Source organism: Mixophyes fleayi, chromosome 7, assembly GCF_038048845.1.
Source record: "Mixophyes fleayi isolate aMixFle1 chromosome 7, aMixFle1.hap1, whole genome shotgun sequence".
Taxonomy (NCBI): Eukaryota; Metazoa; Chordata; class Amphibia; order Anura; family Limnodynastidae; genus Mixophyes; species Mixophyes fleayi.
Window position 1 is genome coordinate 39188243 of NC_134408.1, and position 144179 is coordinate 39332421.

At 39.9% G+C, this 144179-nt stretch overlaps 2 protein-coding genes across 2 annotated transcripts; both read left to right on the forward strand.

The window, feature by feature from the left end:
• Positions 1-15686: 15686 nt before the first annotated feature.
• On the forward strand, positions 15687-59243 carry LOC142098674 (uromodulin-like). The gene is made up of 15 exons (XM_075181500.1): positions 15687-15719; positions 15883-15994; positions 18084-18325; positions 20777-20931; positions 21391-21636; positions 22165-22321; positions 23295-23370; positions 25292-25333; positions 27774-27815; positions 28642-28683; positions 32424-32465; positions 35763-35804; positions 55877-55918; positions 57516-57557; positions 58687-59243. The coding sequence occupies exons 2-15, from the start codon at positions 15907-15909 to the stop codon at positions 58749-58751; spliced, it is 1323 nt and encodes a 440-aa protein (XP_075037601.1). The 5' UTR covers positions 15687-15719; positions 15883-15906; the 3' UTR covers positions 58752-59243.
• A 55437-nt stretch (positions 59244-114680) lies between these two features.
• LOC142098490 (uromodulin-like) lies at positions 114681-127599 on the forward strand. The gene is made up of 10 exons (XM_075181334.1): positions 114681-114785; positions 114900-115007; positions 116226-116273; positions 118023-118219; positions 119082-119236; positions 122195-122437; positions 123308-123461; positions 126064-126139; positions 127398-127418; positions 127523-127599. Exons 2-10 carry the CDS (start codon positions 114935-114937, stop codon positions 127597-127599), a joined length of 1044 nt encoding a protein of 347 aa, XP_075037435.1. The 5' UTR covers positions 114681-114785; positions 114900-114934.
• Positions 127600-144179: the final 16580 nt, after the last annotated feature.

Below are 144179 nucleotides of genomic sequence, written 5' to 3' on the forward strand. Positions count from 1 at the left end.
TCTGTGAGATGGTCCCTCCCAGAGCCCAAAAAGAGGGCAAGAATAACAGAGGAGACTCACCTCACAGTGACAGTCAGGGCAGAGCTGGAGAGTGGTGGAAGCAAGAAAGAAGATGGCTGAAGAACCCATCGAGAAGAAGCAGCAAGGGGAAGCAAAATAGCTTCCATGGTTTGCCCCTGCTACCTAGAGTCAGGTAAGGCCCTTTGGGTATCCCTCTTTCAGGCCCAGGCCTGCGCTCTATTTTTCTGCACAACATCTGGTCACATAGTTTGGTTGTAAGGACCAGAGCCCTGTCTGTTATTGTAGCTAGCACTAGTGGGAGAAGTACATATTAGCCCCGTACATCAGTGAGTAGGATGTTCGGGCAGGATACTTCCCTGTCCCGAATATCCATACTACTGCACCCAGGCCCAGATCAATTCGAGGTGTCGGTGATGGGGTAAACTGCAGAGTCTCTATTTCTGCTCATACACCCCCTTCCTTCTGCTCTGTATCCATACCATTGCTGTGATTTTTTTCCTAGACTGAAGCCATGTGGAGCCGTGCTGAGGAGTCCGAACAAATGGTAGGTGGACCAGTCGTGACTAAAAGGTGAAAACTTTGTATGCATTTGTCCTTCCCTGCAGGCATTACAAATCAAAAACTCAATTTACTTTTTTTTTAAAATAAAGTCAGTCTGAATTAGCAAAATGGTTTTATGTTTAATGCATCGTAAGGCATAGCTCATACAGACTCTGTAGTGTAAACCAAGAATTTATTTTTTAAAATTATTTCATTTTTACATACTATGTGGGGAGCTTACACAACACGGTACCTGGAGTTTATCAGACACTGTTTCCTTGACTTTGATACTGTCAGATGAATTTACTTATTGAGAGCCACAAAACCTGTTAATAGGATTTAAGCATTGATTTGAGTAAAATCTTCTTATTTTGTTTATGATCTTACAATAACTACCTTTACATTAATTATGTGGTCCTAGCCAGGCATAATAAGTAAAGATGAGTAACAATACAAGGAATAGTAAAACCCCAGGTTACATCTGATACTAACATGGATACATGATGAAGAAATGACTTTAAAGATTAGTTTATATTTTTTTTAATATATGCTCTTGAAAAGCTAATGGATGGTGTGTGTGTGCAAGACTGAAATGAAGCACCAGTATTGGTAAGGCTAAAAGTATATTAATTCCTTGCTATGATTGATACTTTAAAAGTCAGGAGCAAACGCAGGATTTGTAGAGAGGGTTTTCCACGCCCTCTGCCAGATGCATTGGGGTGTAACTATAATTTTAGACAGTGCTTGGCTGCTCTCCAACTCTTCCTACCCACATCATATACATAGGTAATGCTGTGTGCACTACTGTTAGGTGCACGCAGCTCTCCCTTTTTGAGCAGAGCCTTGTGAAGGGGGGCAGGCATGCACAGCAGGGGAGAGAGTGTTTGGGACAAACAGCAGGTAAGTGAAGGGCAGAGACACAGCAGGGGAGAGAGACAGTGCAGATAGAAACAATCAGCAATGATCTGCAGACAAGCTGCAAAGTGACTGGTCCTGGGGGCAGGGTCCAGCCACTTCAAGCGTACATTGCTCCAGGCTGAGAGGGGGGTTTCCAGACAGTATGAAACCCCTCTGGATGTGCTCCTGATAGTATATCTAGCTGCACAAATGTACACTTACTAAACATTAAAAGCAAGCAATATAACCTTTAAAAACTATTTGCATAACAATAAAGTGAGAATAAGGTACTATAAGGAAGTACATTTGTTACTCATATTAAAGTAACTCTTAATTGAATAAATGTCAAAAATACATACGCATAAATAAATAAACATTTAAAATAAATGTGTGACCAACCTTGTGGCCCTTACATTGATCAATAAACAGAACACACCTGCTAGGCCATTTTTTATGTCTCTATGTAGGGATTTTTAAAGCAGATTGTGTAAGGGAAATGAAAATTATGCTCCTGAGAAGACAACAGGGTACATTAAGCATTTATTCTATACAAATTTTCCACACACATAGGAGAAGTCATTTTATGGTCTGAGCCAATGAGTCTATCAACACACAAACAGCTAGTGACATCCCTGAAGCATGAGGAATGAACGCCTCATGTCTCAGTGTTAACACTAGTTAATAGTAAATTGATAAGCTGCATTTTCATGAATCTTGCTTCAGCCCATAAAGTGGCTACTTCCACTGTGTGGAGGGCATAAGTCCAAAAGCTTTACACCAATGGTGAAACACAGAGGAACTGATTCATTAAGGAAAGTAAGGCATAAAAGTAGTAGGGTTTCTTCTGGACAAACCATGTTATAATGCAAGGGGTGCAAATTAGTTTATTATTTTGCACATAAGTTAAATAGTGGCTGTATTTTCATGTAGCACACAAATACTTGATAGCTTAATTTTTACACTGAAATTTAAAGTTGATCTAGGACATGCCCTACCCCAGCTATAAATCTGCCTTTGAATTTTAAATTTACCTCCCCTCCAATGGTTTTTCCCAGGAGCAAAGTTACTCCTTTTTTTTTGCTTTACTTTCCTTAATGACTTTATCTGCTTTTTTTAAAAAAAAATGAACATAAATCGGGCATGTCCGTATTCGACAAGGAGCAGATGTAAAGATACGTCTGTTAATGAATACAGGTCTAGGTCTGCTCTGCTCTAACAGACAATACACTGCAAGATACGACCAATACATATGTAGAATGTAAAGTCCCAGAAAAATATGAATGAATGAATAGAGTTAGACATTTATAAAAGTAAATAGATGAAGGTGACCTGCACCCATACTAAAAAATTAGACTAGTACTATGCACTTCTTGATGGGCAGAGCATTAATCAGATGCCAAGAATGGAGCTATCAAATACCTTGTTTTACTTAAATGATTGTTTATGCTATAAGATAGATGTGGGCCGTAATGCTGCCTGAGGACACTGATATATATGCTATTTACCATGTATATCTACATCCAGTAGCCATGTATATCTACATACTAATGTCCAGTTTGAGATTAATCTCGATTTGTTCTTTTGGCTAAGCTCAAGTGTAGTGTCTGACCTAGTACGGTTGATTTAGGATGCCCTGAATGGGCGGGTCTCCTTGGTCTGATGCTAGAAGTCTGGTGGTGTTTGTAGCCCAAGGTGCCTATGCCTCTGGGTGACAGATCCCGTAGATGACCTGAAATTGCAGCACATAGATTGTTCATTTTTTTATTAATTGATTTGGAGAAAGCAAATGCAACAATGACACAGTTACAAAATCCTTCATTAAGACGAAAGTGGACACAATACCTCAAATGCGGACAGCGGCATTAGTAGACATTTAAAAGATAATAAGAGGGCACCATGTTAAATGGTGCATATGAATATGGCATTGTCCCTGGGCCCAGCCCCATATTTTGAAAAGGACATGTATATAGTTTAACAAACCAAGCACCTCAGTGACAGGGACTGCCATTTTTGTGGCTGAAGTGCTTGATTTGTTTGGGTCCACACAGAAGCCAACATTTTGGTTTTTGAACTGGAGAATAGAAAGGGATGTTAACAAATGAATTATGGGCATTTGGATAACAGTGGTCACTGGTCATTTTCTTCAATGGTAAGAAATGACAATGTTATCATCACCCTCATGGGCGGCATGGTGGCTTAGTGGTTAGCACTTTTGTCTAGCAGCACTGGCGTAATGAGTTTGATTTCCGACCATGTCCCTATCTGTGTGGAGTTTGTATGTTCTCCCCGTGTTTGCGTGGGTTTCCTCGGCCTCCGGGTGGTCTGGTTTCCTCCCACACTCCGAAAACATTTTAGTAGGTTAATTGTCTGCTATTAAATTGAATCTAGTCTCTCTCAGTGTTTATGTTGATTCACACTCAGTAAGATGCTTAATAAACAATCGTACAATCATATTCTTGTTTACAATCATAGCTATGGAGAATTATCAGTGTAATGTTCCTTTTGCTTCACTCAAGTATTACAATACACTGTATTTTTTCAACAATTTTTATTTTTTTATTTAATGCATAAATGAGACACAATAATTATATCTGTAAACACAGGGGTGGAAATTCAATCCGTTTTCAATTCCATTCGGTGCAAGCAAAAATGAGCGTAATCGCTCACAATTGAATCTTCCCCAGTGAATACTGTACATTTACAGAAATGTAGTGTTTACTTAATTCTTCATTTGGCACTGATCAGATAGATGATCACTACACATATATTATCAAAGTGAGTGGGTCTTACCTGTGACATGTTGTGAAATCTTTACTGTGTTACAATGCAATAAAGCTATTAATGCAAGGAGACTTCAATTATTTCCATCACTGGTATATTATACCTCTGAATAGGTGATTTGCTAAAAGTGCAACAACATAATAAAAAGGTGAGAGACAGAATTTGTGAGACTGCAAAAAATGTGCAATGGTAATAATTAATTTATTAGAGAAAGTGAATGGTTAGAATGGCACCTACAAAAGTAAGGTCCCAAAGATCAGAGATGGATTTTAGTAGTGGAGGAAGGCACTACAGATCCATTTTATGCCAAATAGTCAAGAAAATGCTGCCTGCAATATACAACGGGAGATCACCTGCAGTACAACTTTTTTGAAACATACTTTTTATATTACTTTTTCTATAAGGATAGAAAAGCAAAAATTAACAATATCAGATACAAATATGTTTTAATAGTGTACATAACTGTATTAAGAAGGATTTACATACGTATGAGAGGGAAAGATAGCCAGAATGCATGTAAAGTGTATATTGCAGACAGTAACAGTCAAAGCATGCACACTTTATAAGCCCGTGGGTTGTTTATGGAGATGAAAAAGTGATTTGGCAAGAGTTTACACCAGTACACCATTAAACATTTTGTGAATATCGGATTGACAGACAAGGTTTTGGCATGGTTCAAGAAAAACACAAAACAGGCATTCATTACATGGTCTCAGGTTTCAATATCCAAAACTTTTCTTTTCTGTAGGTGTCTTCTTGCCATTTCAGTTTACACTGAAACATAATGCTAACTCACAGGAAATCATTGTGCTATACTATATATATATATATATATATATATATATATATATATATATATATATATATATATATATATATATATTATAGCAGTGCTACCGACATTAATCACTTACAACCTGAAGATATTATAATATTACCAAAAATGAATCCACACAAGGGAAGTAAGATTGTTATTATTATTATTATTATTAATAATCTTTATAGGGCGCCACAAGGTTTCCGCGCACAGTACAAAATACTAGAGATGAGCGGGCTCGGATATATGAAATCCGAGCCCACCCGAATGTTGCTGATCCGAGCCGGATCCGAGACAGATCCGGGTATTCCCACCAATTGCAAAACTGAAACCGAGGCTTTGAGTCATAATCCCGCTGTCGGATCTCGCGATACTCGGATCCTATAAATTCCCCGCTAGTCTCCGCCATCTTCACTCGGGCATTGATTAGGGTAGAGGGAGGTTGTGTTAGGTGGTCCTCTGTCCTGCTATATCTCGTGCTGTGCTGTTCAGTTCTGTGCTGTGCTGTGTTGTGCTGTTCAGTTCTGTGCTGTGCTGTGCTGTGTTCTGCTCAGTCCAGTGGTGCTGTGTCCTGTGCTCTGTCCTTCTGAGTTCAGTGGTGCTGCTGGGTCCTGTGCTGTGTCCTGTTCAGTCCAGTGGTGCTGTGTCCTGTGCTCTGTCCTTCTAAGGGCATTGTTATTTCCCCATTATTCCCAAATTATAAAAAATTTCAAAAAAAGTTATAAAAAAAATTACAAAAAAAGTAATTATAAAAAAAAATATAAAAATATCCCAAAACAATCCTGCAGTATAAGTCCATTGGTACTGCTATATTACAAAGTTCACTGATTCTGCAGTATAAGTCCAGTGGTACTGCTATATTGCAAAGTTCACTGATTCAGCAGTATAAGTCCAGTGGTCCTGCTATATTACAAAGTTCACTGATTCAGCAGTATAAGTCCAGTGGTACTGCTATATTACAAAGTTCACTGATTCAGCAGTATAAGTCCAGTGGTACTGATATATTACAAAGTTCACTGATTTAGCAGTATAAGTCCAGTGGTACTGCTATATTACAAAGTTCACTGATTCAGCAGTATAAGTCCAGTGGTACTGCTATATTACAAAGTTCACTGATTCAGCAGTATAAGTCCAGTGGTACTGATATATTACAAAGTTCACTGATTCAGCAGTATAAGTCCAGTGGTACTGCTATTACAAAGTTCACTGATTCAGCAGTATAAGTCCAGTGGTACTGCTATATTACAAAGTTCACTGATTCAGCAGTATAAGTCCAGTGGTACTAATATATTACAAAGTTCACTGATTCAGCAGTATAAGTCCAGTGGTACTGCTATTACAAAGTTCACTGATTCAGCAGTATAAGTCCAGTGGTACTGCTATATTACAAAGTTCACAGATTCAGCAGTATAAGTCCAGTGGTACTGCTATTACAAAGTTCACTGATTCAGCAGTATAAGTCCAGTGGTACTGCTATATTACAAAGTTCACAGATTCAGCAGTATAAGTCCAGTGGTACTGCTATTACAAAGTTCACTGATTCAGCAGTATAAGTCCAGTGGTACTCTCCTGTGCCGCATATAATTTTTAAAGGCTTTGCCGAGTGTGTGTGGCTTAGGGGTACGCTCTCTTGTGCTACATATAATGGAAAACAAAAATTTGGAGGATAAAGTAGGGAAAGATCAAGACCCACTTCCTCCTAATGCTGAAGCTGCTGCCACTAGTCATGACATAGATGATGAAATGCCATCAACGTCGTCTGGCAAGCCCGATGCCCAATCTCCTAGTACAGGGCATGTAAAATCCAAAAAGCCCAAGTTCTCAAAAAGTAGCAAAAAGAGAAACTTAAAATCATCTGAGGAGAAACGTAAAGTTGGCAATATGCCATTTACGACACGTAGTGGCAAGGAACGGCTTAGGCCCTGGCCCGTGTTCATGACTAGTGGTCCAGCTTCACCCAAGGATCTAAGCCCTCCTCCCCCCCAACAAAAAATTAAAGAGAGTTATGCTGTCAGCAACAACAACAAAACAGCAAAGAACTCTGCCTTCTAAACAGATGACATCACAAATCCCCAAGGCGAGTCCAAGGGTGTTGGTAGTTGTGAAGCCTGACCTTCCCATCACTGTACGGGAAGAGGTGACTCCATCCAGCATTTGCAGCACGCCCTCTGCATATGCTGGAAGGATCACCCACAGTCCAGTTACAGATTTGGCTAATGAAGGTGTGAATGTTGTACACCGGGAGGAGGATATTGATGTAGCTGGCGCTGAGGAGGATGTTGATGATTATGATGCAGACAGATACCAAATTGCCTTTCTCAATTTCTATTTATATTCTAGATTATATAACGGCTGAATAGTTTTCTATTTTACTCCTAGTGGAGAGGGGATCTGATGCAGACAGATACCAAACTGCCTTTGTCCATTTCTTTGTATATTTGAATTTCCAGTTCTACAGTCTATGCAGGCTGCTTTTTTTATATTCAACTACAAGTGTAGGGCGGGGGGGGGGCATAGATTGCCACCAAAGTAACGTGGTCCATTTAATTTCACTTTCTAGCTCCACAGTCTGTGCAGCCTGCTTTTTTTTATCTTCAAAGTATTTACAAGCCTTGCAATCTAAATTAACAAGAGGTAGTGACGTGCTAGAACTCCACCCTCTATATGCTGCAGAGGATGGAGGAGCATCAAAAGGCCATTCAAGCCTACACAGCCACCTACGACATAGGAAAAGGAGTGGGGATGCGCCTGAGTCAAGCGCACTGGAGAATGATTTCCGTGTTGTGCAAGGTTCTGCAGCCATTTGAACTTGCCACACGAGAAGTCAGTTCCGACACTGCCAGCTTGAGTCAGGTGATTCCCCTGATCAGGCTTTTGCAGAAGCAGCTGGAGAAAGTGAGGGAGGAGCTGGTACACCATTGCGATTCCACCAAGCAGGTAGCTCTTGTGGATGAAGCCCTTCGTACGCTTTGCCAGGATCCGAGGGTGGTCAGTCTTTTAAAGTCAGAGGAATACATTCTGCCCACCGTTCTCGATCCTCGGTTTAAAGCGTATGTTGTGTCTCTGTTTCCGGCGGACACAAGTCTACAGCGGTGCAAAGACCTGCTGGTCAGGAGATTGTCCTCTAAAGAGGACCGTGACATGCCAGCAGCTCCACCTTCATTTTCATCACTGTTTGTGCAGTTCCAAAACAGAGGAACTGCCATTTCTATTGCTACCTTCTTTCTTACTGTATTTCCTGTGTCCTGTGGTCTGTTCTGCTAAGGGCATTGTTATTTCCAAGTTATCCAAAAGATAAAAAAAAATAAAAATATTTTTATAAAAATTTTTTATAAAAAATTAAAAAAAAAAAAAATTAATTGGAAAAAATATTACAAAATTTTAAAAAATCTAGCTTGTACTGCTATTTAAAAGTCTAACTACGATCATTCACTGTTGCTGTACCCAAAAATAATAGGTACTGCTATTAAAGTACAGTCCAGTGGTACTCTCCTGTGCCGCAGATAATTTGTAAAAGCTTTGCCGAGTGTGTGTAGTTATGTATCACAGGTTTTAAGAAGAGGCACAACACTGACAACCTGTTAGAGAAACTGAGGGAAATAATCTCTCTGTGGCTCACCCCACTTAGACTCTCCTGGGGATTTGAATAACTGCCATTTCTATTACTACCTTCTTTCTTTCTCTATTTAAAAGAAACTAAATAACTGCCATTTCTAGTACTACCTTCTTTCTTTCTATATTTAAAACAAAAAAAACCCTGTCATTTCTATTACTACGTTAATTGTTTGTGCAGTCACAAAAAAGAGGAACTGCGCCCTTAACTGCTATGTTGGTTTTAGACGTCCATCCGGTGTCCGCCATCTGTTCCCTGGAATTCAGACCAGTTGAGGTTTTTTTTTACTATATTGTGGGGACCACTCCACTACGCAGTCCAGATACTTTTTTGGTAAAATTCAGACCAGTTGAGGTTTTTTTTATTATATTGTGGCCCCGGTATCAAATTGGGTACCGGGGCCACTCCACTACGCAGTCCAGATACTTGTTTGGTGGAATTCAGACCAGTTGAGGTTTTTTTTATTATATTGTGGAGACCACTCCACTACGCAGTCCAGATACTTTTTTGGTAAAATTCAGACCAGTTGAGTTTTTTTTTTTATTATATTGTGGCCCTGGTATCAAATTGGGTACCGGGGCCACTCCACTACGCAGTCCAGATACTTTTTTGGTGGAATTCAGACCAGTTGAGGGTTTTTTTATTATATTGTGGGGGCCACTCAACTACGCAGTCCAGATACTTGTTTGGTGGAATTCAGACCAGTTGAGGTTTTTTTTATTATATTGTGGGGACCACTCCACTACGCAGTCCAGATACTTTTTTGGTGGAATTGAGACCAGTTGAGGGTGATATATTGTGGCCCCGGTACCAAATTGTGTAGCGGGACCACTGCACTATGCAGTCCAGAAAGATACCTCGGTGAAACGTTTTGGACTAAAAACAATATTGTGAGGAGTGAGGTGTTTAGAATAGACTGGGAATTAGTGGAAATGATTGCTAATGAATGTTATTGAGGTTAATAATAGCGTAGGAGTGAAAATAAACCAAAATAACTTGATTTTAACACTTTTTATGTTTTTTTCAAAATAAATCCGAATCCAAAACCTTAAATCCGAACCAAAACCTTTCCTCAGGTGTTTTGCAAAACAAATCCGAACCCAAAACCTCAAGCAAATCCGAATCCAAAACACAAAACACGAGACACCAAAAGTGGCCGGTGCACATCCCTACAACATACAGACAGTGGACCTTACAGGGTGGAAACTTACAGAACAATAAGCAAAAAATACCAGGACTTCAAAGCTCAAAACGTAGCATATACAAAGACGGAGCAGAAGAAGAGGTAGAGAGACAGCAGGGACGAGGGCCCTGCTCGTGAGAGCTTACATCCTAAAGGGAGAAGAACAGACAGAAGGCACAATGGGAAGTAAGAGAGGATCAATCGCAAGAGAAGCGAGAGGCGGGACAGGGGAAGAGAGAGGTGAGGAAATCTGGCATGGAGAGCATGTTAGGTGGATGACTGGTAAGCTATAAGAAAGAAGTTAGTTCTAAGTGCCCATTTTAAGGTGCACAAATTAGGGGACAGTCGGATGAAGCGAGGGAGGTTGTTCCAGTGGAGGGGGGCAGCCCGGGAGTAATCTTGGATTATGGAGTGGGATGAGGTAATCAGAGTGGAGGAGAGGCGATGCTCATTAGCCGATTGTAGGGAATGGGATAGGGTGTGGGTAGAGATGAGGTTGCAGATGTAAGGAGCAGTGGAGTGGGATAGGGCCTTGTAGGTGAGGGTGAGGAGTTTGAATAGGATTCTGTAGGGGAAAGGAATTCAGTGTAGGGCAAGGCAGAGAGGGAAGGCAGAAGAGAAGTGGCGGGAGAGGAAGATGAGTCTCGCAGCAGCGTTAAGTATAGACCTGAGGAGGGCAAGTTGAGAGAGGGGGAGACTGGTGAGGAGAAGGTTACAGTAGTCAAGACAAGAAATGATGAGTGCGTGGATAATGGTTTCAGTGGCATCCTGAGATAGGATGGGCCGGATGTGGACAATATTGCGGAGTTGGAGGCAACAGGATTGGGCGAGAGATTGAATGTGGTGGACAAAGGAGAGGGAGGAGTAAAGGGTGATGACCAGGCAGCGGAGTTGGGGAACAGATGAGACAGTGGTATTGTTAGCAGAGATAGAGAGAACAAGATGGGAAGAAGATCTAGAAGGAGGGAAGACAATTAGCTCACTTTTGACGTTGTTAATTTTAAGAAAAATTGCAGACATCCAAGAGGAGATGGCAGAAAGGCAGTGAGATACATGAGAGAGGAGCAGGGAGGAAAGATTAGGAGAAGAGATGTACAGTTGAATGTCATCAAAAGAGGTGATGAGATCACCCAGGGAGGTAGTGTGAAAAGAGCAGATGTCCATGAACCGAGCCCTGAGGAACTCCTACAGGGTGGGCAGAGGGGGTAGAGGATGAACCAGAAAAGGAAACAGAGAAGTATCGGTTGGCAAGATAAGAAGTGAACCAAGCAAGGACAGAACCAGAGAGCCCGAGAGATAGAATGATCTGCAGCAAGAGGGGGTGGTCGTTGGTGTCGAAGGCCTCTAAGAGGTCCAGGAGGATGAGTAGGGAGAAGTGGCAATTAAATTTAGCCGTGATGAGGTCATTAGTAACTTTGGCCAGGGCAGTTTCAGTGGAGTGGAGGAAGCAGAAGCCAGATTGAAGAGGCTCAAGGAGGGAGTTTTCTGAGAGATGCCTAGTGAGATGGTTGCAGACTATCCTTTTGAGTAGTTTAGAGGCAAAGGGAAGAAGAGAGATGGGGTGATAGCTAGCAAGTGAGGTGGGGTCAAGTTTGTTTTTTTTGAGAATGGGAGAGATAAGGGAATATTTAAAGGAAGAGGGGACAATGCCATTGGAGAGTGACAGATTGAAGAGATGAGCAAGGTAGGAGCAGGCAGTAGGAGAGTTGGAGTGGAGGAGGTGAGAGGGGATGGGATCCAGGTGGCAGGTAAAGGTGGAGAGGATTTCTTCACCCGAATTAGGGCAAAAGGAACACCAGAGTTGGTTGTTAGAGGAAGGCGGAGCAATAGGGGTAGCAGGAGAATTATAGCCTCAATTTTGTAGGAGAAAAAGGAGGCAAAGTCGGTAGAAAAGAGGGGGAAGGGGAGAAGAGAGTTAAATATAGTATAGAGGCAGCAGGAGAAGAAATGAGGGACTTTAAGAAGGATTGTTTGGCGAGGGAGAGGGCGGAGATGTAGGAGGAGAGAATAAATTTGAAGTGAAGGAAGTCAGCCAGGGAGCGAGATTTCCTCCAGAGGTGCTCAGCAGCATGAGTGCACTCCTGAAGGAGATGAGTGAATTTAGAGTGCCAAGGTTGTGGTGGCAAGTGGCAATGATGGACGGAAGAGACGGGGCAACAGCATCCAGTGCAATGGCGAGGGAGTGGTTGTAGAGGGAGGTTGCCTGGTCTGGCATTCCAGGGTGGAAAGAGGGGAGAGGAGAGGGACAAGAGAGGAGGAGAATGAAGATGGGTCAACAGCACCTAGTGAGTAAAGTTTTAGGAGGGGGAAGAGCAGGGGAGGAGGACAGAGTGAAGGAGAGGAGATGGTGTTCAGAGAGAGAGAGAAGGGAGTGTTAGCTAACTCAGAGAGATCACATAGATGAGAGGAAACTAGGTCAAGGGAGTGACCAAGACAGTCGGTCGAGGAAGAGGTCCACTGTGTAATACCAAAGGAGGAAGAAAGGGCAAGAAGTTTGATGGTGGCAGGGTCAGTGGGTTTGTCAATAGGGATGTCAAAATTTCCTAGTATGATGGAGGGGAGGTCAGAAGAAATGTAGTGGTAAAGCCGTGCTGCAAATTTTTTGAGAGTGATGGAAGAAGGGCCAGGGGGCTGTAGATAGCAGAGACATGGATGTGAAGGGTGAGAAGAGGCGGATGGAGTAGACTTCAAAGGAGGAGAAAGAGAGGGAAGGCACAGTGGGAATAACATGAAATGTACAGTTAGGGGATAGTAGTAGGCCCACACCACCTCCTGGATGGTCATCCAGTCTGGTGGAGTGGGTGAAGGAAAGATCCCCATGAGAAAGAGCAGCAGGAGAGGCAGTGTCAGAAGAGGAGAGCCAGGTTTCAGGGATAGCAAGAAGGTTAAGAGAGTTGGACATGAAAAGGTCATGAATAGCAGGTAGTTTATTGCGTAAAATGGAAAGCTGCTCTGTTTGCTTCCATCCATTCCTAGAGAGATAGTGAAAGACAGTGCTAGGTAGCACTAGCCAGCTGGCTGTCATTCTGCCATTGTTACATTCATTATTTTTTTATTTGTCTAATACAATCCATCAAGAGGTCCCATCCTTGTGGTTTAGCAACAGGTATTATGTGTTAAATGTGAACCCATTAATAACTGATTTCTTTATAATAGGAACTGCAGAGATTGGGTTATTCTGATCTGTGTAGCTAAGTGAATAATTATTGTGAGTTAACAGTTATAATTGTTAATATGGTCAAATATTGTTTATTACTATGATTTATACTTTTAAGATGAGCAACCAATTGAATATACAAATTTTAATGATCAAACACTAACAGCGTCGGACTGGCCCAGCGGGCTACTGGTAAAATCACCGCTAGGCCCAGCTACCTTACGGCCACACCCCCTTTAACCCGTGGGTGGAGCTTACCTGGAGGCCCGTCCTCCCGAATTGTCCTCTCTTCTATGGCGTCCCCGCTGCTCAATTGCGATCGCAGCTGTGATCATGTGACAAGTCCCCTCCCCCTGTCAGCTGATGTTCCTGCCTCCTGCCGCTGCTGAAGACGGGAGAAGGAGCAGAGAGCCTGCAGAAATCAACATCTCGGTAAGTATATTAACTGTGTGTGTGTGTGTGTGTGTGTGTATTGGGGGCACTGCTGGGTGACATAACTTTGGGGGCATTTGGGGGTACTATGTGGCATAACATTTGGGGCACTACTGGATGGCATAACTTTGGGGGCACTATGTGTCATAACATTTGGGGCACTACTTGGTGGCATAACTTTGGGGGCATTTGGGGGCACTATGTGGCATAACATTTGGGGCACTACTTGGTGGCATAACTTTGGGGCACTACTGGGTGCCATAACATTGTTTTGGGAGCACTACTATGTATCTATACTAAACTATAGGGGGGGGCTAACTATACTAAACTATAGTGAGGGGGGCTGCCTATGCAAAACTATAGTGAGGGGGGCTGCACAGAGAACACTATAGGGAGGGGGTGATGGGACCTTTAATGCTGAGTTGGTTTGGGTCTATAATTGAATGTGAAAATTAATTATTTCATGCTGGGAATGGTCGTGGGAAATGGATGTATTAAACGTAAATGCTATTCATTTATTGCTGGGGCTGTTTGGAGGGAGGGTAATAGGTTTATTTATTAAATGGGAATACTATTAATTTGATGTTGGGGTCGGTTGGAGGGAAATAGATCTATTTATCAAATGTGAGCACTATTACTTTAATGTTGAGGCTGAAGAGAGGCCTAACTATTAAATGTGGGTGCTGTTGATTTAATGGCAGGGAAGGATGGCGTTTCTAAATGTACCCATTATTTTTTTCAAATAGGGCCCTCAACATTCCAGTATCCAGACAAGCCGCAACTAAAGAAACCAGCAGCCACAGGTGATAAAAGTGACAACAACAGGTAGGACAGTCTGTCAAATGTTCTGAGTCTAGCGCAGGCTTGGCTAACCTGTGGTACTCCAGGTGTTGTGAAACTACAAGTCCCAGCATACCCTTCCAGCAATAAGCTGCTATATATTGGCAAAGCATGCTGGTGCTTGTAGTTTCACAAAACCTGGAGTGCCACAGGTTAGCCAAGCCTGATTTTTGGTGACTGTTCTGCCCAATGTAAGGGGCAGGTCAAGACTGTGTATTCTTTCTACACACACTGCATTCTTTATATACTACACTAAGGTGCTAGCTGTCCTTCGTGGACTGTCCACTCCCCCTCTAGTGTCTGGTCCCGCCTCTATGATGGCTGACCACACCCCCTCTGGTGGGCCCCTAGTGTTGCAGTCCCCCGGTGGGCCCTTCATGCCCCAGTCCGACACTGTATATATATATATATATATATATATATATATATATATATATATTATGAGATAGGTGTCTCAGACCTAATGATTTTGAGTTATGTATATACTGTATTCAATCCCAAAATACATATACAGTGGGGCTCATTTAGAGTTGGACTGATTATTGCACTGAACATATGTTTGTATGTAGGAAAATGCACAAAATGGGTATTTGTTTGTCAGGCAAATCTCATAATGTATCCATCTCAAAACCAATAGTATTTGTACCAAACATATTTCAGGCATGCTTATGCCCTATGATAGTGTAGACACTGTTAGTTGCAAATTCTAAAGTTACATTATATTTGTACACAATATAATAATGTATTGAAGTGTCATATACACAACAGAGAGTATTGTTTTAATAAACGAGAAGGTAACATTTTCCATATAAAATGTAATTAAATGCAAACACAAACACTCCACATCTGTTGTTACTACTTTATAAACCCAATGGCAATCTTCATTCTTCATCACTGTGTAAAAGCTTCTGCATATATTTGTGACAAATGTAGTAATGCATTTTAAAAGTTCTAAATATAACAAAATGTTGCGCCACGAAAGAACCAACGAAGAAAAAGACCAAACCTACAGGAAGCAGGACGCCCGAGACACCCGTCTCGGGTGTCACGGCACCAATGACCTCCAAAACAAAAAAGACAAGTGCAGACGTCCAATGTAAACCCAGCAAAAAGGGTCCCTACTACCTCCATAACAAAATGCTGTGTATTACAAAGAGAAACTACTCATTTTGGAAAATGATGGCATATTTATGCAATTCTTAGCCTGTAATATACCTCAACCTCTTCAAATATAAAACTTTTGTGCAATTACCTTGTGGCCTTTCACCAGATTTATTGACCCTCATCATCTCAGAATTGTCTTCCCAGTACGTGGGTAAACAGGGTAATAAGGAAGCCACTTCTATATAACTTCTATATATTAGTAGCAGTGTACTGTGTAGTTAACAACACACAATATTGACTTTTACAGACACTTTCAAAGGTTGAGACGTTGGGAGTAAGTAAGCTCTTTATCCTTATCTTCTCTCGCTATTACTACCAAAATGAGCAAAAAACCGTATTTTTTTACTTCACTACATAACCACAACTCATTTCTACAAGATCAACACAACAACTTTGTGTGCAATATAAATGTGGCTGTACTTTTATTTTGTGCATAGATTAAGTACAGCAAAAGTCGTGTGATGGAAAGTCCAGTTTGTCTTCTAGCCCTCTCTTTCTTGCTGATATGTGGCATTCATATGAACCTTGCAGCTCCTGTTGTTCCCAGTGGTAAGTAAAATATGATATTTTTATCCATTATCACTGTATAGTATGAGCCACTGACGCACAAAACTAATTTTGTAATCAACATAAAATATGTAGAACGTTTTACCGTACTTGTAGCAGCTAGCACATTTGTAATTGGTCCTTGGCTGGCCCACATATTGAGATACAGAAAGTGAATCTATAACGTGTTCTTCAGATAAAAGTAATTGAGCTCAGTAGGTTTTATTAATATCAAAACATAAAACTTGGCTTTATCTACTGTATGGCAGTTGCCAAAAGTTTTTTGTTATTTCAATAAATTAACTTTTGTTTTAATAGTATTTGTACCTTTTGGGTAAAACAAGGAATGGGGTATTTTAGCTAAATTCCAGATTATATGTTTTAATTTCTGGAATGCTGAAATACTGAAAAATATTAGTATTAGTATACGCATCATTCCTAAAATCTGCTGCATTCAATGTAATATGAGAAACTGATAAAGGTCATTACAGATGTGTGATGCATACACGTGTATTTGATTAAATGTAATTAATTGTGGTTAGATTCAAAATAAAAGGCTTTATATAGTCTATGAAAACTTGTCACATGCTAGATGTTAATTTTTCCATTAATAGTGATTGAAAGTTTTCAGCTAGTATATTGCAGCCTTTATTAAAAAGGCCATTAGGTGACTATAGCTTGCTAGTTTGAAATAAATACATTTTACTAAGTACGCCTGTATGTATTTATTTGGACCCTATATATTTTGACCTTTATCTGACTGATCATCCCCCTCCAAGATAACTTCCTATAATTTAACCGATATATTAACATGTCTTTGATGATATCACTACTTATAAATTAAACTTTTTTTGCATAATGTGCTCTTTGGGTTTAAAAATACACTAAAAAGTACACAGCATTAAAACACCTATATCTGGTATTTTTAATAATATAGCTAAAAACTAATTTCTCAATGCATTTAATAATAAAAAAAAAAAAATATCAATTTCAGATATATAAGTAATAATAATGATAGAATTCAATGGTACTTCTCCAACCCAAATTTTTATATATAAATATTGATAAAATCTACTCTATTAAGCTCTATAATTCATATTTGGAGACCACTTTAGAAATGCACCCTCTATATCTAAGTCTGCTCGTCTACCAAGGAGCATGTTGTTAAATTCTCAACTACTTACTATTAACTTTGACCCATAGGTCCCTTATGAGATAAGGGGAATTTTACAGGTAGTGTCTGTGCTCAACAGTGGCAGAATAAATCAGGTAGATATCAAATAATAGAAAAACAAGCCTGCGCTCGGTATATCCCACATTATATATGGTACCAGCTGCTTGGCAATAAGCCCGCGCTCGGTATATCCCATATTGTATGTGGTACTAGCTGCGTGGCAATATAAATGCCCATATATGTATACAAAACAAAAAGAAAGTTGTCAGCGCTTATCCTTTAAACTGCATAGACTGTCCATCACATAGTTAATATAATGTTGATTTCCAGTATGAAGGCTTCAATAATTGGTCTGAAACCAAGTATTTGGCATTATGGTGCAGTGCTATTTCCTATGGTCCATTGTGTTCTGACTTTGAATTGAGATTCCAGACCAAACATTAAAGAATTAAAGAACAGCAATATTGTAAATATGTGATGGACAGTTTAATTTCTACCTGATTTTTCTGCCCCCCTTGGAGCACATGCAATGGACTGCCTGTCAAATTCCCACCATCTCCTAAGGGACACATTGCTCCTTATTGAGAGTAGTTGGTGTTTTTACCTGGTCCTTGCTTGACCCACAGATAGAGATACAGAAAGTGAACTGTGAAATGGTCTCCAGATACGAGTAATTGAGCTCAAAATGTTTTATTAATATTAAAACATAAATATCTATATTGGACATGTACTAAGATATATATATTACTCAGTGTCTTTTGAGATATTTTGCATAGGTTTTCTAATTATAAACTATTGTTATTGCTAGCACAGTATTAAATATACGTGTGATCAATAATTTAATTATTTGTTATCCCAGAGGCTATAATAATTCATGATCTGACAGTTAATTTTTTTATTACTCATTTTGTGTTATAGATAAAGAAGGAGAGTTGGAAGCCAAAGCACGTGCTCTGTCTACAGTAGACATATGCTCGCAAATCACATGTGGGTCAACCTACATGAACATAACTTTTCAAAAGAATGACCTAATTAATCTCAATGTCGATCTTGCAAATATTCATTTCATTGACCCTGTCTGCCGTGGTTTTGCAGATACTGAAAGTACTATATTAATACAAAGTCTTGTCAAAGAAGGAGAGTGTGGTACACAAGTCAGTGTAAGTAGTGATCCACAGATACAAACATTGTATGAGAATATGTCATATATGACAAAATATGCTTTAATTGTAACATTGTAATTTTCAATTTCTAAGCTTTAAATTGATATATCAGTAAATGACAATGCTGACTATGTTAATTTTAACCTAGGGCTTGTTCACACATATGCCCTGGAAAATGGATAAAATGTATGAAATCTAAAGTATACTTTAGATGGGTTTTAGTTCTGCAAAAGTGTATGCACTTTTATGCACTTTTGATGCTAGTAGTGTGCATTAACACATAAGCAACAGGTTGTACTATGTTCTAAAAATGTGGTGTATTAGAATTCAGTGGTGGGGATGAACCCATAAGAAAACATTCATCCTATTTTAGATTTCAGGCACTAGCAGCTAAATAATTAAACAGAGAATAGGTGTGAACAAACCCATACTGGCAAAGGCAAACTGTATAAGGTACATAAAATATAAAATAATAGGATGACCAATACTATAATTAATAATTATTATCATACTTTATTAATAAAGTTTCCACATATTGTTCATCACTGTATTTTGAGGGGAACATGATACAAATTACTTACAATAACATGAAGCAGAAGGTAAAGATGGCTCTGCCCAAACGAGCATACATTCTAAGAGGTCTGCGGAACACTTAATATAAAAGGGAGCAGAATAACAATTGCAGCAATTTGTGGGGAAAGTGTGTGACACTATAATAAGGCAGAAGCATTACCTGCAATACCAATACTAAAGAAGGCACTGATGTCTGGCATGTTTATGCAGCTTGCAGTTGTATGGTATGGTTAGACAAAGGAGAGATAGTGGAAGGTGGAGACATGAGATAGGAGATCCGTTCATCAGAGTGACCAGAGAAAGGTATCTGGTATAAATTGAGGCTTTAACTCTTGGGGATTGTTGGGCCTGGGGAAACCATTATCAAGCAGAAAACAGTTCACATGCTGCCCAATGCTGTAATTCAAGCCTCTGTAGTATTCTAATTCACTGGTCCATCGGCAGTTCGTTGTCAGGCTCATAACACAATGTATAATAATTTGAAATGCAAAAACAGTTCTATTCAATTTAAAAACAATAATCTGCAAAATACAAACAATTACATATGAACAATATTCATCACTGTAAATGTGATACCTTAAAGGATATGGAAAAAAAGGGGCGCACAAACTACCACCATGTAAAATTAAGAAGAGCAATGATAAAAAATATACATAAATTAAAACAGACCTGCCACAAACTTTAAATGTACTAGTTGCAGTTCCCAAAAAGGGGGTACCAAAGGTCCCCTAAATAGCAACATAAATACGAAGTGCATATAGCATTTGCAAAAAAATGTATATTTATTTTTTAAAACATAAGAATAAAAATACAAATGCAATAAATATCATAAATGATAAAACAACACAGCATTATAAAACAAAAAATCAATACATATCAGTCTATAAAAATACCCTTAAGTAAGATGCCTGTATAAATATTAGCCACTCATATTTTTGTTCCTTAAATAACATCTCTGAGATTAAATTGTTAAACCGAAGTTGCTCATTTCCTTGGGGTTAATTCTAATAAAATTATTTCAGACAAACTAAACTTTGAGAAATCCTAATATGTTCAGTAATAAAATCCATCTGTATATCTTCATGTGTATGTACAAATGCTGTCCACCTAATGGTTCCTACCTACCACTATATATGCTTAGTGGCTCTTTTCCTACTGCTATTTTTCGGCAATCCTTCAACTTCTATTGTATGTCATCAATTTTTTTTATTTCGATTCAATCAGTAAGCATGTACTGATAATATACAGGAAAATGATCCTTTGACATTTATGGATTACATGAACAACCTAGCACTGGCATTTGTAAGGCTGGGTACACACTACAGGTATTTCAGCTGATTATCGGGCCAATCACACGATAAACGAGCATTCAGCCCGATAACACATTAGTGTGTACGCACCAACGGTGAACGATTCTCATTCCAAAGAACATTGTATGATTTGATTTGATTTTTAAACCGGACTTAAAGTCTCGTTCATCCATGGAGCAATGTTGTTCCAATTCTGCAGTGTGTATGCACTCACGATTGGCAGTGTCCATAGATCTCTATGGAGTGTGCAGAGTCACGGTCTTTACAGATGATGGTTATGACAGATGAAGCTACAGCATAATTAGTTAGTAAAGGATGTTTGAGGGCGTGTACAAGCTAGTAAAATCAACTGAAGATGGAAAAACATATCTCCCAACATTCCCACCAAGTCAGGGCAGTTCCCCAAAATTGGGACGGACCCGCCTTAATCAGGAGAGTTGGGAGGTATGGATTAATAAAAATATAGTAGTGGTGTGACACAACACATAGGTGTAAAGTAAGTTAATGTAGGTTCTCCTTGATTTCCATGACAACATTTACCAATTATTGCTTTGTTTCCTTGCAGACAAATGCAACACATGCCATTTATGAGAATGCAATTTATTTGGCACCAAACCCATCTCAAATATTCTACAGAGAAGAATATTTCATTAATGTTTCCTGTGCATACCCTCTGGATATGAATGTTTCCCTACATACTGTCCTGAATCCAAGTAGGAGGTTCGTATGTCAATATGTCTTAGTAGAAATGTTTAGATTATGTATAATACATAATAATTATTGTTTATTGTATTCCTTTTTTAATTCACTTACATAATCACTTTTTACTGTACAGCATTTTACCAAATTGTTATGCCTCATTTCATTAACTTTTTTAATATAATACTATATATTTAATAAAATAATATTACATAATTTGGTGGATAGGTATAAGGCTTTGAAAGATACAGCCTCAGTAATGCAATATATTCTTTGAGGGATACAGTCCACTTACCTACCATGAGGGTAACACAGACTCGCTCCGGAACACTATAGTTCTAATAAAGTAGCAAACTTTAACAAGATTAGTAGCCTAATCTACTGCTAGTTTTTACGGGTCAAAAAGAACTAAGGTTGTTGTTGAATTATACGATAATAATGCTCAGCCAGTATATTCTTATTTTTTTATGTATTTTACAGGATACTATATATCATTATTGAAGGCACTGGGCAATTTGAAGTGATAATGGCTGCTTTCAAAGATCAAACTTACCTCACGCCTTATCAAACAGGAGAACTGGAATTATCTACTAAGGACAGGTTATATATTGGAGTCTTTATCTCCAAAGGAGACACGCAACAATTCCATATCGTTATGCAACAGTGCTATGCCACTCCGACAAATAATCCTCAAGATCCTATAAAATATCCAATCATCCAGGACAGGTAATTTTATGACAAATACAAAAAATACATCACAGAAACTAGCTAATGTAAAAAAATGTGATAATGGTACATCTCAACCTCCTTTTTATAGCCTGTTACAGGTATTTATGTTTAAACAAACAAGAGATCTGTTTGTTTCATAGGATTGTTGCTTTAATTTATGCAGTGTATGGACCATTTGTCAGCAGTTTCATCTATTATGTCACTGATAATTAGCACCCTGTCCTGCAACCGGCAGGTACAGACATTTGTGCACATGCAGTCATGCAAAGTCCGCGCACATTTCAGAAAGGCCATTAAGCTACACGGATATTACATGGTAGGTGGCATTGTAGGAGGCTATCTGTCTCAACGTCCATATAAGCTGATACACTGCTAAGACCCAGTTACAGGTGATTCTGTGCAGAATTCACTAAGTTGCTCAAAACAACTGCCTATGTAAAAGTCACGTCAGTAAAACATTTTACTTGTTATTAATATATCGCTACAAGCATTAAAACAAAACATTTCTTTCTTCATCTTGTGCAGTTGTCGTAACAAAGAAGATGGAACCTTGGAAGTGTATGCAAATGGCATTTCTAGCCAAGGACAATTCTCTATTCAGATGTTTAAGTTTATAAATCACAATAGGGTTTACCTGCATTGTGGAGTTCATCTTTGTAGAAAAACAGCGGCATGTGTTCCAGTAAGTAGAAATGTGACTTTCGTAGTGTAGTCTGCTGACTTCAATGAAACTTTCAATAAAGAGTAAAATGGGTACTGCAGATGACGTGGTGAAATCTTAACTTTATAAATATGTTATAATTTTGCTAGCATCAAAATCCGCCTATAAAGAAATGTTTAACAAACAACTATGAGATATGTTAGGGTCCCATGCCAGAGGCCCAAGCTGTTTGGGAAAACTCACCTCCATCAGAGCTGTATCCACAGTCTTTTCAATGTTTGAAACCCATCACATGTCTGTTCAGTTAGCACTGATGCCCAACTCAGCATTGAGTTGTCAATGCTAATTGAAGAAACGTTGCTACACAGGATGGGGTTATTTCTTCCAAGGTGTCCCTGGAATTGAACTTCTACATTTATGCAACTTTGGGGGACAGTGGTTGTTAATTAAAAATTCTAAATTGTCCCTGGGACAGTTGGGTAGCTGCCCTTGTCCTCGCTCATCATTCAACTGATGTGAGGTCTTATGTTACAGTGCAAACAATTTTAATGTAACTGACACAAAAATCATGTTGTCCAATGCAGCATATTTAGCAGACTGGGAACATGTAAATTGGGAGCAATCTTTCACTCAAAAATATTTTTTTGTTAACACCAAAAGGGAGCAATAGATGATTTTATGGGCTATGTAAACTTCATGCATTCTGGGTTTTTGCTTAATCAAAATGTGAACCCTAGACATTTGTCCCATTCATAGTAACAGTCTGTGATGTTCTCAATGACCTATGACAAGTGTGTCTTGCACCCTTAAAGAGCAAAATTCATATATTTCTCCTCCTCCCTATCCCATTAGATCAATGTATTTACCCCTCGAAGGTTTCCCACTAGCCATACATAGATGTAACATGACTTTTTCTAAACTTTATGCTTGCTCTTAATATCATTTAAGATTAACATGACTGCTGTAACATACTAAATAACATTTTGTACTTTAGATTTGTGCTGGATTAAGACTTCGTAGTGCTAGCCCGGTGGCAGAAATTGTGAGCATTGGGCCAATTGTCCGTTCAGGTAATAATTTTAAAGTTACATTTATTGTACAATACCTAAATCTTGGTATTAAATATAAAGTGCAATGTACAGATATAAAAATTAGTACCCAAAAACAATAATGTCTATTTCATTTAATTAAAATATATACTACCAGCCAAAAGTTTTAGAAACTCCCATTTAAGCAATTCAAGACCAGTGAATGACCTGGAATGGTACAAAGGGAAGCGGTAAAGAGTTAGAGGTTACAAAAAAAATCTTAGGTTAGCAAAAACTGAAAAATTAACATACATTTCAAAGCTACACAAAAAAAACATTTTTCAGGGAACAGCTGTTCTGCATAACGGAAGTACATTAAGCCTTGATAGTTGTTGTAAACAATTCCTACAGGTGTCTCAACTTTTGATTATTACTTGATTCCAAACCCCTGTCTGTATAAATGCCAGAGTTCGAACAGATTGCTCTGAAACATTATTTGGAAAATATTGTTATGCGAGTAGTAGTATATTGCTATCAGAAAGGCAAGAAAAAGGCAGGAAGACAGACTGACCATTATAACCCTTAAAATTATAGGTGTATCTGTTAGAGAAATTGCAAAGGAAGCCAAGGTGTCTGTGAGAACAGTTTCCCACCGTACACTTCATCCCCTGACTTCTCCCCTTCTGTGCTATATCGATTAACCAACTGTCTCTCTGTTATCTACACATGGATGTCCCAGTAGTGCTACCTAAAGCTCAACCTGTCCAAAACACAACTTCTCTTAGAGTCACCACCTCCCCTCAAATCTCCCTCACTGTCATTAATACCAGTCTTCCTTTGTCTGCCAGCCTGCTGCCTTTGTATTAAGCTTGACGGCCTTCTGCATTAATCCTCACATCCAGTCTCTCTCCCAGTCTTAAAACTCATATCAAAATAGTCTCACTCGCCCTCATAGATCTACTTCTGACATACACCTCACCTCATCTCTGGCAGCCAACTCTTACTCCCACCTCCTGTGCTGCTATCCACTTAATTTATTGGATGGCATACTATGTTGTTTATTAAATCATAAATTATATATATTATATTAAACCAAAAGGTTTAAAAAATATGCAAAGAGTGCAGCCTTTCAGTTTATTCAAAGACAACATTGAACAACCTTATTCCAGTTACATTTATAAATTCAACTTTGCAATTGGTTCTGTGCAGCCATATTTATTATTAATTCTCCCGTCCTGGTGACAAATATAATTTATTACAAATTGGTAATCTCTAACATTTATGAAAAAATATCTTCAAACCAGCGGAGAGTTACTCAGCTGTCTTAAAGATCTTAGACCAGTGCAGTAATAGCTAACGTACAGCTTCTCTGCAGTTGTGTGGATGCGTAAATAGGGTTGCCAACCAGTGCATGTACAATGCAACTTAAAGCCCGGATTTGTTGTTCAAAAATATTAAAATAAGTATAATAAAAAGAAACTCAGAAAGAAACAACAGTATATAGAACATATAATAATTAAATATTTTTTCAACACTACTGCATTAAAAAAATGCTTTAATTGAGCATTATAGTATGACAGCATTACAGAACAGGTATTGTAGCATTACAAGTACTGGTGCAATGCTTTTTAAATAAGCTTCCCCATGTAAAGAGAAGCTTATCGCAGATGGTAATCCCTTTGATGTATAGGGTGATGTGATAAAGTGCTCTGGGTGTTTTTGTCGGCAATAGGTTTCTTCACCCTTTGATAAAAAAAACTCATAGTGAGCTACAGTATCTGGGAAAACCTGAGATATAACTCTGGAATAACTCTGGCTACATCTGTAGATTAGTGCTCCTAGTGTTTAAATCATCCAATTAAACAAATGATACAGGGTTTTGAATACATTATTGAATATTAAAATATTACTATTGAAATAGCCAACTATTTTATCATATTGCTGCTCTGTTTTGTTTCTACAGATGCTATAATCACTACAGCTTCTATTCCAGATGGCAGTGCTGGTAAGAACAATTTGATTATGTATTTTATAATTAAAGTAATAATTACAATGCAACATATAACAATAATTACAATACAGCTTTGGATTACATAAAAATGTTGTCACTTTTACCGTATTAAAACCTATTATCTCAGCAATGAATAGCCCTCTGAACATTTTCATTGTTTTACCTAGGTTTAGGTCATGCACCACCCCATTTTATAGGGTCCCAGAACTAAGGTTCAGAGGGCACCATTTAAACCCCATCCACTGCCACCTCCATGGAGGAAGGTAGGGATCCACAACTGGGCTACAGGCTATCTTTGTCACTGTACAACACAATGGAACCATGAGAAGCAGGTAGGCCAATAATTGTCACTGGCCACACAGGCACCAGGTCAGCAGTCAGCAAAAAACAGCACCATCCAGACATAGAGGGGTATTGTATTATCCTCAGCCTAGCCTCAAACCATGAGTCCTGGGCCAATTTACGGTTTAGGTAATATTTTTAAAATTACATTAACTGTACAATAACTAAATCTTGGTAATAAATATATATTGCAATGTACTGATTTCAAAAACAGTACTCAAAAATTATAATGTATATTTTATTTAATTAAAATATAAACTTTGATCCAAACGTTTTAGAAACCCCCACTTTTCGGTTTTAATTGAAATGTAAGCAATTCAAGACCAGTGAATAACCTGAATTATACAAAGGTAAGTGGTAAAGAGTTTGAGGTTCCAAAAAAATATTTTAGGTTAGCAAAAACTAAAAATAATATACATTTCAAAGCTATACAAAATACACTTCTCAGGGAACAGCTGTTCTGCATAATGGAAGTACATTAAGCCTTAATAGTTGTTGTAAACAATTCCTACAGGTGTCCCAACTTTTGTTGATTACTTGATTCCAAAAACCTGTCTGTATAAATGCAGTGTTGGAACATCTTGTTATTACACCCTCTGAAGCATTATTTGGACAATATTGTATTGTGGGTAGTAATATATTGCTATCAGAAAGACAAGCAAAAAGCAATTAACAAAGGAAGACAAACAGACCATTATAACACTTAAAAGTGTAGGTCTATCCTTTAGAAAAATTGCAATGGAAGTCAAATTGTCTGTGAGTAGAGTTTCGTACACCGTCAAAAGGCACTTGGAAACGAGAAGAAACGCTGACAGAAAGAAATCTAGCAGACCCAAAGCCCCAAAATCAGAAGACAAGTTTTTCAAAGTCAACAGCTTGCGTGATAGGTGGCTCAGAGGACAACAGCTTCAAGCACAGCTTAAAACTGGTTGAAGTAAGCAAGTCTCAGTTTCAACTGTGAAGTGAAGACTGCCAGCTGCAGGTTTAACAGGTCGAGTAGCAGTAAGACAGACATTGCTAAGATGGCGAAATACGAAAAAGACGCTTGCCAGGGCCATGAAGCACTGCTAGTGGACTACTGAAGACTGGAAGAAGGTCTGATGGACTGATGAATCATAAGGTGAAATCTGCTGTTCATGCTGTCGAGTTGATAAATTGACGGTTTCTCAGTCTGTGATACCATCTGTCAGTCATGGAGGAGGCAGCGTGATGGTCTGGGACTTTTTGCTGGATCCACATTCAGCGACTTGCACGGAGTGACGGGCACCCTTTCCTAAAATGGGTACCACAGCATTTTGCAGCACCATGCAGATCTCTCTGGACTACACTCATTTGGTCAGGGATTCATCCTACAGCAAGATAATGAACTGAAACTTACCTACAACCTATGGCAGATCTACCTTCGAATAAAAAGACAATATGGTAGTCTTCAAATCATGGAATGAGGGTTACTCAGCTGTCTTAAACATCTTAGACCAGTGCAGTAATAGCTAACGTACAGCATCTCTGAAATTGTGCTAATGCATAGGTCGGGTTGCCAACCTGTGCATGTACAATGCAACTTAAAGCCCAGACTTGTTGTTTAAAAATGTTAAAATAAGAGTTATAAAAAGAAACGCAGAAAGAAACAACAGTATGTAGAATATATAATAATTAAATATTTTTTCAACACTACTGCTTTAAAAAAAAATGCTTTATTCTAGCATTATAGCATGAGAGCAATACAGAACAGTTATAGCATTACAAGCACTGGTGCAATGTTTTTTTTATTAAGTTTTCTCATGTAAAGAGAAACTTATCGCAGATGGTAATCCCTTTGATGTATAGGGTGATGTGATAAAGTGCTCTGGGTGTTTTTGTCGCAAAAGGTTTCTTCGCCCCTTGATACAAAGAACACATACTAAGCTACAGTATCTAGGAAGCCTGAGATATAGCTCTGGATTAAATCTGGCTACATATGTAGATTAGTGATCCTAGTGTTTAAGTCATCCAATGAAATAATTTATACAGGTTTAGATTATATTATTAAATGTTAAAATAATACTATTACAATAGTTAACTATTTTATCAAATTGTTGCTCTGTTTTTACAGATACTATAATCACTACAGTTTCTGCTCCAGACGACAGTGCTGGTAAGAACAATTTGATTATATATTTTATAATTAAAGTAATAATTACACTGCAACATGTAACAGTAATTACAATATAGCTTTGGATTACATAAAAATGTTGTCACTTCCCCCTATTAAACCCTATTATCTCAGCAATGAATATCCCTCTGAACATTTTTATTCTTTTACCTAGGCTTAAGTCATGCACCACCCCATTTTATAGGGTCCCAGAACTAAGGTTCAGAGGGCACCATTTAAACCCCATCCACTGCCACTTCCATGGTAGAAGGTAGGGTTCCACAACTAGGCTATAGGCTATCTTTGTCACTGCACCCCTCAATGGAACCATGAGAAACAGGTGGGCCATTCATTTTCACTGGCCACACAGGCACCAGGTCAGCAGTCAGAAAAAACACTACTGCTTTAAAAACAAATGCTTCATTCTAGAATTATAGCATGAGAGCATTACAGAACAGGTATTGTAGCATTACAAGTACTGGTGCAATGTTTTTTTTTATTAAGTTTCCTCATGTAAAGAGAAACTTATCGCAGACGGTAATCCCTTCGATTTATAGGGTAATGTGATAAAGTGCTCTGGGTGTTTTAGTCAGTAATAGGTTTCTTTGCCCTTGGAATCAAAGAACACATAGTGAGTTACAGTATCTGGGAAGGCCTAAGATATAGCTCTGGAATAACTCTGGCTACATATGTAGATTAGTGCTCCTAGTGTTTAAGTCATCCAATGTAACCATTTATACAGGTTTAGATTATATTATTAAATGTTAAAATAATACTATTAAAATAGTTAACTATTTTATCATATTGTTGCTCTGTTTTGTTTCTACAGATACTATAATCACTACAGCTTCTGCTCCAGAAGACAGTGCTGGTAAGAACAATTTGATTATATATTTTATAATTAAAGTAATAATTACAATGCAATTTATAACAATAATTACAATACAGCTTTGGATTTGTATAAGATTTATATAATAATTCTATAGTTTATTATTAAAATGATATTATACATAGATTCAGCCCTACTGGACGAAGCAGACATATGCCCAGGGTCTCAAATGCCAATTGACACCCTATATTTCATTAACTCATTCTTTTATAGAATATGTTACTCCTTTTTCTTTAAAACACACCTTCCCAGCTTACATCACTGCTGGCAATATGACATGTTCTTATTGGATGGGACATCTTGACCAATATTTCTTTGGCCATATCCGGCAATTACATAACATGTTGTTTTGTTCATGAATTGTGCAATAATGGAAATTTACTAAAAACACGTATGTAATATGTGTTTTTTTCCATTCTCTTAAAAGCACACAAACAAAATTCAAGTTCATTGGTTCATTCTATTGAACAAATTAGTAATATAGGGTTTTTGTTAATTATTACTTTGACAGATTACATAAAAATGTTGTCACTCCCCCCTAATAAAACCTATTATCTCAGCAATGAATAGCCCTCAGAACATTTTTATTCTTTTACCTAGGCTTAAATCATGCACCACCCCATTTTATAGGGTCCCAGAACTAAGGTTCAGCGGGCACCATTTAAACCCAGTGCACTGCCACCTCCATGGAGGAAGGTAGGGATTCACAACTGGGCTACAGGCTATCTTTGTCACTGCACCACTCAATGGAACCATGAGAAGCAGGTAGGCCATTCATTTTCACTGCCCACGCAGGCACCAGGTCAGCAGTCAGAAAACATAAACCATCCAGACATAGAGGGGTATTGTATTATCCCCAAACCAGCCTCAAACCTTGAATCCTTGGCCAATTTACCATTTAGGTAATATTTTTAAAGTTACATTTACTGTTCAATAGCTAAATCTTGGTTTTATATATTGCAATGTACTGATATCAAAATCAGTACTCAAAAGCAATAATGTCTACTTTTTTTTTAATTAAAATAAATACTCCCTGCCAAAAGTTTTACAAACCCCCATCTTTCAGTTTTTATTGAAATTTAAGCAATTCAAGACCAATGAATTACCTGAAATGGTAGAAAGGTAATTGGTAAAATTCTAAAGGTAAAAAAAAAAGTTTAGGTTAGCAAAAAATAAAAATAATATACATTTCAAAGCTATATATAAAGGTCTTCTCAAGGAACAGCTGTTCTGCATAATGGAAGTACATTAAGCCTTGATAGTTGTTGTAAACAATTCCTACAGGTGTCCCAACTTTTGTTGATTACTTGATTCCAAACCCCTGTGTGTATTGGAACAGCTTGTTATTACACCCTCTGAAGCATTATTTGGACAATATTGTACTGTGGGTAGTAATATATTGCTATCAGAAAGACAAGAAAAAGGCAATTAACAAAGGAAGATGAACACACAATTATAACACTTAAAACCATAGGTCTATCCTTTAGAAAAATTGCAAAGGAAGCCAAGGTGTTGGCAAGAACAGTTTTCTACACCGTCAAAAGGCATTTGGAAATGGGAAGAAACGCTGTCAGAAAAAGATCTGGCAGACCCAAAGCCACAGAATCAGAAGACAAGTTTTCTGAGAGTCAACAGCTTGTGTGATAGTGTTATGATTGTGAACTCAGGACACGGCAATAGCAGTGCAAAAACCAAGTGTCTTTATTTAGTCAAAATATGTGAAGATGGATTGAGTTCTTGGAATATGCAGATTTCAGGTAGCAGAATAAACAGGTATACTCCAATACACAAATATGAACATGTTTGATGAATGGCAGGAATAATCCACAGAAGCAACATGTTCCAAGCAATGACAAATACAATTTAAAATGCAGGAACAAGTGTATTGAATATGAACAGGTGTGATGAATGGCATGAATAGTTCACAGAAGCAACAGGTTTCAAGCAATGACAAATACAGTTTAAATGCAGGAACAAGTATATTGAGTTACCCAATTGCCAGGAGGCACGAGGCTCCAGACTAAGAAGGCAGGGATCAGGATTCCAGATTGCCAGAGTCATAAGGCAGTCTAGGGATGCAAACAGACTAGCTAAGTCCAGTGACCAGGCAGAGGTCAAGGCAACAAGAGTTCAAGCAGAATCCATTTGCCAGGCAAAGGTCAGGGTCACAAGTAAACAATCATAGTCCAGTAATCAGGCAGAGGTCAAGGCCACAGGCAAACAAGCAGTGTCCGCTAATCAGTCAGAGGGTCACAACAGGAGATCAGACAGCAGCAAAGCAAAACTGGAACAGGGATAAACAGGAGACAAGCAGCCGCCAGGTATAAACGATGAACTGTACAGAGCACAGATTGAGGCAGGTATTTGAAGCTGTGAGACATGTGCAGTTCTAATCAGGTAAGGAGATTAACCTTTACAGGCATGGTGTAAAGTTCAGGGGCAGAACAGCAGCGCCTCTGGTGGATTTTAGGTACTGCTACCACATACAAAGTATAGGCACAGTTGTAGCAGATAGGTGGCTCACAGGACAACAGCTTCAACCGCATCTAAACAGTGGTTGAAGTAAGCAAGTCTCAGTTTCAACTGTGAAGACTTCCAGCTGCAGGTTTGACAGTTCGAGAAGCAGTAAGACAGCCAATGCTAAGATGGCAAAATAAGAAAAATACATTTGCCTGGGCCATGAAGCACTGCTAGTGGACTATTGAAGATTGGAAGAAGGTCTGATGGACTGATGAATAATAAGATGAAATCTTCGGTTCATCATACAGTCGAATAGACACAATTATGGTTTCTCAGTCTGTGATACCAACTGTCAAACAAGCAGGAGAAAGGCTCATGGTCTGGGACTTTTTTTGCTGGATCCACATTCAGTGACTTGCACAGAGTGACTGGCGCCCTTTACCAAAATGGGTACCACAGCATTTTGCAACACCATGCAGATCTCTCTGGTCTACCCTCAATTGGTCAGGGGTTCATCCTACAGCAAGATAATGAACTGAAACTTACCTACAACCTATGGCAGATCTACCTTCGAAGAAAAAGACAATATGGTAGGCTTCAAATCAATGAATGAGGGTTACTCAACTGTCTTAAAGATCTTAGACCAGTGCAGCAATACCTAACATCCAGCATCTCTGAAGTTGTGCGAATGCGTAAGTCGGGTTGCTAACCTGTGCATGTACAAAGCAACTAAAAGCCCAGACTTGTTGTTTAAAAATGTTAAAATAAGTATTATAAAAAGAAACACAAACAACAGTATATAGAATATATAATAATTAAATATTTTTTCAACACTACTGCATTAAAAAAATACTTTATTCTAGCATTAGAGCATGAAAGCATTACAGAACTGATATTGTAGCATTACAAGTACTGGTTGAATGCTTTTTTAATTAGCTTCCCCATGTAAAGAGAAACTTATCGCAAATGGCAATCCCTTTGATGCATAGAATGATGTGATAAAGTGCTCTGGGTGTTTATGTCGGCAATAGGTTTCTTCGCCCTTTGGTAAAAAGAACACATACTGAGCTACAGTATCTGGGAAAGCCTAAGATATAACTCTGGAATAACTTTGGCTACATATGTAGATTATTGCTCCTAGCGTTTAAATCATCCAATGAAACAACTTATACAGGGTTTAGATTACATAATTAAATATTAAAATAATACTATTAAAATGGTCAACTATTTTATCATATTGTTGCTCTGTTTTGTTTCTACAGATACTATCATCACTACAGCTTCTACTCCAAAAGACAGTAAAGGTAAGAAAAATTTGACTATGTATTTTATATTTAAAGTAATAATTACAATGCAACATATAACAATAATTACAATACAGCTTTATATTACATAAAAAATGTTGTCACTTCCCATCTATTAAAACCTATTATCTCAGCAATGAATAGCCCTCTTTATTGTTTTACCTAGGCTTAAGCAATGCACCACCCCATTTTATAGGATCCCAGAACAAAGGTTCAGAGGGCACTATTTAAACCCCATTCCCTTCCAGTTCCATTGAGGAAGGTAGGGATCCACAACTGGGCTACAGGCTATCTTTGTCACTGCACCCCACAATGGAACCATGAGAAGCAGGTAGGCCATTAATTTTCACTGGCCACGCAGGCACCAGGTCAGCAGTCAAAAAAAACCACAACCATCCAGACATAGAGGGGTATTGTATTATCCCCAATCCAGCCTCAAATTGTGAGCACTGGGCCAATTTACTGTTTAGGCAATAATTTTAAGGTTACATTTACTGTACAATACCTAAATCTTGGTTTTATATATTGCAATGTACTGATATCAAAATCAGTACTCAGAAGCAAAATTGTCTATTTCATTTAATTAAAATAAACACTCCCAGCCAAATGTTTTACAAACCCCCATCTTTCAGTTTTTATTGAAATTTAAGTAATTCAAGACCAGTGAATAACCTGAAATGGTACAAAGGTACGTGATAAAGAGCTAGAGGTTACAAAAAAGAGTTTAGGTTACCAAAAACTAAAAATAATATACATTTCAAAGTTATATAAAATGGTCTTCTCAAGGAACAGCTGTTCTGCATAATGGAAGTACATTAAGCCTTCATAGTCGTAAACAATTCCTACAGGTGTCCCAACTTTTGTTGATTACTTGATTCCAAACCCCTGTCTGTATAAATGCAGTGTTGAAACAGCTTGTTATTACATCCTCTGAAGCATTATTTGGACAATATTGTACTGTGGGTAGTAATATATTGATATCAGAAAGACAAGAAAAAGGCAATTAACAAAGGAAGATGAACACACAATTATAACACTTAAAACCATAGGTCTATCCTTCAGAAAAATTGCAAAGGAAGCCAAGGTGTTGGCAAGAACAGTTTTCTACACGTCAAAAGGCATTTGGAAATGGGAAGAAACGCTGTCAGAAAAAGATCTGGCAGACCCAAAGCCACAGAATCAGAAGACAAGTTTTCTGAGAGTCAACAGCTTGTGTGATAGTGTTATGATTGTGAACTAAGGACACGGCAATAGCAGTGCAAAAACCAAGTGTCTTTATTTAGTCAAAATATGTGAAGATGGATTGAGTTCTTGGAATATGCAGATTTCAGGTAGCAGAATAAACAGGTATACTCCAATACACAAATATGAACATGTTTGATGAATGGCAGGAATAGTCCACAGAAGCAGCATGTTCCAAGCAATGACAAATACAATTTAAATGCAGGAACAAGTGTATTGAATATGAACAGGTGTGATGAATGGCATGAATAGTTCACAGAAGCAACAGGTTTCAAGCAATGACAAATACAGTTTAAATGCAGGAACAAGTATATTGAGTTACCCAATTGCCAGGAGGCACGAGGCTCCAGACTAAGAAGGCAGGGATCAGGATTCCAGATTGCCAGAGTCATAAGGCAGTCTAGGGATGCAAACAGACTAGCTAAGTCCAGTGACCAGGCAGAGGTCAAGGCAACAAGAGTTCAAGCAGAATCCATTTGCCAGGCAAAGGTCAGGGTCACAAGTAAACAATCATAGTCCAGTAATCAGGCAGAGGTCAAGGCCACAGGCAAACAAGCAGTGTCCGCTAATCAGTCAGAGGGTCACAACAGGAGATCAGACAGCAGCAAAGCAAAACTGGAACAGGGATAAACAGGAGACAAGCAGCCGCCAGGTATAAACGATGAACTGCACAGAGCACAGATTGAGGCAGGTATTTGAAGCTGTGAGACATGTGCAGTTCTAATCAGGTAAGGAGATTAACTCCTACAGGCATAGTGTAACGTTCAGGGGCAGAGCAGCAGCGCCTCTGGTGGATTTTAGGTACTGCTACCACATACAAAGTATAGGCACAGTTGTAGCAGATAGGTGGCTCACAGGACAACAGCTTCAACCGCATCTAAACAGTGGTTGAAGTAAGCAAGTCTCAGTTTCAACTGTGAAGACTTCCAGCTGCAGGTTTGACAGTTCGAGAAGCAGTAAGACAGCCAATGCTAAGTTGGCAAAATAAGAAAAATACATTTGCCTGGGCCATGAAGCACTGCTAGTGGACTATTGAAGATTGGAAGATGGTCTGATGGACTGATGAATCATAAGATGAAATCTTCGGTTCATCATACAGTCGAGTAGACAAAATTATGGTTTCTCAGTCTGTGATACCAACTGTCAAACAAGCAGGAGAAAGGCTCATGGTCTGGGACTTTTTTTTTGCTGGATCCACATTCAGCGACTTGCACGGAGTGACTGGCGCCCTTTACCAAAATGGGTACCACAGCATTTTGCAACGCCATGCAGATCTCTCTGTTCTACCCTTAATTGGTCAGGGGTTCATCCTACAGCAAGATAAAGAACTGAAACTTGCCTACAACCTATGGCAGATCTACCTTCGAAGAAAAAGACAATATGGTAGGCTTCAAATCAATGAATGAGGGTTACTCAACTGTCTTAAAGATCTTAGACCAGTGAAGCAATACCTAACATCCAGCATCTCTGAAGTTGTGCGAATGCGTAAGTCGGGTTGCTAACCTGTGCATGTACAATGCAACTAAAAGCCCAGACTTGTTGTTTAAAAATGTTAAAATAAGTATTATAAAAAGAAACACAAACAACAGTATATAGAATATATAATAATTAAATATTTTTTCAACACTACTGCATTAAAAAAATACTTTATTCTAGCATTAGAGCATGAAAGCATTACAGAACTGATATTGTAGCATTACAAGTACTGGTTGAATGCTTTTTTAATAAGCTTCCCCATGTAAAGAGAAACTTATCGCAGATGGCAATCCCTTTGATGCATAGAATGATGTGATAAAGTGCTCTGGGTGTTTATGTCGGCAATAGGTTTCTTCGCCCTTTGGTAAAAAGAACACATACTGAGCTACAGTATCTGGGAAAGCCTAAGATATAACTCTGGAATAACTTTGGCTACATATGTAGATTAATGCTCCTAGCGTTTAAATCATCCAATGAAAGAACTTATACAGGGTTTAGATTACATAATTAAATATTAAAATAATACTATTAAAATGGTCAACTATTTTATCATATTGTTGCTCTGTTTTGTTTCTACAGATACTATCATCACTACAGCTTCTACTCCAAAAGACAGTAAAGGTAAGAAAAATTTGACTATGTATTTTATATTTAAAGTAATAATTACAATGCAACATATAACAATAATTACAATACAGCTTTATATTACATAAAAATGTTGTCACTTCCCCTCTATTAAAACCTATTATCTCAGCAATGAATAGCCCTCTTTATTGTTTTACCTAGGCTTAAGCAATGCACCACCCCATTTTATAGGGTCCCAGAACAAAGGTTCAGAGGGCACTATTTAAACCCCATTCCCTGCCAGTTCCATGGAAAAAGGTAGGGATCCACAACTGGGCTACAGGCTATCTTTGTCACTGCACCCCACAATGGAACCATGAGAAGCAGGTAGGCCATTAATTTTCACTGGCCACGCAGGCACCAGGTCAGCAGTCAGAAAAAAACACAACCATCCAGACATAGAGGGGTATTGTATTATCCCCAATCCAGCCTCAAATCGTGAGCACTGGGCCAATTTACTGTTTAGGCAATAATTTTAAGGTTACATTTACTGTACAATACCTAAATCTTGGTTTTATATATTGCAATGTACTGATATCAAAATCAGTACTCAGAAGCGATAATGTCTATTTCATTTAATTAAAATAAACACTCCCAGCCAAATGTTTTACAAACCCCCATCTTTCAGTTTTTATTGAAATTTAAGTAATTCAAGACCAGTGAATAACCTGAAGTGGTATGTACAGCGCTGCGGAATCAGTGGCGCTATATAAATAAATGATGATGATGATGATGAAGTGGTACAAAGGTAAGTGATAAAGAGCTAGAGGTTACAAAAAAAAGTTTAGGTTACTAAAAACTAAAAATACTATACATTTAAAAGTTATATAAAATGGTTTTCTCAAGGAACAGCTGTTCTGCATAATGGAAGTACATTAAGCCTTCATAGTTGTAAACAATTCCTACAGGTGTCCCAACTTTTGTTGATTACTTGATTACAAACCCCTGTCTTTATAAATGCAGTGTTGAAACAGCTTGTTATTACATCCTCTGAAGCATTATTTGGACAATATTGTACTGTGGGTAGTAGTATATTGCTATCAGAAAGACAAGAAAAAGGCAATTAACAAAGGAAGATGAACACACAATTATAACACTTAAAACCATAGGTCTATCCTTTAGAAAAATTGCAAAGGAAGCCAAGGTGTTGGCAAGAACAGTTTTCTACACCGTCAAAAGGCATTTGAAAATGGGAAGAAACGCGGTCAGAAAAAGATCTGGCAGACCCAAAGCCACAGAATCAGAAGACAAGTTTTCTGAGAGTCAACAGCTTGTGTGATATTATTATTATTATTAATATTTATTTATAAGGCGCTACAAGGCATCCGCAGCGCCGTACAGAGACAAACAAAATCACAATACAATGGGAGACAGCACAGTACAGTAAACACAGCAACTCAGTACGCTCAATGCACAGCTAGAGAGGGCGGGGAAGGGGGAGGGAGGATCCGAAAATGACAGGGCCCAAGAAGGGGGGCGTGGAAGACAGGGAGACCCCCAGGGGGAGGAGGGAGCGAAAGTGGATGTGGGGTGGAGGACCTTTGAGAAGGAGGGCTAAGTAGCTGGAGAGCAGAGTTAGAAGTGGTGGAAACAGGAGGAGAGATGGCCCTGCTCAGAGGAGCGTACAATCTAAGGGGAGGGGTGGACAGACAGAGAGACGCAGGGGAGAGAGGGAGAGTAGGGGGACAGAGGCAGAAGATAAGGTAGGAAGTTAAGTGGGAGACAGAAAGGCTTTAAGAAAAAGGTGGGTTTTTAGGGCCCGTTTGAAGCTGGATAGATTAGGGGAAGTTCTGATGGAGGGAGGGAGCTTGTTCCAGTGGAGGGGGGCAGCGCGGGCGAAGTCTTGGATACGCGCGTGGGAGGAGGTTATAAGGGGGGAAGAGAGGCGACGGTCAGAGGCAGAACGGAGAGGGCGGGATGGAGCATGAATAGAGAGGAGGGTGGAGATGTAGGGCGCAGTGGAGTTGGCGAGGGCCTTGTAGGTGAGTGTGAGGAGCTTAAAGAGGATTCTGAAGGGGAATGGGAGCCAGTGAAGGGCTAGGTAGAGGGGGGAGACAAAAGAGGAGCGGCGAGAGAGGAAAATAAGCCTAGCTGCAGCGTTAAGGACGGATCGAAGGGGATCGAGATGAGAGTGGGGGAGGCCAGTGAGGAGGAGGTTGCAGTAGTCCAGGCGGGAGATGATCAGAGAGTGGATAAGGCATTTGGTGGCATCTTGGGAGAGGAAGGGCCGGATGCGAGCGATGTTGCGCAGCTGGAAGCGGCAGGATTTAGCAAGAGAGAGGATGTGGGGGCCAAAGGAGAGAGAGGAGTCGAGGATGACACCAAGGCAGCGAAGTTGGGGGACAAGGGAGATAGAGGTGTTGTCGACAGTGATGGAGAGGTCAGAAGGGGATGGGGTATGAGAGGGAGGAAAAACTATGAGCTCAGTTTTGGCAAGGTTAAGTTTGAGGAATCGAGAGGACATCCAGGAGGAGATGGCAGAGAGGCAGGCGGACACCCTAGAGAGGAGGGAGGGAGAGAGATCAGGAGAGGAGAGGTATAGTTGAGTGTCGTCAGCGTAAAGGTGGTAGCTGAAGCCGAAGGAGCTGATGAGTTCACCCAGGGAGGAGGTGTATAGAGAGAAGAGTAAGGGTCCCAGAACAGAGCCCTGAGGGACCCCGACTGGAAGGGTGGATGGGGGGGAGAGAGACCCAGAGGTGGTGACAGAGAAGGAACGGTGAGTAAGGTAAGAGGTGAACCAGGACAGGACTGGGCCGGAGAGGCCGAAAGACTGGAGGGTGTGAAGGAGGAGGGGGTGGTCAACGGTGTCAAAGGCTGCAGAGAGGTCAAGGAGGATGAGAAGGGAGAAGTGGCCCCTGGCTTTTGCAGAGAGGAGGTCATTGGTGACTTTAGCCAGGGCAGTTTCAGTGGAGTGGAGGGGGCGGAAACCAGACTGGAGAGGATCAAGGAGGGAGTATTCAGAAAGGTAGGAGGTGAGTTGGCTGCAGACGAGCCTCTCAAGAATTTTGGAGGCAAATGGGAGAAGAGATATGGGGCGATAGTTCGAGAGAGAAGTGGAGTCGAGATTAGGTTTCTTAAGAATGGGGGATACGAGAGCATGTTTGAAGGAGGAGGGGAAGATGCCAGTGGAGAGGGAGAGATTAAAGAGGTGAGCGAGGTGGGAGCAGGTGGTGGGGGAAAGGGAGCGAAGAAGGTGGGAGGGGATGGGATCCAGGGGGCAGGTAGTGGGGGGGGATGATAAAATGAGAGAGTGGACTTCCTCGCCGGTGGTGGGACGGAAGGAGTGGAGGGGAAGGTGGTTGGGGGGGGAGGACAGAAGAGTGGGAGGGGTGGAAGAGAGAGTGGAGGAGGAGATTTCAAGTCGGATGGCCTCGATTTTAGAGGAGAAGAAGGAGGCGAAATCAGAGGCAGTCAGGGAGGAGGGGGTGGGGGGAGGGGAGGGGGCCAGGAGAGTGCTAAAGGTGGCAAAGAGGCGGCGGGGGTTAGAGGACTGGGAAGAGATGAGGGATTTAAAGAAAGATTGTTTAGCGAGTGAGAGGGCAGAGCTGTAGGATGAATAGTGTTATGATTGTGAACTCAGGACACGGCAATAGCAGTGCAAAAACCAAGTGTCTTTATTTAGTCAAAATATGTGAAGATGGATTGAGTTCTTGGAATATGCAGATTTCAGGTAGCAGAATAAACAGGTATACTCCAATACACAAATATGAACATGTTTGATGAATGGCAGGAATAGTCCACAGAAGCAACATGTTCCAAGCAATGACAAATACAATTTAAATGCAGGAACAAGTGTATTGAATATGAACAGGTGTGATGAATGGCATGAATAGTTCACAGAAGCAACAGGTTTCAAGCAATGACAAATACAGTTTAAATGCAGGAACAAGTATATTGAGTTACCCAATTGCCAGGAGGCACGAGGCTCCAGACTAAGAAGGCAGGGATCAGGATTCCAGATTGCCAGAGTCATAAGGCAGTCTAGGGATGCAAACAGACTAGCTAAGTCCAGTGACCAGGCAGAGGTCAAGGCAACAAGAGTTCAAGCAGAATCCATTTGCCAGGCAAAGGTCAGGATCACAAGTAAACAATCATAGTCCAGTAATCAGGCAAAGGTCAAGGCCACAGGCAAACAAGCAGTGTCCGCTAATCAGTCAGAGGGTCACAACAGGAGATCAGACAGCAGCAAAGCAAAACTGGAACAGGGATAAACAGGAGACAAGCAGCCGCCAGGTATAAACGATGAACTGCACAGAGCACAGATTGAGGCAGGTATTTGAAGCTGTGAGACATGTGCAGTTCTAATCAGGTAAGGAGATTAACCTTTACAGGCATGGTGTAAAGTTCAGGGACAGAACAGCAGCGCCTCTGGTGGATTTAAAGTACTGCTACCACATACAAATTATAGGCACAGTTGTAGCAGATAGGTGGCTCACAGGACAACAGCTTCAACCGCATCTAAACAGTGGTTGAAGTAAGCAAGTCTCAGTTTCAACTGTGAAGACTTCCAGCTGCAGGTTTGACAGTTCGAGAAGCAGTAAGACAGCCAATGCTAAGATGGCAAAATAAGAAAAATACATTTGCCTGGGCCATGAAGCACTGCTAGTGGACTATTGAAGATTGGAAGAAGGTCTGATGGACTGATGAATCATAAAATGAAATCTTCGGTTCATCATGCAGTCGAGTAGACAAAATTATGGTTTCTCAGTCTGTGATACCAACTGTCAAACAAACAGGAGAAAGGCTCATGGTCTGGGACTTTTTTTTGCTGGGTCCACATTCAGCGACTTGCACGGAGTGACTGGCGCCCTTTACCAAAATGGGTACCACAGCATTTTGCAACGCCATGCAGATCTCTCTGGTCTACCCTTAATTGGTCAGGGGTTCATCCTACAGCAAGATAAAGAACTGAAACTTACCTACAACCTATGGCAGATCTACCTTCGAAGAAAAAGACAATATGGTAGGCTTCAAATCAATGAATGAGGGTTACTCAACTGTCTTAAAGATCTTAGACCAGTGAAGCAATACCTAACATCCAGCATCTCTGAAGTTGTGCGAATGCGTAAGTCGGGTTGCTAACCTGTGCATGTACAATGCAACTAAAAGTCCAGACTTGTTGTTTAAAAATGTTAAAATAAGTATTATAAAAAGAAACACAAACAACAGTATATAGAATATATAATAATTAAATATTTTTTCAACACTACTGCATTAAAAAAAATACTTTATTCTAGCATTAGAGCATAAAAGCATTACAGAACTGATATTGTAGCATTACAAGTACTGGTTGAATGCTTTTTTAATAAGCTTCCCCATGTAAAGAGATACTTATCGCAGGTGGCAATCCCTTTGATGCATAGAATGATGTGATAAAGTGCTCTGGGTGTTTATGTCGGCAATAGGTTTCTTCACCCATTGGTAAAAAGAACACATACTGAGCTACAGTATCTGGGAAAGCCTAAGATATAACTCTGGAATAACTTTGGCTACATATGTAGATTAATGCTCCTAGCGTTTAAATCATCCAATGAAACAACTTATACAGGGTTAAGATTACATAATTAAATATTAAAATAATACTATTAAAATGGTCAACTATTTTATCATATTGTTGCTCTGTTTTGTTTCTACAGATACTATCATCACTACAGCTTCTACTCCAAAATACAGTAAAGGTAAGAAAAATTTGACTATGTATTTTATATTTAAAGTAATAATTACAATGCAACATATAACAATAATTACAATACAGCTTTATATTACATAAAAATGTTGTCACTTCCCCTCTATTAAAACGTATTATCTCAGCAATGAATAGCCCTCTTTATTGTTTTACCTAGGCTTAAGCAATGCACCACCCCATTTTATAGGGTCCCAGAACAAAGGTTCAGAGGGCACTATTTAAACTAGGGATGTGCACCGGCGACTTTTGAGGTCTCGTGTTTTGTGTTTTGGATCTTGATTTTCGTTATTTTTGAGGTTCGGATTTGTCTCGCAAAACACTTGACGAAAGGTCTCGGTTCGGATTTAAGGTATTGGATTCGGATTTTTTTTGAAAAAAACATAAAAAGTTTAAAAATCAAGTTTTTGGGCTTATTTTCACTCCTAGGCTATTATTAACCTCAATAACATTCAATAACAAGCATTTCCACTAATTTACAGTGTATTCTGAACACCTCACAATATAGTTATTAGTCCAAAACGTTGCAAAAAGGTATCTTTCTGGACTGCGTAGAGGAGTGGGTCACCACAATATATCTTAAAAACCCTGAACTTTTATGATTCGCACCAATAATTGTACCTGGACTGCGTAGAGGAGTGGGTCACCACAATTTCTTAAAAACCCTGAACTTTTATGATTCGCACCAATAATTGTACCTGGACTGCGTAGAGGAGTGGGTCACCACAATATCTTAAAAACCCTGAACTTTTATGATTCGCACCAATAATTGTACCTGGACTGCGTAGAGGAGTGGGTCACCACAATATCTTAAAAACCCTGAACTTTTATGATTCGCACCAATAATTGTACCTGGACTGCGTAGAGGAGTGGGTCACCACAATATCTTAAAAACCCTGAACTTTTATGATTCGCACCAATAATTGTACCTGGACTGCGTAGAGGAGTGGGTCACCACAATATATTAAAAACCCTGAACTTTTATGAATCGCACCAATAAATGTACCTGGACTGCGTAGAGGAGTGGGTCACCACAATATATATAATAAGAAAACCATCAACTTGTTTGATTCGCACCAATAAATGTACCTGGACTGCGTAGAGGAGTGGGTCACCACAATATATATAATAAGAAAACCATCAACTTGTTTGATTCGCACCAATAAATGTACCTGGACTGCGTAGAGGAGTGGGTCACCACAATATATATAATAAGAAAACCATCAACTTGTTTGATTCGCACCAATAAATGTACCTGGACTGCGTAGAGGAGTGGGTCACCACAAGATATATTAAAAACCCTGAACTTTTATGATTCGCACCAATAAATGTACCTGGACTGCGTAGAGGAGTGGGTCACCACAATATATTAAAAACCCTGAACTTTTATGAATCGCACCAATAAATGTACCTGGACTGCCTAGAGGAGTGGGCACTGGGCACCACAATAAAATATATAAAAAACCTTCAACAGGTCTGCATTACACTACACATACGGCTGCTCCTCCATCCTCTCCATCATATACATGTTGGAGTTTTAGCGTGTGACAACCTCTTGTTTTTGATAATGTCAGTGCATTTTGAATATTTTTCAATTTGCCCCACACCACTGAATGTACTTTATCTATGATACGCATCTATCTATCTTGACTGCGTAGTGTGGTGGCCCCGGTACACAATTTGGTACCGAGGCCACAATATAATTAAAAAACCCTCCACGTGTCAGAATTCCACCAAACAAGTATCTGGACTGCGTAGTGGGGTGGCCCCGGTACCCAATTTGATACCGGGGCCACAATAAAATAAATACACCCTCCACGTGTCAGAATTCCACCAAACAAGTATCTGGACTGCGTAGTGGGGTGGCCCCGGTACCCAATTTGATACCGGGGCCACAATAAAATAAATACACCCTCCACGTGTCAGAATTCCACCAAACAAGTATCTGGACTGCGTAGTGGGGTGGCCCCGGTACCCAATTTGATACCGGGGCCACAATAAAATAAATACACCCTCCACGTGTCAGAATTCCACCAAACAAGTATCTGGACTGCGTAGTGGGGTGGCCCCGGTACCCAACTTGATACCGGGGCCACAATACCTCCTCCAAACATGCTACAGACAATTCGTCATTGAGATCCCATCAAGTATGTTAAAGACAGACAGGGTCCAAGTGTTATTAGTTGACTTTGTAAAGAAAAAAACTGTCCCTGTTGCACATAGTCGTGCAATGAAGACTTACTTTTTCATTTAAAGGCACGATCTTTCAAGTGTAGTGTTTGTAAGTCTAAGTCATATTATACTTTTGGTAAAATTGGTTTTTTTTGTTCCTCTTTATGTTAATTAATTAGTAATAGAATTAAAGTAGGAAATAGAATTAAATAGAATTAAAGTAGGAAATAGAGTGGTATAGAGTTGTAGTGTGGTATAGATAGAGTGGTCCACACAATATAATAATAAAACCCTCAACTGGTCTGAATTCCACCAAACAAGTATCTTGACTGCGTAGTGTGGTGGCCCCGGTACACAATTTGGTACCGAGGCCACAATATAATTAAAAAACCCTCCACGTGTCGGAATTCCACCAAACAAGTATCTGGACTGCATAGTGGGGTGGCCCCAGTACCCAATTTGATACCGGGGCCACAATACCTCCTCAAAACATGCTCCAGACAATTCGTCATTGACAGACCCCAGACAGACAGGGTCGTAGTGTTATTGTTTGACTTTGTAAACCCAAAAAAATGTCCCTGTTGCACTTGCACATAGTCGTGCAATGAAGACTGACTTTTTCATTTAAAGGCACGATCTTTAAAGTGTCAGAAAGAGAGAGAAGACACAGGAGAGGAGAGTTGTAGCTGGGGACCTGGGGTGGAAGCTCCCAGGCTCCCCCAGCATTGCCTGGAAGTCTGAGCGTGGTGACTGAGCCAGGGCAAGGAATGTGTGCCCTGGATGAGGGGGAGAACTCCATGCCACTATAGTGAACCCAAGAGAGAGGGGGACACTGCACATGGAAGAGGCCCTGGAGTGAGGGCTGCTACAAGAGGCATGGTAGCTGTAGTGTCAGATCCTGAGGCTGAGAGTACACAGAGTGACGTGTCAGAGCACAGGAGACATTATCCCCGCAGAGGAGGGATGAGCTGCAGTTGAGAGGTCTGTTGTTGAAATAGGACATGCACACTTTAACAAACCAATCATTTCAGCGACAGGGCCTACCAAACAACTTTGACTGAAATGATTGGTTTGTTTGGGCCCCCACACCAAAAAAGCTATTCATCTCTCCCTGTACAGACTAAACAGGCTCTACTGAGGCAAGATGTCGTCCTCATCCTCAACCTCTGATTCCTCTCCCCCTACAGTGTGTACTTCCTCCTCATCACACATTATCAATTCGTCCCCGCTGGACTCCACAACCACAGGTCCCTCTGTAGTATCTGGAGGGCAGTGCTGTACTTCATTGAGGAATTGATTATTCATTTTTATAAACATCATTTTTTCAACGTTGTGAGGAAGCAACCTCCTTCGCCGCTCACTGACCAGGTTCCCCGCTGCACTAAAAACTCTTTCCGAGTACACACTGGAGGGGGGACAACTCAGGTAAAATAGAGCCAGTTTGTACAGGGGCTTCCAAACTGCCTTTTTTTCCTGCCAGTAACAATATGGACTGTCTGACATGTCTACTTGGATGGTGTCAGCAAAGTAATCATCCACAATTTTTTCTATTGTCACAGCATCCAATGCAGCGAGAGTAGACATGTCTGCAATGGTTGGCAGGTCCTTCAGTCCGGACCAGATGTTATCAGCATCCCCGCCAGTGCCTCTTTTGGGAAAACTGAGCTTTTTCCTCGCAGCCATAGATGTGGAAGAAAATGAGGGTGGAGCTGTTGGCATGTCACGGTCCTCTTCAGAGGACAATCTCCTGACCAGCAGGTCTTTGCACCGCTGTAGATTTGTGTCCGCCGGAAACAGAGACACAACATACGCTTTAAACCGAGGATCGAGCACGGTGGCCAGAATGTATTCCTCTGACTTTAAAAGAGTGACCACCCTCGGATCCTGGCAAAGCGTACGAAGGGCTACATCCACAAGAGCTACATGCTTGCTGTAATCGCAATGGCTTACCAGCTCCTCCCTCACTTTCTCCAGCTGCTTCTGCAACAGCCTGATCAGGGGAATGACCTGACTCAAGCTGGCAGTGTCGGAACTGACTTCTCGTGTGGCAAGTTCAAATGGCTGCAGAACCTTGCACAACACGGAAATCAGTCTCCACTGCGCTTGACTCAGGCGCATCCCCACTCCTTTGCCTATGTCGTAGGTGGCTGTGTAGGCCTGAATGGCCTTTTGCTGCTCCTCCATCCTCTGCAGCATATAGAGGGTGGAGTTCCAGCGCGTCACAACCTCTTGTTTGAGGTGATGGCAGGGCAGGTTCAAGCTTTTTTGATGTGCCTCTAGTCTGCGGTAGGCACTGGCTGAATGCCGAAAGTGTCCAGCAATTTTGCGGGCCACCGCAAGCATCTCCTGCACACCCCTGTCACTCTTGAGGTAATGCTGCACCACCAAATTAATGGTGTGGGCAAAACATGGGACGTGCTGGAAATTGCCCATATTTAATGCCCGCACAATGTTACTGGCATTGTCTGACACCACAAATCCCCATGAGAGTCTAAGTGGGGTAAGCCACTGGGAGATAATTTCCCTCATTTTCTCTAATATGTTGTCAGCGTTGTGCCTCTTATTAAAGCCTGTAATGCACAATGTTGCCTGCCTTTGCATGAGCAGCCATTTTGTAGATGCTGCTACTGATGCAGCTGTTGCTGTTGCTGCGGAAGGGGATGCATCTACCCAGTGGGCTGTCACAGTCATATAGTCCTTCGTTTGCCCAGAACCACTTGTCCACATGTCCGTGGTTAAGTGGACAGTGGGTACAACCGCATTTTTAAGAGCACTGAGGACACTTGATCGTACTTCTCTGTACATTTTTGGTATCGCCTGCCTAGTGAAGTGGAATCTCGAGGGGATTTGGTACCGGGGACACAATACCTCCATCAACCCTCTAAATCCCACTCCACTGATGGCGGACACCGGGCGCACGTCTAACACCAACATTGCAGTTACAGCCGCAGTTATACGCTTTGCAATAGGGTGACTACTATCGTATTTGGTGGTCATGGCAAACGACTGTTGGACGGTCAATTGTTTGGTGAAAGACTTAGCGGTCTTACGACTTCCCCTCTGGGAAGATGACCGACTAACAGCAGCAACAGCAGCAGTGGCAGTAGTAGGCGTACCGCTGCAGGATTCCTCGGATGAATCCCGTATTGAGGAGGACTCAGTCTGGCTGGTGACTTGGGCTGCAGGACTGAATCTGATGGAGATTGTGGAGGAAGTTGACGAGGAGGGTGTTGCTGGTGTGTATCCAACTGGACCACGGGATTTAGGTGTCCCTGTACCGATGAGGGTCCTAGCCCCAGTTCCTGAACTAACCACTGAACTATGAAGGTTATTCAGGTGACGTATAAGGGAGGATGTTCCTAGGTGGGCAAGATCCTTACCCCTGCTTATTTGAGCTTTACATAAGCTACATATTGCCATACATTGGTTGTCTGGATTTGGATAAAAATAACTCCAGACCGAAGAGGTGCATTTTTTGGTCTTCTGACCAGGCATGACGATGGGCTTTTTCATCCCATGGACATCAGCTGTTTCCCCCCCTGGTGCCTCATTTACAATAACCACATCACCATCCTCATCATCAAGTTCCTCCACAGCGCCAGCTACATCATCAATAGCCTCCTCCCGAGCCACCTCTTCCCGTACAGTGATGGGAAGGTCAGGCTTGACAACCACCAACACCCTTGGACTCGCCTTGGGGATTTGTGATAATTTCTCTTTAGAAGGCAGAGTTGTTTGCTGTTTTGTTGCTGACAGCATAACTCTCTTCAATTTTTTGTAGGGGGGGGGAGGAGGAGGAGGGCTAAGATCCGTGGGTGAAGCTGAACCACTAGTCATGAACACGGGCCAGGGCCTAAGCCGTTCCTTGCCACTCCGTGTCGTAAATGGCATATTGGCAACTTTACGTTTCTCCTCAGATGATTTTAAGTTTCTCTTTTTGCTACTTTTTCTTAACTTGGGCTTTTTGGATTTTACATGCCCGGTACTACGAGATTGGGCATCGGGCTTGGAAGACGACGTTGATGGCATTTCATCGTCTATGTCATGACTAGTGGCAGCAGCTTCAGCATTAGGAGGAAGTGGGTCTTGATCTTTCCCTACTTTATCCTCCAAATTTTTGGTCTCCATTATATGTAGCACAAGATACTGCAGAATGTGTGAACTTGGTAATATTGCAGTACCAATGGACTTATACTGCTGGATTGGTTTTGCAAATTTGGTTATAATTATTATATATATTTTTTTATTTTTATTTTTATTTTTTTTTTACTTTTTTTTTATTTTTAAAAAACTTGGGAATAGTGGGGAAATAACTATGCCCTTAGAAGCACAGAGCACAGGACACAGCACCACTGGACTGAACAGGACACGGCACAGGACCCAGCAGCACTACGGAACTCAGCAGGACAGAGCACAGGACACAGCACCACTGGACTGATACTGCAGAATGTGTGAACTTGGTAATATTGCAGTACCAATGGACTTATAATGCTGGATTGGTTTTGCAAATTTGGTTATAATTATTATATATTTTTTTTTTTTTAAATTTTTTATTATTTTTTACTTTTTTTTTATTTTTTAAAAACTTGGGAATAATGGGGAAATAACTATGCCCTTAGAAGCACAGAGCACAGGACACAGCACCACTGGACTGAACAGGACACGGCACAGGACCCAGCAGCACTACGGAACTCAGCAGGACAGAGCACAGGACACAGCACCACTGGACTGATACTGCAGAATGTGTAAACTTTGTAATATTGCAGTACCACTGGACTTTTACTGCTGAATGTGTGAACTTGGTAATATTGCAGTACCAATGGGCTTATACTGCAGGATTGGTTGTGAAAATTTTGTGGTAATTAAAAAATATTAAAGTAGTTTTTGGTATTTTTTAAAAAAACTTTTTTTTATTTTTTTAAACACAGGGGAATATTGGGGAAATAACTATGCCCTTAGAAGCACAGAGCACAGGACACAGCACCACTGGACTGAACAGGACACAGCACAGGACCCAGCAGCACCACTGACCTCAGAAGGACAGAGCACAGCACACAGCACCACTGGACTGATACTGCAGAACACAGCACAGCACAGCACATCACAGCACAGCACAGCACAGCACAGCACAGCACAGCACAGCACTAAACAGCACAGCACAGCACAGAACTAAACAGCACAGAACTAAACAGCACAGAGGACCACCTAACACACCCTCCCTCTACCCTGATCAATGCCCGAGTGAAGATGGCGGCGACTAGCGGGGAATTTATAGGATCCGAGTATCGCGAGATCCGACAACGGGATTATGAGTCAGAGCCTCAGTTTCACTTTTGAATTTGGCGCCAATACCCGGATCTGTCTCGGATCCGACTCGGATCCGCAACGTTCGGGTGGGCTCGGATTTCAGAAATCCGAGCGCGCTCATCCCTAATTTAAACCCCATTCCCTGCCATTTTCATGGAAAAAGGTAGGGATCCACAACTGGGCTACAGGCTATCTTTGTCACTGCACCCCACAATGGAACCATGAGAAGCAGGTAGGCCATTAATTTTCACTGGCCACGCAGGCACCAGGTCAGCAGTCAGAAAAAAACACAACCATCCAGACATAGAGGGGTATTGTATTATCCCCAATCCAGCCTCAAATCGTGAGCACTGGGCCAATTTACTGTTTAGGCAATAATTTTAAGGTTACATTTACTGTACAATACCTAAATCTTGGTTTTATATATTGCAATGTACTGATATCAAAATCAGTACTCAGAAGCAATAATGTCTATTTCATTTAATTAAAATAAACACTCCCAGCCAAATGTTTTACAAACCCCCATCTTTCAGTTTTTATTGAAATTTAAGTAATTCAAGACCAGTGAATAACCTGAAGTGGTACAAAGGTAAGTGATAAAGAGCTAGAGGTTACAAAAAAAAGTTTAGGTTACCAAAAACTAAAAATACTATACATTTCAAAGTTATATAAAATGGTCTTCTCAAGGAACAGCTGTTCTGCATAATGGAAGTACATTAAGCCTTCATAGTTGTAAACAATTCCTACAGGTGTCCCAACTTTTGTTGATTACTTGATTCCAAACCCCTGTCTGTATAAATGCAGTGTTGAAACAGCTTCTTATTACACCCTCTGAAGCATTATTTGGACAATATTGTACTGTGGGTAGTAGTATATTGCTATCAGAAAGACAAAAAAAAGGCAATTAACAAAGGAAGATGAACACATAATTATAACACTTAAAACCATAGGTCTATCCTTTAGAAAAATTGCAAAGGAAGCCAAGGTGTTGGCAAGAACAGTTTTCTACACCGTCAAAAGGCATTTGAAAATGGGAAGAAACGCGGTCAGAAAAAGATCTGGCAGACCCAAAGCCACAGAATCAGAAGACAAGTTTTCTGAGAGTCAACAGCTTGTGTGATAGTGTTATGATTGTGAACTCAGGACACGGCAATAGCAGTGCAAAAACCAAGTGTCTTTATTTAGTCAAAATATGTGAAGATGGATTGAGTTCTTGGAATATGCAGATTTCAGGTAGCAGAATAAACAGGTATACTCCAATACACAAATATGAACATGTTTGATGAATGGCAGGAATAGTCCACAGAAGCAACATGTTCCAAGCAATGACAAATACAATTTAAATGCAGGAACAAGTGTATTGAATATGAACAGGTGTGATGAATGGCATGAATAGTTCACAGAAGCAACAGGTTTCAAGCAATGACAAATACAGTTTAAATGCAGGAACAAGTATATTGAGTTACCCAATTGCCAGGAGGCACGAGGCTCCAGACTAAGAAGGCAGGGATCAGGATTCCAGATTGCCAGAGTCATAAGGCAGTCTAGGGATGCAAACAGACTAGCTAAGTCCAGTGACCAGGCAGAGGTCAAGGCAACAAGAGTTCAAGCAGAATCCATTTGCCAGGCAAAGGTAAGGGTCACAAGTAAACAATCATAGTCCAGTAATCAGGCAAAGGTCAAGGCCACAGGCAAACAAGCAGTGTCCGCTAATCAGTCAGAGGGTCACAACAGGAGATCAGACAGCAGCAAAGCAAAACTGGAACAGGGATAAACAGGAGACAAGCAGCCGCCAGGTATAAACGATGAACTGCACAGAGCACAGATTGAGGCAGGTATTTGAAGCTGTGAGACATGTGCAGTTCTAATCAGGTAAGGAGATTAACTCCTACAGGCATGGTGTAAAGTTCAGGGACAGAACAGCAGCGCCTCTGGTGGATTTTAAGTACTGCTACCACATACAAAGTATAGGCACAGTTGTAGCAGATAGGTGGCTCACAGGACAACAGCTTCAACCGCATCTAAACAGTGGTTGAAGTAAGCAAGTCTCAGTTTCAACTGTGAAGACTTCCAGCTGCAGGTTTGATAGTTCGAGAAGCAGTAAGACAGCCAATGCTAGGATGGCAAAATAAGAAAAATACATTTGCCTGGGCCATGAAGCACTGCTAGTGGACTATTGAAGATTGGAAGAAGGTCTGATGGACTGATGAATCATAAGATGAAATCTTCGGTTCATCATGCAGTCGAGTAGACAAAATTATGGTTTCTCAGTCTGTGATACCAACTGTCAAACAAACAGGAGAAAGGCTCATGGTCTGGGACTTTTTTTTGCTGGGTCCACATTTAGCGACTTGCACGGAGTGACTGGCGCCCTTTACCAAAATGGGTACCACAGCATTTTGCAACGCCATGCAGATCTCTCTGGTCTACCCTTAATTGGTCAGGGGTTCATCCTACAGCAAGATAATGAACTGAAACTTACCTACAACCTATGGCAGATCTACCTTCGAAGAAAAAGACAATATGGTAGGCTTCAAATCAATGAATGAGGGTTACTCAACTGTCTTAAAGATCTTAGACCAGTGCAGCAATACCTAACATCCAGCATCTCTGAAGTTGTGCGAATGCGTAAGTCGGGTTGCTAACCTGTGCATGTACAATGCAACTAAAAGCCCAGACTTGTTGTTTAAAAATGTTAAAATAAGTATTATAAAAAGAAACACAAACAACAGTATATAGAATATATAATAATTAAATATTTTTTCAACACTACTGCATTAAAAAAAATACTTTATTCTAGCATTAGAGCATGAAAGCATTACAGAACTGATATTGTAGCATTACAAGTACTGGTTGAATGCTTTTTTAATAAGCTTCCCCATGTAAAGAGATACTTATCGCAGGTGGCAATCCCTTTGATGCATAGAATGATGTGATAAAGTGCTCTGGGTGTTTATGTCGGCAATAGGTTTTTTCGCCCTTTGGTAAAAAGAACACATACTGAGCTACAGTATCTGGGAAAGCCTAAGATATAACTCTGGAATAACTTTGGCTACATATGTAGATTAATGCTCCTAGCGTTTAAATCATCCAATGAAACAACTTATACAGGGTTAAGATTACATAATTAAATATTAAAATAATACTATTAAAATGGTCAACTATTTTATCATATTGTTGCTCTGTTTTGTTTCTACAGATACTATCATCACTACAGCTTCTACTCCAAAATACAGTAAAGGTAAGAAAAATTTGACTATGTATTTTATATTTAAAGTAATAATTACAATGCAACATATAACAATAATTACAATACAGCTTTATATTACATAAAAAATGTTGTCACTTCCCCTCTATTAAAACGTATTATCTCAGCAATGAATAGACCTCTTTATTGTTTTACCTAGGCTTAAGCAATGCACCACCCCATTTTATAGGGTCCCAGAACAAAGGTTCAGAGGGCACTATTTAAACCCCATTCCCTTCCAGTTCCATGGAGGAAGGTAGGGATCCACAACTGGGCTACAGGCTATCTTTGTCACTGCACCCCACAATGGAACCATGAGAAGCAGGTAGGCCATTAATTTTCACTGGCCACGCAGGCACCAGGTCAGCAGTCAGAAAAAAACACAACCATCCAGACATAGAGGGGTATTGTATTATCCCCAATCCAGCCTCAAATCGTGAGCACTGGGCCAATTTACTGTTTAGGCAATAATTTTAAGGTTACATTTACTGTACAATACCTAAATCTTGGTTTTATATATTGCAATGTACTGATATCAAAATCAGTACTCAGAAGCAATAATGTCTATTTCATTTAATTAAAATAAACACTCCCAGCCAAATGTTTTACAAACCCCCATCTTTCAGTTTTTATTGAAATTTAAGTAATTCAAGACCAGTGAATAACCTGAAATGGTACAAAGGTAAGTGATAAAGAGCTAGAGGTTACAAGAAAAAGTTTAGGTTACCAAAAACTAAAAATAATATACATTTCAAAGTTATATTAAATGGTCTTCTCAAGGAACAGCTGTTCTGCATAATGGAAGTACATTAAGCCTTCATAGTCGTAAACAATTCCTACAGGTGTCCCAACTTTTGTTGATTACTTGATTCCAAACCCCTGTCTGTATAAATGCAGTGTTGAAACAGCTTCTTATTACACCCTCTGAAGCATTATTTGGACAATATTGTACTGTGGGTAGTAGTATATTGCTATCAGAAAGACAAGAAAAAGGCAATTAACAAAGGAAGATGAACACACAATTATAACACTTAAAACCATAGGTCTATCCTTTAGAAAAATTGCAAAGGAAGCCAAGGTGTTGGCAAGAACAGTTTTCTACACCGTCAAAAGGCAATTGGAAATGGGAAGAAATGCTGTCAGAAAAAGATCTGGCAGACCCAAAGCCACAGAATCAGAAGACAAGTTTTCTGAGAGTCAACAGCTTGTGTGATAGTGTTATGATTGTGAACTCAGGAAACGGCAATAGCAGTGCAAAAACCAAGTGTCTTTATTTAGTCAAAATATGTGAAGATGGATTGAGTTTTTGGAATATGCAGATTTCAGGTAGCAGAATAAACAGGTATACTCCAATACACAAATATGAACATGTTTGATGAATGGCAGGAATAGTCCACAGAAGCAACATGTTCCAAGCAATGACAAATACAATTTAAATGCAAGAACAAGTGTATTGAATATGAACAGGTGTGATGAATGGCATGAATAGTTCACAGAAGCAACAGGTTTCAAGCAATGACAAATACAGTTTAAATGCAGGAACAAGTATATTAAGTTACCAATTGCCAGGAGGCACGAGGCTCCAGACTAAGAAGGCAGGGATCAGGATTCCAGATTGCCAGAGTCATAAGGCAGTCTAGGGATGCAAACAGACTAGCTAAGTCCAGTGACCAGGCAGAGGTCAAGGCAACAAGAGTTCAAGCAGAATCCATTTACCAGGCAAAGGTCAGGGTCACAAGTAAACAATCATAGTCCAGTAATCAGACAGAGGTCAAGGCCACAGGCAAACAAGCAGTGTCCGCTAATCAGTCAGAGGGTCACAACAGGAGATCAGACAGCAGCAAAGCAAAACTGGAACAGGGATAAACAGGAGACAAGCAGCCGCCAGTTATAAACAATGAACTGCACAGAGCACAGATTGAGGCAGGTATTTGAAGCTGTGAGACATGTGCAGTTCTAATCAGGTAAGGAGATTAACTCCTATAGGCATGGTGTAACGTTCAGGGACAGAACAGCAGCGCCTCTGGTGGATTTTAAGTACTGCTACCACATACAAAGTATAGGCACAGTTGTAGCTGATAGGTGGCTCACAGGACAACAGCTTCAACCGCATCTAAACAGTGGTTGAAGTAAGCAAGTCTCAGTTTCAACTGTGAAGACTTCCAGCTGCAGGTTTGACAGTTCGAGAAGCAGTAAGACAGCCAATGCTAAGTTGGCAAAATAAGAAAAATACATTTGCCTGGGCCATGAAGCACTGCTAGTGGACTATTGAAGATTGGAAGATGGTCTGATGGACTGATGAATCATAAGATGAAATCTTCGGTTCATCATACAGTCGAGTAGACAAAATTATGGTTTCTCAGTCTGTGATACCAACTGTCAAACAAGCAGGAGAAAGGCTCATGGTCTGGGACTTTTTTTTTGCTGGATCCACATTCAGCGACTTGCACGGAGTGACTGGCGCCTTTTACCAAAATGGGTACCACAGCATTTTGCAACGCCATGCAGATCTCTCTGTTCTACCCTTAATTGGTCAGGGGTTCATCCTACAGCAAGATAAAGAACTGAAACTTACCTACAACCTATGGCAGATCTACCTTCGAAGAAAAAGACAATATGGTAGGCTTCAAATCAATGAATGAGGGTTACTCAACTGTCTTAAAGATCTTAGACCAGTGAAGCAATACCTAACATCCAGCATCTCTGAAGTTGTGCGAATGCGTAAGTCGGGTTGCTAACCTGTGCATGTACAATGCAACTAAAAGCCCAGACTTGTTGTTTAAAAATGTTAAAATAAGTATTATAAAAAGAAACACAAACAACAGTATATAGAATATATAATAATTAAATATTTTTTCAACACTACTGCATTAAAAAAATACTTTATTCTAGCATTAGAGCATGAAAGCATTACAGAACTGATATTGTAGCATTACAAGTACTGGTTGAATGCTTTTTTAATAAGCTTCCCCATGTAAAGAGAAACTTATCGCAGATGGCAATCCCTTTGATGCATAGAATGATGTGATAAAGTGCTCTGGGTGTTTATGTCGGCAATAGGTTTCTTCGCCCTTTGGTAAAAAGAACACATACTGAGCTACAGTATCTGGGAAAGCCTAAGATATAACTCTGGAATAACTTTGGCTACATATGTAGATTAATGCTCCTAGCGTTTAAATCATCCAATCATCATCATCATCATCATCATTTATTTATATAGCGCCACTAATTCCGCAGCGCTGTACAGAGAACTCATTCACATCAGTCCCTGCCCCATTGGAGCTTACAGTCTAAATTCCCTAATATATACACACACTCACACAAAGACAGACAGAGAGGGAGACAGACAGAGACTAGGGTCAATTTTTGATTGCAGCCAATTAACCTACCAGTATGTTTTTGGAGTGTGGGAGGAAACCGGAGCACCCGGAGGAAACCCACGCAAACACAGGGAGAACATACAAACTCCACACAGATAAGGCCATGGTCGGGAATCGAACTCATGACCCCAGTGCTGTGAGGCAGATGTGCTAACCACTAGGCCACTGTGTCCAATGAAAGAACTTATACAGGGTTTAGATTACATAATTAAATATTAAAATAATACTATTAAAATGGTCAACTATTTTATCATATTGTTGCTCTGTTTTGTTTCTACAGATACTATCATCACTACAGCTTCTACTCCAAAAGACAGTAAAGGTAAGAAAAATTTGACTATGTATTTTATATTTAAAGTAATAATTACAATGCAACATATAACAATAATTACAATACAGCTTTATATTACATAAAAATGTTGTCACTTCCCCTCTATTAAAACGTATTATCTCAGCAATAAATAGCCCTCTTTATTGTTTTACCTAGGCTTAAGCAATGCACCACCCCATTTTATAGGGTCCCAGAACAAAGGTTCAGAGGGCACTATTTAAACCCCATTCCCTGCCAGTTCCATGGAAAAAGGTAGGGATCCACAACTGGGCTACAGGCTATCTTTGTCACTGCACCCCACAATGGAACCATGAGAAGCAGGTAGGCCATTAATTTTCACTGGCCACGCAGGCACCAGGTCAGCAGTCAGAAAAAAACACAACCATCCAGACATAGAGGGGTATTGTATTATCCCCAATCCAGCCTCAAATCGTGAGCACTGGGCCAATTTACTGTTTAGGCAATAATTTTAAGGTTACATTTACTGTACAATACCTAAATCTTGGTTTTATATATTGCAATGTACTGATATCAAAATCAGTACTCAGAAGCAATAATGTCTATTTCATTTAATTAAAATAAACACTCCCAGCCAAATGTTTTACAGACCCCCATCTTTCAGTTTTTATTGAAATTTAAGTAATTCAAGACCAGTGAATAACCTGAAATGGTACAAAGGTAAGTGATAAAGAGCTAGAGGTTACAAAAAAAAGTTTAGGTTACCAAAAACTAAAAATACTATACATTTCAAAGTTATATAAAATGGTCTTCTCAAGGAACAGCTGTTCTGCATAATGGAAGTACATTAAGCCTTCATAGTTGTAAACAATTCCTACAGGTGTCCCAACTTTTGTTAATTACTTGATTCCAAACCCCTGTCTGTATAAATGCAGTGTTGAAACAGCTTCTTATTACACCCTCTGAAGCATTATTTGGACAATATTGTACTGTGGGTAGTAGTATATTGCTATCAGAAAGACAAGAAAAAGGCAATTAACAAAGGACGACATTATAACCCTAAAAGGTATAGGTCTTTCCTTTAGAGAAATTGCAAAGGAAACCAAGTTATCTGTGAGTAGAGTTTCCTACACCATCAAAAGGCACTTAGAAACTGGAGGAAACTCTGACAGAAAGATCTAGCAGACCCAAAGCCACAGAATCAGCTTGCGTGATAGGCGGCTCACAGGACAACTGCTTCAAGCACAACTTAACACTGGTTGAAGTAAAGAAGTCTCAGTTTCAACTGTGAAGTAATTACTTCCAGCTGCAGGTTTTACAGGTTGAGTAGCAGTAAGACAGCCATTGCTAATGCTAAGATTGCAAAATAAGAAAAAGAGGCCTGTCTGAGCTATGAGTCAATGCTAGTGGACTACTGAAGACTTATGAATCAAAAGGTAATATCTGCGCTACAGTATATAACACTGGAATAACTATGACTACATATGTAGATTACTGCTCATAGTGTTTAAATCATCAAATGAAGCAAGACAACTTATACAGGGTTTTGTATATATTATTAAATATTAAAATAATACTATAAAAATTGTCAACTATTTTAACATATTGTTGCTCTGTTTTGTTTCTACAGCTACCATCATCACTACAGCTTCTACTTCAAAAGACAGTGCTGGTAAGAACAATTTGGTTATGTGTTTTCTAATTAAAGCAATAATTACAATGCAACATACAACTATAATTAAATTAGAGCTTTGGATTACATTCCAATGTTGTCACTTCACCTAGGCTTAAGCCAGTAATAACTCTTCTGCTGCACAGCCATGCACTACCACATTTGGTTGGGTCCCAGAACTAAGGTTGAGGGAACCATTTAAACCCTATCCCCAACCACCTCCATGGGGGAAGGTAGGGCCCAAGAACCGGATTACAGGCTATCTTTAACACTGCACCCCACAGTAGAACCATGAGGAGCAGGTAGGCCATTAATATTCCCTGGCCATGCAGGCACCAGATCAGAAGTCAGAAAATACCCACCATCATCCAGACATATAGGGGTATTGTATTATCTGCAACTCCCCAACACATCAGGTGGGGCTAGGTAGGTTCCAAATCAGTAAGTTGGGTGTCATTTTATCGTGCCAACCCATAATGTCTTGTGCCCACCTGCACTAATATTTTTATTATTTTCTTTGTACAGTTTTGCTAACATTGCAGCTAGTAAGAGGATCAGCTTTACTGGGTTTCCTTAGCAACAATCTATTTATTGTGGTTTCTCCTGCTGAGTGCTGCCAGGTTTTAACCTTTTGCTCTAAAATCCTCTACACCACTGGTAGCAGGGCTATTCTAGTTGTTTAGTAAAATGCTCCTGCAATAACCTTTTAAATGGATCGATAAATGATTGTCACTTCTTAGTAAGAGGCTTTAAAGTCTTTCTAATAAATTGAGATTCAGTGGATCACTATTCTATTAAAGTGAAAACCTGTTTGTTGGTTTTACTAATGACCAATTACAACTAGAAAACAGCTGATATCTCTCTGCATCACTGCAGTAAAAAAGCCTCTGATCACTGATCATTTATTTTAGTCCTGCAAGTGCTGACCACCTCCTCTCTTCCTTTGAACTAATTTACATATATAGACACATGCTTAAAACACCATCATACATCCAACATATTAATAAATTAAATCTGATTTTAAAGTACTTATTTGCATTATTGGCACTCATAAATTAATATAATTGTGCGTGCTATTCAATAACAATCTTTTTGGGGTAGTTTTTATTTATTTTGTTTTTCTGTTTAGGAAAAGGAACATGCCTGGATGCATTGACAATCCTTGCTGCTTTACTCTGTTGGAGATTGCAATGAGGCGCTCAATCATTTTTCTTAATGTGGCCCTGTGGTTGGAGCCTATGGAAAAAGACTAGCAGTGGATTTACATGGAAAGTCAAGGGCTGTATCTTGCACCTAATTTGCCTACAAAGCACTTGTTTATTTTCTGTAATATTTAAAATGAAGAGTCTATTTTTATTTAATTTTAAATGTAAACCTAGACTTATTTATGAAAGCTTATATTTACTAATATTATTATTATATCCAAAGTGTTAACCTGCAGGAATTGCAGTTCTTTCACAAGTTTTAAAAATGGTTGGTTTATGGATTTTTAGGAAGAGAGCTTGGACAAAAAATTATAATAATACAGTATATTATACAATAAACTGTACTATATTATCATTCAGAATCGATGTTTAGCTAAATATCATTCAGAAGTTGCTCAATGATTTCTGTGAATATCCCACATACCAAGTTGCAAACAAGTTACTAACGTGATAAAAAAATAATAAAATACTATCAAACTTACCTTTAACCTACTTTGTCTGTTTAAATATATATATCTACACAATAAAAATAAAGCAGTTTTGTATTCAAATAATTTTTAATTGCAGTAATATATTCATCTCAGATGCACCCTCCATTGTAGAAGCCCCCAGACAGAAAAGGCCAAGGCTGCCAAGAGGAATTTTGCTCCTCGGTACAGCAAATTTCTGGGCCCCTCCACACACAGCTTAATGAAACAGTTAACCTGCGGGGTCCCGACATTGCCGCTTTAAATTAATATTTAATTAGGTTGCACTGTTAACCGACGTGAAACTCAACTGCTAGAAAGCTGTGTGTTAGGAATGAGTTGCTGTCAGTGTGCGTGGATTAGAAATGTGCAGATTTGTTTTTTTGGTAAATCTGTTTATATTCCAGTCATTTGTTTGCCAGTCGGATTTTCTTTGTAGGGATCCTAATTGTCGGGTTTGTGGTACTCGGGAAAATGTACCCAACCCTATTGCAGAACTGCATAATTCTAGCTAGAGATGTTCACTGACCCCAGTGTTCTGGTTTTGGTTTTGGATCTGGATTAGCTTCGTGTTTTGGTTTTGATTTTGGTTATGGATCTGGATTTTTTAGAAAAATAGCTAAAATATGCTAAAATTACATGATTTGTTTCTTTTTTGTTCCTACTTTATTATTAACCTCAATAACACTAATTTCAAGTCATTTGCAGTCAATTTTGACCACATCACAGGTCACATTATTATTTTCATACACTTTCAAACAAAGACTGCAGCAGTTCTTGCCAGTGATAAGAAGGCCATTGTCATGCCTGGGCATAACACTAAAATATCAACCTCTTATGTGTGGAATTATTTTTACCCAAATTCTGACAATAGTTGTCCAGCTATTTGTAGCATTGTAAAGCCACAGTCAGTAGAGGTAGGGATCTTAACCATCTAGGATGCTCATCCATGTTACGCCATTTGAAGCGAGTTCATGGAAAGCGCTTTGGAAAATCAGAAACTTATGCTAAAAAAATAACAACAATCAGTCCAGCATCAGCTACCTCCCTTCTATCATCTAGATCCCAGCAGCTGCAATCTACACCCCCAACACCTTCATCATCAATATCCTCACAAGTGATCGGAGTTAGTCCTGCATCCAAGGCTTGGTGATTCGCCTTCACCAGCAGGAACTGCAGCAGCATGTACTTAAGTACGTCACATTTTTCAGAGGCAGGCTACTCTGTGTATCATCTGCTTCACTAAGAGACATATTATTATTATTATTATTATTATCGTAGATTTGTAAAGACAAGGACATATATAAAACAAGACATACGCAAAACAAGAACAGACAAGGCAGACAAAATGAATGGAGACATGAAAACAAAGGGTGGAGGACTCTGCTCATTAGAGAGCTTACATTCTAAAGAGAAGGGAGCACAGCTGAAACAAGAAGAGTGAGTGTGGCTCAGAGTGGAGATTGGGATAGCTGTGAGGGTTCACTAGTGTGAATAGTGTTATCGAGGATAAGGTCACCTCAAAAAAAGAGATGGCTTTTCAAAGAGCATCTAAAGATTTGAAGGCTGTGGGAAAGTCTGATTGAGCGTGGTAGGAAATTCATAAGTGGGGAGCACCACGGGAGAAGTTTTGAAGGCGGGATTAAGAGGTGGTTATCAGAGACGAGACAAGGCGCAGGTCGGAGGTAATACCGCTGACAACCTGTTTGAAAAACTAAGGGATGTCATTGCAATATGGCTTATCTTGCTTGGACTCTCCTGAGGATATGTGATTTCTGGAAACGCCACCAATATTGTTAGAGCATTACAGCGGGGGGAATTCCATCACACTCCCTGTTTTTCTTACACAATCAACTTGGTGGTACAGAACTTTTTAAAAATTGACAGTGACACGCAGGAGATGCTGTATGTGTCCTGCAATATTTCGCGTCATTTTTGGGATTCTGTAACAGCATGTAGGAGAGTGCAGCAGCTGCAAGAAGAATAGAATTTGAGGGGAATGTACTTTAGTTAAGCGCAGTGGAGAATACTTTCCGTGTTGTGCAAGGTGCTGAAACTACTCAAAGTAGTCACCTGTGAAGACAGTGCAGACACTGTTAGCTTGAATCAAGTGATTCTCCTAATTAGACTTTTTGAAAAGCAGCAAGAGAAATTGAAGAAGGAAATGAAACAAAGCAATTCCGCTAATAATGTTGGACTTGTAGATTAAGTACTTTATTCTCTTTGCCAGGATCCAAGAGTTATCAACATCATTACATCATTACATTTTGGCAACTGTGCTTGAGCCTAGGTTTAAGAGCTATGTCTTTTCTTTCTTTCCAACTGACCCAGATCTCAAGAGTGCAATGAGCTCCTGGTCGGCAAGTTCAAGCTCAAGTGGTACATGACACAATGACGTCTCCTCCTTCAGTTTCTCTGGAAATTGCTACTAGGAAAAAACTTAGCTTTCCCAAGACACAAAGTGGTGATGCAGATGAGTCTGCACAACATTTTGACATTTGGTCTGATCTAAAAGAATTGCCCAAAAATCCTTACAGTTCTTCCGTAAAATGAACTACAAATTCCACGAGGAAGACCATTACCGGCAATTGCATCTAAGTACACAGACTTCTGTGATGGTGGATTCCAGATTAGTATTGTTTGAGGATGAAGTACACGCTGATGAGGGTGAATATGATGACAGTGTAGATTGCAGGTGCTGAGATCTAGCTGAGAGAAGGTAGCTAGCTGATACTGGTATGCTTGGTAATATTTTGGTTAGAATGGCATGTTGACAATTTTGTGTTTTTCTACAGTAAACTTTCACATTTATTAGAGAGGTGTTTTTTTCTTTACAAAGGTACAAGCTTTCTATTTACATTTTTGTTTCCCTGACTTAAAACCACTATGTACTTGAACATAGACTTTAGCACATGAGGTAGAGGGATTAGTATCATCATGACTAAGACTGAAGAGTGACAACAACAATGCCACCCCTCCTGTTTCTGTATGAGCTATGGCACAGTAGATTGTCACTGGAGACTTTTAAGAACACTGACAGCCCTATTATTACAATTTCTGTTTCAGAACTGAACCCTGCCACCTTTTCTGTTTCTGAGTGAGCTATGGCACATTAAAATATAACTGCAGATTTAGACCAAGACTGCCAGCCCTATTATTTCTATTTCAGCAATGACAATTAGCAATGGAGCAATTAGGCTCTCCTCCTTGTGTGTTACCTATATAACACTGTACATTATGGGACTGCAGATTTAGAAGACCAATCAAGCCTGCCAGACCTATTATTAACTCTATTTCAGCAATGACAATTAGCAATGGAGCAATGGAGCTCTCCTGAATGTCACTGTAGACTTTGAAGAACACTGCTACCCCCTCCTCTTTCTATTTTACCTATGACGCTGCCAAACTGCTCTACAGACTGTGCTACCCCTTCTATGTCCCTCTGTGAATTTGCGCTAGATCGCTGTGGAGGGCGGTACTTATTGAATCCAAAACTTGTGAGATCCGAGATCCGACGACGTAGCAATGACATTTTGCCTCGTTTTCAATTCCGAAAGTGCGCGAAAGCCGGCTCGGTACTCGGATCTGCTAAGTTTGGGTGTGTTCGGTTCTCAGGGAAAACGAGCCTGAGCATCTCTAATTCTAGCAAATGCACATGGTACATAGAGAGATGGGGGAGATTGAGATAGATTATTCATAATAACAACTTACATAGCAGGACAGAACACCGAATAGAAAATGGGCTTGCTTATAATTTGTGTTAAGAAATGAGATGATTGGTAACTGCATGCATCCATCAGCTGGCTGGACGAATTGGAAGGAGAGAATAGGGATCGCTGATTTGTGGACGCAGATGGGAGATCCGATTGGCTTGTAGGTTTGGTGAGATAACAGCATTTGGTTGTCTGAAGCTCTCTCTGTGGGCAGAGCAGCTCTTCCAATCCACTGAGCAAATTTGCCCTCTATCCTATTCAAGAGCAACTGAAATGAACATTGGCCAATTAAAAATAACACTGCCCATACACTAACCATAAAAAAAATAAAGAAAAATTGTTAATTAAAAGTTGCATAAGAGTGCATACAAGTCAATCAATTTAAGTTATCTGAAGGTGCAATTAATAGACAATTAAGCCCTCATTAAATTTTTGTCCAATGATGGCATGCACAATAAAATAGCAGGCAAACACGCCGAGGTATGTGGACCACCTTAAAATAGGATACTGTTTTAAAACTTTTTTCTTTACAACATTTACTTTTTATGAACCAAACTGATTGGAAATGACAAGGATCTTTATAACTGCAGCTAACTGGTGAGCTATTGGAATACCTTGCTATAATGAAATCTGCTCCACATGTGGGAAGGTTAGTATATAGTAGAGATGTTAACTGACCCCAGTGTTTTGGTTTTGGTTTTGGCAAAACCGCCCTTGAGTGTTTTGGTTTTGTATCTGTATATTTTAGAAAAATAGCTAAAATATGCTAAAATCACATAATTATACTCTTTTTTTGTTCTTACATTATTATTAATTTGACCACCTCACAGGTCACAATATTATTTTTATCCAATTTCGGACAAAGACTGCAGCGTTGCTAAGCGATAGAGCAGCGACACAAACACATGGCAGTTCATAGCACATCTAGGAAAAATTGCCACACAGCAGTGGTAGAAAAGAAAAGCGGTGCAAGATGGAATTGTCCTTGAGCCCTCCCACCCACCCTTATGTCCTTATGTAAGATATTGAAAAGGACATGTACAGTTTAACAAAGCAAGCACTCCAGCGACAAGGAGTGCCACTTTTGTGGCTAAAGTGCTTGGTTTGTTTGGGCCCCCACAAAACAAGCTACCAATAGCTTAGCTACCTTAAGCCCAACAGTGCTGTCAATGAACTCTACATCATTAAACCATGTCTGCTGGTGCTGTATCCTTAATCTCCTTCTCCTGTCTGGATACCTCCCTCTCATCCCTGAAGAACTGCCAAACCTATATAGACACAGGAATGGATATTACAACTGGAGTGGCATTACATCTGCTTCAGACAGACTGTGACACGGAATCCGTCATCTTAGAATACGCTGCATTGAACAGAGATTTAAACCAATATATAGATGCAGTTGAGAGACCATACTTAAATTAAAACATGACCCACCGGATGAGATCCCAGATTTAAGAGAGCTTGTATACGTGAGATACACTGTTCTTTTGAGGAATAATACAGAGGAGGTCCTGAGGCAGGACGATAAATATGTCCAGTTTAAAGAATAGCTAAGAGACATGAGAAAATAAATGGGCGACTGGAGACAAAAATAAGGAAGATGAAGATGAGGAGATCGCCATCACCCAAAGCACTCCTATAACACATTTGGAAATGGTGAACCCAGTGAAAAACAAAGTATGTGGTCACACGTACGAGAGAGAAGCAATTGAAAGAATGATTGAAAACAAATTTCAGCACTTATAGCACATGTAGGTAACAGCGGTAGCTGAAAGGAAAACTGGTGCAATATGGAATTGTCCTTGGGTCCCTCCCACCCACCCTTATAATGGATCTTAAAAAGGACATGCACACTTTAACAAACCAAGCACTTCAGCGACAAGGAGTGCCACTTTTTGGCTGAATTACTTGGTTTGTATGGGCCCCCCACAAAACAAGGTAACAATGAGCTTAAGGCAGCTAAGGTAACAGTGCTGTCAATGAACTCTACAGTGGCAAGATGTTGTTGTCATCATCTACAGCCTCATCTTCGCCCTCATCAGTCTGTACATCATTCAAACTGTCAGGTACCACTTCAGCTGCCAACTTGCTCACCAGGAGCTCATTGCATCTCTTGTGATCTGGGACAGCAGGAAATAAAGAGAAGACATAGCTCTTAAACTTAGGATCAAGCATAGTCGCCAAAATGTTATGATATGATTTTCAGAAGTTGATAACTCTTCGATCCTGGCGAAGTGATTAAAGCACTTCATCTACAAGTCCGACATACTTAGCGTAATTCTTTATTTCATCTCCTCCTTCAATTTTTCAAGGTGCTTTTCCAAAAGTCTAATTAAGGGAATCACTTTGCTCAAGCTATCAGTGTCTGAACTCAGTTCACAGGTGACTACTTTGAATCGTTTCAGCACCTTGCACAACACAGAAAGTATTCTCCACTGCGCTGGACTAAAATACTTTCCCCCTCCTTTCCCAATATCATGGCTTGTGGAGTTAGTGTGGATGGCTTTTCGTTGTTCCTCCATTCTCACAAGCATATACAGTCTTTGAATTCCACCTTGTTACCACCTCTTGCTTCAGTTGGTGGCAGGGCAAAATAAATTGTTCTTGCAGCTGCTGCAATTTCCTACATGCTTTTGCAGAATGCCGAAAATGTCCAGAAATTTTCAAGGCACAGACAGCATCCCCTGCACGTCCCTGTCATTTTTCGAAAAGCTCGGTACCACCAAGTAGAATGTGTGAACAAAACAGGGAATGTGATGGATTTCTACCACCTGTAATGCTCTCACAATATTGGTGGCATTATCATAAATGACATATCCTCAGGAGAGTGCAAACGGGATAAGCCATGTTGCAATGACATCCCTTAGTTTTTCAAACAGGTTGTCATTGGTATGCCTCTTAGTGAAGCCGCTGATACACAGAATAGCCTGCCTCAGAAAAATCTGGCATTGTTGGGTACATACCGCTGCTGTTCCTACTGCTGAAGGCAATGCACCAACCCAATGGACTGTCACAGTCATATAATCTTTAGTTTTCCCAGTTCCGCTTGTCCACATATCTGTGGTTAAGTGTACAGTGGGTAGAATGGCATTTTGTAGCTGAATAATTACATTTAATGAAACCTTTTGATAGAGATGAGGAATTGTATTTCTAGTAAAATGGTGTTATGATGAAATTTGGTAACGGGGACAATTAACTGTCTAAAACCAGCTGCATTAATTGTGGATATTGGATGCAGATCTAACACTAGCATAGTCGCAATGTGGTCTGTGATACGCTTTGAAATTGGGTGACCGCTTTCATACTTGCTTCCTTTTGCAAGGGATTGTTTAACAGTCAACTGTTGTAAACTACTAGTAGTCTTCTTCTTGGTCTTCTTCTGCGTTGAAGATCCACCCCCAGCAGCAACAGCAGAGGGACTAACACTCAAGAATTCTTCAGAGTAATCCTGGAAAGGGGAGAAGTCATATAGCCTTAGCAACTTGGACGCAGGACTAACTCCGATTATTAGTGAGGATATAGAGGAGTAAGGTGTTGTCGGTGTGGCTTTACAAACGCTACAAATGGTTAGAAAACTGTTGTCAGGATTGGGTAAAAATAATTGCACACATAAGAGGTGAATATTTTGGCCTTATGCCCAGGCATGACAATGGCCTTCTTCGTATCAATGACAAAAACTGCTTCCACTGGTGCAGGATTTACACAAACAACATCATCCTCAACATCATCCTCATCAACATCCTCATTATTGCCGTCGTCAACTACACAAATATCCCCCTCACCCTGTTGCAAATACAAAGTGGTATCCTACATTTCTGTATCACCAGCTACACTAAGAGGCACACTGCTGACAACCTGTTTAAAAAACTGGATGTACTACGATACAATGATACAGAATACCCCCACAGTGATTAGAACGACGTATGAAATTCGGACAGCTGAAAGAAAGATCGACTTACCATTACGCAGATGTTGTCATTTAACAAACTGATATGTTGGCGACCGTTGAAAATGACTTCACCTCAAAGCATGACTCCTCTTAAAGCTGCAATGTAAACAACACCTGACGTACGTTTCGCTAATTGCTTACACAGTAGAAGCAATTAGCGAAACGTACGTCAGGTGTTGTTTTTAGAAGGAGTCTGTGAGTCAGGTCAAGCAGGGAGTCCAGCATCTAGCTGGTTATAAGAGAATTATAGATATATCAGAATATAATTTTTGCTCTATTCAGGAACTCCTCTACATGAATCTAGTGGTAGATGACTAAAGATGTCATTACCAGAAATTAAAACAAATATATTGTGATGAAATTCTTAAAGGTTTTTTTTTTTTTATCATAAATCAATCCAACAAGGTCTCTATTGTTTGTGTCAGTATACTAGAAACACAAAACAAATTGTGACAGTATAAAAAATATCCCATAAAAACTATGGGAAAAAGATATGAAAATATTCATATAATTTAAGATTTATCTATCTATCAGTCCTGGCTGCCAAACATCTGAGAAATAGCATTAGAACTGTGATTTGGTGATTTGTATAACTAATTAACCAGCTGTGATGAATGTCAGCTGTAGAAAAAGTCTGTGTTTCTGAGTGAATAGAAACCAAATGGAACAGGGAACATGTAGCTAATTATGACAGTTTTGTCATTAATATACTAAAAACTAATTTTGTCCTACTATAATAAAATATTTTGCTACACTACCCCTTTCCTGACAGACACTTATTTATATATATACTATGATTAAGAAAGCATAATTGGTATATTATAGGATGCTGTTCCTAGAAGGAGCCTGTGAGTTAGGTCATGCAGGGAGTCCAGCATTTAGCTGGTTATAAAAGGATTCATAGATATATCAGAATATGATTTTTGCCCTACAAATGAACTCCTTAATACGAATCTAGTGGTAGACAATTAAAAATGTCATTAACAGAAATTAAAACAGATATACTGTGATGAAATCTATTCTAATCTAAGTCTCTATTGTTTGTGTCAGAATACTGGAAACCCAAAATAAATTGTGACCATATAAAAAATACTCCATAAGAATCATAGGAAATATATATGAGAATACCTATACAATTTAAGATTTATCTATCTATCAGTCCTGGCTGCTAAACATCTGGGAAATAGCATTAAAACTGTGATTTGTACAACTAATTAACTAGCTGTGATGAATGCCAATTGTAGAAAAAGTCTATGTTTCTGAGTGAATATATACCAAATGAAATAAGGTATATGTAGCCAACTATGATAGTTTTGTCATAAATACAACAAATACGAACTTTATTTTACTATAGTATTTTGCTACACTATCCCTTTCCTGACAGGTACTCAATATATTTATTAAGATCAAGAAAGCACAATTGATATACTATAATCACATTTTTATAGATTCTCCAGTTATTAAAAATGTTTTGAATTTCAGCTATGCATGTCAGAACACTAGAGACTTTACCCAATCTGTGGCCACATAATAATGAGAATTAATGTGGGATATACAGCAATACTGCTTCAGCAGCACAGGTGTATATATGGTACCATTCGTATACAAGAACACATGTAGAATGTCCTTAACTGATGCTATATGTATTTAAACTCCAAAAAAAGGAGATATACTAGCCTTGCACTGGTACAGCAGAACAGGTGTATACGAACATGAAATAATTTGCCATCTATATACCAACATGGCAATTCGTGTGATGTGAAGATTAACACAGTAATACACTTACTAGGACTGTATATTTTCCTTATTATTGTGGATCTTTTGGTCTTTACTGACATATTATAGTGACATACTCATCAAAGTGACACCTTATACCTCATTTGTGTAAACCACACGTGACTGTATGATCTTCATGTCCATATGATGGAAACACAATACACTTACCTTATATGATCACTATTCATGAATTGTTGGTATTTTCAAGACCCCATCATAAGACATCTGTATAATATAACTACCATAGATAGAGACTCCCGGTATATATTTACGGAACCAATTAAAGTGTATTGATTTTCTGAATATACGTACCCGACCAAGACTCCGAAATTTTAATATTTCGCTTTTTAACCATACAGTTTTATTTGCATGACTAATAAATAGTAGTTTTATAGTGTAGTGTCAATTTATTTATTTGTTCATTTCTATCCACTCTTGTTATGAAGTGTCCCTTCAACAATACAGGATTTTCTCCATGAGTGTGCCTTCCATATAAGTAGTACTTCTTCTTCTCCTCTATCATATACAATACATTACTACTAGAAGCAGCACCTCATACTATCAGACTAACATATCTAATCATATCTTGAAAATATACATTAATTGGAAAGATTTTTTCTTGTGCGGGAAATCATATACATTATTTCTGTATCACCGGGTACACTAAGAGGCACACTGCTAACAACCTGTTTAAAAAACTGGATGTACTTCGATACAATGATACAGAATACCCCCACAGTGATTAGAACGACATATGAAATCCAGACAGCTGAAAGAAAGATCGACTTACCATTACCCAGATGCTGTCATTTAACAAAACTGATATGTTGGCGACCGTTGAAAATGACTTCACCTCAAAGCGCGACTCCTCTTAAAGCTGCAATGTACGGACCTGGCTGACATTCATTTCATGTAAGTATTATGCTAGGGTTAGGGTTATGATAAAGCACATTGTCCTGTAGCACCCCATGGAATCCAAGAATAAGCTTTATTACCACAAATCCAATATAAACCCTTCGGCAATGGGAGTGCTCTGTATACATTATATGTAGTTCCTAATGCTTCCCTAAAAATAGCTGTGTTGTTTCCTTTTGTAGTGTAACAATTTTTATAATTGAAATCACAACGCTTTGTTTTAATATTTGTCAATGTCTGATTCCCAACCAAAGTTCCATTTTTGGCTACATTATACCACTGTAATCCTTTATAATTATACTTTGTAGGAAATTTAGTCACAAATTTTGATCGAGAACAAAGTATACCCCATCTCCTGACCTGGTATTGGGATATTTGCTACTACTCTTGTGTATTTCTGTCCCTTATTCTACGGCCTATCACCCCTGTATCTGTTATTTTAATACAAAATTGAGGAAACCCACTCAGCACTGTTACTATAATACCTGGGGACTTGTGCAATGATTCCTTAGTACACAAATTCCATGGCATTTTTACTTCTATCAATGTTGGATCTGTTTTTTCTCTATAGTCCTTGTACTCTTGGGGCTAGATTTACTAAGCTGCGGGTTTGAAAAAGTGGGGATGTTGCCTATAGCAACCAATCAGATTCTAGCTGTCATTTTGAAGAAGGTACTAAATAAATGAAAGCTAGAACCTGATTGGTTGCTATAGGCAACATCCTCACTTTTTCAAACCCGCAGCTTAGTAAATCTAGCCCTTGATCCTTTTCTGCTTCAAAAACTGCACAATTCCAATCCATATTATCTATGTCCTGTTCCGTAATAAAATGAGCTACTAAAGGTATACCTGATGTAGCACTTACTGGCAAATGTGTACCCAACAATCACTTTCATTTAATCTTGATTTTATCTCACTGTGCATTTCTTTCCAACACTGAATTCGACATTTCTACCTCTTCAATTTTCCTATGAATTTCTCTTTTCTTTATCCCATGACCATTGTTTTCCTTACACCATTTGACACATCTTTCCTCTTGGACTGGTATGCAGTATTTACAAACACACATCTCAATTGGGGACAGATCATAACAATTTCCTTTTTCCTCTCTATACCTTCACATTAATGAATACTCTGGAACTTCTTCTCCTTCCTCAACATTTGAATTATTTGCCTGTCTGTTACGGAATACTATAACAGAGACATCAATAGCGACAAACAATATTATAGCAATTATAGCCCAAGCACATATGATTATACACATTTTCTTCTCTGGGTTCTCTCTCCTAGCTATGTTGTTATCTGGATGTATATATCAATTCTTGTCTTCACAAAGCTCGTCCTTAGGTTGTTCCAACCAATTTATCAGAGTCTCTGCTGTTGGTGAGTGCTACGATTTTATTATGATCGTAGTGAAATATATCAATATCACTCACTTGTAGATAGGATTACTTGCTGGCTGCTCCTTCTTCGTGCAAGATGTACAAGTCTTCCAAAAGGTATTTTGTGGCCACAGTATCTTTAGGAGAATTTTCCTTCTTACAATGAGAGGCGTGAATCCATGCAGACTTCTCCTTCACCTTTATTGCTGTGGGCGTGGTCAGCAGAATCAAATAAGGTCCTTCCCATCGGTCAGTCAACGAACCAGATCTCAGGAAGCTTCTGATCATTACTTCCTCACCAGGTCGAAGGATATGACAAGCCTTATCCATTGGTATCGGCTGTGTACCTGTCACAGATGCTTGAATCTTTTTTATCTGTTTGATGAGTGAAATCAAATAATTCACAGTTAGGTCATTTGTAGCACTTAGTTCATGTGCTGGAGAAACAACAACATTGGGCAATCTTTCAAATAAAATCTCATATGGGGAAATGTTCAAAGGTCCTCTGGGTGTTATTCTAATGGAATGTAGCACTATGGGTAGAGTCTCAGGCCATAATAACCTGGTTTCCTTGCATATCTTCGAAAGTTTATTTTTAATTGTCCCATTGTACCTTTCTATTTATCCACTGCTCTGGAGGGTGGTACGGGGTGTGAAGTTGCTGATCAATTCCCATCAGTTCACACATTGTCTGAAACACTTTTCCTGTGAAATGAGAACCCTGGTCTAAGGATATGATGTAAGGTATACCATATCTACATACAAAATCCTGTACTAACTTCTTGCTGTGATTCAAGCCGTATTTGTAGCAACTGCATAGCCTTCAACCCAACCACTGAATTGATCTACACAAATTAACACATATTGCAACATCCTTACTTTTGGAAGTTGAATAAAGTCGATCTGTATAATTTGAAAAGGACCCTCAGTTTGTGGAAGATATGAAGGTATCGTTCTTACTGGTCTTCCTGTATTGCTTTTTAAACATATAATGCAAGATGCACCGTACTTGGCTGCTACTGGTGTAAATCCAGACGCATGCCAATATGTCTCTATCAGACTAATCATGGCCATCTTACCTGCATGGGTCAATCCATGAAGCATTTGTGCCAATGCGGGCAAGAGTGATCTGGGGGCGGCAGGCTTACCTTCCTTGCTGCGCCACATGCCAAGCTCATCTTGTGAGCATCCTACATCCTACCACTTGGTCTTTTCCTGTGAATCATAAACTTTTTGCATATCAATTAATGCTTGTACATCAGGTAAACAAACAACATTTTGTATTTCATATGTTTGTTCTGTGTGATCAAATTGCATTTGCACAGCTGCTTTAGTTGCAATGTCGGCTCTATGGTTGCCCTTTGAAACTTCATCAGAATAGTGGCTGGATTTAGAACAACTGGGTGTAATGGTTCTACAATAGAATTAATTGCCCTCAAATCTTGAACTAAGCGAAAACCATGCCCACCATGTTTGCGTACAGGAAAGATGGGCGAGTTGACGGGGCTTTGGGTCTTATTCAATACTTGCTTCCCTAGCAGCTCTTGAATTACAGGAAAGATACCCTTATCTGCCTCAGGGGACAAAGGGTATTGTGGTTTGCTAGGTATGACTGCTCCTGGTTTTAGTTTCACCTGTACCGGAGTGACTGTCAACATTTTCCCTAAATCTTGGGAACTAGTTGCCCATAGCTTTTCAGGTATCTGGTCAAGCATTTGAGATACTTCTGGTGCTATGTTGACTATTAATAATGCACTAGTCATTGTACCAGGATCATCCTGCAAAGCATTATTGACAATATCTTCATGCTTATCTAGTACTTGTAAATATACTCCATCAGCTGTACAAAATACAATGCAACCCAATTTGCAAAGCAGGTCCCTGCCCAATAAATTTGTAGGAGCATCTGCAGCTAACAGAAAAGAATGTTTACTGGTAAGTGGTCCTATGGTAATAGGTAACCTTTTTGTTTCTCTTAAAGATATTACCTTATTTGCTACACCAACAGCATGTATTACATTTTCAGTTAGTGGATATCTTTGTCTTCCCGATATCAAAGATCTTGCAGCACCTGTGTCAACTAAAAAGGGTTGCTCCTTTCCCTGTATTACTAATTTAACTATGTGCTCTTGGGGTTTACTTTGTATAAGCAGCATTTGTGACACAGGTGTGGCTTTAGGTGGTCATTGCGTCCCCCCTTCCTCAGTCTGCTCATTTTGACAAGACTTATTCTGAGGATATCTTTTTATTCTTGGTCTTGTACATTCTTTTGCAAAGTGGCCGTTCTTTTGGCAATTGTAACAAACAATTGCAGACTTGTCAAATCTGGGTCTGTAATTCTGCACATTTGTAGCCCTCTCACCATCCCTCAATTGCATATTCATTAATTTATTTTGTGCTGCTACATTTTTCTTTTGTGCCTGTGCATTTAAATTATCTTCATGTGCCTGTGCTTCCTGAACAATTTCATGAAAACCTTGCTTTCTCCACATTGGCACACTTGTGGTTACACGAGTTTTAATGCTTGGTCTAAGACTGTCTAAAAATGTGTGCAACATCAAAGATTGTAGTGCACTATTTTCCTGTAAAATTGCTGTGAAACCACCATAATGTTCAGCCTCTTCACAAAATCGCTAACTGACTGTATGCGAGTCCAATCTGGTTGACAAGGAAATAACTTTTTAAACTGCGTTTGAAAATTTTTCCATGCCTTATCAATGTTCTCCTTGTTGTTATCTGCGGGCTCGTCTGCCAGTTCTTTCTTAACTTCCTCAGAAAATGTCTTACTCTCTGTGGCTGTAAGTAGCGCAGTGAATAACTGTACTAGGTCTCTATACGTTGGATGCAAGGTCTTATAAGTTTTGTCCAACTTATTCAAAACATATCCTGTATTAATTTGGTAATTAGAGCATTCTTCCACTATCTGTCTTAATTCCATATTACTCCATGGAACATTCATAGTCCATTTTCCCCCGTCCCCCGTGGTAATTTCTCTTATAGGAAACGTTTTAACAACAGATGTGTTTATCAAATCCGATGTGCTTGGCTCCCCCCTCTTAAATGTCTTTATATTGCTCTCATTTACATTGCAATAGTCTTTTGTAATAAGAGGTTGTCTAAGAGGTTGTCTGACCAATTTTAGTTGGGGGCATTAATGTGCCTCCCACCTTCCTTTATATGAATTCCAAGTCCACATCTTATCTTCACATAAAATAACATTTCTGTTATATTTTTTCAGGTCTGTGTCATCTAAGTGATTGAATTCTGTTCCTCTTTTGTCTATTGCAATGACTTCCCTTTCAGTATATGTGTCTGAATCATAATATTCCACACACTCACCCACTAATATTGGTTTAGCATTCCTGCCCATGTATACTGGATTCTCTGTTTTACTTTTTGCTCCCTGTTCTGTCTGATCACTGACATGTTTTCTCTTGACTTCAGACCCATCTACTTTCAATCCTGATGCTGCAGAAATTACTGCTGCCATAGCGTCTGTTTCTATGTCCCTAGATAAGTCACAATTCCTGTCATGTTCCATGTCGTGGTCTGGACCTTTTGTCTGTAAGGTCATAGCCTTTAAGGTCATATCCTGTTCCATATATGCAGGCGGTGCACTGCTACTTGCTTCAATAACCCATTGATTAAATGCTTTTTGTTCTGGTTCTGCCTTACCCACATGTCTTTTTAATTCCACTAACACATTTCTATCAAAGGTACCAGTAAAAGGGATACTTGGACATTTCTTTTTTCATTTCTTCAAATACTGCACACTCTCATTCCCATACTTTCTTAACATCACACTGCCTGGGCAGCTGTAAGGTATAAACAAACTCTGTTTATCGCCTACCGAGGAGCTCCCCCCCATTGTGAGTCACTATATTTACTTCAGACCCAGGATACTCGCAATGTCAAGTCTGGAATTCTCTTCCGACTTTTGGGAGTTTGGGTGCAATCACCTCTAGCACCCTCCTCAGTCACCACGTCTGATGATACAGCTTCAATAACCACAATAAAGCTTCTTGAATTCTGAGAGGTGTCCCTGACACCCAAGTCAAAGAGTCCTTCTTCGCTTGGACCCTCAATAGAATCAAATGCTATAGGGGTCTAAACAGTTTCACACAACCATCATATTCTCACATAGTACTTAAAAGAGATGGAACAACAAATGTATTCTATCAATTTAAACATCGCAACAATGAAAGTCTGATTGCATGGATATGGATTGCCTAACCAATTTGGGTATAAATTTTCGAGATATTTTATTTATTAATGGACATGTAAGTGGTCCTATCCTACTAATGTTTTCTGGTAAGAAATTATATATCTGCCACCATCCCAATCCTATTTGGGTTTTTAGATAGGCGGGACAACTATGACTTACAATTATTGCTGTAAATATTGTAGGATTACAAATTTCGTTTTTATGTCTACCATATGTCACTGAACATTCAGTGCCAGTTTCTACCACTGCTATCAATTAAGTTTGTGTCGTCTTTGTTTTTTGAACTATAACAACACATTTACACTCTGAACAATAAAGATTATTTTCTGACATTTATACACCCCATAACATGAGCACTCTGAATATGTAATATAATGAAGAGACTTACGTGAGAAATATACCACAAAGCCTTACACAACAGCAGGGGTAAGAAATGTCTTACCTCGGTGCACCGTTGATTCAAGTACCCAAAGCCAGTCCTCCTCCGTGCGTCGTGTTAGGTATTATGATGATGATCTTTGTAGAATCAATCCAAAAACGAAGTCTCTTCAGAAAAGTGTCTTTTATTTATGTATGCGCAATACAGACCATTCAATTCAATTAGAATAATGGCAATTTCATATTACTTTTGCAAGCATTTTATACCCAAGACCACACCTAAAACCACAGATTAATACGTTATGTAACAAAAGGAGGCATTTAGCTGGCAATATGCAGAGAAAGCAGGGAAGTAGAGTAAAACATTTGTGCAGTAATGCACCTAGATTGAATGTAAAGACTTATGTATGAAAAGCAATAGTTTAAGTTTGGTTAACTTACATGATTTGAAATCCTTCCTCTCAGCAAACAGACAGGGTGTGTCTGTTAGTGCAAACAGAGCCAGTGATGGGCGTTTCCTTTTAAAGAGAAGGTGGGTGTGTCACCTGTCCATCAAGCTAAGGCTGGGGGAGGAGTATCAGGTATAAAAGCTTGTTTGTATCATGTGTGCACAGAGACCAACGCTGGGGAAGCTGGCTGGTCTTGAGAGAGCTGAGCTATGTCTAGCTAGCATTTAGGGTCTCCAAGAATTGCTGTGAAATCTGTACGTGTCAAAACATTTACCATCCTGACAATAAAACTACATAAAAAGGAAGAAGTTGTTCGCGTTTGCTTCAGCAGTAGCGGGCTCTTGCCACAGTAAATAAAAGCATCATAAAATACTTTAGACCAATAATATCACTCCACATCTCAGGAACTATCAATATCTCCCCCTCTACCCCAGATATAGGCATTACTCCAAATTAATCTTGCCACATCTTATCATGCGCTAACTTACTGTAACTTACTGTACCACAACTTTCCTATTCCCGTAATATGGAGGGCAAATTTCCTTTAGATACGTTACTTTTGCAATACTTTTTAGACATGTTTCTCGACATACCTTAAGCAATAGGTCTATAACAGTAAAACAGCTTAATTTGTCAATATATTTTTTATGCATGTAGCTTCCTAACTCTTAAGCATCCTAACTTTATTTTATAACCAGCTTTTATTCAACTTCCATTTGTGTGAATTGATTATCCATATCACTCCCGGTCCTGTCTCCCAATTTCTTGATCCCTTTGCCACCTGGCTCCCTCACTTTCTCTCCTCTGACCTTCCCTCCCTCATCTTGGGGGACTTTAATATCCCTCAGACCCTGCTGCCTCCAAACTTCTCTCCCTCTCCTCCTCCCTTGGTCTCTCTCAATGGACCATCTCTCACTCCCACCGCAGTGGCCACTCCCTAGATCTGTTTTTTTCACACCTCGGTACAGTCTCTGACCTCATTAATTCACCTTTTCCTCTCTCGGACCACCATCTCCTCTCTTTTAGCATCTCTCCACCCCTCTCATCATCCCCGTCCCCCAAGGTTACTCTAACCAGGTGTAATCTTGGCCCAGTTGATCCTACCAGTTACTCCTCCTCCCTGGGCTTGCTCCTCTCCCCCATCACCACTCTTTCTTGCCCCGATAAGGTTGTCTCCTTTTACAATCGCACTCTTACCAGTGCACTTGACTCTGTCGCCCCGGCTGTCACCGTCAAGCTTCATCGGTCCCGCCGCAACCGTGGCACACTAAACTTACCCTTACCCGCTATCTTCAAAAATGTTCCCGCAGTGCAGAACGGCTCTGGAGAAAGTCACGCACTCATGCTGACTTGCTCCACTTCAAGTTCATACTTACCTCTTACAGTTCGTCCCTAATGCTCTCTAAACAATCTTTCTTTAAAGCTCTCATTTCTTCTCAGTCCTCCAACCCCCATCGGCTTTTTGCCACCTTCAACTCCCTCCTCTTCCCTCCCCCTCTTCCACTCCCCCCCACGCTCTCTGCTGTTGACTTTGCTACCCACTTCACCTCCAAGATTGTGTATTTACGTCATGACATCTCCCAGCAGTCCCTTCATACCCCACCCTCTCCCCCCTCCATATCCACTCTGTCCTCCTTCTCACCCTCCTCTGTTGCTTCTATCTCCTTTCTCCCCTCCCCTCCTGCTAGCTCACCCTCCTTCTCTACCTTCACTCCGGTATCTGCAGATGAAGTCCATACCCTTCTCTCTTCCTCTCCCCCCTCCACTTGCACACAGGACCCAATCCCCTCCCAGCTCCTCCGCTCCCTCTCTCTTGAAGCCTGCTCCCACCTTGCACACCTCCTCAACCTATCCCCCTCCTCTGGAATCTTCCCCTCCTTTTTTAAACATGCTCTTGTCTCCCCCATACTCAAGAAACCGTCCCTTGATCCCGCCTCTCTCTCTAATTACCACCCTATTTTGCTTCTTCCTTTTGCCTCCAAACTCCTTGAACGGGTTGTCTACAACCGTCTCACCTCCTTTCTCTCCTCTCACTCACTCCTTGACCCGCTCCAATCTGTTTTTCGCCCCCTCCACTCCACTGAAACTGCCCTCACTAAGGTCACTAATGACCTTCTCCTCGCTAAATTCAATAGACACTACTACCTCCTTATCCTTCTTGACCTCTCTGCTGCCTTCGATACCATTGACCACGCACTCCTTTTGCAAACTCTCAAATCTATAGGCCTATGTAACACTGTCTTCTCCTGGTTTTCCTCTTAACCGCTCCTTCTCAGTCTCTACTCATGATTCTACATCACCCGCTCTTCCCCTACCTGTTGGCATTCCTCAAGGCTCTATTCTTGGTTCCCTGCTTTTCTCACTCTACACCTCCTCCCTTAGTGTCCTCATCCACTCCTTTGGCCTCCAGTACCACCTCTATGCTGATGATACCCAAATTTATCTTTCATCCCCTTCCCTTCTATCTCGTGTCTCCTCCTGTCTCTCGGCCATCTCATCTTGGATGTCCCAACGCTTCCTTAAACTCAATATTTCTGAGCTTATAGTCTTCCCCCCTTCCAGGACTCTCCCACCTCACCCCCTCTCTATTTCTGTTAATAATACTACCCTCGTTTCTCTCCCCCAAGTCCGATGCCTTGGGGTCATCCTTGATTCCTCCCTCTCATTCAAGCCTCACATTCTGTCCCTCTCAAAATCCTGCTACTTCCACCTTCGGAATATATCTAAGATACGTCCCTTTCTCACCACGGATGATACGAAAACCCTTGTTCACTCGCTTGTTATCTCTCGCCTTGACTACTGTAACCTCCTTCTCTCTGGCCTACCTGATTCTCTCCTTGACCCTCATAAGTCTATCCTTAATGCTGCTGCCCGCCTAATTTTTCTCTCCCGCCGCTCTGTCTCTGCAGTCTCCCTCCATCAGTGACTACATTGGCTCCCCATACCCTACAGAATTAAATTTAAACTCCTCACCCTCACCTTTAAAGCTCTTAGTCAATCTTCCCCTCCTTACATCTCCAATATCATCTCTACCTACACTCCTACCCACCCCTCCACTCTGCCTGTGACCGCCGCCTCACTACTTCACTGATCACCTCCTCTCACTCTCATCTTCAGGACTTTGCCCGAGATGCTCTCCTACTGTGGAACGATCTTCCACGTTTCATCAGGTTAGCATCTACTCTCAAAGGTTTCAAGTAGGCCCTTAAGACTCATTTCTTTATTGAAGTCTATCAGTCCTCCTCATAACGTCCTTATCCTGGCTCTCTCCCCCAGTTAGTACCACCCTATTTGTGTCTCCCCCTTCCCTTTAGGATGTAAGCTCTCATGAGCAGGCCCTCTTTCCTTGTGTGCTCCTTCTACTTTTCCATCACCCTCTGTACCTCTTGGCCTGCTTTGCTAGCCCTGTTTTCCCTGTTTTTCTTAAGCTTCGGCCTTCTTCTCGCTGATTTCTACCTTTCCTTTCACTTTCTGTCCCAGAAATAATCTGATTTGCTTTACCCTGTCACCTGTGTTTGTATATATATTTGTATCATGTTGTGTCTTGGTTCTCTCTTTTCTGTATGTAATGTACGCCGCTGCAGACCCTTTGTGGCGCCTTATAAGTCAAAGATAATAATAATAATAATCATGCTACCCCTTCTGTGTCTCTCTATAAAATGGCGCTGAATTTCCGTGGAAGGTGGAATCCAAAACTCTTGAGATCCAACGACGTTTTGCCTTGTTTTCACTTCCGAGGGCGCATGAAAGTGGCTCGGTACTCGAATCGGTGAAGTTCAGGTGGGCTCAGTTCTCTGAGAATCGAGCCCGAGCATCTCTAATCTAGACCCTTCCTCCCAATCAGGCAGAGGCTTCTGAAGTTATACCAATGTAAATTTAGTAATGAAATATAGAAAACCATTACACAAACTTTATTTAAAGTTAAAACATCTGGGGATTTTTTTTAGGTATTAAATATATCTGAAAACAATTTACTTACAATTTTACATCACAATTTTATAGCCATGATTTATTTTTCTGTACATAGCAACAAATTCTCACTTTGCTAATTATAAGTATATGAGAAGATATTGCTTGTACTCTATCATTAAAATACTTTTCTTTACCATTTACTTTATTTCACCACGTAAGTACAGTCAATTTGCTCTTTATAAGGATACTTAGGGATACTATGCAGTATAATTTTATAACTTTAGTGTGATGTACTTGAACAAAATGTCTCATATTGCTATTTTTACATTTATCACATTTCAATCCAATTACATAACTCAATGGTCTACAATCATTGTGTGTTCAAACTGGTGTGTGATTTAAAATGCCATTGATTGATAATGTCTAGTTTTATACAGACAAAAAATGATGGACTTGTTAAGTTACATATAATGAAGAATGATTGTTTTATCTAGAAGACGAATGAATGTTAGGGGCGAGAGTAAGATTTTTTAGGGGTTTATTCCAAAGTAAAAATTATATTAATATGCACATGCAATAATAGCTCATTGAAATAATATTATGATTTAAGTATATAATTTCTACTCTACATATGGATTTAAAGTGACTTAAAGTAAGACAAATTTAACTATTATGCATTTGAAAGTAACATGTAGCCATGCCATGCCCAGTTATTGCTCAGAAAAAAACAACAAAATTGTTCATGGTTACCTTTTTATTGTAAAATATATCTTTTTATAGACACCCTTAGCATTCCTCAAATGTAATGTCATAACACTGTGCTGCAAATATGCATCACATGAAATGATATCAGTTCATCATCATCATCATCATCATTTATTTATATAGCGTCAGAAAATTCTGTAGCAAAACAGACAAAGAAGTGAGAAGGCCCAGCTCGCAAGTTTACAATCTATGAGTCTATGGGAGTTGGATAAATGAGGTTAAGTCTATATATTGCAATTCAGTTCAGCCAGATTGCAAAAGTAAAAAAAAACAAAAAAAGAAAAACAAACAAAATGGATTAGTATGCTATATGATCCAGTCTCACAGCAATGTTTGTCAGAGGGTTGTTGTCTTGTGTGAATTGCATAACTGGTGGCAATCTAGTGAGGTTAATAAGGTGGTTGAGGGATATTATAAGCTTGCCTGAAGAGGTGCGTTTTCAGAGAATGCTTGAAGGTTTGTAGACCAAAACAAAGTTTTATTGTGTGAGGAAGGGAATTCTGTAGAGTAAGTGCAGCTTTAGAGCACAATTGCACACACCCAAGAAGTCCTGTAAACGGGAATGGGAGGATGTAATGAGATGAGAGGTGCAGATCTTATGCAGAACGGAGTTGTCGAGTTAGGAGATGTATTGAGACAAGTGAGGAGCTGTATGTTGGTGCAGCTTTGCTGATGACCTTGTATGTTAGTAAAAGTATTTTATATTGGATACGGGAAAAAACAAGCAGCCAGTGTAGACACAGACAGAGTGATTCAGCAGAGGAATAACAATTTGCAAGGAAAATCAATCTGGCCGCTGTGTACAAAGTAGATCGTAGGGGTGCAAGTCTGTTTAGGAGAAGACCAGTAAGGAGGGAATTGCAATAGTCAATGCGGAAAATGATGAATGCATGAATTAAGGTTTTGCAGTGTTTTGTGTAAGATATGTGCGTATTCTGGAAATGTTTTTTAGATGTATGTAACATGATTTAGATATAGAGTCGATGTGGGGAACAAATGATAGCTCTAAGTCAAGGATCACACACTAGGCAGCGAGCTTAAGGGGTGAGGTTTAAGATCACATTGTCAACAGAATTAGAAATGTCAGGTATGCTTCTGTTGGTGGGTGGGAATACTCTGTTTTAGAAAGATTGAGTTTGAGTTGGCGAGAGGACATCCAAGATGAAATGGCAGAAAGACAGTCAGTAACACGGGACAACACAGATGTCAAGAAATCAAAGAGGATAGATAGACTTGGGTATCATCCACATAGAGATGATATTAAAATCCAAAAGATCTTTTCAGTTTTCCAAGAGAAGTGGTATAGATAGAGAACAGCAGAGGACCTAGTACTGAGTCTTGTGGCACTCCAACTAATAAAGGAAGAGGAGTGGAGGTGGATCCAGAGAAATGAATATTGAAAGAGCTATTAGATAGGTAGGATGATAACCAGGATAGTGTCTTAAAGACCTAGGGATTGTAGTGTTTGTATGAGAATAGAGTGGTCAACAGTGTCAAATGCAGCAGAGAGATCCAGGAGAATTAGAAGACAGTAATGGCCTTTAGTTTTAGCATTGAACAAATCATTGACAACCTTAGTCAACACAGTCTCTGTGGAGTGTTGAGAACGAAAGCCAGACTGAAGAGGATCCAGTTGGTTGTTTGTGGAAAGAAAGCGTGTAAGGCGAGTGTAGGCAAGTCTCTCTAGAAGATTGGAACAGCATAGGAGCTGAGAGATGGTACGGTAATTTGAGAGAGAGTTTGGGTCAGAATTTTGTTGTTTCAGAATAGGAGTAATCTCTTCGTGCTTGAATACTGGTGGAAAGATACCAGGAGAGAGAGATAGAATACAGATTTTAGTTAGAGATGGAATGAGCACAGGAGACAGGGATCTACCAATTTGTGAGGGATCTCTTAGTAATCATTCATTTGTGGATCGAAGTGAGCGAGTGGGAGTGTAGTGAATCAGAAGCTGCTACAAGTACCTAGGACCCTGGTGGTATAGGATTTTGAATGTCAAAGTCAATCTTGCCATGCATCCACACTCAGCTCAGATAAACAGCCACTTAGGATTAGTATTGGGTTCTTAGTACCTAGAGCAAAGGGCTAGTATCAGTTTAGTGTTGTCCGAATAGTAGTTCTAGTTCAAGCAATGACGTTTTATTATTTCACCCAGTGGTAACATGTATACTGCAAATAGAATGGGAGATAGGGTAGTCAGTTTACCCATTTCATAATTGCCACTTCCCAATAACTAACCATTATTTTAGTATGGACATTACAGTGCTAGTCACAATATCAAATTACTCATTGAAGTAAGAAATATTATGTATTTTGTTCATGTATAAGCTATATCTATACTAATATATTACTTTAAAGCTTTAATGTAGGCACAATTGCACAGACCCGATATGAACACAAATCACATTCTTCGAAAAAAATTGATGAAACAACAGGCACGTTTCCCTTTGTTCATCTTTAATAAAACTAGCTGAGGCGGCTGTAATTTTTTATGGATGCTGTGTAAAAACACATACAGTACCATAAGAAAAGAATCATTAACATAAAACTAAAGATCAATAAGCAGTAATCTGTGTGACACAAGTAGCTCACTCTTATGTCATAAAGCAGCATTCAGGTGTCTGCCAAGTTCAATAAAAGTTTACTACTGTTTTTGAAATGACAACCAGGGCAATTTACTGAACATGACACTACCCTCAATTCACCATCTTCAATGAACACTTTCCAAGTGGAAGCACAATTTTAATACTCAGTTATAAGCAACGTTTCATAGCATACACTACTTTCTGAATGTATGTATTGCCCCCCTAATGGTGTTTTAGTAAACCCTGCACCCCAGTGAATACAGGAGGGGTAACATAGAGGGCGAGTTGGGTGTTTGTAAAAATTGAGAAAAGCTGAGAGCTATGGTGATAACCCTGCCCACCCTGTAATAGACTGAGTGAGATGAAGGAGGGGTTGTCAGCAAGGGGGGAGTGAGAGACAAAGGCAGAGACAGAGATAGAGACAGGACCAGCAGAGCTGATGTGAAAGCTGGGGACCTTGGACAGTGGAGGTGGGTGTTCCAAGGTCCCCTGGAATTGACCAGGAGCGGGTGAGTGGCGGCTGCTGCCTAGAGACAATCACTACTGTTCCCCAAGCAAGAGTGGGGGAGCCCATAAGGGGAAGGACCCCAAAGGAGAAAAGGAGATTGCTGCATGCAGTAGTATGGGTACATATGCAGAGGGGAGGAGTCCCTTATCCCAGTGAGGGGGAGAACCCCATATCACTAAAGAGAACCCCAAGAGAGAGGGGAACATTTTGCATAGAAAAGACCCTGGTAGAGAGAGTTGCTGCAAGAGGCATGGTAGATGAAGTGTCAGAGCCAGGCGCTGTGCGTACACAGAAAGAAGTGTCAGAACCAGGACTGTGCATACACAGAGAGAAGTGGAAAGGAGAAATTATCTCCGCACAGGATGGGTGAGCTGCAGTTGAGAGTTACATAGGGTGTTTCAGAACAGCATTGAGAAGCTGCCTGCCTGTTAGCATCCATGTGAATGTCCCTGCAGAGAAGAGGTGAACTGCAGTGAAGTATGGGGTACTGGATTGTAAGAGGCATATGAACAATGCTATATTACATCTAGATAACATTTAGAACTGTGCAGGAGGAGTAAGGAGATTTATTTGCAAACATATTCATATTGTTCATTAAGAACTGTGCTGGAGAGAGTAAGGAGCTGTATATATTTCTAAATTATTGTGACTTTTATTGCACTGCGCCACAAAGTGACATCACCTGTGTCCTACTACTTACAAAGACACACCTGCATGTGTAGGGACCCCCTGATTATTTACACCCATGCCCCTCAGCTAACCAGGGCTTGAGAAGGATAGAATTGTACAGATACCTCGGCGCTATGAACATGTAATAAATAAAATGTGTAGTTTATTAACATACAACAGGCTGTTATGGTTCTGGCCAGAACAATGGAACACAGGTCCAATATGGAGAACCACAATAAACAAAAGTAATACATTTACATCACAGGTATGCAGTCTCAGAATAGGCCTCAAAGGTTGCAGACAATATTCTGATAATCCGGCTGCAGTGAGGTGAGGACTGGTACATTCAGGTGGGTTTAATGGGCATTCCCAAAATTGTCCAACAATGGTTAACCCAGTGATTCCTGTGGATAATGTCCCAATTCCTAAGCGTATAAGAATCCTCCACACTTTTAGGATAGAAGTTAGTATTAGTCCGCATCAATGGGCGATATAGTGATTCTATCAGCCTCAACAGAAAAAAGTCTTGTGGACTTACATTTGAGGAGAGATGGTCGCCTTCCGATTTCTTTCTCTGGAACAGAGTCCGCTCTGATGTGAGGGTAGTCGGTGGAAGTCGTGCTGTCTCCAATCCTCTGATGCGCGCTTGCGCAGAATGGTGCTGGCGTCCCAGCTGTTAAATGTCTCCTTTCTCGCTGGCTTTTGGGCTGACGCTCCACTGCAGCGCTGCAGTAGCGAAGGTGTTGAGAAGGAGGTGCACTGTGTAACCTTTGCACCCCACACCACACACACAGTGACAGGGGGTTACATGTAAAGGAAATAAATATTTTTTAACATTTTGATTTTGGCTGAAAAAGGAAATGACTTCCCTTCATGTTCAAAGTTCTTTGTTGATTCAGAGGATGGGACAGCGTGGTTAAATTGTAAGTCATATAGAATGACATACAGCACAATGTTTATACATCAGTTTGACAGCAAACTTACATCACTGCTCTGAGCTCTCAGTGCATTGTGGAACATTACCCCTTCTGCTATCTAACTCTCAAACAACACATCTGGTTTAGAAGGGCGATTCTGAGCAACTGTAGTTCACCTGTGCTTGCCTATAGTTTTCTTTAGAAACCACTGTTTTGGTAATGTCTACAATAGTATGTAGCAAATATAATAAGATTGTAAAGATAATAGTCTAAACATGTTTAGTTTATAACTACACAATATATACTATATAAGTCTTTATATCTTTATGCACTTCCCTGTAATGTCCCAATGCCTATAAACATTATGTATAGAAAAAAAAGTTAAGCTCTTGTTCTTGTTGATGTTAATTTTACAAAAAGGACAAAAGAGGCATTCCCTGAGCTTAGCAGAACAGGAGGCCCATGGTTAGATTTCCTAGTAAGGGGTCTGGACAAGTGAGTCCATAAGAAAAATCTCAGTTTTCTGGAATGCTAGGAAGATGTGCAACCAATTTATTTTACATGAGGAATGTCCTCCTGCAACAGAATCACTTCAGAATCCTAAAATATCTTGAAACAACATATAAAATAATACTAACATTAACTGTAACCCAATACACATTTACACTGTAACTTACATAATGTTAAAATGAACCCAAATCCTAACATAAAATGCATAGTGTTGATTTTTCCTTTCATGTACCCCAATCAATTCACTTTAAATTCTAAATACTTAAACTCAATAAATAATGACACAAACACCAACTTAAGTTTGTAAGAAAGTTCACAGTTTATTTATAATTATCAGTGACCCAAGTGAGGTGACGGCGGGAGCAGGGCAGCCAGCTAAACTTTCATAAACCAATATGGTGAAAAATCACATTTCCACCTACCCAGGTTATACCTTATCTATTTGCTGGTACTATTATGAGGCAATAAGTGACTATATCCCCCCTGGACCTAAAAATTTAATGCCCTTACTAGGCATCCCCGGGTCCTCCTTAGTAGAGAAAAAAAGAGTCTGATGACTTCAAAAGGAACAGTGACCAGTGACCAAACCGAGTAAGTACCGTATGCTACCTGAAAGCTGACTGCAATGCTCTCCTACCCAACAGCTGTGATCCATTAACAGTCTCACTGCCCGCCAACCATAGAACCCACTATAGACCCCAATTCCGAATAAAACCGCTCTATGAACAACTTAATCCCTTCTTCTGTCAAATGGACCCCATCTGATCTAAAAAGGTGCCTTTTATCAACCATTATCAGGGGATAATAAATGACCGCGCCATGTATGTCTCTAATATTCTGTCTCGCAAACCATTAATTTTCTTTACCATTTGTATTAAGGTGGCGGGTGGAATCTCCAATCTCCATGACAAACTGGATATAATGTTGGACCAACAGAACGTGATCTTTAGCCATTGGGCATGAATCTGATTCAAGTCATTTTGAATACGAATAATTAGATCAAGGGATTTGTCTTTACCCACATCATTACCACCCAAATGGAAAACTTATGTCGGGGCTGCCGTTAATGTTTACTTCCCGAGTTAAAAGGGAAATGAGTGCTGACCATTCCATACCTCGCTTTCCTAACCATCGGATGTATACTGGGTGGGAGAAACTTGACTATTTACGTGCCAAGCTGTGTTTTGCTGCCCAAAATATGAAAGCGTGGCCTATGACCCATATTTGCATCCTCTTGACTGCTGAAAATATAGTGCTATATCAACATATGTACCTGGAGGGTTAATACATGCCTGGGCTCCCCCAGAAATAGACAAGGTATACTCACTTCAGACAGCAGGAATCTATGCTGCTGCTACTTTAGACAGAGCCTCCATACTAGAGGGCACAAACAATGTAAGGAGCCTGACGCCAGAACTCTGTAACAACCCAGCACACCAGCACAACCTCCTCACTTTAAAGGGCTATCGGGTAATATCGGGAAACTCCCATGCTTAGCAATAGGGCACTTGGGCAGAAGAAGCAGCAAGGGAAGAAAGGAAGGCTGGCAACCCAAACAAAGGTAAAAACCCATAAAGATCCCGGAGGCACACCACTAATCCAGCCTTGCGTCCCATACCCACCTCCTTTCTAATCTTTTCCACCAGATTGTCTGGTTGCAGATACGTGGAATGGAAGTTCTTGGATGAGGAGGCGGAAACCAACACGAAAACCCTCGCGCAGGAAGGAGGCCTATGACGCATCGGGGTAGAGGGATATCCACATATGGAGGATTAGAAAGATGAAGGGGAGTTGGCCGTAGTCAGCACCTCCTGTGCTACTGCGTCCTCTACCGGTGCCCATAATATTCTTTGGGCAGTCTTTGAGGGAATGACCCCCACAGCAGTTCGAGCAGGTGTGCCTGTACTTACATGTGTCTATTCTCTTACAGGTGGAATTATTGAAGGCGAAGAATCTAGTTTTTGCGAAATGGGAAGCACCTCATCTCCCCAATGTCGGAAACATTGCTGAGGAGAGTCCATACCATGAGGTCATTTGGGCCCTGTTCACCTTCATTCAAATTTCTACATCCTTAAAGGCCAAGGGTATGGAAAGTTGGCCGTGAACTTTTTCTCTAAACTATTTATCATAAATGCGCCAAGTTCCCGGACGGTCACAGATATACATTTCGTTTATCATATGTAAGTATTTCTGAACGTCTCTGATGGCATCGGGTCTTGTTTCCATTTAACATGCAAGGAATAAGCGGTACCCTGTTAGCCAGTTTGGAAAAATTTTATACGCTTCCTCACCTACACTTCCTTTTGCACATGCTGTCTCTAAATCTTTTTTAGCTTCAACTGTTAGGTCAAATATATCCACATAGAAACCCTCTTTCATTTTATCCCTAACACTAGGTCGTATACCAATCAGCAGAGCCGTGTTTTCGCACCTTACTATCGGGCCCCCTGAAGGAGTAGGAAGTGAATGTTCTAAAGGGGCCTTACGTTTTTGTTTACTACCCCCAAAATGGATATTTAAGATTTTAATTAGCTTGAGATTGCTTCAGGGAGGAGGAGGAAGAATCCTCACTGGGGTAGAAATGGGTGGGCTAAAAGTGTGTGTGCTGCGAATGGTTGAATTTTCACACTCATCAGCTATGCCTTGAGCCGCATGGGTAATCGGCACTGTAACGGGATCCCCTGCTGTCAATACAGTCTGCCTTGCCATCTGAGGTGCCGATGTCTGCACAATCTCTTCCCCCAGATGTTTTTGTGGTGACTCTGATGTGCGCTGCACCTGTTGAACTGGATGAGAGGAAGTATTAGCACTTGACATAGGGGCATATCATGCAAGCACAACCTGGGGGGTCTGACTTCGGGGAGCATGTTATTTGGAGGTGAACAGGTGAGATGTGGTAAAAAACCTATGGCAGGAGGTCGGCTCGCATCCCTGTTATGTTGCGGTCTGTGGGGGGGTAGACAGCGTAGACAAAAGAGGGAATGAAGGTCTGGGATATAACTGTTCATAGTCCCCGAATACAGATGGGTAGGGAGGTCCAAAGGTACCAACCTGTGACCTATAGGGGGGTAAAGTAGCGCCCATGTGGTGGCTGTAGGCTCCGGGCTTGGTTGTTGTAATGCTATGGCTTGGAATGGCCAGTTGTCCGTTCATTCTGAGCCACTACCTGCCCATCTACAGTCAAGTCCATAAATATTGAGACGTCAACACAATTCTCATATTTTGGGCTCTATACACCACCACAATGGATTTGAAATGAAACTAACAAGATGTGCTTTAACTGCAGACTTTCAGCTTTAATTTGAGGGTATTTACATCCAAATCAGGTGAACGGTGTAGGAATTACAACGGTTTCCATATGTGCTTCCCACTTTTTAAGGGACCAAAAGTAATGGGACAATCGACTCAAAAGCTATTTCATGGACATGTGTGGGCTATTCCCTCGTTATTTCATCATCAATTAAGCAGGTAAAAGGTCTGGAGTTGATTTTAGGTGTGACATTTGCATTTGGAATCTGTTGCTGTCGACTCTCAATATGAGATCCAAAGAGCTGTCACTATCAGTGAAGCAAGCCATCATTAGGATGAAAAATCAAAACAAACCCATCAGAGAGATAGCAAAAACATTCGGTATGGCCAAATCAACTGTTTGGAACATTCTGTATAAGATTTTCTCTTTCCGTCTCTTAAATAATAAATGAGATGAGCAGGTTTTCAAAATATAATATTTCTATAGTTTATTATTAAAATTATATTATACATAGATACAGCCATACTGGACGAAGCAGACATACGCCCAGGGTCTCAAATGCCAATTGACACCCTATATTTGATTAACTTATTCTTTTATAGAATATTTTTTAAAACACACTTTCCCAGCTTACATCACTGCTGGCACTCTATCATTAAAGTGACATGTTCTATTGGACGGTCATCTTGACCAATGTTTCTTTGGCCATATCCGGCGATATTGTGCAATAATGGAAATTTACTAAATACATGTCTCTTGTTATGTAATATGTGTATTGTGCAAAACGTTCTCTTAAAGCACAGAAACAAAATTCAAGTTCATTGGTTCATTCTATTGAACTAATTGGTAATATAGGGTTTTTGTTAATTATTACTTCAACAATTCTTAAAAAGAAAGAACGCACTGGAGAGCTCAGCAACACCAAAAGACCCGGAAGACCACGGAAAACAACTGTGGTGGATGACAGAAGAATTTTTTCTCTGGTGAAAAAAAACCCCTTCACAACAGTTGGCCGAATCAAGTACACTCTCCAGGAGGTAGGTGTATATGTGTCAAAGTCAACAATCAAGAGAAGACTTCACAAGAGTGAATATAGAGGGTTCACCACAAGATGTAAACCATTTGTGAGCCACAAAAACAGGAAGACCAGATTAGAGTTTGGCAAACAACATCTAAAAAAGCCATTACAGTTCTGGAACAACATCCTATGGACAGATGAGACAAAGATCAACTTGTACCAGAGTGATGGGAAGAGAAGAGTATGGAGAAGGAAAGTAACTGCTCATGATCCAAAACATACCACCTCATCAGTGAAGCATGGTGGTAGTTGTGTCATGGCGTGGACATGTATGGCTGCCAATGGAACTGGTTCCCTTGTATTTATTGATGATGTGACTGCTGACAAAAGCAGCAGGATGAATTCTGAAGTGTTTTCGGGCAATATTATCTGCTCATATTCAGTCTTGATTAGTGTTTGATCTTGATTAGTCCCAGTGCTTAGTTTTTATTCCTTTGGTGCTTGCCTAGTAGGGTTTCACAACCCTGGACAGCTGCGTCACTAATCAAGTTATATATTCATATTCACATTATACCTTTAAGGTGCAATTTCTGGTGTTACTTCTCATGTTATTCTGACCATCTTTATATAGTTAGTTCATGCAGGGTGCCACTTAGATTATTTCCTAGGAAATTAATATTTATAACACAAAAGTTTATCTGACCTTTGTGAATTTGCACAAAAAAAAACATATTTTATGTTGCCTTATTATATGTTCAAAATGCTTCTTAACTCCATAATAACACTTGGGTGCAAGTTGTGAGCATTGCCCAATGCAACAAATTTTAAAAGTTACATTTTTGCATGGCAGAACTGGACTTACATTCACCTCTAAATCAAGCCTATGTCTAAAATAAATGTTAATGTTTGTTAACCTCTTCAATCAGTCAGTAGGGTTTAATGTTGATTCCAGAGCTAAAGGGGCAAAACAGGCATTCCCTGAAAGTACAAGTACAGGAGATCCACTATTAGACTTCCTAGCTATGAGGTCTGGAAAGGTGTTTGCAATGAAAAAAGATGATTAACCCTCTGTGACCCTAGGAAGACTTGAGACCCTTAGATTATAAGAGTGAAGTCCTCTCTTCCAATTGAATCACTTCACAATGATCACCCCATACTGGCCAAATGGGACTATAATTGTGGATGCATTTACCAAACTTCTACTCAGAGAATGTCATGAGGAACTCATGAAGAAGATGAGTCTTGTGGATTAATCCTTATATTGTTGAGAGGAGTAATTTGAGATTATTTCACAGCAGTTACACTTACAGGTAATAGTGACATATATCTAAAATCTGTAGAGATGAAAATGGTTGCTAATAGCTTACCAAAGCCTTACCAATGTAATATTGGTACTGTATAATGCTGTTTAATTTTATTATTTAACAATATATTTATATATAAACAAGGATATTATGAATATGGACATTGAGACTTAGAGAAGAGTCATAGAAATATGAAGGTTCCTAAACATGCAACCGAAAGTAAAAAGTAGGCACATTGCATTACTTAATTGCCTAGGAACTAGAATAGGCACAACAGTAGAAATAAAAAGGCTTGAGATGTGTATAAAAAAACAGATACAGAGGGAATTATTATACAGTAGTCAAGGAAATATAGTACAATAACAACGTACGTTATTGGCAATACCAGCCTACTTTTTATGACATTGCTCTTTGTACAAGAGCCAATTCAGTAGCTGTGGTTGTTCCAAAGTAAATATTGCAAGTGAGAAAAATAAGGGAAAGAAATGTTACCTTTGCAATTAGGTTACTGTGTGATTTAATATGGCATGCAGTGGTGGGTTAAGACAATTCTCACACCTCTATTTTTCACATATCCCCCCACTCTATTCATGTCAAATATGCCTCCTGCCCTCCTACCCTTTGTCAGATATGTTTCCCTCCATCCCCTTGTTACATATGCCCCCCCAATTCATCTTCTCTTGCCACATATGGCTCTTCATGGTTGTCATAAACAGAACTCACCTGAGCGTGACGTGCATGACGTGTATGTGACAAAGGGTTTATATCAAAGGCTCACTAATAATTCCCAAGTTCTGCCACCACCAAGAGCAGAACTCTTACAGGAAGCCCTCAGTACACTCTGACCTATCTCAGCGTAGTTTTGAAAACCGCTGATGTATGACATGATGTGATAGCAAACCACTGGGAAGACTCCTTTCACCAAAGATCTACATTAGAAATTGCCAGCACGATTTTAAGGCATTACAACAATACAAATTGAGAGATGTATGAAGCACCGATTTTGCAAACTGACTGAAAATCGCTAGAACAACTGCCAGATAAATAGAGGTTGATCTGACAAGCAAGAATACAAATATTGCAATGTATTGGCCTATGCAGAAGTGAAGTTCCTGTTAAGAAGGGTGGAACGTCTTTTTTTTTCTGTTATAGGTGGAAAGGCTTAAATTTCCTTGGATGACTTCTGATTGGGACGCGGGATAGTGGAACACCGAACGGAGTTGAATAAAATGGTCTGATCAGCATATTCAGATAAATATGAATAGCGATTACCCATTGGCTTAGCGGACGAATGGATCCAGGCGGGGAGCGCTCCATGGAGAGAATAGGGGAGGAATCAGACAAGTACAAGTACTATATCTGAACCAACTCCAAACTTGAAAAGGGTTGCATCATGCAAAAATCTAAATCAGTCATACATTTTATACCATCACCATGTCATCTTCTGTGTATATTGTGTGTGTGATTTACTATGTTTTTCCTCCCATTTTCAGGAGTCTTGATCACTTCCTCTTTCAGACCATGGCTGCCAACGAACTTATTAGAATGCTGACAATCCATATAACTAGAATCAGAGCAAAGTGATTGAATGATTAGTGTGGCAGGCTCAGAGATGAATTCACAGTCAGCCAATCTGTCATTCACATTGAAGTGCTTTGTAGTACATGTGTTTTTTTCCCATTTAAAATGGAAATGAAATTAGGTGATTAATAAATGGTTAAATGGTGTCAGGGTAATTTTTTTAAACATCCGCAGTGTCACAGAGGGGACTTTAGTACCTGCAAGTATTGGCACAGCTACACAAGGAGGCGCGGAGTCTAACACGGCGCCGGTATTCACCAGGGACCCCCGCAAGGAAGTTTGGACTTCGCAGCGAGCGACGTGCAAGTCGCGGCCCTCCCAGATAGCTACTTGCGAGGTAAGGGGCAAATCCGTAGTCGTACAGGCAGAGTCAGAACCAAGCGGGCAGATAAGGTACAGAATCAGGAGGCAGAGAATAGTCAGCAGGTCAAGGTCAAACCGAAGTAACAAGACAGGACACAGGGAGAATCCAAAGGCGAGGTCAGGAAGCCGGGTCAGTAACAGGAATCAACAGGTAGGATATAATGAAGATATCACAGGAACGCTGGAGGCTAGATAACTAGTTGCTCTGGCATCCTAGTGGTGTCAGAGCAGGATATATATAGGAAGTCCTTAAGCCTCATTGGTGGGCAGAGATTCGGCGGTCTGACCGCCGACAGGAAGCTAGCAGCGCGTCCCGTTGTTATGGCAACAGGCGCGCATGCGCACCGCGCCCCTGGAAGTCGCGTCTCCGTTGCCTAGCAACGGGATGCTCAGGGAGAGACAGACGTCCATCCCGGCTTAGCGTGGAGGCACGGGGACAGCGTCTGACAGTACCCCCCTCCTCACAATCGGGAAGCACATCAGATAAAGAGCGCCGCTTAAGGAAGGCAGATAATAATCCTGGGGCATGCAAATCTTCTTTAAAAACCCAAGACCTCTCTTCAGGTCCAAAGTCTTTCCAATGTACTAGGTACTGTAGACGTCCTCGAAATTTACGTTCCTCCAGGACTTGACTAACCTCATATTCGTCCCCCATAGCGGTGGGAATAGCATGAGGTACCGGAGTGACATGGGAAAATTTGTTGAGTACCAGAGGTTTAAGGAGAGAGACATGAAAGGTGTTATGGATCTTCAACGCTGGAGGAAGTTGGAGTCTAACCGTAACTGGATTAATGATTTGCGTAACTGAGAAAGGCCCAATGAAGCGGGGTGCCAGTTTCATGGAGTGAACCCGTAGTCTCAGATTCCTAGTGGACAACCAGACTTTGTCCCCAACCTGGAGGACTGGTACGACTCTTCTATGATTATCAGCGGAAGATTTATAATGACGTCCTGATTTGAGAAGGTTCTGCTTAGTGGAAACCCATAGTTTAGCCATATCTTGAGTCATAGCATGGGAGGCAGGAACCGTGGGAGGTGGGGAAGAAAACGAGGGAAAAATGGGATGGGTCCCATATACAGTGAAGAATGGAGAATATCCAGAAGAATAATGATTATGGTTGTTGTGGGCAAATTCGGCCCAAGGCAGCAGAAGACTCCAATTGGATTGGTTGTGTGAAGAAAAGCAATGAAGAAACAATTCTAAATCTTGATTTACTCGCTCCGTCTGGCCGTTGGTCTGTGGGTGATACCCAGAGGAGAATTTAAGACTGATACCTAAATCCTTGCAGAAGGCTCTCCAGAAGCGAGAAATAAACTGGACGCCACGGTCAGAGATTATTTCCAGAGGACAACCGTGGAGGTACATGAAATATGGAACACTGAGCAATAAGTAAGCACAGTACACAACACAGATTATGCAGTATATAATAATAATAATAATAATAATAATAATAATAATAATACATCCAATCTTCAAAAGGGCAGCACATTACCCCTAACTCACCCCTTATCCAAAAATGCCCCTACATGTCCCTCGCTTGCTTCAAAATACCACCACAAGCCCCCCAGATCTCCCACATGCCCTCAGACTCCCATGGGTACTATAAAACTCCCCTAAAATAGTTTAGTAGCATCTCTGGCACTTCAGTTTGTGCTGATCTACATTTACCATGATAACACGCCAGTGGAGAGCTGCGAGATGCACATATCTCTTTTCCTGTGCCTCTTCACCATACATGTCCCCTCTGTCTTCAACATATATGCCCTCCTCTTTTTTCACCATACATGCACGCTCCCTTTTCACCATACATGCCCCCTTCCTCGTCGCCATACATGACTCCTCTTTCTTCAAGATGCATACCCCCTCCTTCTTCCTCATGCATGCCCCCCTCCTTCTTTACCATATATGCCCTCTCTCTCTTGACCATACATGACCCCCGCTCTCTTCACCCCTTTCCATCATCACCATACATACCCCTAATTCACTTACCTTGTTCTTGACGTGATGCGGTGGCTCCCAGACTTGGTGATTGGAAGCCATCACATTACAACCATCGCATTACAACACGGGGGAATAGGGGTTTAAGGAGTTGTGCCTTTGTTTAAAGGTATGTTCTATCATACCTTGAGTGGTAAGGTGCACATCATTATATTTGTGTTGAGCAGGAATCTGTGGATTCAACAGAGCTGTCATTACCCAGGAGTGACACCCATATCCTTAATCACCTGAAATGACATACAACAGACATGACAACATCAGTCAACCAATATTGCATTCAGCACATGTGAATCGATTAATAGGGCAAAGTAAATCAAATAAGAACATACCTTGTAGCCAGCCCTCTGGCAGTTCCCACCTGTTAAACTCTGGAAGAGGCCTAATTGGCACAGGATATAGGCATCTTGGCACGGCCCAAGAAAGCCTGACACCACACTCATAATTCTCATGTTTGCAACAGAGGCCCCCTGTGCATTGAGAGTGGTAATGATGTTTGTTTACATAGACCTCTTCCCTCAAGTCAGATTCTCTCAGCCCAATATGACTACAATCAATTGCTCCCACGACCTTAGGTGTCCTTAAGACCCTATAAAAGGTCATGCCACTCAGGGGGAAGCAGATATATGTGTGCAACCATTTGTTAAGGGCACTTAACAAGTGGCTAAAGTGTCTGGAAAATACTGGCTATGTAATCCCAAACACTTTTGAGCTCACAGACTGGAAAGAGCCTGTGGCCATAAAGTGTAGGGCACACAATAATTTTTGCAACCTAATCTCTGCTTAGGTCCTTAATGTTACCAACTTTAAATCATCTCTCACCTTCCAAAAAGCTGCAGAATATTTGTGCAATTCAGTTCCTGCTCTGAGAGGGTGTCCAAGCCAATCAAATTCTGTGTGGACCCCGGATCTGATGCTGAGACTCCTCCACAATTCTACGTCTCTCCTCCTCTTTAGATACAGAGGACCTCAGCAATGGATCTGTAAAAAAATTGCCAAACTTTCACCAGCAAGAATTGCAACTAGTTTTGGAAGTATTTTTCAGGCTTCCTGAATGCTAATAGCCCATAGTTATGAGATTTAACCCATCTCACCTACCACTTTTGTTTGGTCTTTTTTTTGGCGTGTTTCTCAGCTTTTTGCATAAACGCAGCTTAATATATTTGGTGCTTTTTTTATTCGGAAAAAAGAAAATCGGAATGTCGATTTGTGCCGAGTTGAAATTTGTCCAGTGACTTTCTGCTGGTTTAACATTTAATAAGGTTTGTAACTCCACCCAAAAAATTGGTGAAAACCTGCAAGTTGCTCAAATTGCTCCTTGATAAATTCCCCATGCTATCTTTTGCAATCTGTTTTTCCATTTCAGTCGATGCTAACCCGATTTCTTTTTTACATATATTGCTACATTTCTTGTATTTACATAATTAATTTCAGTTCTTTCTAGCTTTAAAAGCATAGTTTTTTGTCTTATTGCCATGCACTATATATTTGCAAAAATATTTATTTGCAGTTTTAAGGTATATCTATACTCCTCTCCTTTTCATATTTGCTTTTCTTTCTTAATATGCTATATTTTTCCAAATTCACTGTTTAGTTGTGCCCACTATGTCATAAGTGAAAGCTTTTCCCGAATACTGAAATCTTTCCATCAGTAGTAGAGATACAACCATTGTCATGCCAAAACGATATCAAGTTAGCCCTATTTCTCAAATTATTCCTAGAAAAGTATCTTAGCAAATGGTTTCAGAGACAACTGTCCGTAATAGCCTGAGATACCATTTTCAATTATTTATGGCTACTTGTGTGACCATTATTAAAAACATACAGGCTTCCCTTGGTTATGTGAATGTACACCGCATGTACAATTCCCGTCCACACATCTACACACTGTCCCAGTCTTGACCTTCCTAAATTGTACAAATTTAATTAACTGACATTTTATTTCTTTTTATGAATGGCAAAAAATTTTTGTTGTATTTATAAAACTTTTTCTTAAGCAAGATGTAATAGTAAGGATGTGTATTGTCAGTTATAAGAACTATGATATGTATGGACCGTTAATGACAACAGTGCGTTTTGATAGTATACATTTTTCAAACTGAAAGGGATAAATTGATGAATTTATTGCTATTTTCAGATGTTATCAATTTATTCAGATGTTGTTACTGTAGTTCTGCCCCTTAGTGTTTGTTTTGAACACACTTTCTTAATTATTTGAGTGGATAGGTTTACCATCCTAACGCATTTCTTTGCTACAGGGGCAATTTCATTAGAGGAAATCATGAATAGACAACCAACGAGCTTGATGGTTTTCTATTCACGATTTCCTCTGATGAAATTGCCCCTGTGTAAAGAAACACATCAGGAATTTTCAGACCTCGCAATTATACTTCACTTATTTAGCTACTCCCTTCTCTTGAAATTGCGCCAGTCATTGTAGGATTCCATACCAGTGGTCCTGTATGACCATGTTTACCCATGGACAGTTTTGAGGCGGTCCTTCAGTTTGTTGATATTGCCTACAATATTATCAGACAGAGCCTGGACATATCTTTTCTCGCAACACTATCATTGAAAGTAACACAGAGCTGTAACTCCATCTTCAATTATGTGGAGAGTACAGATTAAGCTGAATGTCTGGAGAATATATTGACATCTTCTATTGGGGCATCAACACTGTGATTTTCACAGGTGGAAGGATCACCATCACTTATCATCTAGAACCGTTGATTGCTATTGGTTATTTCCATCCACCGCCATTTCCAAGTTCAGCGCTATCATCAGCTGACCTTTTTCATTTGGCTGTGCGTTATCTCCATCTTCAACAGATTATGGTATTCTAGTATGCAGTCAGTTAGAAACCTAGCATCCCAAGGCCTCCAGTATCCTAACAAGGCTGCTATGTGCAAAAAGATGGAGATTTTGAATGAAGATTTCCTCTTCGGCATATCATCAGTTGAACATTTCCATACCGTACAGCCCTGATGATATACTCCCGGAGAGATGAACCTCTAACCACTAAGCCTTGCACACCAGCGGCTACAGGACACAGCACTGTCAGCTAGCTCCATCCCCAGCACAGGCACAGATTATGGTATTATATATTGTGTGCAGTGACTTTATCTGGACCAACAGCTCTTTACATTTGTTTCCATCAAGTGGACAGAACGCTAGGTCAATATTTTGGCAGAGAACTTTTATATATATATATATATATAATATATGTCATTTTCTAATTGTGTGAAATTTTGATTGCATTACATATATATTTTTTATACCATATAAATTAGGTGTGCATTAAAATATTTTTTATTAATACACTCTTCTAGCATCGTGTTTGATCTTGATTAGTCCCAGCGCTTAGTTTTTATTTCTTTGGTGCTTGCCTAGTAGGGTCTTACAACCCTGGACAGCTGCGTCACAAATCAAGTTATATATTCATATTGACATTATACCTTTCAGGTGCAATTTCTAGTGTTACTTCTCATATTATTCTGACCATCTTTATATAGGTAGTTTATGTGGTGCGCTAATTAGATTATTTGCTAGGAAATGAACATTGATAACACAAAAGTTTATCTGACTTTAGTGACTTTGCACAAAAAAAACATATTTTATGTTGCCTTATTCTATGTTCAAAATGCTTCTTAACTCCATAATAACACTTGGGTGCAAGTTGTGAGCATGCCCAGTGCAACAAATTTTAAAAGTTACATTTTTACATGGCATAACTGGACTTACATCCACCTCTAAATCAGGCCTATGTCTAAAATAAATGTTAATGTTTGTGCAACCTCTTCAATCAGTCAGTAGGGTTTAATGTTGATACCAGAGCTAAAGGGGCAAAACAGGCATTCCCTGAAAGTACAAGTACAGGAGATCCACTATTAGACTTCCTAGCTATGAGGTCTGGAAAGGTGTTTGCAATGAAAAAAGATGATTAACCCTCTGTGACCCTAGGAAGACTTGAGACCCTTAGATTATAAGAGTGGAGTCCTCTCTTCCAATTGAATCACTTCACAATGATCCCCCCATACTGGCCAAATGGGACTATAATTGTGGATGCATTTACCAAACTTCTACTCAGAGAATGTTATGAGGAACTCATGAAGAAGATGAGTCTTGTGGATTAATCCTTATATTGTTGAGAGGAGATATTTGAGATTATTTCACAGCAGTTACACTTACAGGTAATAGTGACATATATCTAAAATCTGTAGAGATGAAAATGGTTGCTAATAGCTTACCAAAGCCTTACCAATGTAATATTGGTACTGTATAATGCTGTTTAATTTTATTATTTAACAATATATTTATATATAAACAAGGATATTATGAATATGGACATTGAGACTGAGAGAAGAGTCATAGAACTATGAAGGTTGCTAAACATGCAACCGAAAGTAAAAAGTAGGCACATTGCATTACTTAATTGCCTAGGAACTAGAATAGGCACAACAGTAGAAATAAAAAGGCTTGAGATGTGTATAAACAAACAGATACAGAGGGAATTATTATACAGTAGTCAAGGAAATATAGTACAATCACAATGTACGTTATTGGCAATACCAGCCTACTTTTTATGACATTGCTCTTTGTACAAGGTATCTTATGCCAATTCAGTAGCTGTGGTTGTTCCAAAGTAAATATAGTAAGTGAGAAAAATAAGGGAAAGAAATGTCACCTTTGCAATTAGGTTACTGTGTGATTTAATATGGCATGCAGTGGTGGGTTAAGACAAATCTCACACCTCTATTTTTCACATATCCCCCCACTCCATTCATGTCAAATATGCCCCCTGCCCTCCTACCCTTTGTCAGATATGTTTCCCTCCATCCCCTTGTTACATATGCCCCCCCACCCGTCTTCTCTTGTCACATATGGCTCTTCATGGTTGTCACAAACAGAACTCACCAGAGCGTGACGAGCGTGACGTGTGTGTGTGTGTGTGTGACAAAGGGTTTACACAGCAAACCCACCGGGCCTGTCCAGCAATCATTACAATCATATGTTTATATCAAAGGCTCACTATTAATTCCCAAGTTCTGCCACCACCAAAAGCAGAATTCTTACAGGAAGCCCTCAGTACTCCCTGACCTATCTCAGCGTAGTTTTGAAAACCGCTGATGTATGACATGATGTGATAGCAAACCACTGGGAAGACTCCTTTTGCCAAAGATCTATATTAGAAATTGCCAGCACGATTTTAAGGCATTACAACAATACAAATTGAGAGATGTATGAAGCACCGATTTTGCAAACTGACTGAAAATCGCTAGAACAACTGCCAGATAAATAGAGGTAGATCTGACAAGCAAGAATACAAATATTGCAATGTATTGGCCTATGCAGAAGTGAAGTTCCTGTTAAGAAGGGTGGAACGTCTTTTTTTTTCTGTTATAGGTGGAAAGGCTTAAATTTCCTTGGATGACTTCTGATTGTGACGTGGGATAGTGGAACACGGAACGGAGTTGAATAAAATGGTCTGATCAGCTTATTCAGATAAGCATGAATAGCGATTACCCATTGTAAGGGTTTTTAACATGTTATATACAATCAAATTGTTTTAAGTTTTTACACATGTGTGGCTGCTTTGGGGTCTGTGTTTGTTTGCAGGGCAGGGTGGCATAAAGTGGTTTGATACATCTTTGTCCAAACATCTGCAACTTCATCTGGAAAAAGAACTTGCCGATAAGTCCATTATAATTGTTTATAAAGTGCGTGGTACATAATTAATAACACATTAGCAATAATAGCAGTAAAAAACAATTGCTACCAAAATATGTGTTTTTAACAAAAAAACACACAAAACAAATAATTCTACCTTCATTAATGAATATGGACTATCAACTAATTCAATATAATAAAAATCCACTTAATACACATGTCAAGTGTTTGAAAATAGAGATTTATTAAGCACAATATTGTAAAATAAGTTTATAAGTTAACAACAGTTTTATTCAATTTGTTTCTTTACTTTTCACATTTACTAATAGTATGCTCTCACTTTGTATTTGAATTCCTATTTAAATTAAGATGTCATCATTTGAGGACCCTTCCACCTAAATTGACTCATGCTGCGTATGTGTGTATTTTGTCTATCCATGAAACTTTTCGGAACCTCATGTAAATCTTTCTTTATTTGGCAGACTGCTGTTCTGCTTGCCTTTCCCCTTGCATATGTGGTAAGGATTCATCCTCCACAAAATGTAGGATTATTTCTTGGTCTTCTCAAGTTGGGGAGGTTCATGCTGAGGGCATGAAATACATGGTGGTGTGATGGGTCTGAATAGGAAAACATATGGGTAAGTATGAATGTGAGGCACATTATATATGTTACTTGTTCGTCTTTGAGTACACCTCTTGTTTTTTTTGGGGGGGTACAATAACAGTAAGGACATTATTTTATTTGGTTAAAAGGTCAACTTATCTGCAACCTCATCATCATCTGCTTGCTGTCTGGATGCTGGAGGCTGCTGACTTGTGATGAAGTAATGGAGCTGTGAAAAAATATATTTATTATTTTTGCAAATATGTAAAATATGTTTAGGTACAGCAATTAAACATGTGTTACACATGGCAAATTAAAATTAGTACATATTTCATCAGGTTTGCATGATTTGTAAGACGTGCATTCTACTTTGGGGTATATTTTAAGTTTGCATATATTTTAAAAGAAAATAATATTGTTTACTCATCAGACTACTGTTAAGAAAGAGACTTGTCCATATCGGGGGCGTTCACACCCTCAATGATTTCTCAAGGAGTCAGCTGTTTCACATCCTTCTCTTAAGAGGTGTACACAATAACCACAGGGGGTTCAAATTAAGGCATAATTCTTATCATGACTACACCTGACATTTCTGCAAGATTTAGTCTTCACTGCCTCACTAATCCCCTCGGTCCCCCTGTCCACTCCCACCCACCTCCTCCCCTCTCTCTCCTCTGACACTTGCCAGCACCTAGCCCATTTCTTCAACCTGTCCCTCTTGACTGACATCTTCCCTTTTACCTTCAAACATGTGTTCATCACTCCCTTTGTCAAGAAGCCATCACTCTATCCCATTTTTCTCTCCAGCTACTACCCCATATCCCTACTCACGTTCCTTTCCAAACTTCTCAAACAGCTAGTCTGCAACCATTTAACACACACTTTAACTCTCTAACTCTCTTCTTAAGCCTTTATAATTGGGCTTCTCCATTCCACCGAGACTGCCCTCACCCTTGACATGCTTCATGCCCTTGACCTTCGTAGCACCATCCTTTCTTTATTTGCCTCTTACCTCTATGATTACTTTATATAACAAAGAAGAGAATATGTGTAACAAAGCAGCCAGCTTGGGCCACAGGTGAAGAGTTGCTGGCCCGTTGGCAGCCCACAAGCCATCTGTTGTCTATCAATGGTTTAAATCAAGTTTACTTACACCTTTAGTTGGTTTTCCTATGACTTAGTTGTCCTTTAAAATTGATAGATATCAACTTCCTTTGCTAGAACCATCACTTCTTTGCTATTCTTTCAATTTATATTAATAAGTATTAAAAATGCATTACTAACATTTATGTGATTTATTATTATTATCGTAGATTAAGGCATCCTAGTGCGCCTCACCAATTTTGCTTATAACAAACCACATTAAATACTTGATAGGTGTCTTTTAATCCATGCATATTTATCCATAAGGATATTTTCATAAACTGCACAAATATCCTCTTGCTGGGCAAATATTTGCATAGGTCGTTACATGTATACAAATTCTTCCCTCTGTCATATCTTTTCTATCCTTCCTAAACATGCATATCCTTCCAAATTCATCTCTCAGTCATGACTTTCATTCAACCATGACTTAGTTATACCTAATTAATAATAACTTCTGTCCAACAACATTAATTCTAGTTTGCCTATTTGATATTTTAACTGACATTTTAATTGTATGCCTCTGTATCACCTCTTCTCACCCTTGACACTACTGCCTCCATTTTCTTTGACAAATTTTATTTCCCCATTTACAGTATATTGCAAAATGCATTAATTTATACTCTTCACCCCTGTAGATATTTTAAAGTCTTTGTACCCTCCCCATTGATGTGCAGCCCATCCCTTTTGTACAGTATACAGGGAAGAAAGAAAACACACCCGTTCTCCAAAAACTTTCCTAACCTCTTAATGACTTTCAGGTGTAGCACATGGCACAGGTAGTATCTCAGAACATATTATTTTGTAACTACTTGCTTTAAGTTATCATCTTAATTCCTTGAAATTATTTTTATGGAAATCTGTCTAACTCTACTTTGTAATTGATACCGATATATACCATGACTGCTTAGCCTTCCACTGCCTCTCCCAATAATCTTTTGACTCAATGCACTATATGCTGAATCCAAACACCAGAGAAATAACAAACTTTTAGACATCTACTGTAATGGCAACAGATTACTCTATCTGTTCTTATAATGATTAAATCTTCTAACACTAGAACCTGTCTAACCTTCTCTACACTCCTGTTGCTATGTTTACCAGAGCAGTGATTTTCCTTGAACCTAGTGGAAGTATAATTTTCATATTTCATTACTTCCATGCAGTACAGTGTATTATGTACCCAAATGAATGCTCCCATAGAACTTGTACAAGGCCAACCATTCTGAACATTGTAGGGAAAATGATATATATGCAAAGCAAGTACTTGTGTTCTAACTGGCCCATTTACTTACATTATTTTCAGACTCAAAGTCAGAATCAAAGTATATTTAATAGGCTTTAAGAACTTTTAAACACATAACATGAACTACTGTCTACAAAACCTGACTTGAAATTTGGCTGCTCCTGTCCCCTTAATTACATTAGTCCTGTAAACCATAAAACCAGTAAAAAGCACTTGGTGTGGTTTCATAGAGAATAAAAATTAGAGATGTTCACTGAACCCCATGTTTTGGATTTTGTTTTACTTTTGGATCTGAATTAACTTCGTGTTTTGGTTTTGATTTTGGTTTTGGCAACACTGCTCTTGTGTGTTTTTGGTTTTGGTTTTGAATCCCTATTTTTTTTCTAAAATCCCTATTTTTTTTTCTAAAATCACATAATTTGGCTCTTTTTTTGTTCCTACATTATCATTAACACAAATAACATTAATTTCCAGTCATTTCCTGCTAATTTTGTTAAGTGACAAGAACACTGCTACCCCTCCTGTTTCATATGAGCAATGGCACTGGAGACTGGAGAGTGACAAGAACACTGCTACCCATGTTTCTGTGTGAGCAATGGCACTGAGCAATGTCACTGGAGAATGGAGAGTGACAAGAACACCTGGGGAGGGAGGTACTTATGGAATCCAAAACCCACGAGATTCGACAACGTAACAATGACTTTTTGCCTCGATTCAGATCTGAGGACGCGCAAAAGTACTGAGCCGGTTTGCGAGCTTACTCGGATCCCCTAAGTTCGGGTGGGCTCGGTTTTCAGAAAACCAAGCCCGAGCATCTCTAATAAAAATAGATGCTGGTCTGAAATACTGATGTGGGAAGGGGAGAACAGGTGAAGAGACACGGTGCAGCAAGTTTTTAACATACTTGCAAAGTCTGTATTGATCATCATCGGCACGTATCTTGGTCCAGGGTTTAAGCATGTGCAACAGATATGCCACCTAACAGGTATATTAACTGCTATATTATGTGAATATACCTTTACAGTACTTGCTCTACGTTGAAGCGCCCCATCCCTGTAAACCAGTGAACCAGTAAAGAGCACTGGCAGTGCTGACATAGAGAAGAGAAATATATACTAATCTGGAACACTTATGGTTCTAGGGGGGTCCTGGTGGAGAGACACTGTGCAGAAAGTAATGTACTATCTGGGTTTGGGGTCTCCTGGCCATATACAGAGGACCAGGAAAGACATATGCAGATATAATGTTATAGGTAATCTACAGGTTAACCTATTAACAGGTTTACTTTAAAGAATAATTCCACTCAAAAAGTATTTTAAGAAGCAACCTATCTCTTTGCAACTAGCAGAACTGTAGTCATACCGTGCAAAGGACAAATGCAATTTGGTAGAACACACCCCTGCCAGCTCTCTAAATGCTACTTACGTTGATAAATTATTTCCTTGATACAATGTTGTTCATTGATAAAATGTACCAATTTTATAGAAGACAGTTGACGTGGTTATGCAAGGAGCAGTTCCTTGTTGTCCATGTTTGCTTTTTTTTATCTTAAAAGTTTGAAATCTGGCAGAAAGAAGAGGATCCTCGGTGGATTTAGGTGTTTTTTTAACACAATGTCTGTTTGTTTATTTCATTGTATTTTTTTTACAGGTGCATAACAGGTCCTATCAGGTTCTGGATGCAAGGGCTTTCTGGAGCTTGTAATTCTACAAACACCTGCATGCTCTGGCAGCCATAGGCATGCTGGTACTTGTAGTTCTGCAAATGCCATCATACCCAAGGAGTTTAGTCCTGCCAGGGCTTGCTGGGATCAGTAGTGTACAAGCAAAAAAAAAATACATTAATAAGAATTAACTATTTATTACCTCTCAACCACTGCACCGGGGGTGTGGGAAGAGCCCTAGTGCTTTCAAAGCTGTTTTCCCTGGGTATCCATTTTTATGCAGGCCTGATTTAACTTAGGGAATTCAGCCACAGAACATGCTAGGGTGGGATTACATTACGACAGGGGGAACCCATGCTGAGAGTTTCCTTGTTAAAGTGTAAACAGCCCAGTCTGCCATAGCCTAGTGCTGATAGTGGCTATTTCATGGAGACCCCACACTGTTGGTCCCGCTGAAAACGCAGTTACCAGCCTAGGCTATAAAAGTGTTGCACATTTGGGAGGAGGGTCCACATTTTTTTAAATGTATTTATTTATAACATTCTTGCAAGGTCTGAGCTGATGATCATCATCAGTAGCACATATCTCAGTCTCTATATAGGTAGTGATTACTTGAACATGCCTTTACTGTCTTTACCCTATGTTGAAACTCCCCTTCCATCCTACATTTCACCCTGTAAATGTACACAGCAGTAAATGTAAGATGCAATGGATTCTGCATAGCGAATTATGTTTATGCATTTTTTGTGAACATGAGCAAGATAGAAAGCCGATTTTATGCAACAAAATGCATTTGTTTCAAACTCTTCATAAGGCCCTTTGTAGTTAGAATAAGCAACAAACGCAGGTTGGGCTGGGAGGTAGGGGGGCATCCCTGGCCGGTCTCATAGTGGGCTATCTTGGGCTGGGTTACTGGGTCACCTGCATTTTTTTTTTCCCATTAAAAGTGGAGTCTTGTCCCCCGGGCTAAAATTTGACAGCTCTCCCCTGATAAGCAACCAACATATTTTTTTATGACTATATTTGTAAAGCAATCTAAAGTATGATTTCTTTGTAGTAAATAGCTAGCTCAATAGGAACGGTTGCAGGATACCAGGATTAGCAGAGTAGCATATAGTGCTGGATGCCAGGATCTACTGAATAGGAGCAGACACAGGATACCAGGTTTAGCTGAGAAGCATATAGCACTGGATAACAGGAACTGCTGAATAGCCACGGATACAGTATACCAAGATACCAGATTCAGGGCCCCGGTACAACAACTTCATGGGGCCCCCCTTATAGTGGAGCACACTAAAAAATTTGCACAAAATTACTACTTAGTGTGGCCATACAATTGGGGGCGTGGCTATGCATCATTGGGGCATGTCTCGCAGGTCAAAATCACTAGGCCTTGAATTCGCCGGAGCGTGACATATGTCCAAGCACTCCTGACTTTCAGGACATCTAGCGTCACAGTGTAGTATAGAAAGAATGCAGCGTGTACAGAAAGAGTTCACAGTCTTGGCCTGCAATTTACATTGGGCATAACACTCATCAAAAATTGGCATTGTCCCACTAGAATCACAACATTTCACACACTTTCCTGCTCTCTGCTATCTGTTCTTCTCACTTTCACCAACTGTGGATGTAGGTTTCATTTCTCTGGATCCTGGAATGCTGGTTGCCCTATTTGGAAAAAAATGGGTACATTTAGATAATTCCAAACAGCCCCGGCGTTAAATCAATACCACTCACGCTTAATAATTAGGCCTTCCTCCAGCTCCAACATTAAAATAATAGTATTCCCATTTAATAAATAAACATATTTCCCTCTCTACAAACAGCCCCAGCAATAAATTAATAGTACTTACATTTCAGAAATATACCTACTTCCCGCAACCATCACTGCCATTAAATAATTCATTCTCACATTTAATAAAGAGACCTAATTTCCCCAAACTCACCCCCACATTCAATAACCCCCAAACCACCACATCTTAAATTAATAATCCCCACTATTACACCACACTGTGCCATGCTGCTCCCCCCCTCTTCTTCATCACCACACTGTGCCTTTTTCTCTCCCCCCTTCTTCATCACCAAACTGTGTCTTTCTCTCTCTCCCCCACTCTTCTTCGTCACCAAACCAAACCGTGCCTTTCTCCCCCCCCTCTTCTTCATCCCCAAACTGTGTCTTTTTCTCTCTCCCCCCTCTTCTTCATCACCAAACTGTCCCTTTTTCTCCCCCCATCACCAAAGTGTGCCTTTCTTTCTTTTTCTACCCCCCCTCCCCTCCCCTCTCATCACACTATGCTTATCCTCCATTTCTTTAGTTATCTTTGTATTGCCTTCTTTCATCTTTCTTTTCTTTTCTTTTGTCTTCTGTTCTCTTCTCTCTTATGTCTTCTGTGCGGTGCTCCTCACTGAATGGATTGCAGAATAGGTACAAATACAGAATACCAGGATTCACAATGGAAACACAGGATAACCGGAGCTAAACAATCCAGCAGCTAGCAGGCTAACTGGACATGAAGATCTGGCACCATATTGCCAGAACAGGTGACTTAACTGGTATGGAGGATGAAGTAGAGTGACAAGTAATCAACCAATAGCTGAACAGGAAAAATTCTAAAAATAAATGTGCAGACTCAAAATGCAAGATGATGGCCACCATTGGTAGAGAGCGATGGAGGGGCGCACAAAGGAGGAGGCCAGTCCTGCGCATTGGACCCCGGTAAATCAGCCTTCACGTGACAGTACCCCCACTCCTAAGGATGGACATTAAACACCCTAAAAAGGGTTTGTTGGGAAATTTAACATGCAATTGTTTCAGAAGCATAGGTGCATGAATATCAAAGTAGTCAACCCAAGATTGTTTTTCAGGGCCAAAGCCCAACCAATCCACAAAGTACTGAATCTTCCCTGGGGAACATGTAGAATCATGGCTCTGTTGAAGTTCTGATTACAGATGGGGAGGAAGACAAGGATAGTTGATAATGAGTGGTTTCATTAAAGAGTTATGGAAGGTATTGGAGATGCGAATTGAAGGTGGTAACTTCAAATGCTACTGGTTTGTTCACTTATAGCATTTTGAAGGATCCAATGTACTTGGGTGCAAATTTCATCCATGGAACCTTTAGACGTATGTTTCTAGTTGAAAGTCAGACTTTGTCTCCCTGTTTTAGTGCTGGAATAGCCTGTTGTTTCTTGTAAAAAAAAAGCAACTTGTAGCGTTTAAAGGATTTCTTGAGATTTTTTAATTACATTAGACTACATAGTAGAGAAATTCTGATACAAAGAGTTGACTGCAGGAACTTTCGTAGGAGGTAAAGATGAACATTTTCAAACTAATGGATGAAGTCCATACACAGTAAAGGAATAGAAGAGGTAGACTCATGAGAAAGGTTGTTATGTGCAAATTCTGCCCATGGGAGTAGGTCCATCCAATTATCTTGATTAGAAGAAGTGTAGATTCTAATGAAATTCTCCAAGTCTTCATTTAATCTCTCAGTTTGACCATTAGATTGGTGATAGTAGGCTGAAGCAATGTTGAGACGGATATTAAGGCATTTACAAAGTGATCTCCAAAATTTAGAAATGAATTGACATCCATAGTCTGAAACGATCTCTTGGAGGCACCCTGTGTAGATGAAATATTTCTTTCACGAAGATTTAAGCAAGGGTTGAAGCAGACGGTAAATCAGTTAATGGGATAAAAAGGGCCATTTTGAGAAGCGGTTCAGAACTACATAGATTTTTACTAGGAGGCAGATCAGTGATGAAATCCATAGCAACGTGAGTACATAGTTTCACAGGAATAGGAAATGGAAAAAGAGGACCAAAGGGTGCTTGACAAGAAATATTGTGTTTAGCACAGGTTCCACTGGCTGAAATTAATTCCCTTACATCCAGATGGTGGGTTGGCCACCAGTAATTTCTTGATATGAACTCCAGAGTCTTTCGAGAACCAATGTACCCTTTGCAAAAGTTTCTTTCGAAATTTGGGAGGAACGAAGGTCTTGCCGGGGGACGAGTCATAGGAAGATCTACAGAGGCAGAGAGGAGGAATTTGGGATCCAGAATAGGATGATTATCCGGCTTTTCAGGCTTCTGACCATCTTCAAAGAGCATCAGCTTTCTTGCTCTTGTCTCCTGGCCTAATCGTAAGAAGAAGATCAAATTGAGAGAAAAACAGGGACTAGAGGTCTTGGCGAGGGTTGAAACACTGAGCAGCTTTTTATGATCACTAAATATGGATACAGGAGAGCGAGACCTACAAGAAGATATCTCCATTCAGCAGTTTGTGAGTTTAATGGCCAAAGGTTCCTAATCTCCAATTGTATAAAATCTTTTGACTGGAAGGAATTTTTTAGAAAAGAGACCGCAAGGGTGCAACTGTCACGTGGAAGATTTCTGAGAAAGAATGGCTCTTACACTGACTGAAGAGGCATCAACTTCTAAGACGAAAGACATAGTAGTGTCAGGTAGTTTGAGGACAGGAGCTGAAGAGAATTTGAGGGAAAGAAAAGCTTCACACATGGCACCTTTATGAGTGAGGGATAAGATGGAAGCAGCTAGTCTTGGAATTGTCTGTATTAATGTGTAAAGACGAGAAATCGTCGGATAGCTTTGAGGCCCACAAGTTGTGGCCATTCCCGAATGGCACAAATTTATTCTAGTGCTATTTGTAGACCAGAGCTGAAGACAATATATCTGAGAAAAGGCATGCGAGTAAGTTTGAAGGAACACTTCTATAGTGTACAGTAGAATCAGTGTTTGCGTAGACGAGACAGAACCTCTGAGACTTGAAGGCGATGAGAGGCAAGATTTTTACAAAAAAATTAGAGTGTCATCTAAATAAAGGGGACGACACATAAGAGGAGTAGGCTACCGGTTTTTAATGGTAATTGCATCGAGGCCACGATAATCAATGCAAAGATGAAATTTTCCATCATTTTTCTTCACAAAGAAAAAGCCAAACCCCGGCTGTAGAAGATAACGGTCTAATGAATTCCCGCTGTAAGTTCTCTTTGATATACTCGGCCATGGCTTGAGTCTCCTAGAGAGAGCGTGGATAGAATCGTCCCCATGGAGGGGTTTTTCCAGGAAGAAGATCAATGAGGCAGTCCCATTCCCGATGAGGTGGCAAAGTCTTAGATTGTTGTTTGTTGAAAATATCTTTGATGCTTCAGTATTGAAGAGAAGTAAATTTGTGTAGGCAGTGATACATAGAGAAGGACCCTATGCCAATATCTGGGAAGAATACCAATCCAGATGAGGAGAGTGCAGCTGGAGTCATGGGAGACCCAGAAAAGAGGACTATTGGTATGAGAAAAACAAGAAAGGATATCTGTTCCAGGTGTAAGATAGTACCACTGGAAATACAACTGCCATTAATGGCAGTAATAACCACAGGAAAATACATAAAAGAGGTTTGAATAGACATCTGGTTCACCAGAGTGAAGGAAATGAAATTCCCTGCTGCTCTGGAATCGATAAAAGCTTAAGTGATAAGGATAACTGAGATTAAACAGATGTTTGGACTGTGATAAGTAGGAGAGTGCTCAAAGGAACCTAAACCTCTCCCAAAGAGGTTAGGACCTTGCTTTTCCCGTACGCTTAAGGCAAGCTTCAAGACAATGACAAGACACAATAAAGACACAGATTATTCTTTAATCTCCTCTACCATTTCACAGGAGAAAGTCGGGAATGACCAAGCTGCATAGGTTCTTCAAGGGTAACTGGTGTTTGGAACCATGGTGCTTGCCTAAAAACTGTCCGGCGAGTTGGTTCTTTCCCTAGGGCTCTTTCACCATAAAAAGGATGTCCTACTGGCTATCTGGGGTAGTAGGATGTTGTTCTGAGTCATCCACCTTCTGGAGCACTCTCTGTGTCTCTAAGTACCGATTTTCAGTTCCAGACCTACCTCAGGTTCTGAGTTCTGAGTTGTCCAGGGCCAGTTCCAGGCTTTGTCTGTTCAGGAGTTTGCCACCCTTGTAAATTCACTGCCTGAGTTCTGAGTCTCCCTAGTCCCAGTTTTGGTACTATACTCGTCTGAGTTTGTGAGATCTTGGATGTCTCTGGTTTTAGTTTCAGGTATCACCTGTTTCCACGTCCAGGTTCCAGTCCATCAGGTCCAGTTTCCATTTGTGTATTTCAGTTGGGAGTCCAGTCCAGCATTCCTCCTCCTAAGAACCGGTATTCAGGGTTAGAGCAATCCCTATGAGCAAGACATTCATCCGGCCTCCCAGTTTCCACTACATTCCTGCCACAGCTAGTCCCAAGGGTCCCGAGATGGATCCCAGAAACCCTTTTGCCGTGACATGCTTGTCCTGAAAGTAGAGAGATAATAAAATAAACCTTTGCTCTCTCAGTAGGGAAATTATGAGGAATCAATTAAATTTGAATAGGACATTGATTTAGAACGCCATGACAAATCTTAGGATCTTCATTGTCCTTGGAGGGTAGTGACAAGCTGAAAACTGGAGGCAGGTATGGGAGCAGCCACAGTAGCAGGAGGTTCTGCTACAGCCGGAGGAGGAGAATTACCCATGATATTTTGAAGATTGCCTAGCCAGGTAGACTGGCTTTAAATGCATTGCAGCAACTGGATTTGGGTAGCATCTTGTCTCTCCACTCTCTCCAAAAATTGTTGGAGTATTTCCTTGGGAGGCATTGTCCTGTAGAATTCATTATGACCAGATGTTATTCTCACAGAGTACACAGGAACGGTTGAATTTTTTGTAATCTGCCTGGCTTATCTTCACCCACCACGGAGGCGCGGAGTCTAACACGGCAAAGGTTTTCACCAGAGACTCCGCAAGGAGGTTTGGGCTTTGCTGCTTATACACCACAGGTGATGGTTCTCTGGATGGGTAACAGGTGAGACTGACAAGAGAAGACATTGTTAAGTGACAAGGAGAGTCCAGAATTGGAAGCAAGGATAGAAGGATATCTTGAAGGGTCATGGATACAGGATACCAGGATTAGTTGAGAAACATATAGCGCTGGATACCAGGATCTGCTGAATAGGAATGAATACAGGATACCAGGATTTACAAGGGAAACCCAGGATAACAGGAGCCAAACATTTCATGTGCATGGGACCCCAGTAAGTCAGCTGGAGGGCACGATGAGTGACATCTAGCAAGTCCAACCAGCAGTCCACGGCAATAAACAGCTAAGTATAGTTTTTTCAAGTCTAATTAGGTACCATGTCTTTAGAGATCACAACATGTCCTCATTTCTATAACTGAGAAATAAACCCAGCATACAAGACATGAGAAGTGGTAATGTGCAGTTGGTTGTTACTGGGAAAAAAATGGATATTGGAAGGGATTAAATCTTCAAAGAACTAATATTTAAAACCAATGACTGACCCGGAAAACTTCAGACAGTTGGCAACCTTAGCATCTGATGAATTATTATCTAAAATCTAGCTCTCTTGCCCATACTCACCCCATCCCAGTAGACACCTCTTGCCAAGAAAACACAGTTTCAATAGGTTCCAGTGGTTATGTTTCAGATATACCACAGAAAGTACAACATACTTAGGTGTATTTCTATTGTTATTGTTCTATTGCCAACTTTCGTTTGTCATTTGACATCAACCTGTTCGAACATCTGAAATTTGAACACTCTATGCAATTTAGTTTCTGACCTGCCAGTAATTATATTGACCTTGACTTGTATAACTGTATCTGTCCTCTCCTTGTTGTCCAATACCTTGTTAATCATATTAATGTATTCCTGTAAATACATACAGAAAATCACAGATTCACAATTCGCATTTAAAAAACATTGACATGTATACAATTAAGCTCAAATGTGCTCAAGCAAGTTTGCATTTGGGTGAAACAGTTCAAAAATTGTCAAACAGTCTGAAACAAGATGAACATGGTAAAACCTGTTTGACTTTCTCAAATATAGCTCAATAATTTTAATTCATAAAAAAATTAGAGTAATTCTACAGAATTTTAAAATTATTATGCAGATACAACAAACTGTTTTGAGAAACGATATGTGGCCAGTTCAGACAATTTTAGTGAAGAACACAATAGCAATGCTTCAGTTGTTTGACAACCTTTTATGTGTTTCAGACACATACAGCACAGTGGCCTAGTGGTTAGCACTTTTGCCTCACAGCACTGGGGTCATGAGTTTGATTCCCGACCATGGCCTTATCTGTGTGGAGTTTGTGTGTTTGCGTGGGTTTCCTCCGGGTGCTCCGGTTTCCCCCCACACTCCAAAAAACATACTGGTAGGTTAATTGGCTGCTATGAAAATTGACCCTAGTCTGTCTGTCTCCCTCTCTGTCTGTCTGTCTGTGAGTGTGTGTCTATATTAGGGAATTTAGACTGTAAGCTCCAATGGGGCAGAAACTAATGTGAGCGAGTTCTCTGTACAGCGCTGCGGAATTAGTGGCGCTATATAAATAAATGATGATGATGATACAGCCATTAGGTCCACCATACACAATACTATACCCAACATAACAGGCTCTTATCTAGCACATGCCCATCACATACTGAAATGTGCCCAGCTTCACGACCCATCCTATTCCAATGCCCTATATCACAGAATATTTTTCTGTCCTACTTGCAGTAAATGTTTACAGCTTTATGGCACTCAAATATTTTTATTGATTCAAATATTTTTGACAAGCCATCATGTGATGATGTTTTCATCACTTGAATAGATCTGTTATTTTATTGCCTAGCTACTATTTTAAAATAAGTCTCAAGTTGAAGATTGTTTCATTTTAGATCAACAACAGCACTATCAAATTCACTACTCTACCCCAAAAAGTTAAATATTTGCCATTTTGACCAATATGTGTTAAAGTTATACATTTATTGTAGCCTAAATTGGAGATTCTTTATATTTTTTTATAGTTGCTATATATACTATTTTTGGTTAATGGTTTTATGTCACGGCAATGATCAGAACTGGGATAGGATTTTAATAGCAGTAGGTAAAGGGTAATAAAAGAGTAATTCCATTTACTCGTTGCTCTATATAAAGGCAATATCAAAACAGATGCAAGTCAGTCCTGCAGAGAACTTTCATTGCCACCAAACCTCAAAGTAAGGGGGAAAGAATACTCTTCTGGAACCAGAATTTGTCCAATCACCAAACTCGGGTTTAAGGATTTCAGTTTGTAGATTTCAATTTAATTTTCTTTTTTTTCTTATTTGTAGCTTCTAGTGAGAGATCAGGACTGGGAAACTTCGTGATGCATCCCATTCCAGTGGCCTCCTTGCTGCTTCTCTGCTCCAGCTTAATTCTTTTACTAAGCATAGATCCAGGTAAGAAAACATTTATATATATGCTGCATGCTTAATCTTCAATATTACAAATTATCAATATTATGAAGCACTGTGCACTTTCTACTTTACACTACACTGTGCTAACAAAGATCTCTGGAATGATACATCAGTTCCAAACTTGCAGTAAACTTTTAAACTATGATGATAACTTTGCGGGCATGAAATTAAATGTTGATAAAAATTTAATTGGATGTATAGGATTTGATATCTAGAAAGCTTGGAATAATGGTTTTTCTTGTTTTTACATTCTTTGGAGCTCTGTTCCTAAAATATACTAAACTACATTTATAAGTGATGCCTGTCTTTCCCCATACTATCACTGGCATTCCACTCATTAAATTATTTAGCAGTGCTCCTTATAGTGACTGTAGTAGATGCTATTTGGTGATTATATCTATGTGCATAATAGTATACTGAATAGAAACTTAAATTTATTTGCTTTCTTTCTGTTTTCCAAGCTTCCTTGACCAGAGTGTTCTACATAAAAATTCATGTCTGTAAATTAGCTACATAGAAGCACTTTATGGCTATTGTATGTAATTTAAAGTGATTATTGCAAATCTACTTTAGATTGTATGAATTTTTGCACTACATTGAACTCACAGTCAGCTGCTGATTTGATGGCCTTGAATCAGGCCAAGGTGTTTTTAAAACTGCATTGGATCCCTAATTTCCCTTACCACTCAGCGGTCTCTGCTCAGGCTGACCAACTAGGAGGGAAGGGAACTCCACCAATGTATTAGCATGGAGAAGTAAGATGCTTTAAATACATTTGATATACCCCTTTAATATCACAAAAAGTTACAAATGAAACTCACATATAGTTTTGGTGCATTGAAAAGAAATTCAAATACATGAATGCATCGTAAAAATATCTAAGCATAAAATTCAAATTTAGTTATGGATATTCCACATTTGTAGAGTTTTTAATTGGTTGATTTGACTATTCAATTATAAACTCAAGGAAGGTAGCTGGTCCACATTACATAGGGTTTCTTGTGAGTGGTCATATGAAACCTAATGATACAACCAACCAACCTGATTTTCCCAGTTTTCAAAGTACATTTCAAAATATACTTTAATGCTTTAGTTTTACTGTACGTCTCCAACACAAAGCTGTGTATGTTGTCTCTAAGTATATCTATCTTTACTTACGAAATTCAAATAATAAAACAAGTGTTTTATTTTTCTATGCAGCAGGCTCCGCAGAAACCACTGAAATTCGGGCACATTGTGATTCTTCAGGTACTGTATGCTTTTTGTTAAAATGAAAAACAGATATGTTCAGTAGCAATAAATATTAAGTGTACAGTATAAGTATACTATTTTAAGGGATACATTTAAATTTTTTGCACTCCTCATTTAAAATATAAAGGGTTATACATTAATTTGGTTAGTCATGCATTGACAGGATATTGATATTTGCACAGCCCTAATATCACCAGGAATGTCTCTGGGTTTCAGTAAATGCAGTGCCGGCACTACCATTAGGCAAACCTAGGTGGTCTCCAAGAGCGCCAATGTTTAGCTGGCACCTAAAATCCTGAATATGTGACACAATATCATTCATTCAATATTTAAATGTCCCTGAGTTACCCCCATATGGAGCACCCAGACCTGAGATGGAGAAAAAGTAGTCTACAGCTTCTTACCTATGAAGCTGCGACTGCTGCTTCTCAGTGTTAGAGATGAGCCCAGGCATAGTGACAATGGGCTTTGATTTCTTTGTTCAGCGCCACACTCACAGACTGAAGGGAGCAATAGAAGTAACCCACCTCCTTCCAGGCAGCTAAGGCAAGGAGCAGCAGGGGAGGGGGTGCCACCTCCGAGGGGTGGGGGTGTACTAGGGTGCCTATAATGCTTCCACTGGCCCTGAGTACATAGGATTCCTACTTTGCATCAGAAAAGAAAGTATAGTTTACGTTGTCTTTCAAAATTAATTGTAGGAAACTGCATTTATTCTATATACTATGGTTCTAGCACATACTTTGCATAAAGTGTTGACCGCATAGGACTTATAGTAACTCTTAAAAACAGGTTCAAGTTGCAAAAAATAGGTTTCCTCTGCTCTGTTTGTTGTTTTTTAACAATACTGTCAGTTAGTAAGACTTTTTTATTATTAATTTATGGACTGATTGAAAACAGACAAATGATGACTTACCAAATTGTTATAGTACCTTAATTTTGTTAGTTCTGTAAGAATTTCTGGCCTTTTTCCCTAAACAAGACACAATTCAAAGTACTTTTTAAGAGCTTTTCTTTATTTTCCTTTGTCTAATTCAAGAAACTTTGTAGCTGATAAACTTCTGTGTTATATGCTTCTAAGATGTCGTGGACAAAAGGACAAGAAATGTGTGTAATGTGCAAAGCAACATCCCAAAAACAGAATGGCAGAACTATGAGCTTGAGTTTCTAAAAAATTAAATGGTAATATGACTGAGCATGCGCAGGGACCTTTTGCACAAGTGGAGGTTTTTAGAATCAGAACAAAATGAAAAAAACAGCCATTATCTGCTCAAACCATGTTCCTAATACTCCCAACCACAACTCCGTCCCGGGGGCTGGTTAGCAAATTTTAGTCCAGGGGGTGAGACTCAGCTCAAAAGGCTATTATGAATACTTTAAAGGACAAAAAATGCAGGTAGCCCAGTGACCCAGGAAAAGGCAGTCCACTAAGGGACAGGCCCAGGGGCAGGTGCCCCCCTGTCCAGTCAGCATCTGCCCACTTATAAAGTGGTATTTTGAAGTGACTTTCTCTCTGTTTATACCATGAACATTTCCAATCAGGCCTGCAATCCCACAAAAGTAGGCACTAATCTTTTTTTCAGCGGCACTTCCCAATTCCAGGATGTAGGAATGCACTAGGCAAACAGTTAGGTACATTTGCATGAATTAAAAACTCTGTGCTTTGGGTTATAATGGTTGTTTAGTAGTGCCTATGTTTATTGAATATTTTAATTCGTACAACATATGCTCTATATGTTTTCTTTCTAGGAGGTATATGCTCAAACCTAGTGTGTTCATATAACAAAATTGATGCAACGCTTAGTGTTCCCAGACTGAGAGAGAAAAATGTGCATATTCCATCCATCCATCTCCGAGACAGAAGATGTACTGGATTTCCATATGATGCTGAATCAGTGTATATAGTATGGTCCCTTGGTGAAAACATATGTGGAACTGAGCTCATTGTAAGTACTATGTAATAGTGAAATTACTGTGTAAGGCCCAGTGTACTCTAGCTGTATTTAGGCATCTTTTAAACACATCAATCACCTGTGTGTGAACACAGTTCTAACAGTTCTGAGCAAATCAGAGGAATCATTATTGGGTATGCAAAAAAGTTTAGCGAAGTTGTTAGGAAAATGCATAATGTATAAATAGCTCTGGAGTTAGCTCTGAATTTAACATTAAGCACGATAGGCAGGATTGGCCTGTGCCTATGGGCGGCAGTTGTATTGCCTTGCACAGTCTGTATTCCAACTTTAAATATAAACAATGAATTTATAAAGTGTAAGGTGTATAAAAATCTGATTAGGGATGAGGAAGGGCTAAAGGTAATAAATGTTGTGTTCCCACACATTAAAATTATGTAAATCCAGCCCTCTACAATGATAATTGTTATTTAATAAGGGTAGGTGAGCATAATGGATATATGGAGGTGGTAATAGACCATGCAAAAGATCCATCTCATCTTTGGTCTAACATATTTATTAGTGTGGTAGGCTGGTACATAGCTGTGAAGTGTATCAGAAATGGGCACACAGAAACATAAGTAGGCTTACTATTCTGTGCATAACATTAACACTGTCTAACTCTTATATGAAATGTGATTGGGGTATTTTCTGGCTATTGAAAATAAATTAACATAAAGACAAAGGCTAACTTGTAAGGACATGACTTTAAGAAATTAGTTATCATGCCCTTATTATCTACAGCAGAGGGTATGTTTCTCCATAAGATAAAGCAGTTATAAAAGCGATGATGTCACAGCTATTTTATTATAAATCATGACCTTGATCTGATTGATTATATAATGTTGTTTTCTTAAAGGTAGACTCAACACATGCTTATTACAAAAATCAAATTTACTTGCCACCGGATCCAGCAGCAATCATCATCAGAGAAGCTTACATTATCAATGTCACGTGCACCTACCCACTGAACTTAAATACTTCACTTCCAGGAGTTTTGCGGCCAGACTTGAGGTATAGTTTTTTCCCTTAAAGATTTTTTGTTCTTTCTCTGTTATTTTGTGTTGAACTTTATGTCAGTACTTGTTAAAAGCCAGTCAAAATTATGGAAACAAAAGAAGCAGAAGAAATAAGGAAAATCTAGTCAGGAGGAATAGTCATGTACACAAAAGATTAATTTGCAAACATTTTACCAAATTTGTGTAAGTGTGTAGTGTAGATGTGTGGGGGAAATGTGTGTGGGGGAGATGTGCAGAGGTGTTTGTGGGGGAGATGTGCAGAGATGTGTGGTGTAGATGTAAGGAGGTATGTGTGCGAGAGATTTGCAAAGGTGTGTGTGGGGGAGAAGTGTGTGGGGGGGAGATGTGCAGGTGTGTGTGTGGTGTAGATGTGAGGAGGTGTGTGTGTGGTGTAGATGTGAGGAGGTGTGTGTGTGGTGTAGATGTGAGGAGGTGTGTGTGTGGTGTAGATGTGTGGGGGTGATGTGCAGAGGTGTGGGGGAAATGTGCGGAGATGTGTGTGGGGGAAAAGTGTGGGGGGGGATATGTGCAGAGGTGTGTGTGGGGGAGATGTGCAGGTGTGTGTGGGGGAGATGTGAGGATGTCTGTGTTTGGTGTAGATGTGTGGGGGAGATGTGCAGAGTTGTGTGGTATAGATGTGAGGAGGTGTGTGTGTGTGGTGTAGATGTGTGGGGGAGATGTGCAGAGTTGTGTGGTATAGATGTGAGGAGGTGTGTGTGTGTGGGGGAGAAATGTGTGGGGGAGATGTATGTGGGGGACATGTGCAGAGGTGTGTGGTATAGATGTGAGGATGTCTGTGTGTGGTGTAGATGTGTGGGGGAGATGTGCAGAGGTGTGTGTGGGGGAGATGTGCAGGTGTGTGTGGGGGAGATGTGAGGATGTCTGTGTTTGGTGTAGATGTGTGGGGGAGATGTGCAGAGTTGTGTGGTATAGATGTGAGGAGGTGTGTGTGTGTGGTGTAGATGTGTGGGGGAGATGTGCAGAGTTGTGTGGTATAGATGTGAGGAGGTGTGTGTGTGTGGGGGAGAAATGTGTGGGGGAGATGTATGTGGGGGACATGTGCAGAGGTGTGTGGTATAGATGTGAGGATGTCTGTGTGTGGTGTAGATGTGTGGGGGAGATGTGCAGAGGTGTGTGTGGGGGAGATGTGCAGGTGTGTGTGGGGGAGATGTGAGGATGTCTGTGTTTGGTGTAGATGTGTGGGGGAGATGTGCAGAGTTGTGTGGTATAGATGTGAGGAGGTGTGTGTGTGGTGTAGATGTGTGGGGGAGATGTGCAGAGGTGTGTGTGCGGGAGAAATGTGTGGTGTAGATGTGAGGATGTCTGTGTTTGGTGTAGATGTGTGGGGGAGATGTGCAGAGGTGTGTGGTATAGATGTGAGGAGGTGTGTGTGTGTGGGGGAGAAATGTGTGGGGGAGATGTATGTGGGGGACATGTGCAGAGGTGTGTGGTATAGATGTGAGGATGTCTGTGTGTGGTGTAGATGTGTGGGGGAGATGTGCAGAGGTGTGTGTGCGGGAGAAATGTGTGGGGGAGAAGTGTGTCTGGGAGAGATGTGCAGAGGTGTGTGTGCGGGAGAAATGTGTGGGGGAGAAGTGTGTCTGGGAGAGATGTGCAGAGGTGTGTGGTGTAGATGTGAGGAGGTGTGTGTGGTGTAGGTGTGTGGGGGTGATGTGCAGAGGTGTGGGGGAAATGTGCAGAGGTGTTTGTGTGGGGAGATTTGCTGTTAACTGATATTATCGGTGACAATAGCAATTTTTTAGGATAAGTAAGTATTCTGCTTTCAGAACGAATAAATTGGCCATGCTGGCAGAATGTAACTTTCCTAAACAAGTTACATTGTATATTTATTCATAGGTATAAAATAAAGACACATTTATTTTCTGTCCGACACACAAACAAACACTGATAACTTAAATATTGTAAACTAACAATATGTGATACATTCAAGATGCATCGCTGTACATATAGCAACACTGCCCTCCAGAGGAGATACACAGAGGTGTGTTATTATGGTGAGGAGCAGCGTTAGCCTTTTATATATGTAGATATATTTCTTTCAATGTATACTTTATTACATAATATACATTTTTATCTGGGCATCAATAACAGATTAATTAAACTGAGCAGTATTTTGCTATCAGTTTCAGATATTTAATGAAACACCACATTATCTAATTATGTGACTTCATAGCAACCCTAGTCCATCTACATCTGAATAGAAAGTAAGAAATCCAGGAGGGAATATCATGAATTGATAGTATTGTTATGTAATACACCAGGCTTTGCCTATATGAATGATTTATCTTGTAAGGGAGAAAGTGCAGAACACAGGTGAGCATAATTGTAACACATGATTTTCTCATGGTCACAACTGTGCTGTGTTGTTTTTTTTTGTATTATAGTCTGTTTAAAGAACATGCCTAACACCTAATAGAGAGCAACTATCCAGTGCTGTCTTCATTCTCTTACTCACGGATAGCGATGAGACAAAACATGTCTTTGGATAAGCGGTTTAATTGTCTGATTGATATTGGCTAGTACAGATAAGCAAACACAGAAGACTTTGTATAATTAAATTGCCTATTGCTGTAGTGAGGAGGAGTGTCAAGGTCAATGTGTTTGTGTACATAAAGAAATGCATTAACTTTAGGCTAAATGGGAGACCAGGGAGTAGACTTACTAAAACTTCTAAAAGGGAAAAGTGGAGATGTTGCCCAGAGCAACCGATCAGATTCTAGCTATCATTTATCTAGTACATTCTAGAAAATGATAGCTAGAACACATTCATTTTTGTTTTTAGAATTTTGCGTAAATCTATCCCCAGAATCTTTCAAAAAGAGTTTTTAAGGGTTATTTTAAAGTTATAAGTAGATGTAATTGTTGCTGTAAATATCTTTAAATGCCACACCTTTTAAGTTCTCCCTACCAATTGTATTTTATATCTTTATAGCATTACATATATAGGCATTGAAAACAGTGGGACATTTAAGGTGAAGATGGCTATCTATCCAGACATCAACTATGTCTCGCCATATACTGCTCCTGTTGTTGAACTTTCAACAAGATCGACTTTGTATGTTGGAGTCTTTATTGAAGACCCTACCTATGACTTCAATCTTCTAATGATAAATTGTTTCAGCACGCCTACCAACAATATTTATGATCCTGTAAAGTATAAAATCATTATTGACAGGTAAGTGTCATAGAGTAAGTATATAAACCATGAAGTAGTTGTACAGCAATTCTTGTCTTCTATAAGTGGGAAAATGGATGTTCAGTACAAAGAATGAGAATCATTAGCAATAAGTAAGGGATGAACAACATACTAGAAGCCTCACATTTAGGGTGTCTTACATTGCATTACAAAATCCAAACACCAACACACTCTGTAGTCTTACAAATACTAGAAGCCCCATGGCACAGGCATACATTAAATAACTAATCCATAAAACTGGGATGCTTGCCTATTATAAGGAATAAAAATTGTAAATAATTACTGGTATTAGAAGTCAGCACACATTTCTATGACCTATATAAAATCATCCCTACAGCCTTGAGATCTCATTTGCTATTGGCTGTTACACTCTCAGTCACTGTACACCGAGACCCATCCCCCCACACTCAACAACACTAACTTACATGACCGTCTTTAAGGTTGGTATACACAGGCTGTCTTAACCTGCCCATGCTGCATTCCATCTATTCTCTAATAAATGGAGGAGAGAAACAGGGGTAATGTAGCAGTACTAAGGATTATTGATCCCTATGCGAAAAACTGCAGCCTGTGTACATCCCTCACATAGCACGTAAGTTATGGATGTGAAAAACAAAACAAAACACATGTACTTCTCGTTTGTGTCCAACCCCATTCTGCATTATTTGAAGAAGCTTGTGAGCAGACGGAATAAATTATCCCATATGCTTTAAGTGTTAAAATATAAAAATCTAGGAGCTTTAATCCAGAGACTGAAAATAATCTAAAAATATTTAAACATTTTCATATTTATAACATAAAATATTTGGTCACAATCGTTAACTTAATCTGTGGAATATTATTTTACAGCTGCCGTAATCCAGCAGACACAACTATAAATATTCTACAAAATGGTGTTTCCACCATGGGAAAGTTTTACTTACAGATGTTCAAATTTATTGGTGATTATAGCTATGTCTATCTACACTGTGAAGTTTATCTCTGCAAAGGTTCATGTGCACCGGTGAGTATAGATTTACAATACATAACTCACTAAGCAATAATTAGCAGAAATAGTAGTATGAATGTTGATAAATGTAGATGGCCATGTGTTTATACCATCAGAAACAACAGCATATCATTGCAACTAAGATTAGCAATACTTTTACTGATAATGTACTGATACATTATGTTACACAATTGAATTTACATGGTGCTGGGAGTATAGCAAATGCTTACGGGTTTCTATTTTTCTTTATTAACACATAAATATATCACTACATTATTGAACAGTCACAAAAAGAGTATAAAGAATATAAATATAGTAGGCACCAATTTTAAAACGGTGCTGCTGTGTAGTCTCACCAGCAAATACTTTTCGAAAGCTGAATGAACACTAAGCAATGATTGTAAATGTGTTTATACCTTTCCTGGGCTGTTTCATCAACTTGCCAGGAAGACAACTTACCATGAAAAAGCCAATAAGGGTCAAACCGATATAGATGTAGCTTTATTATGGGATTGGTGATATAGATCAGGACAAAGGTGCTCAAACTGAGTCTACAAGAGCTACCAACAGTTCATGAATTATTATTATATATTATTATTATCATTATTATTATCATAGATTTGTATTCATGTATTTCTTTAATCATGAGCAGGCGAGTTAATCTATTTTTCTGGGTCAGTAATTATCCCACCTTATTTTATGGACAAAAATCCTGAAAACATGACCTGTTGGTAACAGATGAGGACTGGGTTTCAGCACCTCTGGTGTAGGGGTTTGACAGTTTTTGCAGTGGCTATTTTGTCTTTAAATTTAGTAAAATACTACTTATTATATTGGACTCCAGGGGCCCTGTGAATGCCGCTAATTTTTTTTTGTGTAGACTCCTGAAATATACTACAGTTCTTACTGAAATCAATGAGTCATGCTTTTTTTTAACTGCCCTGGCAAGAGGGCGCAGCTGGGTGATTCATTAGAGTAGTGCTAAGCTACACGCAGCCCCAGGGCTGTATGTGGCCCTGCAACCTTCACATGTGGCTCCCCCGGCTCTTTCCTTCTTTATGCCCAGGCAGTTCTTTTCTCAGCTTTATGCTATATCACATTGAATTGTCAGATGTGTTTGTCAATGCTTATAACCCTTGCTTAACTTACATTAAAATGCCTAATGATATGTTTTTGCAGATAGACATCTATTTCTTTGATTAAATGCATTGTTGCAGCTTATTGCTGCAACGGTAATGAGCTGCCCTTTTTAAGGTTAGGGAGCAGCACTCACGGCCCTTGAAGTTTATCAGGTTTCCCATCATTGTGCTAGAGTAACAGTAAAATACTGGTTCTTATTCTGTCATTATTGCCAAAAGCATAGTGGAACTTCTTTTGTCCTGTATGCTTTTATGTGGCACAACAATAATTATGGTTTATAAGTTAATTTAAACTATGAACATGTTCTATATGTTTATTTTAATACTACGCTCAACTAAACACATTAATTTTTAGCATAGCCACTATTTTGCATAACTGCTTGCACTCTCCCGCAACATGCTGTATATGCTGCAATATTATTATTAATATTAATACTAGAGAAATTAAGAAACTGGTTGCTATGGCTTACAACACAGGCATGGGAATTGTTACTAAGTAAGCTATAATGATGGACGTTTTATTAAAACTGGTGCAAGGAAACCATTGGTTTGTCTCAAATTCTGTCATTTTCTAGAGCAATTTAGAAAAATGAAGACAACTTTTAACCAGTTTTCATGAATGTGGCCAGTTACACTCAAACTGTTTAGAGACACCTAGGATATGGACTTACTTCTGCTAAATGTAGTTATCATAGATTGGAATGTAGAAAATATTTTTTCCTTGTACTGTGATTCTTGCTCTTGAGACTAGGAGATTACTCAGAGTAATTTAGTTTTGGGAAAAATCCATTTTGAGACATGAAATACAATTTCTTCAAATCCTGATATCTGTACCAATTTTGAACAGTATCAAATTTGCTATATTATTTTACAAAAAAAAAATCACATATGAACAACTTATTTTACATACATTTTCTTTGCAAGTAATCTGTCAGTAGATTAAACCAATATTACTGTGCTATATATGAATTATTTGCATTGCAACTGTATGTGAAGTATCATTACAGTAAGACCTTCACCCATCCTACCAAGATAACAGTTTTGTCCCCTCTGGTACTAAACCATACTTCCCAATAGTCCAATTTTTGCCAAAAATATTCTGATTCAGGAACCGCTAAAGAGATGTAGTATACCAGAGAGTGGGGGTGGCTTCAACGAAACTGGAATGGGGTTTTTAGTGATTTGGGTAGGGTTTTGGTGGATCTGGAGTCGTTTCTTTTTTTAGGTGTTGAGTTGCATGCTAAACCATTTAGTAGACATAATGACTGTGACCTGCAAACTTCAGAACAAATGATTGAATACTATAACAACTAAATAGTTTGTTGCTATTGGTTAGATACATATAGCCAATACAATAGCATGTTTCCATGTGATATGCTCCTTGAATTATATATGTTTTGTAATAATGAACAACAATAGTTTATATGATTCAGAAACATCAATTCCACATGTTAGAATGTAATTCTTTACTATTGCAGAATTGTTTGAGCAGATCTAGTGGTGACATTCCAAAGGCACAAGCAACTTTAAGTATTGGACCTATAAAGCGTTCAGGTAACATAATAGATTACACACCTTTGTCTGGCTACATCTGTCACTATACAATTTATCAATATGACAACTACCCTCAATACTCATAGAAGATATATTAATATTTAGAAAGCATGGCTGACATTTTTGCCTTTACAGTATTTTTGAGTGAAAAAATATAAGGAGACATTTATTAAAACAGGAGAGTGGTCTACTTAAGATGCGGTGAAGAGCCAAAATGCCAGCGCAAATGCAACGTTAGGTGGCCAGTGAATAGGGCAAATATTTCATTGATGAGGGGAGGAACAATGCAAGGGCTCTGCATGCGATTGGTAGCGGTACATATTGAGTAACCAATGAAAATTTGCAACCAATGAAATGTAAACTTGCATTTCTGAAATTAAAGCAAACATCTAATTTCTTGCTTTGGTTTACATCCTTTTTTTAATCACACATTTTTTTTTATAAATGTCCTAACCTGTTATATCTGTGAATAGTCTCTAGCATTACAGCGAAACAGAGTAGGTTAGGATTTTACAAGAACTAATCTATTTTACCTTTGTTATATTACTGTTACCAGCTGGCACTAATTTTCAGGGACAGTCTGAGGTTTGAAAGAATTTTACCTGGAAATGTTTGTTCTTATTTTTAAGGATTGACCAATTATATGGTGCAATTCCTATTATCCGGTGTGTTGGATGCAAATCTCACTATCTATTCTCAATTCATGGACTATATAGAAGTTAACATGTGTAAAAAACAAATGTTTAACATTCAAAATTAATTGTAACTATGTTCAGAAATGATGAAGTGTGATGGACTAAGGTCCACTGAGACAACACTAAGCATTAATCGTTTTTTGTGCTTGACCAGTACCTGTAACTGTAAATTATATAATACTGTTGGCAGCTACGTGTTCTTCCTTTTATAAGTTAAATGTGTAGATATTTAACCCCTAAATCTGTAAATGTACATACTTGCCAACAGTTTGATATTTAGCAGCACAGTCCTGATTTTCAGAGGTCAAGGGGAAGTGGACTGTCAGAAATGGTGTGGATTGGGGTGTGTTTTGGGCAGACTAGGATCTTGTTTGGGCGAAGCAGGCTTTGGCCTAATTTGTCCCAATTGTCCTTTGTGTTAATAAGAGCAGAAGATAAGAGGGATCCAATTTTAGTTTACCCTACGGCAGTGGAGTAACTAGTCCTGACAATGTTAGATCCATTCTTAATATTTGTAAATAACAGGAAACAGCAAGTAATTTCTATATTTATTTTCCCTATAGATTCTGCATCGGACAGTGTTGGTAAGTTTACATACGAACCTTTGTATTCCAATGAGCATGTTTCTCCAATTGCTTTTCATGGTATAAATATAGAAGTTTAACACTTATTTTATGTTTGTTTTCAGGTAAAGCAACAGGCTTCAGTATTGTTGCCATCATTGGGCTGGCTTTAATGAATATGTTTTCTGCACTTAAAATTTGATTACACTAATGAATAATGCTGTATGAGGCAACCACTGTATTTGTGTTGCGGAGATGTATGTATATGCTAAGAAAGAATTGATGGTTTACACACCTATTCTAAATTGCACTGTAATATATATATACATATATATATATATATAATAAATTTGGATTGAGCTGCTGTTTGAGTTGTCTCTTTTCCTTTATAAGTATTATCAATGACTGAACAGAGATGAGCTTCCTATTGAATATAACTGCAGACTTTAGTTATATCAGGATTGCAGACAGCAATGTGAGCGCACTTGGTTCATCCACTTAGTGACCGGAATGTTTTTGACCCTTTAATGACCAAACTGAATTCTCACTTTTTTAGACTTAGTCATTTTAAATGGATAATAGGACATTCATTTGGAAACAAATTTAAGAAATTTTATTTTATATTATAAGAACTAAGAACTACCTATTGGAAGGAAGACAAAAAATAGGAAAACAGTGTTTTCCATTATTGTTCCTTTAGTTACTCCAATGTCATTTGTACATCCCCAGGAATTTACACCACAATTTATTTAGCTAGTTCTCCTGAGTGCAGTGATACCAAACATGAGTGCTTTATCCAAGGTCTGGCATTCATTTCAGTTTCATACACATTTATTTTTCCCTCTGTGGTATTTCACAAAGCACCTGTGTTACTGTACATGGGGCAGCTGGTGGACAGACAAGAGTTGTAGAGAATGTTTTCTGCTTTTGAAGTAACATACATTCATGACATTTACTAATTACTGCATGAATATGTGACACCCAGGCAAAATTCATCCATCTCAGGCAGGATGGGTTGAGGCTATTTTAATGAGCTGGGAAAAGAGTTAGTTGGAAAGACTTTAGTTTTTAATCTTTATTTTTTTACATTTTATTATGTCTAATACTTTTTACATTTTGTTTAGCCTTTAAAAATTGTTCACTGCTCTTTAGCAATTTTAGACCACTTATTATTATTATTATTATTATTATTATAATAATAACAACAATAATCTACTTGACTTGCAAAATAAAATAAATAAAAAACACACACCATCAATAAAATATTCTTAACTGTGGTACAGTGCTTGCATTTACCCAGCGGCTGGCCCTAACCAACTATAAGACCTAACCCAATATAATGTTGTCGCTAACAGTATAATAACATTCATCACACTAGCATACGATCTAATGTTGAGTCATAGACTATTACCCCCCTATCAATGAAGCTACATTACGACAATGGTGGACTTAAGGTTTGTGACACTAGGGGGTATATTTACTAAACTGCAGAGTTTGAAAAAGTGGAGATGTTGCCTATAGCAACCAATGAGATTCTAGTTATCAATTACTTAGTACATTCTACAAAATGACAACTAGAATCTGATTGGTTGCTATAGGCAAAATCTCCACTTTTTCAAACGTACAGTTTAGTAATTATACCCCTAGGACTTCTTCAAGCAGCTAGCCAAAATGGGTCCATCATCAGCCACATCCAGTTAATATCACAGTCAGTTGAAACAATAGTATTAGCCGAGCGTAAATCAATCTCCACACTCCAATTTGGGTATGGTAACCGCTACATTCTCAGTTCATGAAACAATCTAAAGGTACTTGGCCGGGTTAAACCCTATGGATGAAATCACTAGGATCCGTTACAAACGTCAGTCTCTTCAGGGCTGTAGTATCCTTGCAGTTGGACTGCTGTTCATAGCTGGATCCCACAATGCTAGGACACCTGGAACCACTGGTCACAATCTGGTATCACTTGCTGATATATTTTTGATATTGCCTACACTGGCAAAGCCTGATAGATTCTGCAAAGCAAGCTCCTCATTAGTCCTTATAGCTGAAGCTTATAGTATAAGCAGTTTCCTCAGCTACAAATTAATGGGAAGTGACAATTCTTAAATTTAACAGCATGTTGTGTCTCATTTAATTTAGCTATACATTCCTATCAGATTTATTACTTATTATTTTCTACTTTACTTCTGTTAGCAGTCCTGCAAGTTTTTGAAATTAGATGAGTCTTACATTTGCTAAGCAAATCATGCTAATGCCTCTGCTGTTACAAGAAAGGAGGAGGTATTAATTTATCTGGACATGGAAGACCAGAGTGGATAGATAAAAAGGGATAAGACAACAGACAAGGATGAACAAGTATGAGTTGGCAAGCATTAGAGGGACAAACAAGAGACACAGTGGGGAAGGGGCAGATTTCAGAGAGTCTCCTGAAGGCATGCAGCATGGGTTGAATGATTTTGGACCACATGATGTATGTGGTAGGAGCTAATGGTGAGAGATGTCAGGATGAGGCCTGTCTTCAATTTTGCACCAGAGACCTTTAGTTATCCCACTGGGTGGAAAAATTATTTGAGGTTAGTTATATTTTCTTTCTTCATTTTTGTTTTTTCTACCTTCTACCTTCACCTTTTTTTCCCAATAAAAAAAAAAATTAGGATGTAGAGAAATTTGAATGCAAAATTACTAATTCAGGTCATATTCACTCCTAAGGCCTTGGCAGCTTTAACTTTATATATGAAAATGAGTCCATGCTAAATTTCTTGTCTGTCCATGATCTCTTTCCACATTTTTGTCATCTTGTCACTGTTATTCTCCTCCATGCTATAGAACGTTTTCTCCCTGGGCTTTCCAAAAAAACATCTTTAGTCTTACTACTATGCCATTTCACTTTTTGCTGGTTTATTTTATTTCTCTTACACCAAAAATATTGACCATTAACTTATACAATGCAGAACCTCTTAAATTTATGGGACTATTCTGTGAAAAAAGAGATGAGTAATATTATCTAGTAAAGAGTAACTTCTCTGTGGCACATACACTATATGGACAAAAGTATTTGGCCATACCTGTTAATTATTGAATTGAGGTGTTTCAATCAGACCTGTTGCCAGAGGTGTATAAAATCAAGCACCTAGGAATGCAGTCTCCATTGCCAAACATTTGTGATACAAAATGGGTCGTTCTGAAGAGCTCAGTGACTTCAAGTGTGGTACCGTGATAGGATACCACCTTTGCAATAAGAGGGTTGGTGAAATTTCAGCCCTGCTGGATATTACACGGTCAACTGTAAGTGATATTATAAGAAAGTGGAAGTGTTTATGAAAAAGAGCAACTCAGCCACGAAGCAGAAGACTTCTTAAAATCACAGAGCGGGGTCAATGATTGCTAAGGTGCATGGTGTGTAAAAATTGCCAACGCTCTGCTGATTCAATAGTTAAAGAGTTTAGAACTTCCACTGCCATTAATGTAAGCACAAAAACTGTGCGGTGGGAGCTTAATGGAAAGGATTTTCATGGCTGTGCAACTGCATACAAGACTCACATCACCAAGCATCGGATGGAGTGGTTTAAAGCACACTGACACTGGACTGTGGAGCAGTTTAAACATGTTCTGTGGAGTGACGAATCATGCTTCATTGTTTGGCAGTCAGATGGTCGAGTCTGGGTTTGGCAGATGCCGGGAGAATGTTACCTGCCTGACTGCATTATGCTAACTGTGAAGTTTGGTGAAGGAGGGATAATAGTATTGTTACGAGCCACGGCGGTACCCAGCCCCCGCGACCCTCTCACCGACGTCACTTCCAGGTTTCATCTAGTAGATAGCGCCGCGTCCCAGCATTAGGTGCATAATATCAGGTGCAGCTATTATTACAGCCTTAGGGCTGATTTCACTCTTGTGCCTATTGGCAAGTCTCTACATATAAGGCAGGGAGGGCTTAGCCTCCCTGCTGGTTATAGTTCAGTCTTTCTGTGCCTAGCCTGCTCCTGAGTTATTGTTTGTTTGAACCTTGGATTTGACTACCTGTGTATGACCTATTGCCTGTCCCAGGATTCTGAGCCTTCGCTTGTGACCTTGACCTATTGCCTGACTCCTGATTCTGAACCATTGACTGTGACCTTGACATATTGCCTGTACCCGGACTCTGAACCATTGCCTGTGCTCCTGATCCATTGCCTGTCCCCGGATTCTGAACCGCTGCCTGTGACCCTGACCGTGCTGATACCTGACTTCTGCTCCGGTCCTCCGTCCAGTCTGCAGATCACTGCCCTGCCTCTGTTCCGTGTGTCATCTTCTGCACCTGTGCGCAGCCGTGTGAGTAAAAACTTATACTACTTTGAGTTTAAGACCTGGGGGCATCTGAGTACCTGTGAGCATAACCAGTCTCTATGGGAAAGGCGGATGCTAAAGGTGAAGACCTCTTCTACCTGTTCTATAAGTTTATGCCGCACTGGTTGTCTGTCACGGGCACTAGGAGTCTTTACCCAGGGATCACCAGGTGATAGGCTTACCAGAGCAGTATAGGTGGTAATATGGTACTCTGGTAGCAGGGTGATCATGGAACAGGAAATAGCAGATGATGAGATGCTCAGGAAAGTCTATGACTAGCAGCACTGGCAATATGGAGGTAGTAATACACGAGGAACTGTATGGACAAAGGACACGTGAAGGTAGTCAGTGGTCTGCGGTAGCAAGTTGTACCACTGCTATAGTGAGGAGGAATGTCCAACAGAAACGAGGAGGTGATGAGAGTCAGCGGTCTGCGGATAGCAAGTTGTACCGCTGTCTGAGTGAAGGAATGGAATCCAAGTGGAGGTATCCGGGGAGTCAGTGGTCTGCGTTAGCAAGTTGTACCACTGCTATGTGAGAGGATACTGGAGCAGGTGAAACTGGAAACAGGGGTCAGTGGTCTGCCACTAGCAAGTTGTACCACTGAATATATATGTGAGGAGGTGCACGGGGAGAGACTGCAACACAATATATACACGGGCACCTTGACTTTGATCCACAGTAATATGCACAATATAAATGTATAAATGACTGAACAACACTGCCAATATAGAAAGTCTCTTGAAGTAATCCAGCATGAGATAACACAGTCAATGATGGCAATAGACTCAGCGGATAGTACACTCCAGAGGAGAACCAACACAGTCCAGCAAGGTATGCAATACACAGCACAGTCAATGGGAAGTATGCATACCGTGGTTCAGGAGAAGGCAGTCAGACAGAAGTGCAGAGATACCTGAACGGCAGGAGGCCGGCAGGATGCAAAGTCCCTGGATGGGTGAAGCGGTGGTCTAGCAGGTGCAGCGCACAGGTAGGTAGACCAGCAGGGAACCCAGGAAGGCGTGGAGAGCGGATCAGCAGTAGATGGATGCATAGCGCTGAGAAGTAACAGCAGCGGGTCTCTGCGGGAACACGGAGGTAGCCAATAGCAACCAGCAGGTGCAGTAACGATGGGACACCAGAGCAGAGTTGAACTGGAACAGTTGATCACGGAGAGTAGCGGGTAGCAATAGTGGCAGCAGACTCAAGGAAACACGGGAGAGTTGACAAGGGCTGAAGACTGAAGCGCACAGAGGCGGCGGATAGGAATCAGCTAAACAGTCACGATGAAACACAGACGGGTTGCAGGTTGAAGACTGTAGTGCACGGAGGCAGCAGATAGAAATCAGCTAGCAGTCACGATGATGAAACACAGACGAGTTGCAGGTTGAAGACTGTAGTGCACGGAGGCAGCGGATAGGAATCAGCTAGCAGTCACGATGATGAAACACAGACGAGTTGCAGGTTGAAGACTGTAGTGCACGGAGGCAGCGGATAGGAATCAGCTGGCAGTCACAATCATGAACAGGTGAGTGGATGTGAATGAAAGACTGTAGTGCACGGAGGCAGCGGATAGGCATCAGCTAACAGTCCCAATGATACAAGGTAGAGTTGAAGTGGTTAGAAGACTGTAGTGCACGGAGGCAGCGGATAGGAATCAGCTCACAGTCATGATGATACAGTAGATGGTAGAAGTGGTATGGGAACCACAGTAGTAGAAGTGGTTTGGAAACCACAGAGGTAGAAGTGGTTTGGAAACCACAGGAATCAGCTGGGCTGAATAAACGAGGAAACACAGGAACACCTTCAGAGACTCATGGGGAATGAGACTCCAAGATCAGGCAACGTGGTGTTGACCACAGGTGCTTAATATAGGGAGGTTGCCTGATCTGCCAATTGAGTTAAAGGGACATACATTGAAGTATAGGAAAGGGCTGCGCATGCGCAGTCCCTCAGGATGGAGGACGACCACGGTTCCTAAATGTCCGGGAAGAAGCACTCACAGTCCGGTGAGTGACAGTACCCCCCCTTTTAAAGGTGGGCACAGAACGCCTGGAACCGGGCTTGTCCGGATTTTTGGAATAAAACTTCTTCAGAAGGGCAGGAGCATTAAGATCTTCAGCTTTGATCCATGAACGCTCTTCAGGACCAAAGCCCTTCCAATGAACGAGGAAACGGAGGACTCCTCGCGAAATTTTTGCATCCAATACCTCAGTAATCTCGAAATCCTCCTCCTGATGAACTTGAACTGGCTGCGGTGCTGAGGGAGGAGTCGAGAAACGGTTGATAATGAGAGGTTTGAGCAAGGACACATGGAAGGCATTGGAAATCCGAAGATTCTTAGGAAGAAGAAGTTTAACACATACTGGATTGATAACTTGAATGATCCTATATGGACCAATAAAACGAGGGGCGAATTTCATAGATGGAACCTTCAAACGAATATTTTTGGTAGATAACCAGACACGATCTCCAATTTTTAGTGGTGGAATAGCCCGCCTCTTCTTATCTGCGAAAGACTTATATTTGTTAGATGTCTTCTTTAAACAGGTTTTGACCTGAGACCAGATATTTTTGAAGGTCTGACAAGCAGTCTCCACAGCAGGAACTTGGGTGGGAGGGAGGGCAGGAAATTCCGGAAAAGACGGATGGTGACCGTGAACCACCAGCACTTGACTTTTTGAAGATGACTCCTGAGATCCATCTTCAACGTCCGATGACGTCACGAACGCCCGATGAGGAGGAAGGCGATCAGACTGAACCTTATCACACAGATCCGTAGATGAAGGATCCTGTGGAGGAGGACCTGGTGGAATAGACGAATGCTGTCTTTTGAATGAAACCACTTGAGAGAGACAACGATGATGACATTCAGCTCCCCAAGATGTAACTTGAGAAGTGCGCCAATCAATCTGGGGAGAATGACATTGAAGCCATGGAAGGCCTAAGACAATCGGACTTGTCGTAACAGGAAGAATTAAAAACGAAATCTCCTCATGGTGTAGCCCACCAATCTGAAGCGTTACTGGAGACGTACTCTGGGTGATGAGACCATTGATGAGACGTGATCCATCCATAGCAGTCACAGTAATGGGTGTTTTCAAAGTAATCACTGGTAGGGACCATTGATTCACTAGAAATTTAGAAATGAAATTTCCTGCTGCTCCAGAATCAATCAATGCCTGTGACTCAAATGATTTGGTAGCAAAGGAAATCGTAACATCAAAAGCGCAGGCTTTTACTTTCGTAGAAGATGGAGAGGACTCCAGGAACCCTAACCTTATCTCCCCAGTATTGGTTAGAGCCCGGCATTTCCTGGGACAAGAATTGAGCATATGCGTAGAATCGGCACAATAGATACAAAGTCTATTCTTTATTCTTCGGTCCCTCTCCTCTAAAGTTAATTTGGAGCGACCTATCTCCATGGGTATCCCCGGAGATGAAGCTGGGTGAAATTGAGGATTTGAGAGAAGAGGTGTTTTAACCGAAGTTGTTTTCTCAGGTTCTCTTTCACGAAACCTCAGGTCTACCCGATGGCAAAGAGAGATCAAATCTTCTAAAGAGGAGGGTAGTTCTTGTGAAGTCAGTGCGTTTTTAATTTTATCGGAAAGCCCCTGCCAGAAGGCGGCAACTAGTGCTTCAGTGTTCCACTGAAGTTCAGAGGCTAAGATCCTAAATCGAATGACGTACTGAGCCACAGTGCGAGATCCTTGGCGAAGACGGAGAATGTTAGATGCAGCGGAAATAACACGACCTGGTTCATCGAATACACTTCGGAACGTGGAAATAAACTCGGCACTATCCTGTAACAATGGATCGTTTCTTTCCCACAGAGGGGAAGCCCATGCAAGAGCTTGTCCAGAAAACAATGAAATAAGATAGGCCACTCTGGAACGATGGGTAGAAAAATTTTGAGGTTGGAGTTCAAAATGGACTGAGCATTGAGTAAGAAAACCCCTACAAGTTTTGGGGTCTCCATCGTATTTTGACGGAGTAGGCAGGTGAAGCGTGGAAGCTGTAAACACCTGGGATGGCACTGGGGAAACGGAGGAAGGCACAGGAGCATCAACAGTAGTTGTGGCATCTTGCACAGACGGTCTTTGGGAGGCTAACGCCTGGTAACACCGCAGTAAATGCCGTTGGCGAACTTCCTGTTGCTCAATACGGGTAACCAGATGCCGCAGCATCTCTTTGGCTGTAGGTTCCGTATCTGGGTCTGTCATGGCCTGATCTTACTGTCACGGGCACTAGGAGTCTTTACCCAGGGATCACCAGGTGATAGGCTTACCAGAGCAGTATAGGTGGTAATATGGTACTCTGGTAGCAGGGTGATCACGGAACAGGAAATAGCAGATGATGAGATGCTCAGGAAAGTCTATGACTAGCAGCACTGGCAATATGGAGGTAGTAATACACGAGGAACTGTATGGACAAAGGACACGTGAAGGTAGTCAGTGGTCTGCGGTAGCAAGTTGTACCACTGCTATAGTGAGGAGGAATGTCCAACAGAAACGAGGAGGTGATGAGAGTCAGCGGTCTGCGGATAGCAAGTTGTACCGCTGTCTGAGTGAAGGAATGGAATCCAAGTGGAGGTATCCGGGGAGTCAGTGGTCTGCGTTAGCAAGTTGTACCACTGCTATGTGAGAGGATACTGGAGCAGGTGAAACTGGAAACAGGGGTCAGTGGTCTGCCACTAGCAAGTTGTACCACTGAATATATATGTGAGGAGGTGCACGGGGAGAGACTGCAACACAATATATACATGGGCACCTTGACTTTGATCCACAGTAATATGCACAATATAAATGTATAAATGACTGAACAACACTGCCAATATAGAAAGTCTCTTGAAGTAATCCAGCATGAGATAACACAGTCAATGATGGCAATAGACTCAGCGGATAGTACACTCCAGAGGAGAACCAACACAGTCCAGCAAGGTATGCAATACACAGCACAGTCAATGGGAAGTATGCATACCGTGGTTCAGGAGAAGGCAGTCAGACAGAAGTGCAGAGATACCTGAACGGCAGGAGGCCGGCAGGATGCAAAGTCCCTGGATGGGTGAAGCGGTGGTCTAGCAGGTGCAGCGCACAGGTAGGTAGACCAGCAGGGAACCCAGGAAGGCGTGGAGAGCGGATCAGCAGTAGATGGATGCGTAGCGCTGAGAAGTAACAGCAGCGGGTCTCTGCGGGAACACGGAGGTAGCCAATAGCAACCAGCAGGTGCAGTAACGATGGGACACCAGAGCAGAGTTGAACTGGAACAGTTGATCACGGAGAGTAGCGGGTAGCAATAGTGGCAGCAGACTCAAGGAAACACGGGAGAGTTGACAAGGGCTGAAGACTGAAGCGCACAGAGGCGGCGGATAGGAATCAGCTAAACAGTCACGATGAAACACAGACGGGTTGCAGGTTGAAGACTGTAGTGCACGGAGGCAGCGGATAGGAATCAGCTAGCAGTCACGATGATGAAACACAGACGAGTTGCAGGTTGAAGACTGTAGTGCACGGAGGCAGCGGATAGGAATCAGCTAGCAGTCACGATGATGAAACACAGACGAGTTGCAGGTTGAAGACTGTAGTGCACGGAGGCAGCGGATAGGAATCAGCTGGCAGTCACAATCATGAACAGGTGAGTGGATGTGAATGAAAGACTGTAGTGCACGGAGGCAGCGGATAGGCATCAGCTAACAGTCCCAATGATACAAGGTAGAGTTGAAGTGGTTAGAAGACTGTAGTGCACGGAGGCAGCGGATAGGAATCAGCTCACAGTCATGATGATACAGTAGATGGTAGAAGTGGTATGGGAACCACAGTAGTAGAAGTGGTTTGGAAACCACAGAGGTAGAAGTGGTTTGGAAACCACAGGAATCAGCTGGGCTGAATAAACGAGGAAACACAGGAACACCTTCAGAGACTCATGGGGAATGAGACTCCAAGATCAGGCAACGTGGTGTTGACCACAGGTGCTTAATATAGGGAGGTTGCCTGATCTGCCAATTGAGTTAAAGGGACATACACTGAAGTATAGGAAAGGGCTGCGCATGCGCAGTCCCTCAGGATGGAGGACGACCACGGTTCCTAAATGTCCGGGAAGAAGCACTCACAGTCCGGTGAGTGACATTGTCGTAACAGGTATGGGGCTGTTTTTCAGGGTTTGGGCTAGGCCCCTTATCTCAAGTGAAGACCAATCTTAATGCTTCAGCATACCAGGTCATTTTGGATAATACTATGCTTACAACTTTGTGGCAACAGTTTGGGAAGGCCCTTTTCTATTCCTACATGACTGTGCCCCAGTGCACAATGCAAGGACTACAAAGACATGGTTTGACAAGTTCGGTGTGGGAGAACTTGACTGGCCCTCACAGAGCCCTGACCTCAACCCCATCGAAAACCTTTGGGATGAACTGAAATGGAGATTACGCGCCAATCCTTCTCGTCCAACATCAGTGTCTGTGCTCATAAATGCTCTACAGAATGAATGGGAACAAATTCCCACAAAAACACTCCAACATCTTGTGGAAAGCCTTCCAAGAAGAGTGGAAGCTGTTATTGTTGCAAAAGGGGGACCAACTCCATATTAAAGTATATGTATTTGAAGACAATGTCCTTCTACTGCTCTTACATGTACTAGAATGCTCATTGCAATTGTGAGTGCTCAACATGGTATTGCATCTTCTGTAACTTCCTATGCACCACCTTCTCGCTCTGAGTCTAGGTCTGTCACCACCAAAAGCGCCACATCAGTGCATGAAAACAACACTGAGGCTGAAGAACAAATTGGGCAGTTACAGAATCCTGAACAGAGTCTAAGGTTGTCCATGAGGGCTATATGTGAGTCTGAAATTTCAGATGCTGATACTGTAGTTATAGGACAGCCTCCTTTGAAAATTTCACAACCATTTGAAAAGGGTGTGATACACATGTTCGATGGTTACATGATCGACATTTATTTGATTAACACCATAATAGAGACAATAATGACATCCACATTTGATAATTCAAATGTAGACAGTATTAGTATGTGAGCAATTCAAATGTAGACAGTATTATTAGGTAATAATTATTTTCATTTTCACTTTCAGCACTCAAAGAAGTGCAGTTATAGTGATCTAAAAGTGCCACCACACAAAACAATATAGTATAAATAAAAATAAAGAACACTAAACAAGCACTCTACTAGTTTAAACCTATGTGATAGTGTGTATAAATATAGAACATTATGTAATGTATCATCAATATATTGTGTATTATAGTCCTTTTAGAATAATAATTGTGAATCTTCTTTTAACATCCCCTTGTCATAAACAAATAACAAATAATATAGCATATATTCTTTTACAGCATCACTTGTCCCCGTTGTTGTCGCACTTACGATTAGATGGTAAGTTTTCAGCATATACTTTGTCTCATGAAGCTGCAGGGAATGCTTTCCTTTATCACAGCACACTTATCGAAAGAGGTTGAACCTTTATCTCAAGGAGTTTGTAGTCAGATGAAGGAGTTATAACACCTGTCTGTAGCTGATGGTGATCAGCCCTCCGAATAATATACCATGGAGCGTAAAAGGGAAAAAAGAGGATCTAGTGCATAACGTTTTGATATTTATTTATAAAAATTAAGAATAAACACTTGTTCCAAATTGCAAAATAAATCTCATTAAAACAATCCAGTTTGTAATATTATGAGTTGGTCTCCTACCGAATTCAAAGAGACCGAAAGACCCATTCAAATCTCACAGAATCAAGATGTTAACCCAGAATGATTTGTTGTGGAATTAAGTAAAAATCAGCTCCACCAATAGAAAGTTTGTTCATAGAGCCACCACAAGTTGCCAATAGTTTTAATTCCACTGAATCTTACTCAATGCATGTGGGGAAGGGCTAAAAATCCAGGTATGAATACCAGATCACTAATTAATCACTCAATATATCACATACAATTATTTCACATAATAGTATCCAAATGTAAACAGCATGAAATAAACAATGTTGTCTCCCTATACAATGTCATTAATCCTCCCACACAGCTCAAATTCACAAATACCATCAGGAGTGAATACTTCAGGTATCTATTGTATCGCATTAACTATATGTTTTGAGTAGACTCTAAAATGATGGACACATCAATATTTGTATAATCCAATGAGTAATCTCACAAAGGGGCATATTTATTAAAGACATAATTTTTAACACAATCACAAAGATCACAAATATAAGGATTTAAAGTTTGTGTGTATTTATTAAAAATCTTCAACAGGAATAGCAGTCACGAAAAACTGCTGTTCCTGCGAAGATCCCTCTCCTATCTTTCCTATGGTCACTATTGCAAAGTGACCACCTTTGCGATAGTGACCGTAGGGGAGAGAAGTAAGATGCGGTGAGGCATCCGAAGATCCCTCTACCGCAATGCTCTCCCTGAAAAATTGCACATAGGGTAATGTACGCTCAGGCTGGTGTACATTACTGTACATGTAATTGCATTTTCTGAACTTGTTAAATTGAGGTACAGAGCAGTCCCCATACATGACCTAATAATACTATCGATATTTGAATTTTCGATGTGTAAACTTTCTGTATGTCGGCCAAGTTAATGTCAAGTCATCAACCGCACACGTTTGGAAATGTGAGGCTGAGTAGTAATGATGCTGATTTAGACATAGAAATTGAGGATGCTACTTTGGAACTTTGTAATGTGCAACAGGATGAGGGAGATAATTGTGGGTAACTGAAAATGTTGCAATGTACTTGAACAAGATAATGAGGAGAATGATGAATGTGTTCAAGTAAATCAGCCACCAGTAATATCACCTCATGCCCATGATAAGTGCCATGTCATGCCTGGGCAAAAGACCAAAAAATCAACCTCTTGCACGTGGAAATATTTTTATTGGACCCTCATGCAACCTTTTCTTAAAACGGCAATTTTATAAAAGGCAAAACCCAATGGGCTTGATAATTCGTGTGTAAATGAAAGGAATTCAATCTTTGATAAGTGGTAGAGATGAATGTAACTATAAAAATACACAAAATGACAATAATACAATAAAAGCGCAATGAACCGATAAAATAAACAGTGGCATTGAATATAGACAATCAATGGTTACACATGATGAAACATATGTTAATAACAAATAATAAAACAACATTGGTAAATTGGTAAGTTCACAATGACTGCACTTTTATTTTAAAGTGGAGCAGTGTATGTCTGTCTAGCAGTACCATGTTAAAAAATCATATGCTCTGCTAAGATCACAGGTTTTACGCGAGCATAAAGAGAGCAATACTCAAATTACTTAAGTAAACCAAATGGGTGGTCATCCTGAAGTGGATAATGTGTCATGTGGGCAACATGGACAAATGGAAAAGCTAGTACCTGATGAATATGAAGTCTGGTTATAAACTCCCTATCTGAGTTGTAAAAGATGATGTAGCAATATAGATTGTTGGAGATCTTTGCAACAATTATGGTGAAAAATATAACTATAATGAAAGCAATAATTAGTCCTTGTTTTTTAAGACAATTACAACATGTTCTAATCCCAATAATAACAAATATCAGTATGAAAACAATGATGTAGGCAGTATTGACAGCATATGAAATACTTTGCAAGACAACTTTTATTAGGGTACTGTCTTTGACCAAGAATGAGTATAGATAAGTGCAAAGGATGAGGGGAGGAGAAGTTCCAGTGTGGAGCAGTTCATGGTCAAGCCTCTGGCTCGAATAGACCATAGTACTAGTGGTTAGCCCTATGTATGGTGCTTTGCAATATATAGGGTATAGGGTATTACTCACACTTGCCATAGACAATTACCAGTTTCTTTTAACATGGATCGTAGGCCTGGATGGTTCTTCAATAGCTCTCCTTTATAGGCTGTAATGTAGTAGAAGTTTTAGCAAGGCACCTGGAACAATGGAAACAGAACAGGATAATCTACAAATAACTTGGACAAATCTGGATTCCATTTGAACCTCAGGACTAGGCCGGCTCTCTCCCTAGAAATGTTGACTAGACCTGGACTCCCTTGGTACCTCTGGCAGTTTGCAATGGATCATTGGCAACATACTCTCTGGCAATGGCAGACTCCCCTCTAGAATTAAAATGTCCCTTTGTGAGCCCTGATAGATTGGCAGCTCATTCAGCAAGAATGGGAGCTTTCTTGGGTAGGTTTGTAGCTCTCTCGATTAAACATGCAGCTTTCTCTGTGAGACTTACAGTTCTCTCCCACTGCTTAGTAGCCCTTCTCATCTTCTATAGTGTGCTCTCTGCTGTTGTTGCTCTCTATATATTTGCATTGCTTAGCAGCACTTGCCTCTACTGTACTCACTCTCACTGTCACTGCACACATTTGTAGTTTCAGTTGATATGGCTGCTATGCTCCTGTTGTATCTGCTTGACATGGTGTCCGTCTCAGTGATGGCTGAGCCTACATCATCTATGGCCACATTCCAGTACTTCTCCTTCCTCCTCTTTGGTGCTAATTTATCCACCTTTGATGGTCTCTGGCATAATTTCCTTTGTCTACCACAACTCAACTCAAGGGAAACCAACCCTCTTAAACAGGTGAGTACTGGTTATGGTGATTATATAAACAAAGAAGGAACCCTGAGCTTTTCAATATCATAAACTTTTACTTACATCATAAATATCACAAGAATAATTTCACAATGTCAATTCAATAGATGCATTACATTTTCTTTACACTGTATAGTGATGCTTCCATATTAATTTAACTAAATTTTTTTGTCACTTTACATTCAATTAAGAAATCAGTTGGGAGGCAATATTTCACAAATCTATGTACAGTATTATGGCAGGAGAGTGGTTTTAATGTTTGGGGCTAACTACAAGTAAGAGTACCATCATGCATCACAACCTCTTCACACAATTACATTAGTAGACGTGAGAAGTAATTACAAATGTAACAACCCAAGGGGAGCCTGCAGCAGTTGTCTTCTAAAGGCTGTTGGTATAGGCAAAGGACACTCAGTAGAAGAAACCAATTAGGTCTCTACTTCCAATTTTGTACGTTTAATATTAGCCTTGTGGCTTATAAACTCTATGAGAGCAACCATATATTTTTTTGGCCAGGGCTTCCCATAAAGGCCATAAAGAATCCTTTTTTGTGGAATGCCTTGGAGATTTTTGACCCATATACATAATGTTCACAGCAACTGACTTTTGTAGCCCGTGCAATGACCCAGTTGACCTCACAGTAGATTTTCTGACAAGTGTCCTTTTTGTCCTGCAACTAAGCTTAGGGGTCAGTCTGATCTAGGCAATGTGCTTAATGTTTCATACTTCTACATCTGTAAAATGGGCAGAACTAAAAAAGAAGAAATAGTTTATGCCTTTGCAATGATCTTATACTCTTCCCTAGATTTATACCACTCTATAATCATACATCTGGCTTATGCTCTTTCCTTTTAGTTTGATACTTTTTTTCATTTGGAAAGTACTCAGAGTCAATGAACAGATTGGGCCTGATTCATTAAGGAAAGTAAGGCAAAACAAATGTGTAACTTTGAACCTTGGCAAAACCATGTTGTATTGGAGGATGACAGATTTATAGGTGGTGTAGGGAATGTACTAGATCAACTTTTAATGTCAATGTAAAAATAAAGCTATCAAGTATTTGCATCCTACATGAAAAGCAGCCAGTATTTTCCTTATGTGCAAAATAATGAACTCATTTGCACCCCTTATATTGCAACATGGTTTTGCCAAGGTTCAAAGTTACTCATCTTTTGCTTAACTTTCCTTAATGAATCAGGCCCATTGTGTGACTTTTGAGATATTGGGCCTGATTCATTAAGGAAAAAACTGAGTAAAATTTGTTACTCAAGTTTTCTGGACAAAACCATGTTACAATGCAAGGGGTGCAAGTTAGTTTATTATTTTGCACATATGGAAAATACTGTCTGTTTTTTCATGTAGAACACACATACTTGATAGCTTTTTTTTTACCCTGACTTTTAAAGTTGATATAGGGCATGCCCTACCCCAAATATAAATCTGCCATCATATTTTAAATTTACCTCCCCCCTCCAATCCAACATGGTTTTGCCTTACTTACTTTTGCTTAACTTTCCTTAAGGAATCAGGCCCATTGTGTTCGATCTGTGAAAATGTAAACTTGCAATCACAAGGGTTATAAATATATAAATACGGAGGCCATATTTATATGGGGCACATAGTAAGTTGTAAAGTACCTAGGATAGGTCTTGGGCAGCCATGTTTAAAATGGGCAAGTCCACATGACACTATTCATAGTACAGTACAATTCATAATAAAATACAATTAATAATAGCATCAATCATCTGTGCTAGTATGACAAGAAAGTCCTTATAGACGAATGCACTTAAATAGCAGCAGTGTTTACATCTGTATCTCACAATTACTTGAATGGGTTAACATCAGCTCCAGAGCCAACCAATGACTGCCTCA

Bases quoted from the DNA above. Each gene is read 5' to 3' on its own strand.
- LOC142098674 (XM_075181500.1), top strand. From the start codon at position 15,907: ATGGAAAGTCCAGTTTGTCTTCTAGCCCTCTCTTTCTTGCTGATATGT. The intron at 23,371-25,291 runs GTAATAATTTTA...TTGTTTCTACAG, and splicing joins TGGGCCAATTGTCCGTTCAG to ATGCTATAATCACTACAGCT. The intron at 27,816-28,641 runs GTAAGAACAATT...TTGTTTCTACAG, and splicing joins TGCTCCAGACGACAGTGCTG to ATACTATAATCACTACAGCT.
- LOC142098490 (XM_075181334.1), top strand. From the start codon at position 114,935: ATGCATCCCATTCCAGTGGCCTCCTTGCTGCTTCTCTGCTCCAGCTTA. The intron at 122,438-123,307 runs GTAAGTGTCATA...ATTATTTTACAG, and splicing joins TATAAAATCATTATTGACAG to CTGCCGTAATCCAGCAGACA. The intron at 126,140-127,397 runs GTAACATAATAG...TTTTCCCTATAG, and splicing joins TGGACCTATAAAGCGTTCAG to ATTCTGCATCGGACAGTGTT.